This window comes from Peromyscus californicus, unplaced genomic scaffold, assembly GCF_007827085.1.
Source record: "Peromyscus californicus insignis strain IS unplaced genomic scaffold, ASM782708v3 Scaffold_2__1_contigs__length_46816999, whole genome shotgun sequence".
NCBI lineage: Eukaryota > Metazoa > Chordata > Mammalia > Rodentia > Cricetidae > Peromyscus > Peromyscus californicus.
In genome coordinates, this window is record NW_026294540.1 from 34537414 (window position 1) to 34680063 (window position 142650).

Below are 142650 nucleotides of genomic sequence, written 5' to 3' on the forward strand. Positions count from 1 at the left end.
CACAGAAAAGCACTGAAAACTGCTTCAAAATGTGAACACAAGGCAGCGCGCTGAAGCAGGTGAGTGCACCCGACTATTCAAGTTTTTCCTTTCACCTGTGAGGCAGGCTCCGGGGAAGCAGCAGTGCAGACAGGGCAGATGCCCCAGGCCTGGGGACATGGTGGCTGTTCCCAGTCTGCTAGGGCTCATGACAGCACAGGCAGAAAGCAACCAGGATGGTCCCTGTGGCCCTCCTATGATGCTCCCTTCCAGCTCCCCTCTCTGTAGAGTCTCACAGTGGGACCAGGCAGCCTCCCACCACCCGGGTCTCAAATTGAATGGAGAGGCTGCTTGGCACATGGCACAACCCAGCAGTGCATGTCCAGTGCCAGAGGAGAACTTGGGTCATACCAATTCTGTGTGCCTGTTTTACCTTCATGAGGGGCTGAGAAATGCAGAGTAGCCTAAGATGCAAGGCCCTGCGGACAGCAGCTTACCTGGATCACCACACGAGGTGACTGCGAGAAGTACCACAGTGGGATCCCAAACAGGCTCAGCAGTGCCGTCTTGGTCTCATAGGTCTCGGAGCACCGAGTGCTCAGGATGCTGCCACCTAGAACACAGGGACACTTGGGTTACACCTTATGGCAACATGCTGGGAAGTCAGAACTAGAGGCCAATAGCACTTTTTATTTTATTTTAAAAAAAGACTTATTTACTTTCATGTGCATGTATGTCTATGTGAGGGTGCAAGATCCCTTGGAACTGGAGTTACAGACAGTTGTGAGCTGCCATGTTGGTGCTAGGAATTGAACCTGGGACATCTGGAAGAGCAGCCAGTGCTCTTAACTGCCGAGCCATCTTTCCAGCCCCCAACAGTGCTTTTTATTTTAAAATTTATTTTATGTATATGGATGTTTTGCTTGCATGTATGTCTGTGTACCACATGCATGCCTGATGCCCACAGAGGCAAAAAAAAAAAAAGGGCTTTGGATCCTCTGGAATTGGAGTTGCAGATGGTTGTGAGCCACCATATGGGTGCTGGGAATCAAACCCAGGTCCTCTGGAAGAGCAGCCAATGCTTTTAACTACTGAGCCATCCTCCATCCCCCAACACTCCCCCACCAAAGTGCTTTTAACAGCATCTGCTTTACTTGCAAAAAGAACCTTGAACTCTAAGGTCAGCCCTATACTTTTGGTTAAAAACTGGATTCTTTTTTTTCTCTTTTCATCTGTGAGTGCAGGTATGGGTTAGAAGCCAAAGGTTGACAATGGCTGTCTTCGGTCATCCATCACCTTATTCATCAAGGCAGAATCTTTCAACTGAACCCAGAATTCACAGATTTTGGTTAGTCTCACTTGCTCTGGGCAACCTGTCTCTGCCTTCCAACCAATGAAATTATAGGGCTGCTATGCTTATCCAGAATTTATGTGGGTTTTCAGATCCAAATTCTAGTCCTGACTTTACCACTAAGCCATTTTCCCCAGTCCCTGCATTTATTTTTTAGCTGACACATAAAAACACAAAAATTAGTAGATGGCTCTGTGCTTTAGAACTTGCTGACTTGGGTACAGCACCTACATGGTGGCTCACAACTATCTGTAACTCCAGTTCCAGGGGACCCAACTGCTCTCTTCTGACCTCCGTGGACACTAGACACTATAGAAAGACATGTATGCAGGAAAAACTACTCATACCCATAAAATTCTAGAGTAACACACACACACACACTCACCATCATCATCATCATCATCATCATCATCATCATCATCTCTATGCCTCTGGGGCTAGCACATGTAGGATCAGGCTGAACATACATCAAGAACTCAGCACACGGGTGGCAGTGGCACATACCTTTAATCCCAGCACTCAGGAGGCAGAGCCAGGCAGATCTTTGTGAGTTCGAGGCCAGCCTAGTCTACAGAGTGAGATCCAGGACAGGCTCCAAAACTACACAGCGAAACCCTGTCTCCAAAAACCAAACCAAACCAAAACAAAACAGAAAAAAAAAAAAAAAAACAACTCAGCATAACCTCACAGCATAAACACCCAGCATCCTCTTTCCTTTTGTCTTAGCTCGGCAGCTAAGCCGAGCCATCCACTACACCGAGCATTCAACTTTTTATTCGGCAGGTTGTCTTTGACATCAGTTCATTTTATCCCTTCACAACAGTGTCTGAATGTGTGACTACTAGGGATGGTGGCTCTCAAAGCTTTGTTCATATTTTCCTAAGTAAGGGTCAAGAGTCCCACAGCACTGGTGTTAGGGGCAGGTGACTTCCAGAGGCTACCTAACTGGTCAACAGGAGGAAATGCTGTAACAAATGCCCACTAGCCGAAGAGCAGTGGGAGCAGGGGTGACTAGTTAGGAACGAACATTCTGCCCTTTCAGGGGAGCAGGCAGACGGGATGATAATGCTAACAAGAAATAGGAACTGAGAAGCCAGTGCTGGAGAAATGGCTCAGGAGTTAAAATATACTTGTTGCTCTTGTAGAGGACCCGGGTTCTGTTCCCAGCACCCACAAAGTGGCTCATAACCATTCGTAATTCCAGTTCCAGGAGACTGGATGCCCTCTTCTGCTCTCCAGTCACTCGGTAATGTGTTACACACATACATATATACAGGCAAAACACTCATAAAGTATATATAAGACATAAAAACGAGGGGGGAAAAAGAATTAAGTCTCACAGAGACACAGAGCAGGCCCCAGCCCTCAGAGCAGATGCAATCCATCTCTTACGGTCAAGCTTCAGTACCGTCTCTGACATGCACAGAGGGGGCAGGGGACACTCAAACAGGCAGACAGCAGGGCTTCTCTAACATGCACGGAGGAGGCGGGACACTCAACAGGCAGAGAACAGGGCTTCTCTGACATGCACGGAGGGGGCAGGGGACACTCAAACAGGCAGAGAGCAGGGCTTTGATGCTGCAGATAAAGACCTAAGCTCCTGGACACTGGCCAACTTCTTAAACATCCTCCTCTAGTCTAAGAACAGCTGTTGGGGCAACCTCTTGGGGCCTCAGGGGGTTTAAGCTGGTGACACAAATCCACAAGCTCCAACATGATCCCAGAACAAGTGGCAGCTGCCAACCCAAACAGCATGGCTAAAATGTCGTTCTATGCATCTGCTCTAAATATAATTTCTGATGTCACTTCAGTTCACAATATAAAACTAAAATCAGGTTTTTGTTTTTTGTTTTTTTGGAAGTCATTTAGACCAGGGGCTCCTTGAGAAACATGAGCAACCCTGCTAACTCCATCCAGCCTTAAGAAACTGGCTATTCCCACACTAAATAGTAGGCTCATGCCACACTGAGATTCAGATGATGTGATGGCCCAGCAGTGATGGCAGCCAGGCTCATGACCATCCATATCACAGGCTGCTCAAGTTGGGACATAATGTCTCCACTGGACAAAGGCCCACCACACTCCTCTGGGAGTTTAAAAACTGCTCATTCTTTAGAGATGTGTCAGTCTGCATGTCACCTGCAATTCCTAATTTCTACAAGTTCAGAAAGTCACTTCTGCATGGCTTGTGTAGCAGAAGCTCCTGAGCTGCCCCACACCTCCCAGTGGTGTCCACATTCTCACCTTTCCAGAAAGGGCTCACAGGCCTCATCCAGGTGTGCAATCTCAAACCCACTGCACATGTGAGGGCCCTGTGGTTATGACTTCCCTACCACGACAGAACATGCTTTGTGGAAGCAAGGCAGCTCCTGTCCTGCTATGCATTCAGCCTCAGCAATCAACCCTTAGTCCTAACACTTGGGGCTAGGCCTCGGCATGCTCCATAAACATGGAGCTTACACATACCCCAATGGGCAACTTCCCAGAAAGAATGAGCATTTGGGTCTCATCCAGAGTAATACTCTATTGTCATATTAAAATTGTGTCAAGGCTGGGCGGAGGTGGCCCACGCCTTTAATACCAGCACTCAGGAGGCAGAGTCAGGCGGATCTCTGTGAGTTCAAGGCCAGCCTGGTCTACAGAGCGAGATCCAGGACAGGCACCAAAACTACACGGAGAAACCCTGTGTCGAAAAATAAAAATAAACAAAACAAAAACAAAAAAGTATGTCAAGTAGCCTGTGGTGGTGGCGAGTTCCAGGACAGCCAGGGCTACACAGAGAAACTCTACCTTGGGAGGAAAAAAAAGTGTGACAATGTCCTGTAGGCCCACCCGAATTCCTGGCCTGGTCTTTCATGCTCATAGTAGACTCTTCTGTTGATTACTCACCTCCAGACTCCAGAGCAAAGTCCACCATCCCGGTCTTGTCTTGGGAGTACAGCTTCAGAGCATTGTTCACAATGATGTGCACTTGCTGGTAGTCCGGAAGAAATAAGAATGAGGGTTAATGATGCAAGCAAAGGCCAGGGACCTTATATGCCTATGTTTAGGGAACATAAGCATGCTACACTTCAGCCATGGACAGTAAATGGGGGGGATGGGGCCAGATCCTCATCACTAGGGTATGAGAGCTCATAGCAAGTATCAGAGGCAGGGTGTCCGGGGCACTGTCACCATCAGTGGGGGGGTGGGAATGGGAGGGAGGTTGGACTTCAGGGCTGGGGCGTGGCAACTAAGGGGAGCTGAGTACAGCTGGAAGCTGTGTAACCACAAACTGGCATATGGGAGCCCTTGAGACAAAAGGATTCAGTGAGTGCAAAGCTAAGGAGTGCTTCCAAGTGACAACATCAGCAGTGCATCATCTCAGAACACTGACACCCCGGTAACCACGTGTCTATGGTGGAGGCTGAACCTGTTTACTCACTGCTTCCGTGATTCCTGAAATCCCTGCCTCATTCATGGCAGACATGATGACCTCAGATGTCGGTGGCTGTCCTGTCACTGTGATGTGGTGTGTGATATTCTGCAGCACTTTCAGCTCAAGGTCCTGCAAAAGCACCTGCACCTCATCCTTGCTCACGAACCGAGAAGAAAGCTTCTGCAATAGCCACTCGAGGGAGCTGTCGTGCTGATCCTCAGAGAACATGAGTTTCACAGTCTCCTGGATGCGGGCATCGGCCTGGTGAGCAAAGAATGGGTAAGTGTGCAGCACTACAGCACACTGCTCCAACACAGCCTCCAGAAGTACATCTCTGCAAGACAGCAACAACTGTGGCACAACTGTCCCCTTCATACTAAATTTAAGGACTCTTCCCAAGCCACTGGAGTGGCCTAGAGTGCTGCATGAAGGCCATGTACACGGTGAACTACAGAAAGGGGATGTGGGTTTTCTGACCCCTGGGGAGTCTACTCCACACAGCTCCACAGCTGAGGCATGGGCCCCCGTGTCCTCACCGTTCCTTATAAACAGCCTGAGGTGTAGCCAGAGAGGAGGCTGACTGGGTCATACTATATACTGCTCTGGGAGTTTTTTATACTCAGATAATTTATCAGACATGTCACAAATCAATTTTCTAATCTATGGTCTGAACGTGGCTCATGAGGACTCGTGCCAACAAGATGTCTGCATTCTCAGAATACCCAAGGAGGTGGGCCATGCAACATCTGTGACATTTTATGACACAGATGGGCAAGTGGCCAAGCATAGTTGGGGCCTTCTATGGACACTGGGAGACAGACGTGTGCATGTGCATACACACACACATACGCACACCACTCTCAAATAATTCCCAACGTGTCAGTTGTACTGTGTGATCAGGAAGAGTCATGCATGGAGCTCGGGTGTGATTGTGCTATGCTGTTGGGATTGGGGCTGACTTGAAAATATTTACAACCTCCAAGTATGGATGGGGTGAAGTTTGATCAGAGCATTTGCACAGCCTGTGTTGGACTCTGGGTTCATGCCCAGCACCACAAAAATAGACAAACTCTTAAAATATAATGAGAGAGAGAGAGAGAGGGGGGGGGGGGGGAGAGAGAGAGAGAGAGAGAGAGAGAGAGATGGCTCAGTAGGTAAAGATGCCTGCCTCTAGACCTGACCTCCTGAATCTGATCCTGAGGACCTACATGGTAGAAGAAGAACCAACTTTTCCAAGTTGTCTTCTGATCTCCACATTTTTACATTCTTTTGCTTTTTTGTTTTCCCCCAAGACAGGGTTCCTGGAACTCAGAGATCCGCTTGCCTCTGCTTCCTGCGTGCTGGGATTAAAGGCATGTGCCACCATGGCCCAGCACATTCTTACATCCTTATGACATACATGTGCCTGCACAGTCACATGCACAATAAATGAAATATTTAAAATGCAATTCTTTTAAAGGTGGGGCTGGAGAGATAGCTCAGTGGTGAAGAGCTCTTCATGAGGACTGGAACACAGATCTCATCACGTGACAAGCCACATTCCCACAAATGCCTGCAACCTCAGCTCTGAGAGAAGCAGACAGAAGAGGACTTCTAGAGCTGGCTGGTTTCCAGTTATGCCAAGACACTAGATTCAGCCTCAAGAATTGAGACCCTGTCTCCGAGGGAATGGGCTTTAAATGATGGGAAAGTGACACCTGATGGCTTCTTCTGGTCTCTGTTCATGTCCCTGTATCTGTCTGTACATGCAGACACACACATAAAAAATGTAAAAAAAAAAAAAAAAGAAAAAGAAAAAGTTTTCAGGGCAGCCATAGACACAGAGAACCATCTTGACATAGTCAGGTGAGAGCTTCCTTCAGGTAGAAGTCTCTTAACACAGGCACTTACCTGCTCACAGCTGCTCCTCAGATGCTGCCAGTCCGACAGCTGTGACTTCAGCAGGTTCAGTTCCAGTTCTAGGTGCTGCACACGGTCTAGGAGGGGTTGCTCTTCAGCCCTGCTGGAAGCCATCAACCAGGGAGGGGACAGGGGTCAGGGCCCAGATGCACTCAGGGGAGGCCTCAACCCTAAATAAAGCAGCACGTCTATGTCCTCAAAATTACAAATAAGACCAGAAATGAAGCTGATGTCCATCCACAGCCCTGAGGCTGAATCTGCAGTTCCGTGCTCATGGGATAGACAGTGGAACTGAAGATAAGATCAGGGTATAATTAGTGACTGGCCTTGGGGAGTGGCTATGAGCTACCCATGACCACAGCTTTGCAAGGAATGCTAATAGGCCCAACTGAAGAGGGATCTCCAGATACATGTTCTGGATCTATACATTCACATGCCGAGTCAGTATTCACTGAAACCAGGCCTGGGAAGAGCAATGTGCACCACACTCCCTCCTACCCCACCCTGCTGTGGGATGTTCTATATGTCTGGGATGTTCTGTATGTCAAATGTGTTGCTCTGATTAGTTAATAAATAAAACACTGATTGGCCAGTAGCCAGGCAGCAAGTACAGGCGGGACAAGCAGAGAAGAGAATTCTGGGAAGTGGAGGGCTGAGGCAGAGAGACACTGCCAGCCGCCGCCATGACAAGGAAGAAGTAAGGTACCGATAAGCCACGAGTCACGTGGCAAAGTATAGATTAACAGAAATGGGTTAATTTAAGATATAAGAACAGTTAACAAGAAGCCTGAGCCATTAGGCCAAACAGTTTAAATAATATAAGCGTCTGTGTGTTTATTTTATAAGTGGGCTGTGGAACTGCCAGGGCTTGGCGGGACCCAGAGAGAAAACTCCAGCTACACCACCCCACATGCAGAGGGCCCATTAGCCGGCAAAAGCTGCTACCCAGCCACACCCAGCACAGGAACGAGACACACACACACACACACACACACACACACACACACACACACACACACAGGTTAGTACACACAAAGGCAGAGTGTGCAGATAAGATGCAGTGCTGGGGACGAGGGGAAAGCTAGTGGAAGTGGGAACAAGCACAACTGCTGAGGGACCAGAGCTTTGTAGTGGTACAAGGACCAGCAGCTTCGGGTGCAGAAAGCTTGGCAGCCACAAGGTGCACGGCTGCTGGGCATCAAAGAGGGAGTCCCCCAAGGACACCCATGGCCAAGCAGGGGCCGAGCTATACACTGCCTGAAGAAAGACAGTCCCAAGTTCCTCAGGGCCTCTGTCCCTTGCATTGTCCCGAGAGGATATCCAAAAACATACCCAAAAGCTGGTAATTTTAGGTAGCAAGTGACAATCTGAACCTTAGCAGCCAGTAAATAGTTGGTCACCATGTTCCATACACTAGCAAAGAACCATGGGAGAAAAACTCAGAGCTCCTGAGGTCACCTACCTGCCTGCTCTCAGCTTGCTTTCTTCCAGCTCCTTCTGGATAGCCTGGGAAGTAGGGGAGACTTTGTAAACAGTTACGCCTTGAGTTTATAAATCATATCTCAGTAACTTAAAACTTCACATATTGAAGGATGAGTCTCAGCTTCTGAATGCCTGGGCAAAGGCATCAAGGTGAGTATGGCTGGGCTTCCTCCTGACTCAGGTCAGGTGCATTCTGGGTCTCCTGACAGGTTGAGGCCCCTCTTCCTGCTCATTGAACTCTCCTGACACTAACAATCAGGAAGTAGGAGCTGGTCCCAAGAGCCCAAGGACTATTCTGCTTACCCCCCACTCAGTAAAATAATGCTTTAGTTCAGTTCAGTGAGCACACAAGTATCTGCCATGCTGTGCCCTAAGAATGCTAAGTCCTGTCCCCAAGAGTCACATGGTCTACACTGCAGACCCACATCAAGACCCAGTTTACCAGCACACAAGTGAGACTCTCCCACCCACAGTGATTTTATGCAAAGCATGCTCTGTGCACGCTTTTTGGTGGAGGCTGAGTTATACCAGGGGCTCACAGGGATTCATGAGCAGGATGTGACTGGATTTTGAAGCCAGCACACAGCCACTTCTGTTCTGTCAGGCTCATGAGTCAAGCAGTTAAGCAACAGAGCTGAAATGTCCAGAAAATAAAACCACAAGACACAGCTCTTCCAGTTGTATAGATCAAAAGCAATACCTTGAAACAACGTAGCCCCTGGCCACAGCTTTGGAGAATACTGACTGCCAGTTGACCTTTCTTAAAAACTGGTCTGGGGGACAGTGAAAGTGCTCAGTGGGAGAAGGCACTTGTGCCAAGTTTGATGATCTGAGTTCAATGCCAGGACACACAGAGTGAAAGGTGAGAAATGACTCCGATAAGCTGTCCTCTGACTTCCACATGTACTGTGGCATGCATTTGCTCTTGCCTAGCAAGTATAAGGCCCTGGGTTCCATCCCCACAGCCAGGGACAAGTGCACCATACCCACACACACCCCAAGGCATGCATACATGCACAGTTTGCTTTTTTGGGGGCTAGGCACTCCAATTATAAAGGCAAGAACAAACATCTTCGGGCTGGGGAGAGGGTTCAATGAGTAAAAGCATTTGCTGTGTAAGCATAAGGACCTGAATTCAAAACCCCAGCATTCATGTAAAAAGCTGAGTGTGGCTGTACACCATCAGTAACCCTAGTGCTGTGAGTGGTAGAGAAAGAAGGCTCAGTGAAAGACCTTGTCTCAAAGGACAAAGGCAGAGTAAGGGCAGCATCCCTAATGCCCTCCTTTATGTGGGTGCATGCACTCCCACATGTGTGCACCCAGCCAACAAACCAACCAACCACACAACCAAAGATTAAATACCTCAGATTTTTCTGTCAATTTTCTAAGAATATCTTCCAAGTTGGAGAGACGCACTTCATGGTCATGGTGGAAAGTCATGAAGTCAGTCTGAGAACGAAAGTGCAGAATGAACAGCTGAGAGAGTTCAGCAGCACATGCACGCCACTAGGGCAGCCAGTGATTCTTCCTGCAGGTACAGGGTAGGCGGCATCTTTAGAGCTGCCAGCCCCTAGCCACGCCCCTATCTAGCTCTGGCTGGAGGTCTCAAACCCAAGCGCAATCATACAGTTTGTTTTGTGACCTCTACATAAGAAGTAAACCTACTCAAATCTACTCACAGATTCACTGGGTACTGTGATCTTCACAGTTCTAAAATAAAACCCCTATGGATAAAGACCCAGGACACATTCATTCCCCTCTATCATTTCTTACCCACACAAGATACATGGTATGTCCATACTCACTGGCATCATCCAGAAGCACTATTCACAATAAAGTCTCATCATGTGACTAGGTTACTTATTCAGAAGGTGACCAGGGCCAGCATGGTGGTGCAGGGCTGTCACCCTAGCCTTCAGGAGGCTGAGGCAGGAAGATTTTGAGCTCTAGCCCAACCTTTCTGGGCTCAGTGAGGCCACATTCAACAAAAGCATCAAGTGAGATTTCTTTCCACGGGCTAAGTGTAAGCACTTGCCTAGCATGCACAAGGCCTAGAATTAATCCCATCCCCAGTACCACAACAAAAGTAAAAACAAAAAAACAAAACAAAATTTTATTTCTGTTATACTATAGATAAGATGTGTCACCTCAAAAGGCTTGTGTTGAAGGCTTGGTCCTCAGCCTGGTGGACCCAATCACTGAGATAACCTGATCACTGGATCAGGAGGGCTCCAACCTACCCATAGAGCAGGTCACAGACAGACATGTCACCTGCTGATGCCACTGGGCGGTGGTAGCAACAATGTCTGAAGGGCTTTGTCAGAGGTAGTATGACACCAGGGATGTGCCCAAAGGGCAGATCTTGTTCTGGTTCCTTCTTCTCTGCCTCATTTGTGCCATCAGGTGTTTTATCACAGTGGCCAGAAGTGCACCGGTAAGAGTCACCACATAGGCTGGGAACAATGTGCACACTGGCTACTGAAGGAGTTTCTGGGCTTTACCTTAGCACCAAGTGGTTCTGTGGTGCCCATCTCCTGCAGGTGCTGTCCAACCACATCCTTGACCCACAGGGACAGCCCTTCCCTGCCATCATCCACTTGGTCCACCCGCATCTGGAGCTTCTGAAGCAGGACCGTCAGCTCTGCAAGTTTCTCGTCGTGGTTGTGGCACTGCGCACTCAAAGAGGCTACCTTCTGTCCCATGTCACTCTCCTGAGGCCACTGGGAAGCCTCATAATCAACCTGAGATGAAACCAGGAGACCATAGTCAAAAAGTCCAAAGGGACATTCCAGCACTGGGCTGTATGTCTTTCTTTCCACTCTCATGTTGTGCAAAGAAATGCTATTCATTCATACTCATAACTGAGTAATGGAATACATAATTCTGCATTATTTGAACTAGTTTAGAACATCTGAAAAGCTATAAAACTTGTGGTGTTATTTTGTTTGCGTTTTTACAATTTTAGGACCATGCACGGTGCATGCCTTTAATCCCAATACTTGGGAGGTAGAGACAGGTAGATTTCTGTGAGTTCTAGGCCAGTCTAGTCTACAAAGTAAAAGCCTGTCTCAAAAATATTTTCCCCTCTAAGGCAGGGTCCAAGACTACCTGTTCACAAGTAGCATTAAAAGCTCTAAAGAGCACATGCTTATGGTACCACCAAGACCTTTCTTGCTGGTTACCTTCAGAGGTGGGCTTGGGGGAAGAGGGTCAGGTCTGCGCACACTCTCAGGCTCGCCCACCCTCTGTGCTGGCTGCATGGCCGTCCAGTTCAGCACTGGCAGGAGTGAGAGGAAGTTGCCCTGACCCCACAGGGAGAGACCAGCACCTGAAGAAAGAAGACAGCTGTGTGCACATGTACAGGTGCCCTAACATATTCAGATATTGTTTCCACACTGTCAGCGTGGGCATGTGCTGGTCTCTGAGGGTCACCATGCCACATCTTACCTAGTAAGAGTAGGAGTGGAAGGAGCAAGACAAAAACCTTGCAAATATTTCGAAGGCACCTAAGAATAGAAAGAAAACCGTTAACTTTGGAAAGACAGAGGTGGAGTGCCATTCTGCCCCTCCTTGTGTACACACTAAACACCCTGCTAAAGTTTTATCTACAAGGCTTGGCCACACCCACAGGAGGCCCTTCATACACAGCTTGCTAGCAATCTGAGAGGTGCTATCTGGTACCACAAGAAAGACCCAGAGGCCTGAGGCCCTGTTCTGGGGCTAGCACCCACTGTGGTGAGCTGGTGCCCATAGAACTGCACTAGGGCACAGGCACAGGACCCGACTGGGCCCTCCAGCTGGACACTTTACACACATCCAGTGTGCTCAACAATGGCAGCAGCCTTCTCCACCTCTGATCATTTGAAAAATGAAAATATGAAGGTCTGTTGTAAAACCTGTAAAAATGTATTGATGCAGACACTGCAGATGTAAGCTGGGCCTTTACAGAGCTGCCCACAACGGGTAAAGAACAGCTGTTCACCACCCCATGCAGACATGCTGACAAGGCATGCTGACCTTGACACAGGAACCCCAATAGTGACATGAGAGCTTCACACTGACAGTTTCTTACCTGGTAAGAAGAAACACATTCAGCCAAGAAATCAAAGTAACAAATTGGTACCATCCACTCCCTAGCCACCAGAAGATTCCAGAGGCTGCCTTCCCTATGAGAGAAGAGAGCAAGTGTTCTGAGGAAACATGCTTTCGAAGCTGCTCCTACATGGATGCTTCTGGGAAGACACAGGCATGTTTGCTGGAGGGACAAAGGCCCTGTAACACTCGTCAGCAGGGCAGGAGAACAGTGAGCAACACCAGCTACACACAGGGTGAAACGAAGGGAAGCCCCAGTCCATGCAGCTCAGTGGATCATGAGACCTAAGGCCCACACACCCAACACGTGATAAACAAGAAGCCATGCACCTAAAGCAGCGACAAGCATGTCACACTGGGAACCTAACACGAAGCTCCAACCTGGTACACTGCCTATGGCTGCCCCAAACTTTATGAGAGCACTAACACAGAGTCACATAACCACCTGGAGCAGTGACAGCCAGCCAGAGCATCGACCACATGGCCTCAGCCACAGACCACCCAGCAGCTCTGGTCCTGTGTAGTGCTCGAACCAAGAGGTCACCTGTGGCAGAGAAGACAGGGCAGAGGGCACTGTCAGACAGACTGCAGGGCCAGCACATACTGACAGTACAGAGAGCAAGGCTGTCAGGATACTCTGCCCAAACTCCCTCCTGTGTCCCAGGAGGATACTCAAGTTTTCTTGAGAAAACCTTGCTGTTCTCACTTAGACTCCCTTACATACATTCTTTGTTTTGAAATGAGGTCGCCTGTATCCCAGCCTGGCTTTGAACTCGCCATACAGGCAAAGATGACAAACTTCTAGCCTCCCAAGTGCATGAGCCATCATACCTGGCTAACCGTGGTGTGGTTTGGTTTGGTTTGGTTTTAGGGTGCTGGGGCTGGTGTTGAGATAGGGTCTCATTATGTAGTCCTGGCTGTCCTGGAACTCATTATGTAGACCAGGCTAGCCTCAAATTCACAAGGGATCTACTTGCTTCTACATCACAATTTCCCAAGTGCTGGGATTAAAGTGTGTGCCACCACACTCGGCTATCCGCAGATTCTTAACAGAGGCGGGTACCTCTTCACCACACCCTATCAGAGGGTCTAGAAGGTTCTCATAAATGTAGGTGGGTGGTGCCTGCAGAATTCACAGTGGGAAGGTAGTCTTTTAAGATGACTGAAGTTCTACAGCATCACTAGACAAGCACAAAACGAACGGGCACCCAACCTTTCCTTACATAGAGCAGAAAACCTCCCCCTCCCTCTTGCTGGCTCCCATTTTTTGAGACAAGGTCTTTTTATGTTGCGAGGCTGGCCTCAAGCGATCATCCTATCTCAGCCTCCTTAGCGTGTTACCAACCACACTTTTTTTTTTTTTTTTTTAATCAACTTTGCTTCATTTTTTCAAGTGTGATTGCTGGTTCTTACCCTTACATTAATACAATATCTACACATTAAACCCATAGCTATTAAGTTATTTCAACACAGCATATAACGAGAGTGTGGCTTAAGACAATTAAAAATAAATGTTTCTCTTATGAGTATAACAGTTTTGCCTACATGTTTGTCTATGCACATGTGTGCCTGGTGCCCGTGAAAACCACAATAGAGTGTTGGATCCCCTGAACTAGACAGTTGTGAGCCACAACCTAGATGCAGGAATCAGTCCTCTGAAAGAGCAGCAGCCAGGGTCTTAACTACGGAGCCATCTCTCTAGCCCAAAGATCTTTTTAAATGGCATACTGCTTTGTGTTTATTTTATCTATGAGACAATTGTTTGTGGGGAGGATCTTTTGAGATAGGATTTCACTATATCGCTCTGGCTAGCTTGGAACTCACTATGTATAGCAGGCTGACCACAAACTTGTGGTAGGATTCTCCTGCCTCTGTCTCTAGCTGAGACAACTATTTCTGAAGCTCAGCTTAAAAAACAAACAAAATCAAAAATCAGTTGACCTAGAGGTGTCCCTAAAAGGTACGTGGAAAGTTATAGGCATGGCCTGGAAAGCACACCCTCTACAGGTACTGCCTGGGCCTGGGCAGTGCTGCAAGAGCTCGTGCCAACACAAGTGTCAACACACCAATGCTAAATTCACAAACCATTCCAAGAGATTCTGTGTACATTTTTTCACCACTGCTACTGAGACAGGGTCTCTCCAAATGTCCTAGGCTGACCTTAAGTGCAGTCCTCGTGCCTCAGCTCCTAGAGTGCACCAACACACCCAGCTGGTTCTCTGTATTATAAACCACAGCTGTTCTTCTCCTGTCACTTTCTATAGTGCTTTGTGACACTGGCATCACAAATAAACCAAACAAACACAGCAGCACTTTCGACAAGAACAAACACACAGAACAAGGTACAAGGCATAACCTGTGTAGGTGCAGAGGCGCCCCATGGCCCCTGCCACCCTGTGTGGCTGGGGCAGTTGCAAGTGGGTGGCTGTGTGTGTCTCAAGGTACTTCTTCCCCTTACAGTCATCACCTGTGGTGTGGTGACAAGGAGTGGAGTGACAGGTTAATACGCAAACCTCAATTAGAATACTGCACAGAATGTTCAAGAACCTAGGAAACTATCACCCCAAATCACAGCAGGCATGGTCTGGAGAGGATTCCTTTCCAGTACTGAGGGTTGCTGGCAGGCAAACTAGCCATGCTGGCCAGTGAAGCAATAAGCTATGGTGGGCTGTTCATTCTGTATGGCTGAAGCCCCAGTATCACAATGGGGCTGGGGCCCTCCAAGACCAGCACCACCTTGAAAGAGGAAGCCGTACTCACACAGGGACTCCCCGTCCACTCTGGAAAGTTCTCCGGCAGTCATCCTCCCACAGTGACCGAGATGGGCTGCAACACATGTAGAAGGGGCTGAGAAAGTTCACAGCCAGCTTGAGTGCCAGATGCCCTATAAAGTCAGTGTGACCAGAGACCAGGCCCCAGAGTGTCAGAGATGCTGGTGGCTCCCACCACATAGGTTGCGTGGGCAACATGAAGATCGGAAAGCTTCGATTGTTAATGTGCATCAGCAATGACAGGTGAAGGCTGGCTTGCCTACAAGGTTTCGGAAGTGTGATTCTAAACAGCATGCAAATGAACTGGTTTGCTTACTAAACAAAAGTCAAAAGTTGAGTTCATTAACTTTTTATTTGAATTGATTTTTAACTACGTGTGGGGGGGGGGGGCGGGGGGGTAATACATACATTCGTGCAAGTACACCCAGAAACCAAAGAGGGTGTCAGATCCTCTGGTACTGGAGTTACAAGAGGGTAGAAGCCTCCAGTGTGGGTGCTGGGAACCCAACTCAGGTTCTCCACAGGAGTGACAAGCTCTCTTAACTGCTGAGACAGCCCTCCAGCCTCAACTGCTACTTTTTTTTTTTTTTTTTTTTGTTTTTTTGTTTTTCGAGACAGGGTTTCTCTGTGTAGCTTTGCGCCTTTCCTGGAACTCGCTTTGTAGACCAGGCTGGCCTCGAACTCACAGAGATCCGCCTGGCTCTGCCTCCCAAGTGCTGGGATTAAAGGCGTGCGCCACCACCGCCCGGCCCAACTGCTACTTTTTAAAAAACTGAACTTTTGACTTTGAAAATATTGAATTTGGGCCAGTGAGATGGCTCGGCAGGTAAAGCACTTGGCACTTGAGTCTGAAGGAGAAAAACAACTTCACAAAGTTGTCCTCTGATTTCCATGAGTACCTGTACACACAATAATAATAAACTTCTAAAACCAAAATCCTGACCAATTTTCAGGGCGCCAAACTGCACACATCAACACTTGACAAGCTCCCACAGGAAGAAGACCCCCAGAAAGCAGCCACGAGAGAGCAGCATGGAGACCGCAGGAGACACAGTGAAGAGCCTCAGAAGAAGCAGGGCTTCCTCCACCTTGAAAGCATGATTCGGTGGAGAAAGAAGAAAAAATATTTAAATACCTTCTGACCCATGGCTCTTTGTCTCATAGCTTTGTGATTCATAAGCTCTGGATTCATAGCCTTTCAATTTGTAAGTTTCTGATTCAAAACTGAGCTTCATTAAAACCACTTGAAAAAGTTGAACTAGGAATGATGCAAAGGATGAGGAGGTGTACTTGGCCAGCCACAGAGTCCTATCCAGGTAAAAGGATGCACCGCCTAAGTGGAAAACCATGAACACACGTCATTTCTTCCCACAGGATTGTTCACCCAATGAACCAGTTGGCCAAACTATTATTATTATTATTATTATTATTATTATTATTATTATTATTATTATTTAAAAGCCAACTTGCAAAGCATTTTTAAACTGGACACCTGGGAAGAGACCACCTGAGAAGAGCATCCACCAGTGAGCTGGTGAGAGCTGTAGAAGATGCAAGGTGGTGGCCTCTCCATAAGTGAGGTCTCAGGCTCTGGCACAGTGGGTGAGCACTGCAGGTCTCCCCCTGTGAGGATGCAGAGCCGTGGAGGCACACACTAAAAGCTCCCTGGCTCCCACCATGGCTGGGCTCCAGAAGAACTTTTCTGTGAGCCTACCATGTGGAGGGAAGAACTACAAGCCATGTCTTCATGTTCTTGGAAAAGTTTCTCATGGAGTATGGAGTAAAGTGGGTACATTGGTGCTGTCCATTCCATAGACATCTGTGGAGTGCTGGAGACCCATAGCCCACAAAGCACTTCTTCCATTTACTCCCAAGCCCAGAAATGCCTAGCATGTTCAGAGCTTGAGTAGAAGACCAGCATGAATCAGTGAAGTCTGGGTCGCAGGATTTGAAAGAAAATACTAAGGCTTTAACATTTTCAAAAGAGGGCTGGAGAGACAGGTTGGTGGGAGGAGCCCTTCTAGAGGATCCAGAACAGTTCCCAGCACCCATATGGCAGCTCATGGCCCGCCATCCTTAATTCCAATGTCAGGGGATTCAACCTCCTTTGACCTCTTCAGGGCACTGCACAACACACGGTGCACACACATATATGCAGGCAAAACATCCATACATATAATACACCCATACACACAAAATAATAATAAATCTTATTATTAATCTTAATTTTTTTTCCAAGAGGATAGTGAAGGGGCTATTTTCCAATGGAATGTTGTACTAAAAAAATCACAAACCTGAGCAGTCAGCCCCAAAGTCAAGCGGCTCCACAGCCACCTGTGCACATGCCCTTCACAGGCTAGAGGAACTGTAGAGGTTTAGCTAGAGGCATGCATGTCAGTTTCCTAGATAATCAAACACTCATCATGCTGGCAAGATGTGAGCAAAAGAAAAATGTTGAGTTGGCAAGAGTAGGAGGATTCCAAGGTTGGAGGCAGGTGGCAGAGCCATGTGTTTGGCATGTGTAAGGCCTTGGGCTCAATCCCCAGGACCAAAGAGGAAAAGAAGGGAAGGAACTCATATCTGTTGCAGGGGATAGCAAGGCAGGGCAGCCTTTATCAAAGGCAGCTGGAAGGATATGTTTACACTGAAACAACACACAGCACAGGCATCAAAATAACCTCAATTAGCATACAAACTCTTAAAGCTGCACAGTCTGGGCTATGGCTAAGCACAGACACCCAGGCACAGCTGCATGCCTTGTTGAACTGCTAGGCGGTACACTTCACCTGTAGACAGCTGGCAGTTGTCTTTCTGTTACAAGTGTTGGCTTGTTAAGCAGAAGCTACTGGAGGGCTGAGCTAAGAAGCCCACTTCAGCACCACCTGGTGCTGACTGGCACAATGCAGCAAAACTCCAGGGCAGTGTGGTAGTGGGGGGTACCTGTATGGCCCCAGCCCTGCCCTGCTAGCAGGTATCAGGAGCTCAGCTGTGCAAAGGAAGCTGGTGGTTGGGAGCATTGGGATGAGCCCTGGCTCAGGGAGCTTTGTAATGAAGGCGAGTGGGAGGCACCAAGCTCACTGTGGCCCTCACACTCACAGACATGAGGAGGAAAAGCAGTGACACTTGATCCAGCCACCTCTCCAGTCCCTTTCTATGATTCTTACTTTGTGACAGTCAGGTTAAAGTGCTGACAATACCACAGCAGACGAAGCCTTGGACACACGAAAAAGACTGTGCAAACAGAAGAAACTGGACATAAGCAATAAGAACTGAATTCTCAGTGCTGCTCTGGCCTTCCTGGCACTCACGGTGGGGAAGGCCCAGCATCATGCCAGAAGGGTCTGTGGTCACTCTCAATGTGGCCCAGGAGGAAGTTTGGGCAGTCCAAAACAGCCTGCCTGGTCAGCTACTTGTGATGACCTCTACAACAGGTAAGAAGGTCAGGATGCTGGCACCATCTATGTCATGTCCAATGATGCCAACCGCCAAGATGCCAGGCTCAAGTTACCCTCCCAGAGCCGCCTGTCTTACACCATCACACCAGAGACCCCACTCTCAGCAGCATCAACTGGTGCTACAGCCACCCAGGCATCTGGGCTGCACTGGAGTGACACAGAAAAGCACCCAAACTGGAAGCCACAGAAGTAGGAACTTTCTTTTGCTCATGTCAAGTCCAAATTTACCAAATCTGAACTACTTCCAGGTATAAAAATACTAACCACAGAACCACAGGCTGGGAAGGGACAAGTAGGACAGAGCTAATTCAGGTCTATTTAGCTCTGCAAGAATAACTCTGAGTTCATCTCTGTAAGGGAAACAGTGCAAGGCACCAGGGCCTGTGCTAGGGATGGAACCCAAGGTGCATGCTGGCCAACACTCTACCATGAGCCACGTCCCTGCCCCAGAGTCAGAGTTACAAGAAGAGAAAGAGCTGGGCAGACCCTTTTACCAACTACGGAGGCAGGAGACTTACGCTGTTTTAGAGTTCTGTCTCTGGAGTAAACCCTCGATGTGGTCCCATGGGTGGCAGACTGGGCCGTGAGTGCATCAGTGCGCGCTGAGAGCATCCTGCAGTCACGGCAGGTGTATCCATTGCTGGCTGTCACCTCAGCTGCCAGTTCACCGTTTCCCTGAGTGGCAGCTTTATTTCCACCTGAGGTTTTTCAAAAGGCAAATAAAAACTACTGATCACTATCTGCAGATTACCCAGCCATGGCTTCTGGTTTGAAAAATATACAAAGTACCAAAGTAATTACCTTTAAGGTCGCCATCATCGTCAAGACCTGAAACACATACACACAAATTACACTGTGAAATACAACCAATGCCACCACAACTATGCCAGGTGACAGGCCAGTGCTATGCTGTGGTATTGCTGGGGTCTGTTTCTAAGATTCCTCGAACCTCTTGTCACCCAAAGGTGGTGGCAATGGGAAGAGCCCTGCATTCCAGAACATTCTGGCCCACAAGGACAGACAAAAGGGAAGAACTTTTGTGGAACTTCTAGGCTTTTAACTTACAGCATCTATGGCCCTGGGCCTGAGATTGCTTCATGGCTGAGCAAAGCAGAGGCATCCCAAGCCAAGAGCTCAGGACTTCTAGAACTAAGCTGGCTCTTCTAACTCCTTCAGCAGAGCAGCCAGAACATACGCTGAACTCAGCAGGCAGCTCTGTGGCTCTTAACAGAGGAGCTGTGTCTGGGTGCTCAGCCTTGGTGACATGGCACAGGTCACCTTAAGGGTACAGATGGCCCTGTCTCTGAGTCGGGGCACAGTCTCTTGCCTTCTAGCACTGACTGCTTCACAGCAAGTCCTTTGTTTTAGAAGGGGTCTTTTATGGAGCTCGGGTTGGCCTTGAACTCCTTATGTAGCTTAGGATTGGCTTCAACTTCTGATTCTCCTGTCTCCACATTCTGGGTGTTTAGATTATAGGAATACACAGCCATGCCCAGCCTGTACCAAGCATTTTCTTTTTTTTTTTTTTTTTGGTTTTTCGAGACAGGGTTTCTCTGTGTAGCTTTGCGTCTTTCCTGGAACTCACTCTGTAGACCAGGCTGGCCTTGAACTCACAGAGATCCGCCTGGCTCTGCCTCCCGAGTGCTGGGATTAAAGGCATGCGCCACCACTGCCCGGCCCAACAAGCATTTTCTAATGACTCAAAAATATCTTTACTGTCTAGTTGCTTCTGAGTTTTCTAGAACATACCAGGAATTTTACACCACATTTAAGTGTCCCATATTGAAAGTGGCTGGGCCGGACGGTGGTGGCGCATGCTTTTAATCCCAGCACTTGGGAGGCAGAGGCAGGTGGATCTCTGTGAGTTCGAGGCCAGCCTGGTCTCCAAAGCGAGTTCCAGGAAAGGCGCAAAGCTACACAGAGAAACCCTGTCTTGAAAAAATAAAAAAATAAAATAAAAAAAAAAAAAGAAAGTGGCTAAAGGGTTGCTGCCTGTTCATTTAATCAGTCCTGTTGCAGTGAACAATTAATAATCACACCTCACCTAAGCCACTGAGGAAGCAGATGAAGGCAGCATCCACATGCCCCCAGGGGCCTGCAAAGAGCCTAACCTCACTGGTGGCAAATCATTTGCAGGCCAGCCTCTGCCCCCTCCCAGATCAGCTGCAGACACGGCCATGCCGGGGACGAGGATGTTGAGTCCGTGGTCACTAACCCCAGAAGTGGTCCACTTTGGTCTGCTCGCGAATCAGAGACTCATCTAGCACAGGATGCCGAAGCACCGTGGCATTCCGCAGGCTGCAAGAGCTGTCATGGCTGGCGCTGGAGGACACTCCCTTCCCTGACAGGTGGTTGATACTAAAAGCTGGCTTGCTTGCGCTTCTACGCTGTTTGACTGTCCTACAAAGAAGTAAGAAATGCGTTTTTAGACTTTCCTTAGAAAATATACAATCACTAGATTTTACTAACACAAGATTTGTGCCTGAGAGTACATACAGCATTTTAAAACAAGCCATTTTCTTATGCCTTGCCTGCTATAATCTAAACATCCATTAATCTAAAAAAAAAAAAAAAGGAATTTTTTTAGCTGGAGTCCAAGAACTTGTTCTAAAACTGTAAACACAAAAATAATTTCAGACTATTCTGGGCCCAACAATCCAATATTGGCTCAAACTTGAAATAACCTGAAAATAAAAATTACTTAAAAGCTATAATGAATGCTGCAGCTTATATATCTAACCATGCCACTCCCTTTTCTGAATAAGTAAGAGTGCCCACGCCAGCAGCCTTACTGCTTCTGCAGTTAGCACAGAGTTGCCAAGCACAGCAAGAGGCACCGGTTAATTTGAAGGAACTTCTGCCTGTACTCTCAGCACACAACACAAGGAGCCCAAAACCAAATGACAGCTGGATGTGGTGGCGCACGCCTTTAATCTCAGCAATCAGGAGACAGAGGCAGGCAGATCTCTGTGAGTTCCAGCCAGCCCTGGTTACAGTGAGACTTTGTCTCTAAACAAACACAACAAAAATCCAAATGTCCTGTAAGCATCTTGCATAAAGTGATGTGAGTGGGTACACGTAGGCAAAAGCACCAAACTACCACCTCTAGGAAGCTGGTGTGGTGAAAGGTACCAGTCTGTTCTCTTATCTGGGGGACTAAAGCTTCTGGGCACCTCAGCACCTTTGGGTGGCCCTACAGAAAACTGTGTTTGGGAGTCAGCTGCCACAACTGAATAGTCTGACATTTTGACATTTTATGCAACAGCCTGCAGGTCTCTGGGCAAGGTACAATACCATAGGGGCCCCATGGAGTATGAACAATGTGCCAGCAATCTCGTGCCTCCTTGAGGGTAATGCAATTTTTATATGAGCAAAATAAACTAAACAGTATCACTTCTGCCAGGCATGGTGGTACACACCTTTAATCCCAACACTCAAGGGGCAGGTGGATCTCTATGAGTTTGAGGCCATCCTGGTCTACAAAGAGTTCTGGGACAGCCAGGACTTTTAGGTATCACTTTCTCTATTCAGTCTTTATTCAGAAAGGCACAGACGGTGGGAACTTTGGCTGTTGGCTACAGTGAAGACAGAACATCGAAGGTAGAGAGACAAGACCCACTAGGCCTTCCGAGTGTATGCACCCAGGTACACAGCTCACACAAGTCCAGACAGGCTTGAGAGACAAGACCCACTAGGCCTTCCAAGTGTGTGTGCACAGGTACACAGCTCACACAAGTCCACACAGGCTTGAGAGACAACCCACTAGGCCTTCCGAGTGTATGCACACAGGTACACAGCACACACAAGTCCAGACAGGCTTGAGTCAGCCATGACTGATCAGCAGCACTGCAGCTGCCGACCCTCCACATTTGGTAGGCCACTGGAAGCTCAGCTCATCCCAGGATGAGAAAGCTTATGCCTGTGACCATGAGAAGTTCATCCACAGGCACGTTAGCATACCAGCTCCACTCTGTGGGTAGACAAGAGATACTTTGAGCACTCCAGAACAATTTCAGTCAGCTCACAGGGCAGATCTGAGTGTCAACATATTTGTGCACACACAATTCCAGGGAAAGAGATTGGTTTGACAGCTGTGAAGACAAGCCACATAGTGCTCACCTGGTTTCTTTCTCCTTGGAGGGGGTGGCCCTGCTGGTGCTGACGTGCAAGTCAACAGCCTGGCTGTCCCCACTGCTATACGCTGCTGTTGTGACCAGGCGCAAGCTGCGGCGGGACATCCTTGGAGAATCAAATACAGGTTCCAACCTGTGCTCAGTCTCAAAATCCAGAGCATCCGAAGAATAACTAGAACTGGAGAGAGACAAGGCTGGAGGAAGCAACGGTTGCCAGGCCAGGAGCCATAACACTCCTGTGTGATAACTTCATTGCACTGCAAGGACAGGCATCAGGCAATCAAGCAGCCGTGCATGGGCCTTCGCCAACCCCCTTCACCTGCAGACCCCAGGAGCGTAGGCCTGGAACTTGGTCCGAGAACAGTCGTTTAGGGCAGGCCAAGACTCCTAGAATCCTGATGGGGCCACTAAGACAGTGACACCACAGGGACTGGAAGTGAGATCAGCAATGTGCTCTTGAGAAGAAAGTGGAAAGCCCCAGAACACACATTTCATACACTGAAGCTAGATGAACAGAAAATCTTTCTGAGGAATGGCAAAGACTGTCACTTCCAATGCCTCTTTCACAACTGTCAATCAGTGCAATGGCTACTCTGTGTGGTACCCAGTTTGTTCAGGCCAGAAGCCAGCTGGTTCCCCTCTCAGGTACCCTGAGGATAAGGCTATGCTCACCCCATTAGCAGCACCCCTCTTCATCAAGACACAAGTAACCCAGTCACCCTAGAAAAGAAGCTGCACATGGTAAGGGTGACAACAGGGGAGCAGGAGGCACCCTGGGAGAAGAGGCAAAGAGTGATGCCAGCTGGTGAAAGGAGACACAAAGTAGACAGGGCAAATGACAGGGGCCTTGGGGAGAACTGCTCTGCAGGCAACCCCAGCGGCCAGGAGGAGCCAGTTAGTGGCTTTCCAGCTTCCTGCCCTGCTAATACAGGCTCTGTGGCCTCAAGGTACGGGTGAAGTAAGATCACACAGGTCGGACACCAAGCCAGCCTCGTAGTGGCACTAGTCAGACCACTCAGAAGGCAGTACAAGTGGCTTCAGCAGGCAAGGCCTTTAGGACATCAAAGATGCTTGCGACAGGGTGCACCAGCAAAAAGGCCAAGTCATGATGAGATAAGAGCTGACAGCAGGGTGCTCAATGAGAAAATTTGCCAGGCCAATTTCAGTGAACCCTAAAATTAGATAGCTTCCATCTGACAGGGTACTGCACACAATTATGGCTTTAGTTTGCAAAGATTACATTGCACATCAGAATTGATTTACAGATATGGCCCAGCACTGTGGTGGTTTGAATAAGAATGGGCTCCAAAGCAGGGCAGCCTTTAATCCCAGCACTCAGGAGGCAGAGGCAAGAGGATCTCTCTGAGTTTGAGGACAGCCAGGGCTACAGAGTGAAATCCTGTCTCAAAAAACAAGACAAAACAAAATAAAAAGAATGGTCTCTCTCGGGAGGCAGAGCCAGGTGGACCTCTGTGAGTTCGAGGCCAGTCTGGGCTACCAAGTGAGTTCCAGGAAAGGTACAAAGCTACACAGAGAAACCCTGTCTCGAAAGCCCCCCCCCCCCCGAAAAAAAAAGAATGGTCTCTATAGACTCATATATTGGAATGCTTAGTCAAATAGTGGAACTATTTGAGAAGGATTAGGAGGTGTAGCTTTGTTGGAGTAGATGTGGCCTTGTTGGAGGAAGTGTGTTACTGGGGATGGGCTTTGCAGTTTCAAAGCCCACACCAGACCTGGGGTGCCTCTGCCTACTGCCTTTAGATCAGGATGAAGAACTCTCAGCTACTTCTCCAGAGCCATGTCTGCATGTGTGCTGCCTTACTCCTGACATGATGATAATGGACTAAACCTCTGAAATTTTTTTGTTTTTGTTTTTTTGTTTTTTGTTTTTCGAGACAGGGTTTCTCTGTGTAGCTTTTTTTTTTTAAGAACTTTTTTTTTTTAATTTATTTATTTATTATGTATTCAGTGTTCCGGCATGTATGCCTACATGCCAAAAGAGGGCACCAGATCTCATCCTAGATAGTTGTGAGCCACCATGTGGTTGCTGGGAATTGAACTCAGGGCCTCTGGAACAGCAGCTAGTGCTCTTAACCTCTGAGCCATCTCTCCAGCCCCTCTGTGTAGCTTTGTGCCTTTCCTGGACCTCACTCTGTAGACCAGGCTGGCCTCGAACTCACAGAGATCCTCCTGCCTCTGCCTCCCGAGTGCTGGGATTAAAGGTGTGTGCCACCACTGCCAGGCAACCTCTGAAATTTTAAGAAGCCCCAATTAAATGCTTTTGTTTATAAGAGTTGCTTTGGTCATGGTATCTCTTCATAGCAACAGAACTAAGATACCATAGAACTACGTACCATCTCTGCTTCCCATCCTTCCACCCACAAACACCCTCAAGACTCTAGCTGCTGGGTAAGGGATCCTCACAGCTCAGGGTGCATCTGACCCTGTGGCTGTCTGCTGCCACTCTGTCTGCAAAGGGCCAAAACCACCTAGCCAGAAGTGAGGCCTACCCCTGCAGCCCAAAAGAAACAGAAACTGCCCCACTCACACTGCTTACTATGGTCTGGACACGAAATGACGCCTCAGGTTATGTGATGAACATTTCACGCACACATGGTTTGCACGTGCAGGTCAGAGGACAATTTATTCTTTCTTCCTACCATTTGGGTCCAGGGGTAGGAGTTAGTTCACTGGGCTTGGTGAGAACACATGAATTAACCAACTAAGCCATCTCCACAGACCCCAGAATCCACTTTGTAGCCCAGGCAAGTCTCTAACCCACTGCCTCTGGCCTCTGTTCTCTTGAATGGCAGTTGCGCGTGACACACACACACACACACACACACGCACACACACACACACACACACACACGGCTCCTCAAAGAAGGAAGCCTGACACACACCCTTCCTTCCTAGAGGATCCTGCAGCCATGTCCTCTGCCCTGTACTGAGTCCCTCCCAACCTCCAGGGACCTTTCCTTCTTAGTCACTTCTTCCACTCTCCACACCTTAGATTCTCTCTTAGGTCTGACCACAGCATCCAGACTCTCAGCAGGGCCCAAATGGAAAACAACAAGCACACTTGGCCCTATCATGCTGCACCCCACCAGACCAGCTACTCCCTGAGGGCCCTGGCTTTAAGCAGGTGACTCACGGACAATGTTCAGTCTCACCATGCTTGGCTTTCCACAACACTTGACCTGCTGCAGACTCCTGGCTCCCAGGCACACTGAGGCTGGCTCACTCCAGCCACCTCTTATCCTGTAGGCAGCCTCCCTCCCGCCAGAGGAGGAAAAGCAGTGACTGCCTGCAGAGCAAACAGCTCCAAGCCTCAGGACTTCTGGGAGAGGCTTCCTCTCTGAGGGAGGCAAAGGCCATCAACAGCTGCCATGACCCTTGTGAGCAGCTGACTGGGCTGACAACAGGTGGGTCAAGGGACAACACAAGCCATTTCAAATCTCCAAGAGGAGCCTCAAGTCTCTCTAGACTATGACACAAGACTTCATCACATCACTGGGCATGGAGCCATGCCAGTGAAGAAAGCCAGTATGGTGATGCATAACTGGACTTCAGTGCCAGGCTAGTGAGATGCTCTCTGAGAAAAAACAAAAACAGTAGCTCCAGAGAGAAACCAGCAAAGTGCTTGAAATACAAGTGAAAGGACTTGAGTTCAATCCCTAGAACCCCCCTCACACACACACAAACAAGTGTGGGTTGCCTGTGATGATAACCCCAGCACTGGGGAGACAACAGGCACATCCCTGCCAGCCTCGCTGAACCAGTGAGCCCCAGGTTCAGAGACACCTGAGGTTGATATCTGGCCTGAACATACACATACACATGCGGGCACACAAATACGGAAACCTGGACATGTGTTATATACAAACAGTAAGTGCTCAAACTTGTAGACCTAACACCACATCACAGGAAATATGGGTAGACTCAAGAAAGAAAGAAGCTATTGAAACACAGGGTGAGGATCCTGTTTGGGTTGACATGAAAGCTCACTATAAACAAAAGGAGACGGATGTGGGAAACTTTTTTTCTTTTTTTAATTCTCTATGTAGACCAGGCTGGACTCAAACAGAGGTCTATCTGTCTTGGGTGCTGAGGTTAAAGGCCTGTGTCACTACATCCCACCAAAACTAGGCATGAGGGAGCCAATGTCACTGCAGGATGGAGCTGGTGGCAGCACACTAACTTCTCCATTCCTTCCGAATTCTCAGAGTGCATGCATTTACTTAAAGCCATGAGTGTCTAGACAGTCAGTCACTGCGATAGCTAAGAGTTAGGACGTGAAAGCTGCTGAACCAGCACTGGAATGGGCTAGCAGGTGCTACTGGAGGACAGCAGGGTGCAGCTGCTCTGCCTCTTGCCACACTGAGCATCTGGCTGAGGACCATGACAAGTTTTCAGAGAAGCTGGGACCAGAACCCTGGAACTGTACCCACATGCTCCCTGTGCCATGGCTGTGCCTAGGTTGACTATCACCCACTGGGTCTTCCCTTCATCTCCATCAATCTAGCTCTGCAGTTCCAATCCTGCTCTGCTCTCCTATCTGTCTGGGCCATGCTGTCCATGGCCTATGGCAATCTCACTTACTTTTTCGGGCCCAGTTACTACCCATTGGTAACTGGCTCAGACCCAGTCACATGAGTCTCCTGACTTGTCAATCCTGTCTACCCCATGATCCGACTAAAGCTAGGAATACCACTAATGGTCTCACTGACCACTCACCCACCTCTGTATTCCAGGACAGGTCTGGCCTACTCAGCCCTATACACTTTAAGCACAGTTCTGTGGATTAAAATCCTGTTGGACCCCCGTCTACACACCTAACACGTCACCACCTTGCCACCATTCCTCCATACCACCTGTCCACAGGCCCCACAAGCCTAACTGAACAAAGGCTGCAAACTTCACCGCAGCCAAGCACAGGCTTCCCTGGACACATGGAGTAACACTGTACTTAAAATAGGTCATAAAGGCTAAAAATAAGTTACTAAGAATAACTGTTTCTATGTTCCCAGATAGGCTCAGGGAAGTCACCTGAGCTAGCCACTCATTTACTTCTGACATACTACAGACTCCAGGCTAAAACATCATAGTGAGTTTGAGGCTAGCATGGGCTACATGGGGACAACTGTCTCAAAACATAAACTGAGCCTAGCAAGTATCCCTTGCAAGTGCAACTGGACTGAGGATGGAAATGGAAAGCAGAGTCGTCACACGTCACAGCTGACCACTGCTGTCCAAAAGCATTTTCTTGAGGCCGGGGAGATGATATCGAAGAAAAGTGCTTGCCAAGGCAGCGTGAGAAAGGCATGGAAACCTGTCTATAATCCCAGTGCTCAGGAGGCAGAGATCCCAGGGACAAAGAGGCTACTAGACTAACCAAACTGGTGGACTGCCTGCATCAATGTAAAAGGTAAGAGCAAACAAGGAAGATACCCACGGTTTACCTCGAGCCTACACACACACACACACACACACACACACACACACACACACACACACCTGCACACAACTATGACAAGGAAAATACCCACTGTCTACCTCTGGCCTCCATATACACACCTGCACACAACTATGCCCACACATATACAAACATGTGTACACACACACACACACACACACACACACACACACACACACACGGTATTTTCTTTAGCTATTTCCTGATTTCCTTTAGGTTTTCTTGTGGAGTCACCCTTACAAGTGAAGCCACTGGACAATGACTCGGCACATACATACCATATGCCTCCTACATCTTGCCAGGTACCCAAGTTTTCCTACCTGCCAGTCATGCCCTAACCCAGTAGTACAACTGATTCTCCTCGGCACACACCACAGCTTAGAGTGAGGCCCTCTGCAATCAATCACCCTTTCCATTTGGAAAAATGGAAAGGAACAGAGCAGCAAGCAGTTACTGAGACTCAAAGGACCCAAAGAACAAGAACATGCTGTCTAGAGAATGCTTCTGGAATTTGGCCTTCCAAAGGCAGCCCCTAGACCAGGGTCTCTCAGGGGATGCCCAAACTATTGACAAACCACTAGTCACACTCACAGGCTTGCTCCCAATCATGGCCACAGGGTGGAGCCTGAAACAGTGAGTCACTCTAAGTGACTAACACCTGAGTCACTGCAAGAGGTGACTCAGAAGCCCACAGCTCTAGGAACCACTCACAGCCTCCATGCCCACTTGGTTGTGGAGGGCTCAACGCTGTGTGACTGTCACATCAACACACAGCTGTGTGCTCTGAGGCCTCGCGGTGCTGCACCCCGACAGGGCACTCACTCACTCACCTGAGTGCGTAGGTGTAGCCGGTGTTCTCCGGCACACACTGGGGTGGAGTGTATGTATGTAGCCGAGAAAAGTCCATGTTCACCACCTCAGACCATGCTGCAGAGGGAACAGAAGAGGACTAGGTATTAAAGGGTTAGCAGAAGTCCAGAGACAGGACTGGCAGCCCCACTTTGATTGTAACACATGACAGTTTTTCTCAGTCCCAAGTCAAAGCCTCTGTCACGTGTCAGCTCCAAATGGGCACATAAAAACAAAACTCCGGCCACACAAGCATACCCACCAGGGTTGGATTCCAGAACCCACATAACAGTCAGACACAGAAGTGCATCTGTAATCCCAGTGTTCTGATGGTGAGACAGGAGGGAAGACAGGAGAATTGCCACAAGGGTACGAGTCAGCCAGCCTGGCGGACACAACCACTGTCTCAAACAAGGTGGAAAACAAGGAACAACACTTGTGGCTATCCTCTGACCTCCACACTTCTACACCTGCACACACACACACACACACACACACACACACACACACACACACACACACACACACATGCACACACACAACCAAAACCAAAAGATAACAAGCGGGCGAGGCATGGTAATAATCCTAGCACTAGGGAGGCTGAAGCAGAAGAATTACCTTGAGTTTGAAGCCAGCATAGTCTACAAGTGAGAACGTCACTAGAAATAAAAACTAGCAAGAGAAATCTTGGGCCAGCTTATAATGACATTAACCAGGCACTTTCCTAGAAAACCTGACAGTGACTCCAGAGCCCTTTTTTGAAATGTTGAAATACGGCTGGACGGTTGTGACACATGCCTTTAATCCCAGCACTTGGGAGGCAGAGGCAGGTGGATCTCTGGGAGTAAAGGCCAGCCTGGGCTACAAAGCAAGTTCCAGGACAGCCAGGACTGTTACACACAGAAACCCTGTCTGGGGGGCGGGGGGGGGGGGGGGGGGGGGGGGGGGGCGGGGCGGGGGGGGGGCAGGGAAGAAAAGAAATGTTGAAATACGACTTTCCATTTCTTTCTTCTTTTGTTTTTTGTTTTGTTTGTTCATCGAGACAAGGTTTCTCTGTGTAACAGAGCCCTGGCTGTCTTGGAACTCACTTTGTAGACCAGGCTGGCCTTGAACTCACAAAGATCTGCTGTCTCTGCCTCCCAAGTGGATTAATGGTATAAGCCACCACATCTGGCTAAAACGTTTTTTTATTTTATTTTAATTTTTGAGGTCTCTCTATGTAGTTCTGGAACTCACTGTGTAGACCAGACTGCCCTCAGACTCACAAAGATACCCCTGCCTCTGCTTCCTGAGTGCTGGGGTTAAAGGTGTGGCCACCATGCAGGGGCCTGTGACTTTCCATTTCTTGAAGGTGTGGTATGCCCTCAGTCTTCTGGAGTACGGACTAGCATTGAGAAAAAGATGACTAAGTTTTGATCCCACAGTCAGAGAGCAGCACTGCCATCCTTTGCTGCAAAGCTGAGGTTTGCATGAGCATCTCAGAACCAAACCAGAGAGAAAGCCCAGCAGCGAAGAACAGGAGGGATAAGCAGAGGTTGGAGACTTTTATACCTTCCCTCCCTTAGGCAAACATAAAACTGTGGTGAGCTTATTGTTTCTCAGGTTCTCATCTTCGCTTCTTTACAATGACTCAAATCTTCCTCTGGCTAAAAGGTATATGTGTGCAAGCACATACACATTTAATGGAATGTACGCGAAGTCCTCATAAAGGTGGGAGGCAGATCAGTGGGACTGTGCTTGAGACTGCACACCGACCATTCGCAAGGTCCCAGGCTCCACCCAGAAAAATAAAACAAAATGAAACAACTCCTCATAGTAATGGGAATCATAACCCATTCATTATTAGGGAGGGGTTGAGGATTTAGCTCAACGGTATTTAGCTCAGTAGTAGAGCCTTGCCTAGCAAGTGCAAGGTCCTGGGTTCAGTCCTCAGCTCCAGGAAAAAAAAAAAAGAAAGAAAAGAAAAATCCAGGGAACCGCAGCAGTGGCTGATACCTACAACCCTGGCCCTCTGAGGCAGGAGGAGTGCTGTGAATTCCAGGCCAGCCTGATCTACAGGTAAAACCCTGTCTAGGCAGTGGTGGTGCACGCCTTTAATTCCAGCACTCAGGAGGCAGAGGCAGGCAGAACTCTGAGTTCAAAGCCAGCCTGGTCTACAGAGCAAGGTCCAGGACAGTCAGAGCTACACAGAGAAACCCTGTCTCGGAAAAACAAAACAAAACAAACATAAAGTGCTGTGGTTTTCTGTTTGTTTAGTTTGTTCTAAATTTTCCATTAGTGTTTTACCATGGGTGTTGTGTCCCCTGGAACTGGAGTTGTAGACAGTTGTGAGCTGCCATGTGGGTGCTGGGAATTGAACCCTAGTCCTCTGTAAGAGCAGCTAATGCTCTTAACCTCTAAGCCATCTTTCTAGCCTGTTTGTTTTTTTAAGAGGGACACAAAACCAAGCCAAACCAACCAACCAACCAACCAGAACTAAGAAAGCCAGGTATGGTGGTTCAAGTCTGTAACTCCAGAGCTCAGGAGGTGGAGACAAGAGGAACACTGCCATTTTGAAGCCTGCTGGGCTACAAAGCACAATTATGTCTCATAAAATAAAACCAAATAGTTAAAAGGGAAGAAAATAAAATGGAAAATAGTAATATTCCCGAACAAAAAAAAATTATATATGAATGGAAGTTATAAGCCAAGTTAAAGCACTTTCATCACATCATTTTCCTTCCTGTTTAAAGATTTACTTTTTTTATGAGTATGAGTGCTTTGCCTGCATATATGTATGCGTACCCTGTACCTTCTGGTCCTCACAGAAGCCAGAAGAGGGTATTGTATCCCCTGGAACTGTAGTCACAGATGGCTGTGGGTGCTGGTAAGTGAACCTGGGTCCTCTGCAAGAGCAGCAAGTGTTCTTACCCACTGAGCCATCTCTCCAGTCCTAACACTATTTTCCTTAAAATAGTCCTTTAAAAATAAGACACTCATAAGGGCTACCATATCTGTATGGTATCTCTATGGTGACACATGCCTATCACCCCAACATCTGGGAGACACAGGCAGGCGGATCAGGAGTTCTAGGCCAGCCTAGGATATGAGACTGTGTGCTACGACAACACTGATTCTCTCTCTCTCTCTCTCTCTCTCTCTCTCTCTCTCTCTCTCTCTCTCTCTCTCTCTCGCTCTCGCTCTCGCTCTCGCTCTCGCTCTCGCTCTCGCTCTCGCTCTCGCTCTCGCTCTCTCTCTCCCTCCTTCCTTCCCTCCCTCTCTCTAGAAAAGAAATCTCATGGTGTCTTCCAACTCACGGCTCAAGCAATCTTCCTGTCTCAGCTTCCTGAGCAGCTAGGACAGCAGGCACTTGCTACCACACGCAGCAGATCTAAGAACCTCACAGCACACCTAAGTGTGAGAAAACACTTCAGCCTGCCAGCCACACTCCGGGCAGGGGAGGGGACATACCCGTGGACAACCTTCTGCAGACAACACTAACTGCTGAACCCAATAATGCCTGATACCTGCTCAGCTGCTCCATCCCTCTCGTTGTAAGTTTAGAGCACTTGAACAGACCCAAAGGACAATGTCAAGGCACAGAACTTGACGACGCCTCACTGGCTCCAACCTCCTGGCTGGCTCCGGGGCCTCAGGCACACTGCCTCCCAGCCCCCCACCAACAACAGGGCCCCACCCTGGTAGAATGTAATAATGGATTCTGACCAGGTGACCGGAACATTCTGGGCCGAGTGACAGCATCAGTAACCACTCCTATCTCCATTCTTCAGGATAGGTGTTCAACTACTTCTTGTCATCCCGTTACTAACATCAAAATCAAACTTCCCACCTTCATTCTCGAAAGGGACTTTCCCCTGTCCAGTCCTCTGGCAAATGCATTATTTGGCAGGGTCAAGCCTGAGCCCAAAGCCACCAAGTTCTCTACAATGGCAGTCTGAACACCCTGGTGGATGGGGCATTTTTGGCCTGGCTCAACCCCCAGGACATGCAAAGCAATGTCAAAATCCAACGGCTAATGCTTACAAGTCCCAAAGAGGATAGAAGACAGGGATCACTGGGGGTAACAGTAGAGGGAGACTCACCCTGTCATTCCACTCACACCACTTATGTGGGACAACAAAGTCTCACACAGCCAAGACTTGGTTCCCAAAGCTGGGGAGCAGCAGGACATGTAAGGGACTACATATGCATTTCCATCTGGAGAAATACCTCAGCATGCTCTCACCCATGAAGCCAGATGAAAGCTCCAGGACGGAGGAGCCCACACATCCACTGCACACCCTGGCCACTGCATAGCTCATCTCAGTTCCCAGTCAGTGGAACATCCCATGCCACCATCTAAGGAGACCTAACTTGCTCTCAGCACAAATCTGCAAGAACAAAGACCACCAGGGGCCACATGGCAGCTTCCCATCCAAGGCTGGAAGGGTCCACAGAAGGGAGCAGGAGACCCGCAGCTGAGGCTGCTGGGCTCTGAAAAGGTGTGTGATGAACACAGAATGCCAGTGTGAACACAAGCTGAGTCCAGGCAGCCAAGTCTGGGGCAGGAGGAAGCAGCAACAGTAACATCAGGCTTGACAGACCCTGACACCTCCTCTCCCCCATTAAACCTGATGCTTGTTTTAAGAATTTTTTTTATTCATTTTACATACCAACCACAGATCCCAGATCCCCCTCTCATCCCTCCTCCTGCTCCCCCGCAAACCTGATGCCTCTTGAATCCAGAAAGCCCTGGGATCACATTCTCCAGAGAAAGCCTACCAAACAAAGCTGTGTGCAGATCATCATTCTCCCTGCTTACCAATACTGCTTAGTGAGGACACTGACCACCTGCCCTGGGCCCAAACTCACCAGTCCTGTCATCTACTGATGACCCAGGCAATCACCCCAGAAAACATGACTGCATAGCCAGGTTCACATACATAAGCATGCACACGCATATGTTCTCCAAAGAACAAGAGGCCAAATTCGTACAAGGCTCTGGAGGTGCTGCACAAAATTTGCAGACAGGAGGACAGCCCACTCCTTCTCAAGCTCACTGCAGATCTAATTTCAGGACAACAGTTACCATTAAATTTTATTTTACTTGGGGCTGGAGAGATGGCTCAGTGGTTAAGAGCATTGGTTGTTCTTTCTGAGGACCTGGGTTCAATTCCCAGTACCCACATGGCAGCTCACAACTGTCTGTAACTTCAGTTCTGGGGACCCAACACCCTCATACAGACATACACACAGGCAAAACACTAACACACAATAAATAAATAAATAAATAAATAAATAAATAAATAAATAAATAAATAAAATTTACTCTTTGGCACACACCTGCACTCAATGGAGTGCTGAGGCAGGATTGTGAATTCAAGGCCAGCCTGGGCTATGTAGATAGAGTAAGATGATGTCATAAAACCAAAACAGAGAGGACAGAATGGATTCTACACATAAGACAGAGCCTGACAGACACACTGCAATGTTAGCTGCAATTACTTTGTTGGAATATAAGCTGTGTTTAAGTTAAAAAAGAGAATGGTTCAAGCTCACAGCTTGTGAGTGAGACAGAGAGAGGAGAGAGAGAGAGAGAGACAGAGAGACAGAGAGAGAGAATAGGCTGGTAAGATGGCTCAGCAGGTCAAAGCACTTGGAGCCAAGCCTAATAAGCTGAGTTCAAATCCCTGGGCCCCACATGGTAGAAGGAAAGAACTGAGAAGTGACTCCACAAGTCATTCTCTGACCTCCACACATGCATACCACCAGATGAGGGTCTCCCTTCTGTGTCTGTCTCTCTCATACACACAGAAAGAAACAATAAATGAATGGGGAAGTTTAAAAATAAATTTTTAAAAAAGATTTGCTTCCTCCTAGGCCAGCAATCCCAGAGATGAAAGATTAACTCAACCCTGCCCTGAACAAAAGACAAAAGTCCACTGATCAGCATGGATGGCTCAGCCACACCTGGACCCTCACAAGCTCATGCCACCACCTACAGGCCAAATGTAATCTGCTACTCCTCCTTCTGGTGTCCAAGAACAGGCTTAGCATATCCACACTGTTCTATCACCAAGGCCCCCTCACTGCTGACCAGAGTCTGCCTCCTGGCTACACCCTGAAGAGTCTGCTCTGCGGGCCCTCAGTCTGTGGGACTGACTGATGGGACAAGATCTGCACCTATGGGCTGAAGGGCAGCAAAACCGTAAGTGAAGAAATGCAACTGTTTTCCACAGCAACAGAAAACCCTGAAAAGAGCCTGTTAGATACCAGAGGTCCTGTCACTCCTCCAGTCTTTCAGGCTAACTGAACCCGTGTCACCACTGACATGATACCACGCTCCTCACAAGTATCCTGGCCTCTAAAGGGATTTGCTGGAAGTCAACTTGGTGCTGAGTGCAAGCTCCAGGGCACTAGCCTAACACACTGGCCCACGGAGAACATACGGTGGAGAACCAGGCTCCAGACAAAGCTGACACAGGAGAATCTCTGCCTTCCAAGCCATCCAGACCAGGCCTGCCTTTGCCCTGTGCTTAAGCTGCCCAGGAGAACACAGGCCAGAGAAGGAAACGGTCCAATGCAAGCTCTGGTGCCAGTCTAAGGACGTGTTTACTGTTTGTGTTTCTTTTCTAATACCAAGGATAGAACCCAGAGCCTTCACATGCCAGGCAAAGGCTCTACCCCTGAGCCATGCCACCAGCCCTGGAAGGGGTTTCATAAGCAGGCATATCACTGCAGGATCCTTCAGCCACACTGATTCTCGCTCCATACCACTCTCCCCTTACGAGACCCACATACACCGAGATGAAAATACAAAATTCTTGTCTGAATGCTTTGGTCCAAAGCGAGTCTCAGTCCTTCCACCCCATCACCGAATCTTTGTCACCTAGAATGCCTGTACTTATTTCACAGCAAAACAGAAAACACAGCAGGACATTTTCAGGAATAAATTAAATGTAGCTTCATGCAAACAACACAAACCTAAAACACAGAACAGAACTGCAGTTCTCAAATAAAACAAGCACAATCTTTCCTCTGGTCCCTGCTGGGGGTCACAGCTGAGGACAGTTGCCTGGGTTGGGCCTGAGGCTACTGGCCACACAAGAGATTTGATCTGCACCCACAGTGATGAAACCCTACGGGAAAAATAACAGAGCACTTGGTCTCAAAAACTCTCTAATAGGCAAACTTAAAAACTGATGGCAGTGCTGGAGAGATGGCTCAGTGGTTAAGAGCACTGGCTGCTCTTACAGAGGACCCTGGTTCAATTCCCAGCACCCACATGGCAGCTCACAACTGTCTGCAACTCCAGTTCTGTAGGATCGCACAGACGTACATGCAGGCAAATGTACACTATTGTACATGAAATAAATAAAATTTTGCCAGGCAGTGGTGGTGCACACCTTTAATCCCAGCACTCGGGAGGCAGAGGCAGGCAGATCTCTGTGAGTTCGAGGCTAGCCTGGGCTACAGAGCAAGATTCAGGACAGGCAACAAAACTACACAGAGAAACCCTGTCTCGAAAAACCAAAAAAAAAAAAAAAAAACCAGAAAGAAAGAAAAACTGATGGCAGTACCTCTTTCCGTGTCTGGGACGGTGGAGGATGCTGTAGTTGAGGTTGGCACCTCCTGGCACTGTCAATAAAGTACACCCATACAAGCCACACTGCAGCTTTGGCCAAAAATCACAAGGACCACGGCATGTCTTAACATCACTTTCCACACCATCTCAGGTCAAACCCCAGAGACTCAGGTCTGAGAGTCCGGCCCACTACAATCCAAGGGGGTGGAGAGTACAGGATGCCAGGCCTTCCTCCGGCTTCCCAGGAAGCACCATCTGCCATAGGCCTTATCCCTCAGTGGTACTCTGAAACCCCATCACACCCTGACTAAGAGTGGGTGCTCCCCCACTCCTTCCTGAAGAACCAGGGAAGCACAACCACACAGACACAGCACATGCATCCTATACCCACATGTTCCACCTCCACCTCACTGATTCACCATCACCCAGAACTTGGCTCTACACAGCAGCCAGTTGTTACCCAGCAGGTTCAATGACTATGCCCACTGCCAAGAAAAATACTTGGAAAAATGTGTTTCTTTGGTTTCTTTTTTACAGTGCAAAAGATGAAACCCAGGGCATTTGATAGGCTAGGGAAGGGCTCTACAGCTGAGAATATCCCGGAGTAACTTCTGTAAAATCAAATTTCTGCTAAGCCTAACCTATAACTACAGAGGCTGATGCAGGAGGATTGTGAGTTCCAAGCCCACATGGCTACACAGCAAGATCCTTCTTGCCTCAAAAACAAATAATTCTGCCATACCTATTGAAAGAAAAATCAGTATTAATTAAACACACGCATGCATTTTAGACCAGATTTGGTAGGGCATACTTGTAACTAAGCATTGGGATGGCTGAGGTAGGAGCATAGGGAATTAGAGGCCTGCCTGGGCTACAAGGTCAGACTCTACTTTGAAAAAAAAAAAAAATGAAAGCCAGGCATGGTGGTGCACACCTGTAATCCCATCCCCCAGAAGGCAGGTGGATCTCTGAGTTCCAGGTCAGCTTGGTCTACACAGAAAGTACTAGCCCACCCAGGATTATAAAGGGAGACCCTGTCTCAAAAAAAAATAAACAAACAAATAAATAAATTAAAAAAACAACAGTACTATATAACAGTGTGTGGTGGGACGGGTCTGTGATCCCAGCTACGTGAAAGGCTGAGACAGGAAGATCTCAAGTTCAAAGCCTGCCTGAACTACATGATACTCAGCCAGCCTGAGCAACTTAGCAAGACCCCATCTCAAAATGTATTTTAAAAAAAAAATGACTACAACCAGGCATAGAGCTCAGTGACAGCACTAAACACGCATGTGTAAGGACCTGGGTTCAACACCCAATCCTGAAAACCAACAAAGCAGCAGAAAGCAGCAGCAGCAGCAGGGCGGGCAGGCAGAGGCACTCTGAAACCGCACGCGCCCTGAGGGAATCCTTTCCCCTGCTGGGGAACCACTGGTCCAGCAAGCCCTTTCTCACCACTTGTCTGTGACCTGCAGCTTAATTCTGCAGAGGTCAAAAGGCATCTGTCACAGAGATCTTGTCTCCAACCTATGACCCACACCTCCAAAAGAATGGGGAGCGCCTGCCTGACCAGCACAGATGGTGTTGCTTGATGAGCAGAGCCCATCAGAGCCCAGCACTACAGTGAGAGCTGCTCCTCTGTCACCCGTGAAGGGACTAGTTTCAGATGCAGAGCTAGCATTCTCAGATTCGCCATCGGAAATCTAGTGGAGTAGGCGGTCCAGAATGGCAGTGAGTTCCAAATTTGGGGAGTAGGGAGGAGAAAACAAGAGCATGTTTTCAATCAAGAAGGTGCATGGCAACCCTCCAGCCAGTGTACAGGACCAGTCCCTTGAGCATTCACCAGAGCAACAGGGCACTCCTTTCTCCAGGCACTTAGGAGCAGCAGCCTAAGGGATAAATGCCCTGGGAGGCATCCTGCCAGTCCCCGGGACTATCTTGCCTCACTTGAGACCTTTAAGGCAGGGCAAGAGGCCTGAGCCTGACTTCTAAAAATGCACCGTTGTTTACTGGGAGAAAATGCAGACTGGCCTGGTTTATGGGATGTGACCCCAAAAGGAGCAGAGTATCTAGGAGAGTACTACTAGAGACTCGCAAACCCAGAAGGGTGAAGCACACTCCATTAAATACCCAGGTTCTCTGAAAATAGGTCACTCAGTAAGCTCTAGCCAGCTTGTCCCTATGACAGATGAGCACAGGGCCAGCAAGATGGTTCAGTAGGCAAAGGCACTGGCCACAAATCCTACTGACCCGAGTTGGATCCCAGGAACCAGGTGCAAGGAAAGAACGGACTCAGGCAAGCTGTCCTCCACTCTCCAAATGGGTGCTGTGGCACTACACCTACACACAGAATAAATAAAGTGTTGAACACAGATGTCAGATTCCATGGAAAGGCAAGTATGCATGGAACAGAAAGGAAGAGCCAAACGGAAAGGAACTTTTGGAACCCAGATGAATGAGAGCCAACTTGAGCCAGAAAAGGCCCAGAGAGCTTTTGCAGTGAAGAATGACAGAAGGCACCCGGTTTTCATCAAGAACCCCAAAGACTCAAGAACAAGTGGTAACCATTTAACACCTGGAAGTAAAGGTGTCAGGGAAAGGAAGAGCCTGGAGGTAGAAGTCTGTTGGAGATGCCGTCAAGCAAAACCACATGACCATAGCAGTGGGTACAGGAAGTGCACTGGAGAATCCCCACACCCTTCATGCACTCAATAAGCTAGGTATGTTGGCTCACGTCTGTATTCCCAGTTCTTGGAAAGTAGAACTCCAAGTCTGAGCTACAAAGCAGACCTCACCTTGCAAAATTAAGAAAATAAAAATAGCAGGGTGGTGGTGGCATATGCCTTTAATCCCAGCACTGGGGAGACAGAACCAGGTGGATCCCTGTGAGTTCAAGGTCAGCCTAGTCTACAAAGCAAGTTCTAGGACAGCTAGGGCTGTTTGTTACACAGGGGAACCCTGTCTCAAAAAACAAAACAAAACAAAAGCAAGTAAATAAATTTAAAAGTGTGTGGGTGTGCCTCAGCTAGTACAATGCATACTTCTCATGCCCAGAGCCCTGGGTTCCATTCCCAGCATTGCATAAACAAGGTGAGATGGTGCAAATGTAATCCCATCACTCAGGAGGTACAGACAGAAGGAGCAGAAGTTAAGGGTTGTTCTCACTCACATAGCCAGGTCAGTCTGGACTAAAGGCTGTCCAAACAGTTTTTCAACAAACGAGGTCCTCAACACTCCAAATAGGCATCCATGAAAAGCCCACAGTCAACATCACACCCAAAGGTGAAAAGACAGAGTGCTCCCTAAGATCAAGAAAGAAGAGGACAGGCAGCAGTGTTATCTGACACTGTCCTGAAGTTCGAGCCAGAGCAATTACTCAAGGAAAGTGAGGGAAAGGTGTGCAGAATGGAAAGGCAGTAACAGTAAGGCAACCTCTACTCTCAGCTGACTAGACTTCATATGCAGAACATCCTAAAGCACAACCGGGAATGATGGCTGGTAAATTCAGCAAAGCTGCAGGGTACACAGGCACACAAGGCCAGCTGTACTTCCATACGCTAGCAATGAGCAAGGTCAAACGGAATTGAGAATTCCACAACAGCATCAGAGGCAAAAAGAAAAAAAAGCAAAGCCTTGGGTATCAATTTAACTACCCAAGGGCAGAACCTGGGTACTAAAAGCTACAAGGAAATGTAAAAAGGCCCACAAAGAACAGAAAGACTCACTATCCTGAAAAGCAATGCTGCACAAATGCACTGTGGCCCTTGTCAATACCCCAAAGGCCCTTTCTGCAAACCTGGAGAAAACACCCCTCATTTTTAAAAATAATTTATTTTTATTTTATGAGCAGTGATTAGTGTTTTGCCTGTATGTATGTCTGTGTAAGGGTATCAGATTCCCTAGAATTGGAGTTACAGACAGTTGTGAGCTGCCATGTGGGTGCTGGGAATTGAACCCTGGTCCTCTGGAAGAGCAGCCACTGCTTTCAAGCACTGAGCCATCTCTCCAGCCCCGCCATCCCTCATTTACACTGAACTGCAGAAGTTTCCAGAGAGCAAGTAAGTCTGGAAAAAGGAACAGAGCTCGGGAATCACGACTTCAAAATCCACTGCAAGCCAATGTGTTACTGGCGTATGGGCAGACGTACTCCAACAGAATGACATACAGGGTCAAAGGTAAACCTTACATCTGACGCCAACTGACAAGGGAAGCAATTCCCTTTAGCAAATGGTGCTAGAACAGTTGAACTTCCATGGGAAGAATGAAGTCAGACCCTCAAACATCATAACCCACAATGAACTCACAACAGATCAAAGACCTAAATACAACCACAAAACTATCAAAACTTTCAAAAGAACACATACAGACAAGTCTTTGTGACCTAAAGAAACATGCCCCCACCGGGCGATGGTGGTGCCTTTAATCCCAGCACTCGGGAGGCAGAGGCAGGTGGATCTCTGTGAGTCCGAGGCCAGACTGGTTTACAGAGCAAGATCCAGGAAAGGCACAAAACTACACAGAAAGAAACCCTGTCTTGAAACAAAACAAACAAACAAAAAAAGCCAGGTGGTGGTGGTGGTGGCGGCGGCGGCGCACGCCTTTAATCCTAGCACTCGGGAGGCAGAGCCAGGCGGATCTTTGTGAGTTCGAGGCCAGCCTAGTCTATAGAGTGAGATCTAGGACAGGCTCCAAAACTACACAGAGTAAACCCTGTCTTGAAAAACAAACAAACAAACAAACAAAACAAAACAAAAGAAAGAAACATGCCCCCCCTAAGAAAAAAGCAGATAAACTGGATTTTCACTTTGAGCATTAAAAATACTCAAGAGGCAGGGGCAGGTGGATCTCTTAAGTTTGAGGTAGCCCGGTCGATATATGAGTGAGTTCTAGGCCATCTAGTGAGACCCTATTTCCAAACAACAACGAAAACACTTTATCAAAAGGATGGCGATGGCCATGGCCAGTTGGTGGTGGCCCACACCTTTAATCACAGCACTCAGGAGGTATCTCTGTGAGTTTAAGGCCAGCCTGGTCTACAGAGCTAGTTCCAGAGCAGCCAATGCTACACAGAGAAACTCTGTTTGGGGGATGGGGGAGAAGATGGCCATGGCTGGCAAGAGGGTTCAGTGGCTAAAGCACTTATAGAATGAGCCTGAAGCCCAGAGTTCAATCCCCAAGACCCACCTAAGTTGGAAGAAGAGAACTCACTCCACAAAGTTCTCTGACTTCCACATACACATGCATGCTCATACATATCACACACAAACAAAATTGGGGGAGGGGGAAAAGATGAAGCAAATCATGGTAGCAAACATCAGCAAACCAGGAGGCTGAGGCAGGAGGACCATGAATTTGAAATCAGAATGAGATTTATAATCAGATCCTGTCTCCAAGAGAGACAGGGACAGAGGTGGGTGGTATTGCAAGTCATATACGTCCAGAATGAATAAACAACTTCTACAACTCAACAAGACAACCTAATTAAAAGACAGAGAAAGCCTAGGCATGGTGGACCAACATCTTTAATCCCAGCACTTGGGAAGCAGAGGCAGGTGGACGTGAATTCCAGGCCAACCTGGTCTACAGAGAAATAGACCTGAAGCAACAATCCACACACATCACTTGTGTCATCTGGGAAATGCAGACCAAAGCCAAAGATATACTTCACAGCCACTGAATGAGGGGTAAGTGGGTGGGCGGAGGGACGGAAGGAAAACAAGTATTAGCAAAGATGTGGAGAAAGTGGGCCTCTCCCACATTGTGGGTGGGAGTGTAAAACATGCAGCCGTTGCAGAAAAACAGTCTGGATGCTCCCCACAAAGTTAAACATAGAATTACCATGTGATCCAGCAATTCTACTCCGAGATCTATATTCTAAGAATTAAAAACAGGTGCTCAGGGGCTGGAGTCATGGCCCAGCCAGTAAAGAGTTGGAAACACAAGCATGAAGACCTGAGTCTGACCCCAGGACCCACAGAACAAAACTGGGCACAGCAGCCTGCAAGTGTAATCCTAGCATCAGGAAGGCAGAGACAGGAGGATCTCTGGAGCTTGTTGACCAGTCAGTCTATTCCAAATTGGTGAGCCTTGGGTCCCAGTGAGAGGCACTGTTTCAAAAAATAAGGTAGCTGGGCATGATGCTGCAATGCCTTTAATCCCAGAACTCGGGAGGCGGAAACGGGCAAATCTTTGTGTCTGAGGCCAGCCTCGTCTACAGAACCAGGACAGCCAGAGCTACATAGTTGAGACCCTATCTTGAAGAAAACAAACAAAAAACAAAGGTAGAATATGATTGAGATAGTCACCCAGCATCATCAACCTTGGGCCTACAGGAAAGCATACATGCACACATTTGGAAACATGTTCAAGTACAAACTTGTTCCCATGATCCCAGCAACACTGGATAAATAACCCAACAGGTGGAAACAATGTCCAATGTGGATAAACAAGATTTAACAGAGCCTTCGAGATGGCTCAGGGGGCAGACCTGTTTGCTACCAAACTTGACTCAAATTCAGTCCCTCAGGACTTACACAGGTGAAGAAGACAACTGATTCCAGCAAGTTTTCCTTTTGACCTCAGCAAACATACACAGGCAAATAAAGTATTCTTTAAAGACTTAATAGGTCCATACAGTGAGAAAACTAGTCAGCCGCAGAAAGTAATGGGATAGGGGCACATGCTACACAGCATGGACGAGCCTAAATAAGATATCCAGAACAGGCAAATCCACAGGCTGTAAGTAGAGCTGCGGCTAATGGGCAGGGAGGAGGAAAACGGGAGGGGCTGCTTGGTGGGTACTGGGTTTCCCTTAGGGTGATGAAAAGCTGGAACTAGAGGATAATGGTGATGGTTGCATAACACTGTATACAGTTTAAAATGGAAATTTTCACAACACACACACAGCACAAGGATCTGGATTTCAACTCTGGGTCTGCCTGAGCTACAAAAGACCTGGCCAAAACAAAAACAAACAAACAAACAAACAAAAAGACTAAAAGGTGACGCAGAAGAGTCCTCTCAGACCTTCACGTGATTGGAGCAAGGGTTCAAGCATGTCACCCACAGCCTGGGCAGAGCACCATAACCTGCACACTGTAAGAGTGACCCAACCAAGCAGTTGTGGCGCATGCCTGTAATCCCAGCATTGGGGAGGCAGAGGCAGGTGGATCTCTGTGAGGCCAGCCTGGTCTACAAAGCAAGTTCCAGGACAGCCAGAACTGTTACAAAGAGAAACCCTGTCTCGATAAAAAAAAAAAAAAAAAAAAAAAAAAAAGTGACCCCGGCGCCCCAAGGAAAACAGGAGGCATAGAAGAGCCAGAAGGTACTGTGACTATGCTCATGGAAGCCCTGGTTCCAGCCCCATCCCTAGCACCATTGACCAGTGCGGTTGTGCTCATCTAATCCTAGCACTAGGGAGGTGGGGGCAGGGGTAGGAGCTCAAGGTCATTTTCTGCTATATAGCAAGTTCTAGGTCAGCCTGGGCTACCTGAGGCCCGATCCATAAATAGATAAATGACTGATTGATTGATTGATAGATAGATGGATAGATAGATAGACAGATAGAAAGACGCACCCAGGAAGCAGACGGCAGGCGGATCTTTCATAGAACTACACAGTGAGAACCTGTCTCGTAAAAAAAAAAAAAAAAAAAAAAAAAAAAAAAAAAAAAAAAAAAAAAAAAAATCAAAAAAAGGAGGGAGGAGGGAGACGAAAAGAAAGAAAAAGAACATGAGGCTGGGCTCAGAAGGGAGAAGAGTTCTGGAGAGATCTAAAACGTGCAACAGTCAGTCAAGTTAAAATGTCACAGTTATCTAATTAGGAATCTGTCCCGGAGGCGCGAAGCGCACGTCGAAGGACTGCACTTCACACCACTGAGCGGGGAGCAGCGAAGTTCCCCTAGCTGATGCCCACGGGTCCCCGAAAGGCTGCATCCAACAAAGCTCCAGCGGGCCAGCCTGGTACTGTCCTGCGCGCCAGGCTGGGGGCAAAGGCAACTGGCTCCGGATAACCAGCAGGTGTAGGGTGCCCAGGCTAGGCACTCGCTACTCGGCCCGCGCCCCTCCCCGCACCTGCAGCACCTGCGCCCCGAGAGGGCGCGCCCCCGGGATGGCGATTGCGCCTGCGCGCCGCGACGGGTAGCAGAAGACCCCGGAACCCAACACGCCAGGGGTCCGGGGCAAGGTGGGACCAGAGTGCCAAGGCACACGGGACACCACACTCGGGGCGCCCGGGCGCGCGGCCTGGCAGCGCGCAAGGCGTCGCGCGCGTCGTGGCCGGTTGACGGTTCCCACTTCGATCCGTCCCTGCCACCTACATCCCGCCGGTCCTAAGACAGTCCCCCAGTGCCCGCAGCGTTACCGCGGTGGCCCCCCGCACCCCCGCCTACTCCCGCTCTTACCCAGCCCGCTCGCCGCAGCTCACCTGCCTCGCGCCGCCGCCTCAGGCCTCGTCCGCGCCGCCCAGGCCGGGTACCTAAGACTCTCCACAGCCACAGCCAATCGCGCGCCGCGCCGGGATCGGAGAAGAGAGTGACGCAAACGTCCGTCAATCCCAGGCGCGACTGCTGAAGTTCCAAACCAATCGGAAGGCGACTGGCCCGCAAGGGGCGGGGAAAGGGCGGGACGTATGGCGTCAGTGGGCGGGGCGGGCGCGCCGGGACAGGAGGGGCCGCGCCTAGAGAGAGGAGAAACCTCTTGAGTAGCGTTAGGATCAGGATTCTCCGCGGAGGCGTCCGCGCTGAGTTCCAGGCAGCGCTTCAGTGGACCCAGGAGACCCGACTCCTGATGAAGATGCGGTGGGCTCCCGGGCACCTCCTCTCCTCTGCTGCCTAGGTGCAGTGTTTGGAGGAAGCCCCCGACGCCCTGCCCTTGGGGAGTTCGCCTGCCGGGGGCCCTCTCTCACTTGCGCAGTTTTGCAGATATTGTTCATTGCATTTGTTTTGTTTATAGATAAGATTTCACTCTGTAACCTTGACTGGCCTGAAACTCGCTACGTAGATCAGCCTGCCTCTGCGTACGGCGGCGTGCTGGAATTAAAGGCGTGCACCACCACGCCCCACTTGCTTTTTCCTCTTTTAGACTGGGTCTCACTGTGGCCTGGAATTCACTGTGTAGCCCAGACTGACTTCCAATTCGCAGCAATCCTCCTGCCTTGTCCTACCAAGCACTGAGATTACTACTAAGTGCCAGCACAGCTGGCTTCAACTATTTTTTTTTAAATGTATGTGTGTGTGTGTGTGTGTGTGTGTGTGTGCGCGCGCGCGCGCGCGCGCGCCTGCAAAGGCCCCGGGTCCCCTGAAGCTGTAGGTTGCTAGGTGCCAGAAGTGGATGCTGGCAACCAAACCCCAATCCTCTGAATGATCAGCAAGTGCTCTTCCCGCCCCCGCCCCCTCCCCAGCTGCAAGTACTCTTAACGGCTTAGTCATCTTTCCAACCCTTGGCTTTTACACTTCTATTTATTATTTTTGTTTTTTGTTTGACAGGGTCTCTCCATGTAGTCCTGGTTGTCCTGGAACTTGCTATGCAGATCTGCCTGCCTCTGTTTGGGACTAAAGACTTGCACCACCATGCCTGGCTAGCTTTTACACTTTTTTTTTTTCAAGTTAACAGTCTTGAACTGGGGAGATGGATCAGTAAAGTGCTGGCAGTGAAAGCAGCCGGGGCCTGAGTTCAACCCCAGAACCCAAATTAAAAAAAAAAAAAGTCAGCCGTGCGGTGGTGGCGCACGCCTTTAATCCCAGCACTCGGGAGGCAGAGGCAGGCGGATCTCTGTGAGTTCGAGGCCAGCCTGGTCTACAGCGCGAGATCCAGGAAAGGTGCAAAGCTACACAGAGAAACCCTGTCTCGAAAAACCAAAAAAAAAAAAAAAAAAAAAAAAAAAAAAAAAAAAAAGTCTAAGCCGGGCGGTGGTGGCACAGGCCTTTAATCCCAGCACTCGGGGGGCAGAGGCAGGCCAATCTCAGTTGAGTTCAAAGCCATCCTGGTCTACAAAGTGAGTTCCAGGACAGCTAGGACTGTTACACAGAGAAACCCTGACTCAGAAAAACAAAAGTCTAGCACTGTGTGCTTGTAATCAGTCCTATGACTGGAGATAGAGACCGGGATCCCTGGGACTTGCTGCCCACCAATTTAACTTACTTGGTCAGCACCAACCCAGTGAGAGATTCTGTCTCAGAAAACAAGGCGGATGGTTCCTGAGGAATGGCACTAGTGCACACACATGTGTGCACACACACATCGACACATACACAGGGCCTCAGTCTGTTGCCCAGGCTGTCTTGGAATGTCTCATGTTCTGTCCCAGTGCTGGGATTACAGGCATGCACCGGCACATCCAGCCTGCGACTGGCTCTTGATAGTCATCCATGCTGCATACACTTGCCTCCTTATATGGCAAGTGTTTGACAACGTGTTGATGTGTTCCATTGGTAAGTTGAGGGACTTCTCTGTAAGTAATAGACATTGGAGGGTTTCAGGCCACAAGGATAGTTGTGGAAAGTCCACTACTAGTAAAGTGGGTGGGTTTGCAGGGCAGCTGGCTGGCTCCACAGGCCCGAGCTGAGCCCTAGGCCAGCCGCCGGACATCTGGGTTTTGTCAGTAGACGCTGTTATAAAAGAAACACTTGTGCATTCAGAGGCAGGAGTCTGTGTGGAAGATTTGGCTTAGGTTTGTCTTTTTTTTAATTTGGCTTGTTTTATTTTTACTCATATTTTATGTGTGTGTTTGTTTGCATTGTGTGTGTGCATTATGTGTGTGCCTGGTGCCCACGCAGGTCAGAAGAGGACATCAGATCCCCTAGAACTTGAGTTACATACGGCTGGGAGTCACCCTGTGGATGCTGGGAACTCACTGTGGGTCCTCTGCAAGAGCAGTAAATGCTATAAACTCTAGCCCAGGATTTTTGTTTTGTTTTTGTTTTTTTTTCTTTCTTTCTTTCTTTTTTTTTTTTTTTTTTTTTTGACAGGGTCTATGTAGCCCTAGCTGCCCTGGAAGTTGCTGTGTAGACTATGCTGACCTTCAATTTACAGAGATTCACCTGCCTCTGCCTTTTGGGTGTTGGGTTCAAAAGCATATACCACCACCACACCTGGCCTTTTTATTATTATTCTTATTATTATTAAATAGGGAATCAACACTGTAGCCCAGACTGGCTTCATGATCCTCCTCCTTCTGCCTCTACCTCCCAAGTCCTGAGATTACAAGTGTAAGTAAGCCACCACAACCGGCAATTTTTTTGTTCTTTTATTTTTTTTTAATTAGCTTATTTTTCTGTTTTTTTTGAGACAAGAGTCTTATATACCCCAGGCTGGCCTTAAATTTGATACGAACTCCTCATCCTAAAGCCTTAAGTGCTGAAACTAAAGGGATATTCTGCTACCCTAAATTTAAGCACTGCCGGTGATTAATCTCAGGGCATTGAGCCGGGCGTTGGTGGTGCATGCCTTTAATCCCAGCACTAGGGAGGCAGAGACAGGCAGATCTTTGTGAGTTCGAGGCCAGCCTGGTCTCTAAAGCTAGATCCATGAAAGGCGCAAAGCTACACAGAGAAACCCTGTCTCGAAAAACAAAACAAAACAAAAAAAATCTCAGGGCATTGGGCATGCTAGGCAGACACTCTGCTAGCTCTATATCACCAGCCAATTCTGGCTCTTTATTAGCAGCTGCATCTGGTGGCTGGGGCCTGTCATCCCAGCAATCTGGGAGGCTGAAGCAGGAGAATCCCAGATTCAAAGCCAGCCCGGGCAATTTAGTGAGACCTGGAGACGGGTGCTAACAGCAGTGCCGCGCTTGGTACAAACACCGATCTTCATTTGCAGGAGCGGTTTCCTGTGATTGGTGAAAATACCCTTCCTCTGGCCATGTAAGTATGCTGTAGACCCACGTGGCAGGCCCGCCTAGGACAAGGCCCTGTGCTGCCATGTCCCGTGATGCCGCCCGCAGTAGACCCAGTAAAAAGCTGTTCCGGCTGGTCCTTTCTTGTCTGCAGTGTATAGTACGGGGTGAGCTGAAGACGAGCGGTGGAAAGGGAGAAGCAGTGGAGTGGCATCGGCGGTGGCGACAAGAGAGCTTGGCAATGCACTGAGCCCCTGAGGCAGCAGAGTGGGCAGCATGGCTACAGAAACTGGCGGAAGCTGCTCCAAACTGGCTGCAACTATGACAGAAGCTGCAACAGTAAGAGGCACCTGAACCGCGGGGCAAGGTGCAGCCAGGGCAGGGAGGACAAGGACGGGTGGAGAGCAGAGGCGGAAAGACGGAAGCCTGCAGTGACCAAAGAAGGGAACCCACAGGCCACAGTAGCAGGAAATGTTCCAGAGAGTTGCCAAGCCGGTAGGGCCAAGGGTCCCTGACACCACAAGCTGGGAGCTATCATTCTGGCTGTGGAGGATTATGGAATCCCAGCTCCCAGACCCTCCTAAGAAACTACAACCCCAACTGCTTCCAGGGGGACAGAGGAATCCCAACTTCTTAGGTGTATATGAGAGCTATAATAGACTACACACTGGGAATCCCAGCCTTTGGGAGGTAGAAGCAAGAGGGTCAGGAGTTCAAGACCAGCCTCTGCTACACAAGCTCTCATTTCAGAAAGGCAAAATAACACCAGAAAGAGCTGTAATAATTATAGTCCCCAGGACCCTGCTATCCAGCATCGGTGTGACCTGCAATAGTGGATGTCCCCTGTTGCCACTTCCTGCTGCCATAACTGTAGCCATAGCCAAAAACAACTTTTTTTTTTTTTTTTTTGAGACAGGGTCTCATGTAGCACAGGCGAGCCTTGAACTTGCTATGAAGCTGAGGATAACTCTGAACTTCTGATCCTCCTAATTCCTCCACCCAAGTCCTGGGATTAGAGATGTGTGCACCATCACACCTGGTTTATGGAGTATTGAGAAGGGAACCCAGAACTTCTACCCTCCCTCTACCCAACGCTCAGGCCCACTTTTTTGTAATTTTTGTTTTGCTTTGAAGAGCAGCAGCCTGTGAGTAGCTTCTCCTAGCCCAACATTGCTGACTGGTGAGGGTAGTCCCTCTGAGCTCACACCTCGACGTTGGCACCAGATCAGTATTTCAGTTGTAAACAGAACCTGACTCCAATAGCAGGGAGGCTGAGAAACCCAAGCTGGAGGCTTGCAGCCTCAGGAGCCAGGGCTGCCAGGGGATCAGAAAGCTGGGCGGGCAGAGACGCTGAAAGGAAGGTCAGCTAGCCCAGGAAAGCCCTTTCTCTTACGGAAGCAATTGGACTTCCCTGCTGGCTGGCTGGGGCAGGAGGTACCGCAAAGGAAGTGGTTGGTTTGCTTTTTTTTTTTTTTGGATTTTTTTTTTCTTTCTCTCTTGCCCTTGGTGGTTCCCTGCAGAGGTCTAGGGCGTTTCCTAGTCCCAGTGTGGTTCTGGGTGTGGCAGGGAGGGGCACAGCAACAAGTCAGTTGAGAGGAGCCTAGCCTCGACAGTGGAACCCCACACAGACTGGTGGTTACGGAGGAACAGCAGGGTCCTGAGTTCCATCCTTCTTAGCATCCAGAGCAAAAGTCACACAAAACCCCACCTGCCAATAATCCTGACTGACAAGGGGCTCTCTTTGTTTGCTGTGCTAGGGATGGAACACAGGGTCTCCCATAAGCCCTTGATAGGTATAAGCCACACTCCCACCCTCTTTTTTTTTTTTTTTGCTGCTCTTCAAAGCAAAACAAAATTACAAAAAAGTGGACCTGAGCGTTGGGTAGAGGGAGGGTAGAAGTTCTGGGTTCCCTTCCCAATACTCCATAAACCAGGTGTGATGGTGCACATGTCTCTAATCCCAGGACTTGGGTGGAGGAATTAGGAGGATCAGCGGCGATTTTAGGCAAGTGCCCCGCTACAGAGACACATCCTATTCTCGTTTTTAAATTGTTTCTTTACCATTACCCTTGTTGGACTTGTTTCTCTCCTACCTTTACGAGAATTCCAGTTGAACTGATTCATCTGGGGCACAGTAGCACACTCCTAATCCTAGCAGTCGGAGGTAGAGGCAGGCAGAACTCTGATTCATCCGGGCATGGTAGCACACTCCTTTACTCCCAGCAGTCGAGGTAGAGGCAGGCAGAACTCTGAGTTCCATGCTAGCCTGTTCTGTGTAATGAGTTCCAGGATAGCCAGGACTTCAGACTGAGATCCAGTTTCAAAACAAAACAAAGCCACAAACAAAAAGGAGCTGATTGCTTCCTAGGCTTGTACACCCTCTACCTGCTAAGCTGTCTCACAGGCACCCAGGCTGGAGGATTCTAGGCTGGTCCCTTTGCCAGGGAGCTATAGCCACAGAACTCTCTCTTTTCACTTTTTATTTTGAGACAGGGTCTCTCTAGGTTACTCGGCTGGCCTGGAACTCACTCTGAATCCCAGGCAGGCCCTGAACGGGTGAGCCTCCTACCTTAACCTTCCAGTAGCTGGAACTACAGGTATGAACCCATCATGACACATTAGCAAACTGCAAACCGAAGTTTAAAGAAAAAAGTCACACTTGTGTTGATTCTACAAGGCTGACTAGAACTTCCATGATCAGAGAGTTGGGATGTTGCAGATCCATACCCAAATCATCCCGTGCTTTCTTTAGCCCCTTAATAGACATTTCTTACTCACCTCTGTGTTTGACCTAACATCCTACAGTTATTAGGTAAATCCTTTTGAAATGGACTAACAGACCCCTGGCTTCCACCCAATCCAAAGCTTAAGAATGTCACCAGATAACATTTGAGGCCTGTAATAGAGATGTCCCCACTTTGCCATAACCCTCTTATCTGTTTTCACCACTATATTATATTATATTATATTATATTATATTATATTATATTATATTATATTATATTATATTATATTATATTGTATTGTATTATTATATTATATTATATTATATTATATTATATTATATTATATTATATTATATTATATTATTATATTTATTATGTTTTGGGTTTTGAGACAAGGCCTTGCTATGTAGCCTTAGCTGGCCTGGGACTCACTATGTAGACCAGGCTGGCCTCAAACTCAGACTTGAACTCAGAGATCTGCCTGCCTCCTCGGCCACCTGAGTGCTGGGATTAAAGGCATGTACCACTCTACTCAGCTCCACCAATATATTGTAAAAGTGTTTTGATTTTGTGTTGATAAAACCCACAGAGGAACATGTGGGGGCCCCCGATTCTTTGTAGAACGATTGCACTTGAGCTGAGTGTCATGGTGCATGCCTGTATTGCTAGCACTGGAGAGGCAGAGGCAATAGAATTGTTGAAACTTGGAAGGTAGCCTAGTCTACACAGTGAATTCCAGGCTAGCCAGAAGGACAAAGTAAATATATATAGAGTGTAGAACTGGCTCACTGGTTTAAAAGCTCTTGCTCTTGCAGAGGACCTGAACTCAATTCCCAGCTCCCACATTGCTGCTCACAATCATCTGTTAAGTCCAGTCCTAGGGGATCTGGATACCTGCATCTCATCTCAGCAGGTACCAGGCACTCACATGGTGCACAAATGTACATGGAGGCAAAACACTCACAGACACAAAGTAATAAAATAAACTCATACACACACACACACACACACACACACATACACACACACACACACATATAAATTTCAAAACAACAAGCAAGGACTAGAAGGGTGGCTCAGAAGTTAAGAGCACTTGTGAAGAACCCAGTTTAATTTCCAGCACCCACATGGCAGATCCCAACCATCCGTAACTCCAGTTCCAGGGGACCTGACGCCCTCTTCTGACTTCTGCAGACAGCAAGCACATGGTGGTGCACAGATATACATGCAGGCCCAACACTCATACACTTGAAATAAAAGAAAATTCATGAGGCTACAACAACAACAAAAGGTTTGCTTCCTAGGAACAGAACAACCCCTGCTGACTTCCTTATTTCTCTGTTTGGCAAACCTCTGAAAGGGTACCTGGCCTCCCCCAGCCCTGGCCAGAGCTCTTGCTAACCAAGCTGCTGCTGCAGTAGGCTTCCAGAGGCCAAGGCCCTAGGACTTTCTGAAACCGGTATGCCTCAGTTCTCTGTGCTGTTAGCACCTGGGCAGCTGCTACATCACTGAGGGCAGCTCCCTGGCTCTCCACCGTCCCAGGCTCCTTCCTACCTTCCATACAGGCTCCTAGTCACTCTCTGATCTTCTTGGCATCCCCAACTTGACACCTCCAGGTTTGAACTCCTGGGCTCACCTTGCCCTCTCCTCTTGGGGTTTTCTTCACAGCACTCAGTTAAAACCAGTTTCTTCCACTCCTTGATCCGAAAGACCTTTGCCCCTCCCACAGGTCAAGCACTGGCGTCCCTTGTGCCAGATCCAGTGCTGGGCAGGGTGAGTGGTACAGGGCTATAATATAGCACTCAGGAGCTTGAGACAAGAGGATTGCTGTGACTACAAAGCCAGCCTTAGCTACATAGGGAACTCCTGTCTCAAAGAAAAAAAAAAGCTGGGTGGTAGTGGCGCACGCCTTTCATCCCAGCACTCGCGAGGCAGAGCCAGGTGGATCTCTGTGAGTTTGAGGCCAGCCTAGGCTACAGAGCGAGATCCAGGACAGACACCAAAACTACACAGAGAAACCCTGTGTCGAAGAAAAAAAAAAAAGCTCCGCCACTGGAAGTGCTTGTTTCCAAGTCTGACAGTCTGTGCCCATCCCTGAGACCCTGAGACACAGTGCAAAGGGGGAGCCAATTCCTGCAAGCTGTCCTCTGACCTCCACGCATGCACCATGGCGCAGGCACTCCCGGACGACATGCTTGGTGCCTTTGAAGGTCAGAAGCACGGAGATACGGATAGCTGTGAGCCACCATATGGGTGCTGGGGATTGAGCCTGGGTTCCGTGAAAGAGCAACAAGTGCTCTTTAATGTTGAGCCACCTCTCCAGCCCCTAAAATTCTTTTTTCAAGAAGAGAAAGAAAGAAGGGAAGGAGGGAAGGAAAGGAATAAATTAAGTCACTTTAAGCTCCCCACTCAGAAGGAACTCCTTTTGGGCACTTTTTGGTCTCCATTTTGCATGGGGTCTTATGTAGCCCAGGCTGTCCTCTTGCCCTAGTCTCCCCAGCATGAGGCTCACAGGCATTTGGCACCATGCCTGGCTCCTGTAATCATGTGAGGTCCATCCTTAGCACAGGTGGAGTCTGTGACTTCTGTCAGACTTCTGCTTTTCTGCCTAACAGCGTGTGCCCTGTCAGCACAGCAGAGAGGAAGAAGAAACGTCCTAGGTAAACATCCCGTTTCAAAAGCCTGTGCCCACGAAGCGGAGAAGACAGTGGATAATGTAGGTGGAGAGAGGAGGGGAGCACCCCACAGGGCTTAGGCAAATTTCGGAAGGCCGGAAGCTGTACAATGTCGAGTGGGCAGAGTGGTGGAAGAACATCCCAGAATAGGCATGGGACTGAGGAAGGGTGAGGCTAGGGGCATGCCTGGCGTCCCAGGGATTAAGCAGAGCTCTGGGCTGAAGCAACTGTGCCCTCTCACACTCGGGCAACTGGCAGGATGCACCGGCCCAAGAGCCAAGACCTGGGTCCTTCTCTGCAGAGGAATGGGCATCCTTCCCCATAGGCTCTCAGAGCAGGTACAGGCTTCCCAAGCAGCTGATTCCTAAGTGTGGCCCCTAGGGAGGTCCCAACATCTTGCAAGGATGATACCCAAGAGAGTCTGCTTGGATACTGAACTCTGGAGAAAGGCTTGGCAGGGAAACTGAGTCATCTGAAATAGAAACCAGGGCACCACTGGTTTCTAAATAGGGAACTCCATGGACCCTGCAGGAGAGTGAAGGGCCAGGGACTAAGATGGGGCATACCTCCTTCTAGGGAAGGGGGTGCAGAAAGGCTTTGGAGAATGTGCTGATCTGAATCCTGAGGAGAGTGGGGGGACTAGGCCATCTTAGGAAGAAGACAGCACAGAGATGGGCTGAAGAAACTGAACAGACATGCTACAAAATGTTTAAGAATAGCAACACACACAGAGGTGGCCAGGATCCACAGTCTTAAGGGAAATATAAATTAAAAGCCCATTAATAGCTGAGTGTGGTGGCACACTCTGTTAGTTCTAGCACTTGGAAGGCAGAGGCAGAGGGAGCTCTGTGAGTTCATAGACCAGGTTAGCCTTGTCTATGTAGTGAGTTCCAGGATAGCCAGAGCTAGAGTGACATAGTGAGACTGTTCCAAAACCAAGCAAGCAAGCAAACAAACAAACACCTACTATGTGCCTGGCCTGGGGATATGGCTCAGTTGGTAGAGCACTTGCCTAGCGTATAGAAAACCCTGAGTTCCATCCGAAGCCCCACAGAAACCAGGCAAGATGGCACATGCCTATTATTCTAGCATTTGGGAGCTGGAGGCGAGGGAGCCGAGCAGACGCCACCGTAACAGGCTGCTCAGTCTTCTGTCAGAGATCAGGCCTCAGTTTCAGTTTCTTGAGACTGAACAAGTCAATTCAGAAAGAACCACAAAAAAACAGACAATCAATCTTCAACGCCCCTGGCAGCAGGAGCAAGGGAGATAGCATGTATCAAGCTGGGCCATCCCCTACAGTAACTCAAGGCAATGACCAAGTAGGGACAAATCCTCTCCTCACCCGCCTCCCTTGGAACTTGAACAAACTTGCCCAAAGATGGTAAAACTGTGGCTAGCCAGCCCCTGATAGCCCTAGCCAATTAGAAATATACTAACATAGTTGCCACTTGCTTAAGCCAATCATAGGCAGAATGACCTTAGAATTTCTTTAGCCGTGTATAAAGGAGCCTGCAAGCTTCTCTCAGGGTTGCCATTTTGCCTTTGTGTCAGATGTGTGGCCCCAGCATGCTGGAACTCTTATTCTTGAGATAATAAATGCTCTTGTTGATTGCATACATGGATGGTGGTCTTTTGTGGAACAACTCTAGGACCCTAACAGAGGCAGTGGAATCAGGAGTCCAAGGTCAGCCTTAGCTACCTAGCAAGTGTGATACTAGCCTGGACTACATGAGACTGTCTCAAACAAAACAAAACAAATACAAATATGAATGAATGCAGCAAACCAAACTACATTATTTTGAGAACATCATAGAGAAAAAAAATATGTAAAATAATTAATTTTAGGACATTTCACTTCAGTGGAAGAGAAATGTTACTTTACTAGTTGTATAATAAATGAACCACAAGCAGAAAATGTTTCTGACAGAGGTATAGCCTATGTGAGTGGGTGTGTTTGTGCCACTGTGTGTACACGGAGGTCACAATTTTCAGGAGTCAGTTCCCTTGTTCCACCATGTGTATCCCAGGGATGTAAGGCAGGCCGTCAGGTTTGGTTGCAAGTGCCTTTGACCGTGAGGCCATCTCATCAGCTCCTCAGTATATTTCTTTTGTTTCTGGTTTGTCTTTGGGTATTGGTTGCTGCTGTACTAAGTACTCCAGGCCAGCTGGCCCGTGAGCTTGTAGAGGATTCTCCTGGATCTTCCTCTCATATTATCCTAGGAGTGCTGAGGTTACACAAGTGCCACAGAGTAGAGCTTCACTTTTGTGGATTCCTCCGATCAGAACTCAGGCCACCAACTTCTGTGGCAGGTGCTTTCCCTGCCGAGCCATCTTCTGGGTTCTTCTGAGACAAGGCCTAGGTAGCTTAAATTGACCTTGAACTCACTGCAATCTTCTTGTCTTGGGCTTCTGAGTCCTGGGATTATAGAGGAGGGTCTGAATGCCGGGTCAAGCTGTAGCCTTTGAAATTGATTTATACAGGGACCCTTGTATAACACGAAATCTAATAGGTCTTTTAATAAAAATCTCAGACCCAGATATTGGGGTACATGCTGAAAGATCAGAGAGACAAAGGAACAAGCAACTGTCATGTCTCACCTCGTCAACTCCATGAGTCCTCTCGCTGAAATCTTGAGTCCTCACTCGAAAGGCTCCAGCCTAAAAAGCTTCAGCTGAAAAGCTTCTAGTTCCTGTCTCCTCATGCCTTATATAGCTTTCTCTGCCCATCCATCACTTTCTTCTTAGTGCCAGGATTAAAGGTATGTGTGCTTCACAAGTATTGGGATTAAAGGTTTGCGCAACCACTGCCTGGCTCTGTTTCTCTCCTAGACCGGGTCAATCTCATTCCAGGGTGGCTTTGAACTCACAGAGATCAAGAGGGATCTCTGCCTCCCGAGTGCTAGGATTAAAGGTGTGTGCTACCACTGCCTGGCATCTATGTTTAACTAGTGGCTTGTTCTGTTCTCTGATCTTCAAGCAAATTTTATTAGGGCACACAATATATCACCACACCCTTGAAATGTAAATTTTCCACATATTCTAACTGTAAGAAGTGACCTTGATCATGGAAAGGAAAGGCTGTCTGTATGGAGTTGGGAGGTTGTGGGGAGGCAGAGGATGGGGGTAGGACCCAAATGTGTGTTACTCACTTTGACACAGGCCCTTGAGGAAGGTTAACAAATGGCTGGGTGGGGGTGATGCACATCTTTAATCCCAGCATGCTGGGGGCAGAGTCAGTATGAATTCAAGGCCAGTCTGGTCTAGGTAGTGTGTTTCAGGACAGCTGGGACTACACAGCGATCCTCTCAAGGAAAGAAAGAAAAGGAAGGAAGGAAGAAGGGAAAGAGATGTTAACAGAAGCAGGTGGGGGTGAGTGTCCCTCATCCGAAGCCCCGACACACCACTCTTGACACTTACCCAAGCTGGTCTCCCACTGGCTCCCTCTAAGCCACATGGAGGCACGCAGGGCAGCCTCCTTAGTGCTGACATGCCAAGCTTGCTCTTGCTCAGGGCATTTGTTCTAACTCAGCTGGTACCCACAGAACTGGCGGCTGGGATCCCACCAAAGGGATCCACTACTCTGAGCGCACATGGGTCTTCCCTCCCCGGAGACATGGGCCAGGTCAGGCCCCACTGCGCTCGCTGCTTGCTCACCCACTTAGGGGAGAGATGAGTGTTCTATTTGCTCTCGCCCATCTGTGTATGTATTTTAAACTCTACACTGAAATATTTTAGGATTTTTTTAAAACACAAAAATAGCAAAAATTGGTACAGAGCCTTCCCATCTATTCTGCTTGGCTTCTTGTAATATTAACATGTTACATAACCAAGGCATAAGAAGTGACAGACACCAGGAATATAATTTTGGCCACAGGACAATTGACAAAGCTACAGATGCAATTCAGAGCTGATGACTTCTTCCCCCGCCCCGTGTGTGTGTGTGTGTGTGTGTGTGTGTGTGTGTGTGTGTGTGTGCGCATACATGCGTACCCTAATGTGAATGTCTATAGAGGCCAGAGGTCGAAGTCAGATATCATTTTAATTGATATCCACTTTTTTTCCTTTTTTTTTTTTGTTTTTTTGAGACAAGGTCTTACTGTGTAGCCCTGGCTGTCCTGGAACTCTCTCTGTAGACCAGGCTGGCCTCGAACTCAGAGATCCACCTTCCTCTGTCTCCTGAGTCCTGGGATTAAAGGCGTGCGCCATCACCGCCCGGCAATATCCACGTTTTAAAAACAGATTTTTATTATTTAACATTCTAATTACGTATATGTCTGCATCTACACGTGGGTTTGTGCATGTGAGCGCAGGTGGCCTCAGAGCCCAGAAGAGTGTGTCAGATCTCCTAGACTGGAGTCACAGGAGGGTGTGAGATGCCCAGCATGGGTGCCGGGAACCAAACCAGATTCCTCTGGAAGAGCAGCCATCACTCTTAGCCATCTCTCTAACTCCTCTCCATCTTATTTTTGACACAGCCTGTCACTAAATCTTGAGCTCACAGATTTGCCTAGACTGGTTGGCCAGCAAGCTCAGAGATCCTCCTGTCTCTAACCCCGCCCCTCAGTGCTGGGGCTATCAGGGGAAGGACCAACTACTGCACTAGCTTTTATGTGGGTACCGGAGATCTGAACTCAGGTCCCCATGCTGTGCTCCAGGGACTTTCTGGACTGAGTCATCTCCCTGGCTGTTTTTCTTTTTCCCTTTTTCTTTTAGGGACTGAACCCAGGGCCTTGTAATGCTAGGCAAGTGCTCTGCCTCAGAGCTACACTCCAGTCCTCATTTTCACTTTTTTTTTCTTTTTCTTTCTTTCTTTTTTTTTTTTTTTTTTTGTTTTGTTTTTTGAGACAGGGTTTCTCTGTGCAGTTTTGGTGCCTGTCCTGGATCTTACTCTGTAGACCAGGCTGGCCTCGAACTCACAGAGATCCGCCTGGCTCTGCCTCCCCAGTGCTGGGATTAAAGGTGTGCGCCACCACCGCCCAGCACTTCTTTTTTTGAGGAAGGGTCTCACTACATTGCCCAAACTAGTAGTCTTGTACTCATATGTAGCCCAGGCTGGCCTTCATTTTGTGATCCTCCCGTTTCAGCCTCCTGAGAAACGGAGAGGACAAACCTGTACCACCATGCCCCGTGCACCAGTTTTTACATGTTTCCTTGGTGCAGCTATCTTAGTTAGGGTTTCTATTGCTGTGACGAAACATTGTGATCAAAAAGCAAGTCGAGGAGGAAAGGGTTTATCTGACTTACACTTCAGCATCGCTGTTCATCACTGAAGGAAGTCAGGACAGGAACTCAAACAGGGCAGGGTCCTGGAGGCAGGAGCTGATGCGAGGTCATGGAGGAGTGCTGCTTACTGGCTTGCTCCCCATGGCTTGCTCAGTTCACCTTCTTATATTACCCAGGACCACCAGCCCAGGAATGGCACCTCCCACCATGGGCTGGGCCCTCCCCCGTTGATCACTAATGGAGAAAAATGCCTTACAGCTGGATCTCATGGAGGCATTTCCTCAACTGAGGCTCCTTCCTGTCTGATGACTCTAGCTTGTGTCAAGTTGACACACAAAACCAGCCAGTAGAGCAGGCTGCTCCAGAATCCCATGCTGCCCTGAGTTCTCAAGTCTCCTTGAGTTCCCATCGTTCTTACAACAGTCTCTTGGCAACTAGAAAAGTCCAAAAGCCCTACTGTAAGAACGCCTGGTATTTGACTGGTTTGTTTGACGTTCCCCACAGTTAGACTGAGGTTATACATTTTGGGCAAAATACCATAGATGTGATGTGATGTCAGCAAGTGATATGTAAGGACATGAAGTCGGTATGTTTCACCAGGTGAACACATAGATGAAGTGTGCTGCCTAGAATCTCCACTCAGAAGTTACTATCTTTCCTTTTGTTGTTAACAAATGTCCTAAGGGAGATATTGAAACTATGTAAATAATCTCTTCTGCCCACATTTTAGTGATCTTAGAAGCTCTTCCTGTAATCACTACTGCGGTGACTGTTTCCCTGCTTACTTTTTTTAAATTTTGTTTTTTTTTTTCCAGAAGTTTTTTTTTTCTTTTTCTTTTTTTCTGTGTAGTCCTGACTGTCCTGGAACTCACTCTGTAGACCAGGCTGGCCTTGAAATCAGAGATCTACCTGCTTCTGTCTCCTGAGTGCTGGGATTAAAGGTGTGCACCACCACTGCCTGGCTAATGTTTACTTCTGGTGGAAGCAGAGATTGAACCAAAGTTTCACCAGTAGCATATGGTAGTCAAGGGCTCTACCACTGAGTCACACTCCAGCCCCTCACTGGGGGATTCTAGGCAGGTGCTCTACCACTGAGTCACACTCCAGCCCCTCACTGGGGGATTCTAGGCAGGTGCTCTACCACTGAGCCACACCCCAGCCCCTCACTGGGGGATTCTAGGCAGCTGCTCTACCACTGAGCCATACCCCAGCCCCTCACTGGGGGATTCTAGGAAGGTGCTCTACCACTGAGCAACACTCCAGCCCCTCACTGGGGGATTCTAGGCAGGTGCTCTCCCACTGAGCCACATCCCCAGCCCCTCACTGGGGGATTCTAGGCAGGTGCTCTACCACTGAGCCACACTCCAGCCCCTCACTGGGGGATTCTAAGCAGGTGCTCTACTATTGAACTACATGTGTATGAGTGTTTTGCCTGCATGTAGGTATGTGTACCATGTGTGTGACTGGTGCCTATGGAGGTTGGAAGAAGATACTCAACCCACTGGGACTGGAATTGTGAGTGGTTGTGAGCCTCTATGTGGGTACTGGCAACCAAAAGCAGGTCCTCTGCAAGAGCAGCAGATGCTCTCAACCACTGAGCCCTCTCTCCAGCCTCCCCCGCCCCATTTTTTACAATTTTAGATTGTGTGTGTCTGTGTGCAAGCAGGCAGATGGTAAGAGGACACCCTCCTTTTGTCATGGGCCCTGGGGACTGACTCAGGTCATCAGGTTTGAGTGGTTTTGCCAGTTGTCTCTTGGGCTCACCTAGCCCTTCTTACCCTGTCTCTTGGGCTCACCTAGCCCTTCTTACCCTTTATATTGAGGCAAAGTCTACCTTGTCTAGGTTGGTCTTGAACTCGCTCTGCATCCCAGGCTGGCCTCTAACTTTTAATCCACCTGCCTCCGCGTCCCCAGTGAGTCGAAGGCTTGCACTGCTAGGCCTGCCTTGTTTGCATCGCCATGAACTTGTGTGTTACTTTTCATTCTTCTGCAGTACTGGGGATGGAAACAAGGTTCTTGCTCAAGTTAAGCAAACATGACGAGGTTGCATCCCCAGCCTGAGTTATTTGTGCTCCAGTAATTTTTGTTGTTGTTGCTGTTCCAGCCTTGGCCACCAGGGGGAGCTAGGTTTCTCTCCCAATCCCAAACCTGGATTCTTTTTTTTTTTAAAGACAAGGTTCTACAAAGCTGGTCTTGAACTCCTGATCCTCCAGCCTCCATCTCCAAGTGCTAGGATTACAGGAATTTTACAATGCTACTAGTTCAAACATTTTTCCTTTTAAAAAACATTAAATTACATTTATGTGTTAGGGGAACATGCCCATGCCAGTGTGTGAGGGGGTAGGTCATAGGATAGCTTGGCGGAGTCAGTCAGTCTTTCCCTTCTATCACGTGTCCAGGGATTGAACTCAGGTTGTCAGTTTTGGTGACAGGTGCCTTTACTCCTGAGACATCTTGCCAGCCTTTTCCTTTTTATTCATTATTTCTGCATGTCATCGTGTGTGGGCACACGTTACTGCACATGTGGAGGTCAGCAGACTCCTCTATGGAGCTGGCCTCTCCTTTACCTTTACATGGGTTCTGGGGATTGAACTCTGGCCACTGGGCTTGCTTGACAAGTGCTTTTCCCCACTGAGCCATCTCACTGGCTCTGACATGCTAAGAAGCCCATTTGTGAGTGAAGGCCTTTAATCCCAGCACTTGGAGGCAGAGGCAGAGGCAACAGATCTCTGAGTTCAAGACCGGCCTGGTCTACAGAGAGAGAGAGTTCCAGGACAGTCAGTGCTACACAGAGAAACCCTGTCTCAAAAAACAAAAACCAAACAAAAAAGAAGCCCATTTGTTTACATGTGGTTGACTCAGGGCTTTTGATTTTCAGAAGTAAGTGGGGAGCATGACATGGAGAAGGAAGTGGGGGACATGACATGGAGAAGGAAGTGGGGGCATGGCATGGAGAAGGAAGTGGGGAGCATGGCATGGAGAAGGAAGTGGGGAGCATGGCATGGAGAAGGAAGTGGGGGGCATGGCAGGCATGGCATGGAGAAGGAAGTGGGGGAGCATGGCATGGAGAAGGAAGTGGGGGGCATGGCAGGCATGGAGAAGGAAGTGGGGGGCATGGCAGGCATGGAGAAGGAAGTGGGGGGCATGGCAGGCATGGAGAAGGAAGTGGGGGGCATGGCAGGCATGGAGAAGGAAGTGGGCTCCTGTCCTCATTTTCTCACCTCTACCCCAGGAGACATCTCTTCCAACTTAGCATTTTCCCTCCAAAAGGAAGCAGCTGGTGAGATGGCTCAGTGGAGAAAAGTGCTTGTGGATAAAGCTCCATGGTGCAGAGAACAGGCTCGTGAAAGTGCTCTGCCTTGACGGAGGTGGTTCCATGGGGTGTGCGCCTGCCTATACTCACCCAATTGCCCACCCTAACTTCAGATCAATAAAGCAGCTAAACATCACCACTGACCAACTAATCACTCTGGGACTCACCTCCCAGAATCCAAGTCCAGCCTTTCTGTTTGGAGCACTGGCAAACACGCCCACATCATGAGCAATTCGTCTACAATGGCCTCAGTGTGCAGCTGGAGCCCCAGAAACAGCTGAACAGGAAGGTCCACGAAGCCTAAAATACTTACTGTGGATGCTTCTGCAGAGATGCTGAGCTGCAGGGAGTGACTCAGCAAGTCACACCCCTGCCTTAAATAAGTGAGGGGCTGGGGCATGGCTCAGTGGTAGAGCACCTGCCTAGAATCCCCCAGTGAGGGGCTGGGGTGTGACTCAGTGGTAGAGCACCTGCCTAGAATCCCCCAGTGAGGGGCTGGGGCGTGGCTCAGTGGTACAGCACCTGCCTAGAGTCCCCCAGTGAGGGGCTGGGGTGTGGCTCAGTGGTAGAGCACCTGCCTAGAATCCCCCAGTGAGGGGCTGGGGTGTGACTCAGTGGTAGAGCACCTGCCTAGAATCCCCCAGTGAGGGGCTGGGGTGTGGCTCAGTGGTAGAGCACCAGCCTAGAATCCCCCAGTGAGGGGCTGGGGTGTGGTTCAGTGGTAGAGCACCAGCCTAGAATCTTACATGGAGGAGCTGGGAAGCATGGCTCTGGGGTAAAACACATTTGTAAAGTTTTGAGTTCTATATTCAGTAACACACAATAAATAGAGAAAATAAAATGCCTAGTGCTTGGGCCAACAAGATGGCTCAGCAGGTCGAGGTGCTTGCTGCCAACCCTGCCATCCTGAGTTCAATCCTCAGGATGCATACAGTGGAAAGAGAGAATTGACTCCTTCAGGCAAACTTCCACATGTACACTGTAGCCCATGCCCTCTCAGATAAAGGAATGTAGTAATTAAAATAAAAAAGTGAATAATCATTTAAAAAAATGCTTGGTGCTCATGACTTAGGTGGGTCTGACTGGGTCTCTCTCATGAAATGCTAACAAGTGTCCACGTGATGCTGATGCTGTTTCTGTTGTCATGGGAGAGATGGGTGGGTGAACTTTAAGACCCCTCAGGAACAGCAGAGAGCACTGGTCAGTTCCCGAGTAATGGAGCTCCAGGCGGCAAGGGCAGAGGGGATGACAGACATGCAGCTTCAGGCTGTAGTGACTGCGTCAGGCACTCTGAGGCCAACCTTTGCTGTGGGACGGTCCTTATACACACTGTGAATACGTGTTGCTCTCATTGGCTGATAATAAAGCTGTTTGGGCCTATGGGAAGGCAGGATAAGGTTATGCGGAGCAATCAAACTGAGGACTTGGAGGAAGAGGGGCGGAATTGGGAAGAGCTGTCAAAGGAACAAGATGCTAGAGGACCTGTAAGTCACGGACTACGTGGCAATAAACAGATTAATAGAAAAGGGTTCATTTAAATGTAAGAGCTAGTTAGTAATAAGCCTGAGTCATCAGCCAAGCTTTTATAATTAATATAAGCTTCTGTGTATTTATTTGGGACTGGGCGATCGAGACAAGAGAAATCTGCCTCTGTTTATAAACCTTCACTCACCCGGATGCCCAGCCCCACTCAGGGCCATGCTGGGATGCCCTGCTAATCCTTGTGATGACCCAGTCTTGTTGGGCACTCCAACCACCTTGTGTCAGAATGCACATCACATGCAGTGGTGACTACCAGAGGGGCCCATGGAGCCCATGCCAGTGTCCCTAAGGCTGATATATGGAGACAGAAGCTGTTTGTAACAATGTAATCAGTCAAATCACACAGATGGCCACACAAAATAACTATAATAAATAATTTAATTCCACAAACGGCAAAGCAGAAATGTTAAAAGTTTTTGGAAATGCCCCCACCCCCCCATTGTCTTAACAAAAATATTGTCTGTTGATAAACATCCACTTCAAAATATTTTAGGCACTTGGTGGAAAAGACATGGGGGAATGACTATGTTACTGACTGCTATAAGCGAGTGGTAAGGATGAGGTCTGGTTTCCTAGTCTATCCTTTATCCGTGGGCATCACTAATACTGAGAAACAGAAATGCCAGGACGGTGCACCCACACCGCAAGTTCCAGTGTTATTTGAAATTGGGAGAAGCAGGGTGGTAGTAGCCCACGCCTTTAATCCCAGCACTCAGGAGGCAGAGGCAGGCGGATCTCTGTGAGTTCAAGGCTAGCCTGGTCTACAGAGCGAGCTCCAGGACACCCAGGGTTACATAGAGAAACTGTTGAAAAACAAAACAAAAAATCATGAGAAACTTCATCGGTGAGTCAAGACTGGGCGTTCTCTTCAGCCTAGGATGAGGAGACAGAGCCCAAAGGAAGTGGATGGTTGTTTTTACAATCTCTTTGGCTTTCCTGCAACATGAAGAGCGTTCTTGGTGAGCAAAGAAGCAGGCCAGGACCCCTTGGGGCTTGGGAGGAAACCTTAAAAAACATTCCATTCAGGCAGCTAGTAGGAGCTGGTAAAGGCGGGGCATTTAATTTTAGCTTTTTGAGGTCTCTGTATAGTAGGCATGTCACAAAATCCCAGAACCTGCTTCAGAAAGACAGAGGCTGCTGCCCAATGCACCCTCTGGTGGTTGGTGGGGTCCCAAGGATGCCTGGACTGTGGACGCGGCTGCCTTAAATGCAAGGTCTCCAGGCCACCCGTGGTGCCCTTCAGAGAGCTGGGGCCCTTCCGTGGCTGCTGCACAGGTCATCGAGCAGCAGCCATGGCCTGCATGTGCTGCAGCAGCTGCTCACAGTAGGCAGATGAGCGGTGTTTGTGGACGACGGCTTCAGTCTCCCGAACCAGCACATCTGGGAACAGGACGCTGCCCTCCTTGAGGACTTCTATAAGAGAACACAGAACCCTGGATCCAGCAGCAGTGGGCTGGGACCTCACTCCACGCTGTACAGAGCTGGCAGCTTTCTTAGAGCTGCTGGGTAGATTCCCCGGGGCTGAAAACCACCCTCCTGAAGCCTTGGGCACAATGTTCAGAGGGTGAGGAGTGAGGTCTCATGCCCCAGGATGTAGCAGTGCAGGGGCTATTTGGAAGCATCACAGTCTACAGTGTCTGCTTTTTTCCCAAGTGTGTGTGTGTGTGTGTGTGTGTGTGTGTGTGTGTGTGTGTGTGTGTGTGTGTGTGTGTGTGTGTACATTCATGTGGAACTCTAGGGGTAAGTATTGTGACTCAGTTCTCTCCTTTTACCATGTGGGTCTGGGAATTGAACTCAGGTCCCCATGCTTGATAGCAAGTGCCTTTATCTGCCGAGCCCTCTCACTGGCCTTGCAGTGTGTTTTGATTATGTATTGGGAACAAATGGCACATCTCTTCCAGCAGGTACTTAAGCCAATGAAGCTAGGGGAGGCTGCAGTGAGGACAGTCTTCCCTCACCCCCTGCAATGACTAGTCCCATTCTCCTTCCTTCTAAAACAGCAGTGTCCACAAAGTGTCCGGTACCATACTAAGGCCTTTGCAAAAGTATTGTTCTTATTTTTTTTTAACTTTTTTTTGGTGGTTACAGAGAGATAGCTGTGGGTGCTGGGAACCGGACTCTTATATTTTTGGTTCTGAGCCTAGCCTTTAATGGCTGAGCCATCTCTCCAGCCCTATTATTTTTATTTTTTTTTTGTCTGTGTGCATATGTATGTAGCATATACATGTGTGTGCATGTGCATGTGCATGTGCATGGAGGCCAATGCTGGAGTTTCTTCCTCTACTATTCTCCACCTCATTTTATTTTATTTTTATTTTTGAGACTGTAAAGGTGCCTGCTGCCTAGTCTGACATCCTTAGTTCCACCCCTGGAACCCACATGCTGGAGGGAGAGAACAACCCGATACAAGTTGTCCTCTGATCTCCATGCACATGATGCTCTGGCACATGTGCCCTCCTCCCCACACACAATAAATACAAGTGCACTGGCTGCTCTTCCAGAGGACCTGGATTTGAGTCTCAGTATCTCATGGCAGCTCACAAGTACCTGTAACTCAGACTCAAGGGGATCCAATGCCCTCTTCTGGCCTCCATGGGTACTGCATGCATGTGACACACACACACACACACACACACACACAGGCAAACACTCATACACACACACCAGGTCTCAACTAATTTCTGCTTCAGTAACTTAGGGTACCAGAACCCACAGGCAGCTGTATCCCATGGGCCCTAGAGAGCTCACCTAGGACAGTGTCCTGGATGGCACTTTCAGGGTCATCCAGATGGACCAGCAACTCCCTGTACAAGAACTGAACGCTGCTCTGATAGGCAGATTTCCCGTCGGAGCTCTGCACACACTTCAGCCAGGTGAGCAAGGCAGAAGCAGCTGCCATCCTCACGTCGTTGGAGACATCATCTAGGCGCTTCAAGAGCTCTGTGGGAAGGGGAAAGGTGAGAGGCCAGGCATGCAGACTTATGGTAGGGCTTTTAACCTGCCAATGTGGATGGCCTTTGCTCTGGGGGCCTGAGAACCCACCCCTCAAAGGAAGACTCTCCAGCAGTGAGCATCTTCAATAGATGGCGCCTCACTTCCCTGAAGCTGTTCAGTTTCCACAGTCCTGAGACCACCAAGACGACCTAGATGCACACCAGACACTGGCAGCTGCCATGCAGCTGAGTCTTCCTCACAACTGCTGCAGGCTGAAGAGCCTGAGGCCAGTAGTAACATGGCAACTGTGCCAGCCTTGGTTTGCCTCTGTGGGAATTCCTTGACCAGGCTGTGTGCTGTCAAAAACAGATCTAGCCTTCCTGACAGGCAGAAACTTTTAAAGTAGTGAGTGGGTAACAGTTGCATTAAACATAGGCTTTCCCCATGACCTGGAAAATAACACAAAACAAACCTCTCTGGAGCCAGATGTGAGCACACAGCTGTAATACCAGCACTTGGTAAACTGAGGCAGGAGGACTGCTATAAGTCTGAGGTCCAGTTAGGCTAGACAGAGTTCTAAATCATTCTGGGCTAAACATATCTCAACCAAAGGAGGTGAAAAGCCATTTCTGGAACCTACTGCTACAGCACAGCATGAACCTTCTGGAGAATGGGCAAGTGGGATAGCAGCTGAGTGTTGGCCAGGGCAGGCATGAGCAGGCTAGCCCTGGCTCACTGAAGGCATGCAAAAATTTCTACACACTGAGTGCAAGGCTTCCTGCGAGGAACATTAGGACAGAGATCTGCTGGAATGACTTATGGGGGATACCCAGGACCTGCCAGTGTCCTACGCTCTGGCTACAAGACGCTTAGAAGCCCAGTGGGCTGGACCAGACCTTGCTATGTAGATCAGGCTGGCCTCGAACTCAGATCTGCTTGCTTCTGCCTCCTAAGTGCTGGAATTAAAGCTGTGCGCCACCATGCTTAGCCTAGGACTTTTGGTTTGCTTTTTTGAGATGGGGGCTCATGTAGCTAAGGTGGCCTTGAACTCTTGACCCTCTCGCCTTCACCTCCGAAGTGCTAGGATTACAGGTGTGTGCTACCACACCTGGCTTTCTTGTTTGTTTTGAGGCAGGGTGTCACTGTGTAGACCTTGGCTGGCTTGGAATTTTCTATGTAGTTCAGGCTGGCCTAAGATTTGCAACAATTCTCCCTGCCTTTGCCGCTCAAGTGCTGGGATTAGAGGAGTTGCAAGAATGGACAGGTCTTAACTTGCTTCTAAAGGATGTTATTATTTTAGCTCCTTGGCAATATTAAACCACTTTAAATACAAACCTCTCTAGTGTCACCTATCCTGAAGATCATCTATCATCATTACAATGTCCTCGTTTTTGGGGAGCTGTGTTATCAAGCTAACTCTGAGAATCAATCACCTCTGCACCGGTTTCCTCCATGTTCCCTCACACCTGCTGTTCTGCCTGGTGACTGCTCCCTCACTGTTCTTCTCGGGGTGTATCTGTCCCCGTGTGCCCAGTGCTCGGCTCAGCACTGTCCCTGGCCAGCTCCTAATGGATGCCCCAGACCTCTTCCCCCTTTCTACTGTCTGGGATCTTGTTGGCTCTGACATCCTCATTATCTCTGTCTATAATTTGCTTGCTGCTCAGGCTGGTTCTAGACAGGTGGTAGGGCTGTCCCAATCATGTCCCACCAGCCTGGTTCCATGCAGACTGCTTTCTCTAGCACATGACTGGGGACTTGGACAGAGCTCCTGCTCTGAGGAGGCTCTCCAACCTTATGGGCTACACCCCAGTGGCTCTGGAAACAGGATCTGGACCCATCTCCAATGATGCCTATAGCGGTTCTCCTTGCTTCTGGTGCTGGCTGCTCAGTCAGGGCTGGTTCACTTGTCACTACGGTATACGGACACCCAGCATCAACCCAATCAGGAGCCAAAGAAGTATTTTCTATGTCTGACTACAAAAGAAGTTACTGAGTAACTCTGTGTGCCCCCGTGCCCGAGTGTCTTACCAGGATAGACCCTGAGGAATTTCTCTGGCTCCATGGTATCTCCAGAGTTCTTGAGGAACACGCTAATGATGCGGCAGGAGACCAGGCGTGTGGTCTGGGAGTCATCCTCTAGAGTGGCCAGCACCTGTGGCATCAGGGTCTCCTGTGCCTCTTGCACCTGAAAGCCACCAATGGGTGAGAGGACTCTGGGGCTGCCCAAGCTGTAGAACTCATCAGTGCTCTTTACCAGGCACTCCTGGCTACAACACACTGCAACCAGCACTGCTCTGTCACACATTTTGCCCGGAAGTAGACACAAATCTCTCTCTCTCTCTCTCTCTCTCTCTCTCTCTCTCTCTCTCTCTCTCCTTTTTTTTTGGTTTTTTGAGACAGGGTTTTTTTTTTTTTCTGTGTAGCCATGGCTGTCCTGGAACTTACTCTGTAGACCAAGCTGGCCTTAACTCACAGAGATCTTCTTGCCTCTGCTTTCTAAGTGCTGGGATTAAAGGTGTGCATCATCTCTGCCAAGCTCTTACTTTTTTCAGTAAAAGTTTGCTTACTTTATGTGTGTACATATGGAGGCATACATGTTCTACAGTACACATATAGACGACATGTCAAGAGAACAACTTACAAGAGTCAGTTCTCTCCTTTCATAACATGGGTCCAGGGGATCAAACTCAGGCTATCAGGCTTGCTGGCAAATGCCTTTACCTGATGAGTCACCTTGCTGGCCGTTGAATTATTTATTATTGGCTGAGAGTCCTGGGGGATAGGCCAGGCCATGGAAGACAAGCAGACCACGTCAAGTACTGACAATTCAGCTCATCTGTAATCTCAGCACTTCAAGGGAAGGCTCAGCTACACAGGGAGTTCTAGGACAGCCTGGCCTACAGAAAACCATCTCTAGGGGAAAACCAACCATCCAACCAACCAACCGACCGACCGACCGATAACCCAAGAGGGGCTTAAGAGACGACTCAGACAGTAAAGTGCTTACAAGGATCTAAGTTCAACCCCAGAACACATGTAAAGAACACATGTAAACACACTGTATACCAATGTGGTGATACACATCTGTATTTCTAGTGCTACGGAAGTGAAAAACCAAGGTCCCTGTGGTCTGGTGGTTAGCCAGTCTTGCTGACCTGCTAGGCCAGTGCCAGGCCAGTAAGAGACCCTGCCTCAAAAAACAAAGTGGGTAGCATGTGAGGCTTGACTTCTGATGTTGTCTTAGTTAGGCTTACTATTGCTGTGATGAAACGTCATAACCATAACAACTTGGAAAGGAAAGGGTTTATTTGGCTTATCCTGAATCACCATCCATTGAGGGAAGCCGAGACAGAAGGGAACCTGGAGGCAGGAGCTAATCCATGGGGGCCGTGGAGGAGTACTGCTTCTTGCCTTGCTCAGTCTGCTTTCATCCTGGCAGAAGCCAGGACTAGCAGCTCGGGGTGTCCCCATCTGCAGTGGGCCGGCCTCCCACATCAATCACAGATTAAGAAAACGCTCTAGCGGCTTGCCTGCGTACAGCTGGATCTTATGAAAGTATTTTCTCAATTGTGGTTTCTTCTTCTTGAGAACCTTAGCTGTGTCAAGTTGACATAAAATTAGCCAGTGTAGATATTCAGAAGTTGACTTCTGGCATGAACACACAGACATACAGACACACAGTCAGAGACAGACAGACACACAGCTAAAACAAAAGAACCCTTTGCCCTACTAAAGTAAAATGTGAAGTGTGGAAGTTCTTGACGAGGAGGGGTGGAGAGAAGAGGCAGGAGATGATGGGAGCTGCAGATGTGACAGGGAATTGTGTTTTCAAAGTAGGAAAAGCTGGGCAAAGTGACAGCAGCCCTGTCACTGGAAGCTGAGGCAGAAGATTCACAGTTCAAAGTATGCCTGGGCAAAGAGGAAGTTCAAAACTAGCTGAGGAATCTTACTGAGACTGTGTCAAGTAAAAGCAGGGTCTGGAGCATAAATTAGCTACAGAGCACTTGATTAAAATCCCCCAGTGAGGTGCTGAGGTATGGCTCAGTGGTAGAACACCTGCCTAGGATCCCCCAGTGAGGGGCTGGGGTGTGTTTCAGTGGTAGAACACCTGCCTAGGATCCCCCAGTGAGGGGCTGGGGTGTGGCTCAGTGGTAGAGCACCTGTCTAGAATCCCCCAGTGAGGGGCTGGGGTGTGTTTCAGTGGTAGAGCACCTGCCTAGAATCCCCCAGTGAGGGGCTGGGGTGTGTTTCAGTGGTAGAGCACCTGCCTAGGATCCCCCAGTGAGGGGCTGGGGTGTGTTTCAGTGGTAGAACACCTGCCTAGAATCCCCCAGTGAGGGGCTGGGGTGTGTTTCAGTGGTAGAGCACCTGTCTAGCATGTAATGGGGGATAGGCCTGAGAGAAAAACACATTTAGATGCATAGAGAAGGTTTTATAGGATAAGAGAATGGGGGAGGCATGAGCCATTGAAAGGAGGCTGAAAGGGTCTGTAAGCAGCTTGAGTAGGGCTCCTGTGGGGGTCCACTGGGGAGGTCCGTGTCAGAAGGGACGGATCACAGTGAGGGTTCTGCCTGCAGTAATTGTTCCTTCGCTGACCTAGGATCAGAAATACTTCATTCTCTATGAACAAATGTTCCCTAGCCCAGATCTTGATTCTGAATCTCAGATCGTCTTAATCACTTCTGTTTTTATTTGATCAGCTGAATTCCTCAAACCCTGTCTACCCATACGGAGTGCGGCAGCACGTGAAAGTTAGGTAACAACCTCCTGTTGTCAGCAGGGGGCGCTTACACACCGTGAGTGGCTGGCAGAGAGGCCCGTCATAGTTTTGGGATTGCAAATGCACATTTCCTGGGCAGGAGAAAAAGCATCAGTTCTCTACAGTTTCACTAGCCATACTAACAGCAGTGCAGATCTGGCCTCCACCCCCAGCTAGTTTGTCCATGTGCTGCTAGAAACGGGCAGGGACACCCCCAATCCCAAGCTTGTAATTTTGTGAAGATCATCTGATAGAAACTGACTTAGGAGACCACTGAACCAATATTGGGTGGCGAACTTGCTCTGGTATCAATCTTTAATAATACATGCTACATAATGTGTCCAGTTGTAGCAGACATAATGCATATGTGTGTACATGTGCTTACAGAGGCCAGGAATCAACACCAGAATTTTCCATTATCATTCTCCAACACACACACACACACACACACACACACACACACACACACACACACACACACACACACACACACACTTCTGTCTCTGCCCTCCCAGTGCTAGGGTTACAGACCCATGTGACTATACCTGTTTTGTTTAAAAACACATGGATGCTGGAGAACCACACTCAGGTGCTCAGGATGGCACATCATCTCCTCAGCCCTGACACTACAGCTGCCTAGGTATTAACTATGTAAATTATGTAACAGTGCCTGGCACACGGGGCCCAGCTCCCACTGCATCAGACACTGTGCTGAGGCTTTACTTGGCAAGTCCATTTACTCTTCACCTTAGCCATAAGGGTCAAAGGAGCATTTAGACAGATAACCAGAGCATGGAGAAGTTAAGTGGTGGGTCAAGAATCAAACCCAAGTTGTGATTCTGAGATCTGTTGCTAACCACCCCATTAGCACTGTCCAATACAACAGCCACAAGCCATGTGCTAGGAGCCCTGGGCCGTGGCCAATCAGAATCACACCACAATTCACTGAAGCTGTAAAGTATATTGGATTTTGAAGACCCAGTAGAAAACAAGCAAGAGGAAATGTCTCAAGGTCTATAATGTTTCGGGTACTAATACATACATATTAGGAAAAAAATTTAAAGAATATTAGACATGGAAATACCCATCTTTATTGGGGACAGGACCAATCCCTGGTCTTGTGGTCCTGGCGATCTAAAATGGAGAAAGTGAGCTGGGCAGCAGTGTGCATTCATTCACTGCCTTCTGTTTTCTGTTTGTTTGAGACAGGGTCTCACTATATAACCCTGGCTGGCACACAGTCAGCCTACACAAAGAAGGAGCTGGCTACATAGCCTAGGCTGGCTTCCAACTCAGAGCTGCTTGCCTCTCTCTCCCGATTAAAGGCACTTGCCACATGCACTGTCTGCTTCTCGACTGGATGTGACGAGCTGCTTCATGCTCCTGTTGCCTTGGCTTCCCCACCATGACAGACTGGAACCTTACCTGTTAGCCAGAATAAAGCCCTTCTCCTTTGATTTGCCTTTGTCAGGGTGTTTTATCACAGCCACAGGACAAGAAACTAAGAGTTTGTAAACCTAAGGCAGGGACCAGATCCCAGATCCTTCAAAGAAGGAGATGGTGCCTGTGACAACCAGGACACCGAGACCTAGCTGCTCCGACCTGACCCCCCAGGTCTCAGCCCCTTAGCATTTCCCCTGCTGCTACTTGACACAGCTCTGCAAGGTCTTGTGGGACTTACATGGTTAGGCAACTAGGATGGTCACAGAAGTTCTTACCTGCTTGGCCAATAGGATGTCACTGCTGGTGAGTGCCCACAGACAGGATATGGCAGCCGTCCGGATGGCTGCAGCTGTCCTTCCTGCATGCCACTGCAGGTTGGGGGCTAGGATGTCATTCACTACCATCTCCAAGTAGCCATGGAACTGTCTGGAACAAGAGGGCAAGTGAGGAAGGACACAGAGACAACTCTGAAGGACACGTTGCAGTTTGGGAATGGAACTGATGTTTAGGGAGGCCAGGTTAGAGGCACATGAGGAGACCCAAGGCTAAAGAGCACCAATTCAGGGGGAAGTTCCCAGCAACAGTTGGGAGCCTCTTCTGGAGGCTTATCTGTGAGCCCAGCAAGGAAGGGGAGCAGGTGAACCAGGAAAGCTAACTAGGATGGCCTGGCTTGCACATATTCAAACAAGGTTGTCCTAGTTAGGGTTTCTATTGTTGTGAAGAGACACCACGACCACGGCAACTCTTACAAAGGAAACCATTTAACTGAGGTGTCAGCTTATAGTTACAGAGGTTAGTCCATTATCATCATGGCAGGGAACACGGTAGCGTGCAGGCAGACATGGTGCTGGCTACACTTTGATCAGAAGGCAACAGGAAGTAGACCGTGATACTGGGCAAAGCTTATGCAAAAGAGACCTCAAAGCCTGCCCCCCAGTGACACACTTCCTTCAACAAGGTCACACCTCCCAATAATGCCATCCCCTATGAGCTTATAGGGGCCAGTTATATTCAAAACAACCACAAAGGTTTGGTGCTATTTCAATTTCTTTTCTTTCTTTCTTTTTTTTTTTTTTTTTTTGGTTTTTCGAGACAGGGTTTCTCTGTGTAGCTTTGCGCCTGTCCTGGAACTCACTTGGTAGACCAGGCTGGCCTCGAACTCACAGAGATCTGCCTGCCTCTGCCTCCCAAGTGCTGGGATTAAAGGCATGTGTCACCACTGCCTGGCTCAATTTCTTTAGTTTATGACTAGGGATAGAATCCAAGAGCTTGGCATGCTAGGTGAGGATGACATCCCAGCTCTTCATGTGCTCCAGCGTTCAAGAAAAGAGCACCAGGGCCACAGGTATTGGCAAAGACTCCTTAGTGACCTGATCCTGTGCCCCTCCCAAAGATGATCTTTATCAAGTGGCCTGGTAAAGTGGTGGGCTTGGGGGGCTCTGTGCTCAAGTGCTGTATCACCATGATCAGCCATTTGGGTCACATGGTTGTCTCCTCACCAACCACTGAATCTTCCATCTACACCATTCAAACAAAGGAAGCAGGAAATGATGTGGGTTAGAGACATGGCTTATGTCCAACAACACTTGCTGCTCTTTCAGAAAACCCGAGTTCAGTTCCCAGCACCCACATCAGGTGCTCACAACCACCTGTATCTCCAGCTCCAGGAGATGCAATGTCCTCTAAGGAACTCTTCAGGTGCCTGCACACACGCGGCATTCACATTCACACCTCCACCCCCACCTTTATTTTATTATTATTAATTTTTTTTTTTCAAGACAGGGTTTCTTTGGGTAGCCTTAGCTGTCCTGGAACTTTCTCTGTAGACCAGGCAGGCCTTGAACTCACAGAGATCCATGTTGCCTCTGCCTCCTGAGTGCAGTGGTTAAAGGCATGTGTCATCACCACCTGGCTTACTTATTTTTTGAAGACAAATGCTTCTAAAACAAGAACTCTCATACAGAAGATGCCCACCAGGTCTTGCTAATGCGAGGCTCCATCGGGGAGACTGTCTGCCAGGCCCTCTCTGACAGACTGCTCAGGGCGGCTTCAGAGAGCAGACAGAGCCCGCCAACTCCTCAGGAGTTCTCTCCTCACCACTGCTTTCGAACCTACTTTCTTTTTTCATTTATAAAGACAGGATCTCATGTAGCCCAGGTTGGCCTCCAACTTCCTATGTAGCTGAAGATGCTCTTAAACGTCTTGTCCCCCTGCCTGGGTGGAGAGACTGCAGGCATATCCCACCACACTCAATGTGTAGAGTGCTGGGGATTGAACCCTATATGCTAGGCAAACACTCTACCAACTGAGCTACACCCCCAGCTCAATTTTTTGTTTTTTGAGACAAGATCTTGCTATATGATCTGGGCTAGCCTGAACCCTCATCCCTGTCTCCACTTCCTGAGTGCTGAGATGCCAGGCATGCCCCACCCCTCCTGGCTAATGCAGTGCTGGAGATGGACCAAGGCCTCCTGCATGCCAGAGAAGCACTGTACCCACAGAGCCACATTCCTCCGCCCTAATCTGTGATTTCAGTTTTAAATTTGACATTACACTTAACTTATTCATTGTATGTGAGGGTGGGGTGGGGTATGTGTGCCACAGTGCACATACGGAGGTCACATGACAATTTACAGGCGTTGGCTTCCTTCTTCCACCACGTGGGGCCTGGGGATTGAACTCAGGTGAGCAGGTCTGGAGGCAAATGCCTTTATTCACTGAATCATTCCAACTAGTCCCCTAGTCCAGAACTTTGACATGAAATTTTACTCCAAGGCTGCCAAAGCGGCTGAAGCAAAGGCCACTTGCCGAGGCGGTGGCTCGGGTAGAGCTTTCTGCAGCTCCCCCCTGCTCCCTCACGGGCTTCTCGACAGAAGCCCAGGCAAGAGTGAGAGGCCAAGGGGGCCAGGTGGGCTGCTGTGGGGCCACCACTACGGCCTGCTGAGCACTGCCTTCTCCAGGTAGGGAACCCTAACCCCTAGCAGGGGCTCACACTGCCAGACTAAGCCCCACCTAGATAACCTCTCACTGTATCATTTTGTAATCTACAAATCAAAACCAAACGATATTCATGCAGGCGAGTTCTGTGTCAACTTGACACAGCTAGAGTCAGCTGAGAGAAAGGGCCCACAACTGAAAAACTGCCTCCATAAGATCTGGCTGAGGCACACCTGTACAGCATTTTCTTAATTAGTGGTTGATGGCGGAGGGCCCAGCCTACTGTGGGTGGTGCCATCCCTGGGCTGGTGGTCCTGGGTGCTATATGAAAACAGGCAAGCAAGCCATGAGGAGCAAGCCAGTAAGCAGCACCCCTCCATGGTTTCTGCATCAGCTCCTGCCTCCAGGTTCCTGCCCTGCTTGAGTTCCTGCCCTGACTTCCCTCAATGATGGACTGTTACCTGGAAGTGTAAGCCAAATACATTCTCCCTCAAATTTCTTTTGGTCATGGCATTTCATCATGGCAATAGAAACCCTAAGACAACGCTATTTTCAAACCATCCCTACCCAAACAGTAGCAATTTTCTCAGTAACTCATCTGCATAATTAGATTCTCCAAACTGACTTCATCCCCTGAGAGGTCTGAAGTGTGTCTTTAGGAACCTGGCCCAAACCTGGCAGCTGTGTTTGTGGGTCAGGGGTGGCTGCTGTTCCTCAGCACACTGGGCTACATGTGGAGAGGGCCACAGCCCAGTAGCAGTTAGGGTGCCATGCACTCACTCCATTCCTGTGTATACGCCTGCTCAGTGGCCTGCTGCCAAGATGCTCATTAATACCTTTTTATGGTCCCTTTTCAACCCCGAGGCTTTTGCAGATAGCAGGAAATGGAATTCCCTGCAGTGTGAGAGGCTGGCAGCCGGCCCACACTAGGAGTGCATTTGCAGAGGAAAGGTTAGAATGACCAAGTCACAGGGGATTTTACATTTCCTGACCACACTTGGGGATGACAGATTTGTTTAGTGGAGATGGGAGAGGTGGGGGAGAGGGGTCCCCCTGCTCACATGGGGCCCAAGTGCTCAGGTCTCCATCTTCAAGACCCAGGGCTGCCATGGGTGGTAAGGCTTGGGAGGTCCCAGTATGGTTTTAATCATATTCTGCCCAATGAACCAAGGAAGGCAGTATTTTAAGACTCTGTGTGTGTGTGTGTGTGTGTGTGTGTGTGTGTGTGTGTGTGTGTGTGTGTGGTCTTCTTCCAGGGCAGCTCTGACTTTCTACATCCTCTGCCACACTCACAGGTCCTCTCCACGATGAACTCCTGGGTCTTGGGTTGCTACCCACCCACCCAGAGCCTGTTCTTTTCCTAAGCTCTTTGTTCGACTTTTCCTTTACTTCAAAGCCATAAAATTGGAGGCTCTTAGGCTACAATGCTGCCTCTGAGCTCTTCTGAGATAACAGAAAGCTACCCCTAAACCTTCACCATCAATGCTAATTCAGTCAGGTCTGTTAGGTCTGAAAAGTACCAAAAGGCTTTTAAAACAGAACAGCTGATACAGAAGCCATTAATAGTTAATGTGCCCTAAAACTTTCTCACTCAATGGAATTTTAATGACTCCCCTAGAGTGACTTTGATTTACTGTCTGTGTCTCTGTGGTGCACTCACCAAGCCCACTGTTTACCTAGCAGGGCGGATGCTAGGGATACAGACCACCAAGAAGCCTGCACCTTAGCCCTCGGGGGCCCTGCCCAGGGTAGCATGGGAAGATGGGGACCCATCCAACACTCATGTAGGCTCTACATAGACTTGAGGACCGACCTACCCCTGAGAGTCAACAGTGTCCGTAGGCCTCAGCAGCATCGTGGACAGGATGGAGAAGAGCTTCAGGCGCATGTGTGGGTCCGTGGTGGGCTGGAGACAGGTCCTGAGGGTGGGAATCACATGCTGCAGCGCTTCTCCCACAGCTGGGCCTGGAAAAAAAGAGGAGGGGCTGTGGCAAGCTGCTGGCTTGCCAGGCTTCTCTGAGGGGGCAGGAGACAGGAGCAGGCGTGCTGGGAGAGCTGCCCTGCAAGCCACAGTGCTGGGGCTCTCCTTCCTTCCACACTGCTCTCCCAACTGCCGAGGACAATAACAGAAGATTAACCCCAGAATGCTCTTATCATGTGACCAAGACACAAATCTGGCTTCTCTTTACAATCTCCAAATTCTTTCTTTAAAAAATTTTTCTCCATTATTTTTAATAACATGCATGTGTGCCTGAAGATACGTGCGTTATCTGGAGGCCAGAAGCCATGACCTCCCTGGAGCCGGGGTCACAGGCAGTTCAGAGCCACATGACATGGGTGCTAGGAGCCAACCTCAGACCTCTGCAAGAGTGGTAAGAGGCCTTTTTTCTTCTTTTGGTTTTTTTTTTTTTTTTTTTTTGGTTTTTTGAGACAGGGTTTTTCTGTGTAGCTTTGCGCCTTTCCTGGAACTTGCTTTGGAGACCAGGCTGGCCTCGAACTCACGGAGATCCACCTGGCTCTGCCTCCCGAGTGCTGGGATTAAAGGCGTGTGCCACCACCGCCTGGCTTGTTTTTTTTTTTTAAAGTTTTTTTGAGACAAGATTTCTCTGTGTAACAGCTCTAGCTGTCCTATAACTCACTTTGTAGACCAGGCTGGTCTCGTACTCAGAGATCTGCTTGCCTCTGCCTTCTGAGTGCTGGGATTAAAGGTGTGTGCCATCATGCCCCACAATATTTATGCTTCATAGAGAAGGTTTTTGTTGTTTTTTTTTTTTTAATTTATTTATGTATTTTTTTTAGTGCTCTGTCTGCATGTATATCTGAATGCCAGAAGAGGGCATTAGATCACATTATAGAGGTTGTGAGACACCATGTGGTTGCTGGGAATTGAACTCAGGACCCTTGGAACTATAGCCAGTGCTCTTAACCACTGAGCTATCTCTCCAGCCCTAGTTTCTGTTTTTTTTGTTTGTTATTGTTATTTTCAAGACAGGGTCTTACTATGTAGCCCTGGCTGTCCTGGAACTCACTACATAGACCAGGCTAGCCTCGAATTCAAGAAATCAACCTGCCTTTGCCTCCTGAGTGCTGGGAGAGGTCTTAACGGCCAAGCCACTTCTCTAGCCCTTTTTTTCTTTTGACACAAGATTTTACTCTACAGCCCAGACTGGCTCTGAACTCAAGACAATACCTTGGCCTCCAATTGCTCCTTCATGGCCATACACCTTCTTGTAGACGCAGGGTCCCTCACAGACCTAAGATTTGAGGATTAGGCTAGCCTGGCTGGCCACTGAACCTTAGGGACTGACTGGCCTGTTAATGTATCTCCATGGGCTGGGGTTACCTGGTGTAGTGGCTTTTAATCCCACCACTCAGGAGACAGAAGCAGGTGGATCCGAGTTTGAGGCCACCCTGGTCTACACATCAAGTTCTAGTACAGCCCGAGCTACACAGAAAAACCCTTTCTCAAATAAACAAGAAAATGCCTGGCATTTTTTACAAGAGCCTGGCGACGGCCCTCAGGCTTGCAAGGCAAGCACTTCACAGGCCTCCTTACCAAACGCTTACATCTATCTCAAGTCAGGAAATATCTGAACAACGCACCACAATCAGTCAAAGCATGCCCACCATCTGCTCAAGCCTTACGGTATGGAAGAGAAGAGAGGGGACCCTGCTCCCTTCACCCCACAGCCCCCAGGTCACAACCTCTTACTTGAGCATTCATTGCCTGTGACTGGAACAGCACAGCCTCTGGAGTGGGTCACATACAGTTGACATGCCGGAACATATCCCCCAACATTTCCCAGCTGTGCCCTGTGCCCCAAGTGGAACTTTGTATTTTAGCATAAACCCAGGCATAGTTTGCTAATTCTACAACTGGACAACAAGCCAAGTCACCTAAATCTCCTGCCTCAAGATGCGGTTTCACAATCCCCTGTGTGTCCAGGGTCTGTGCAGTGGAAATGGGGCTAAGGAGGCAACAGGTCTGGCCACCTGAGGCTGTGTGGGCCTGAGGAAGAGAAGGAAAACAGCACAATGGGGAAAGCAGCTGCTGGCCTGACGAGACAAGCAGGATCCCTCCCTCACTGGGCAGTGCCAGAGGGTTGCTCCAAGCAGCACAGGCAAGTGCCAGGGGTTTGCTCAAACTCTGTCAACATCAAAGGAGAGATGTCTGGAACCCTGCAGCTGATGAGCCAGGCCTCAGAATAAAAACTCAGCATCATTTCATTCACAAAGAAAGGGGTTGCAGAGGAGAGGGAAGCTGCCACTCCCACCTGAATTTCAGTGAGAAGCAAACTGCCTTCCAAGATAAAAATCTACCTAGTGAGGGGTTGGGGCTATACCTCCACGGTTAGAGTGGTTGCCTAGCACACTTGGAGTCCTGGGTTCCAGTCCAGCACTGTGTAACGTGGGCATGATGGTGAAAACCTGCAATCCCAGCACTTAGGAGATGACTTCAAGGCTCATCCTGTTACACAGCCAGTTTGAGGCCAGCCCTGGCTGCATCAGACCCTGTCTTCTAAACAAAACAAATCCATCCCGAGAAATGTGCTCCATAGTAGTGCAGGTCCAACTTTCCTGGGGGATGGGGACTGGAAGCAGGGCACAGAGCTGCACCCTCAGCTCCTGCTTCTGCCTCTGGTCCTGGCTTGGGTTTACCCTGCAACTGGTCAATGCCAACAAGCGAGCCAGCCCATCACAGTGCTGTTATCACCAGTGTTGAAAGGGATGGAAGAAACTATTGTCCTAAGTGAGTCCTTGTACTTCTGTCTTTACATCTCAGTAAGTCAAAGCAGAAAGACTCCAAAGGCTCCCAACGTGTAAGTTTTCATGCCTATACCCCATCTCTCTGGCACCAAACAGGCCCAGAAGCTTAGGGCCTGGGGGGTGGTGGGACATGGCCCCCAGAGGGATCTGGGGCAACCTGGAAGGAGAGCACATACCATATTGATTGTGGCAGAGCTGGAGGCCACACTAGAACTACAATAATGCCACTGTTCACAGCCAAACTGAGTACAAAGGGCCTCACTGCAGCCCACCCAGGCCAATGGTGGGAGGGTTCTGGGTCTTGAGGGATGTGGTAGAACCTTCCCATAATGTGGACGCACAGGCCGAGGCAACTTCATTCAGCACAGCAGGACCTCTCAGGGGTGTGGGATGGCTTGCTATATGAGCCCATCATTTCTTTCTTTCTTTTCTTTTCTTTTTTTTGCGAGACAGGGTTTCTCTCTGTAGTTCTGGTGCCTGTCCTGGATCTCGCTCTGTAGACCAGGCTGGCCTCAAACTCACAGAGATCTGCCTGGCTCTGCCTCCCAAGTGCTGGGGTTAAAGGTGTGCGCTACCACCACCTGGCTTGAGTCCACCATTTCTGCTGTCATTTCTTTGTGTGGGTGTGCACATGTGGAAATCAGATTTCAACATCAGGCATCTTCTTCAAGGGCTCTTCACTTCATTTTTCAAGACAGCCTGTCTTATGGCACCTAGGGCCCCTGAGTCACCTAGCCGGGCCAGCCAGCAAGCCCCACAGATCCTCCTGTCTCTGCCTCCCCAGTGCCAGGATTACAGGAACATGACGCCTCACCTAGCCTTTAAAAAAAGATTTATTTTATTGTGCCTCGAAGGTCTGTATGTGCACTATGTGTGTGTCTTGTGCCTGCAGAGGCCAGAAGAGGGCACTGGATCACCTGGAACTGGAGTTACAGGCAGTTGTGAGCCACCATGTGGATGTTAAAAACCAAATTTATGTCCTCTGCAAGAGCAGCAGGTGCTCTTAACTGCTGAGCCATGTCTCCGTGTCACACCTGGCTTTTTGTGACTGGCTCTGGGGACTAAACTCAGGTCCTCGTGTTTGTGCAACAAGCACTTGACTGAGCTGTCTTCAGTCCCACGGGGGTCATCTGTCTTCTGAACTGTTCACGTTCTAAACAGCCGCGGCAAACTACTCCTTCTGCATAAACACAGAGACACCGTGTCACCTGCCATGCTGGGCTGCTGGAGCATGCTGGGCTGCTGGAGCACGGGAAGGGCTTTGCTGATGTATTTACAGCCTCTCCTCCCCAGAGCTGGGGCCTCAAGTGGGATTTGTGAAGGGAGCTGGACCACTTGGCATTAAGAATGTTAAAAAATGCTGGGCGGTGGTGGCGCACGCCTTTAATCCCAGCACTCGGGAGGCAGAGCCAGGCGGATCTCTGTGAGTTTGAGACCAGCCTGGTCTACAGAGTGAGTTCCAGGAAAGGCGCAAAACTACACAGAGAAACCCTGTCTCGGGGAAAAAAAAAAAAAAGTTAAAAAACAAAGTAAAGCTGGGCTGCGGTGGCGCACGCCTTTTAATCCCAGCACCTGGGAGGCAGAGCCAGGTGGGTCTCTGTGAGTTCCAGGACAGGCACCAAAACTACATAGAGAAACCCTGTCTTGAAAACAAAAAACAAACAAACAAAACAAAGTAAAAATAAAACCCTAGTAAGGATTATAAAGCAATGCTTTTCACTTCCACAGAGCCTCCAGGGGGAACTCAGGGCCACATGCCAATGAGGCTGGAGATGCTTCATTTTACTGTAAAACAGAAGTATCTGAAGAATACAAGCTGTGAAGGAAGCCATGTGATCCCAGCACAACTAGTTTGAGACCATTCTGAGCTATGTAGCAAGACCCTGTCACACCAACAAAAACCATGCCTGGGTCAAGGCCGGGTCCTGGGGCTCAGGATGGTGAGGACAGTGCAGCTGAGGCTCACCTGCCTGGGTGAGGACCACAGTGAACTTCAGCAACTGCACAGAGTGCACTGTCCACTCGCCATGCGAGGCCGTCAGCTGTTCCAGGAGCGCACCCACATGCTTGCGGTAGAGGTCCGAACTGCTGGGGATGTCCTCCACCTCGGCTAGTGTGTCCATGGTCTTCTGGGCCTAAAAAAGGTAAACGCAGGTTGAGACTAGTCTAATTTTTAAATTAAAAATACTTTTTTTGAGGAGGGTTTTTGAGAAAGGATCTTATGTAGTCCAGGCTGGTCTCAAACTTAGAATATAGCCAAAGATGTCCTCAAATTCTTAATATTCCCGTCTCTACTTTCTGGGTGTAGGAATTGTAGATATGTGCCACCACACTCAGTTTATGCTGTATCATACTAGGTAAATACTCTACCAACTGAGATCTAGCACCAGCTCTAGAGGCCAATTTCTCTTTTCATTTCCATTTACTGGTTTATTTTGTGGGGGGGGGGGGCAGGGCATGCATGCCACGGTGCACGTTTGACAGTCAGAAGTGATTTGAAGGAGTCAGTTCTCTTGTTCTACCATTTGGATTCCAGGGATCACACTCAGGTCGTCAGGCTTGGTGTAACTTCACTTGCTGAGTCCCCTCACTGGCCCCCTAGAGTCCTCTTTTTATTTATTAATTTATTCTTTGGTTTTTCGAGATATGGTTTCTCTGTGTAGCCCTGGCTATCCTGGAACTTGCTCTGTAGACCAGGCTGGCCTCAAACTCACAGATCTGTCTGCCTCTGCCTCCAGAGTGCTGGGATTAAAGGAATGTACCACCGCCTAGCTAAAGTTTGCTTTTTTGTTTGTTTGTTTTTTTGAGACAGGGTTTCTCTGTGTAGTTTTGGTGCCTTTCTTGGAACTTGCTCTGTAGACCAGGCTGGTCTCAAACTCACAGAGATCTGTCTGCCTCTGCCTCCCGAGTGCTGGGATTAAAGGCGTGTGCCACCACCGCCCGGCTAAAGTTTACTTTTTTTTTTTTTTTTTTTGTTTTTCGAGACAGGGTTTCTCTGTGTAGCTTTGCGCCTTTCCTGGAACTCACTTGGTAGTCCAGGTTGGCCTCGAACTCACAGAGATCCACCTGGCTCTGCCTCCCGAGTGCTGGGATTAAAGGCGTGCGCCACCACCGCCTGGCTAAAGTTTACTTTTTGAAGGTTAACATTCTATAGATTTTCTTGTCATTTGAGGTCTATGACCTAAAGGAACCATCAGCTAAACAGAAAACACTTGATCAGGAGGCAAGTGCTATAAAACAGAAGCCCCCCAAAGAGCAGGCGGCAGGGCTGCAGCAGGTCTACATCAGGGCTGATGCCCTTCTACAACACTCTCATACACAGATTTGCCTTCGTCTGTGCTGTTTGTACAGCAGGTAGTAACAGACACAAACCTATCCCCTCAGGAGGTCGGGGTCCAGGTGTGTGTGCATGGGTGCGTACATGTGTACATGTGTCTATGAGTGTTTTGTTGGGTCCTGAGAGCCGCAGGAGCTTGACCACACACGGACAAAGGGAAAGTAGTTTTAAAGACATTGGGTTGGGGGCGGGGGAGGGGGCAGGTGGCTCAGTCTTTTGCAAGCATGAAGACCTGAATTTGATCTCAAGAACCCACATAAGAAGTCAGGCGTGGGGGTGTATGCCTATAATCTCAGCAATGCAGAGGCAGAGATGGGTGGGATGGGAGTACTGACCTTAGGACTTGCTGGCCTGGCCTATTTAGTAAGCCAGTAAGACTGTCAAATACACAAACAAAAACAAAAAACAAGTTGGGGCTGGAGAGATGGCTCAGCAGTTAAAAGCACATACTACTCTGGTGGAGGACTCGAACTTAGTTCTCAGCATTTATGATGAGTGGGACATATCCACCCATAACTCTAGCTCCAGGGAATCTGAAGCTCTTTCTGTCCTCTGCAGGTACTGCACTCATGTACACATACACAAATTAAAAAACCTTTTAAAAAAAGTAAAATAGCTGGGCGGTGCTGGCACATGCCTTTAATCCCAGCACTTGGGAGGCAGAGCCAGGTGGATCTGTGTGAGTTCGAGGCCAGCCTGGAATACAGAGCGAGATCCAGGACAGCCACCAAAGCCACACAGTCTATAAAAACAAACAAAACAAAACAAAACAAAAAAGGAGTAAAATAAAAGCCCAAGGAAGGAAGAAAAGACTCATCAAGTGGATGGTGCCAGAGGAATAGCACTGACCTCCATGCATATGTGTTGACCTGCACACTTGTATGCACATACTCTCAAAATAAGAGAAAAAGAAATGGCTACAATTTACAGTCCTATCAGTGACTCAGCACACAGACGGCGGAGGCAGGAGAATCAAGAGTTCAAAGTCAGCCTGGGCTATATAGCAAGACCTTGCTTAAAGAACAAAAACCCATGGCTAGAGAGATGGCTCAACAGCTAAGAGCATGTACAGCTCTTACAGAGGTCCTGAGCTCAGTTCCCAGCACCCATGTCAGGCAGCTCACAACATGTGTTACTATAGTTCTAGGGGAGTCAATGTCTCTGGCCTTTGAGGGCACTTGTGCTCATACACACATGCAAACACACATACATACACAACTAGAATAATACAACCCCCCACCCCCCAAAAAAAACCAGATAGAAACACCAAAAAACAACCTAAAGGGAACCGGGGCTGAGAATGCATGTCAGTGCACAGTGCATACTTAATACAGCAAGGCCCTGCGCCCATCCCAGAACTACGCTTCCATCCTATACACACACAACAAAACTACCCAAATCTCTAAAACCATAAAACCAGGGCTGCCCTCCCCCTCCATCATTTAGCTCTCCCACTGAGACCAGATCTCAAGGTAAAAACACCCCGCTGGTGGCTCTGCCCACAGAGGGTGATGGCAGCTAAGGAGAGAGCTGCAGCCACCTCCTAGGATTTAATACATTAGGCAGTTCCTGACATTCCTTGGCATCAGGGGCCTAGGCAGTCGGCCGTATCTCTCTGTTCCTGACCTGATGGGTTTTGCTTCCTTCCTGTGGCCTGCAGGCACAGCCTTGCTAGAATTTATAGCTCTATCAGTGACAAGCTGTCTTGATGACATATGACACATACCTTCTGCAAAGGTTGTCTTCAAAGAGAAGAATCTGAACTGAGAAAGTCCCTAACAAAAGAGGGGGAAAGGCTCCTTCTGACGGGCTCCACAGGACACCGAAGCATCCTGCAGGCCCATGAAGGTGGTGAAGAGCCCTGCTCTGGCTCACCCTGAAGCAGCAGCATCTGGTCCCATGAGCTTGAGGCCCACAGGGATGTTAAGGGATGTGTGAGTGTGTGTTTGGTGTCTGTGGTGTGTGTGTGTGTGTGTGTGGGGGGGGGGGGGTTGTATGCACAGGGATGTGGAGACCAGGCTGACATTGTCTACTTCAGTCGTTCTCCACCTTATTTTCTGATAGGAAGTTTGCCTTCACAAGTTCAAGGCTGGCCTGAGCTACGTAGTAAGTCTGTCTCAAAAACAAAACAAAAAAAACCCAAATAAAATTAAAAAAGAAAAATTTAAAGCTTAAATGCATGTCAAGGGGACAGAAAAAAACCTCCAAATGCTGGGCTGCCATTAACACAGGGCGGCCACCAGCGTTTGGCTGCACAGGAATGCTCTGAAGCCTCAAGAGAATTTTTTTGGGGGGGGAGGAGGGAGGGGTTCAGGAACAGCCTTCACTCCTAGATAAAAGACAGGCCAGCAGGCTGAGGGGACACTCCCTGAGTCACTTTGGGAGTGACTCCTGAATGCTTGAATTCCTCCACCTTTGCCAGTCAATCCTGCCCCGGCCTGGGATTCAACCGAGCTGGAGACTGACAGAGACAGCTCCATCTCCTGCGGAAAGAGACTGCAGCTGCAGGGGCTGCTGGCTTTACCTTCTTCCAAAGGCCTGCAGCACCTGAGACTGCCATTATCGTCACCAGCACCTCCATGAGCTGCAGGCTGACGGCACGACAGTCTTCCCGACACACAGACAGCAGAGCCTGCACACACAGCAGCAGATGCTCCAGGTAGAGATTCTGCAACAAGAGACCAGTGGGAGTCAGTATCCCTCCCTCCGCAGCCCACTGCCAGTGTGGGACATGTACTGAGAGCCAAAAGAGCCGCTGCGCCCACTTCAGGACTACCAGGCCCCGACCAGAGCGCATCCACGGAGAAGGGCACAGTTGGGCCAGAAGGGAAGCGACAGAGGGATTAAGAACATATTCTCGGGGCTGGGGATTTAGCTCAGTGGTAGAGTGCTTGCCTAGCAAGCGCAAGGCCCTGGGTTTGGTCCTCAGCTCCCGGGGGGGGGGGGGGGGGGGATATTCTCTGAGAGCCAGAGCCAGGCAGTGGTGGTGCACACTTTTAATCCCAGCACTTGGGAGGAGGCGGTAGGCAGATCTCTTTGAGTTTGAGGCCAGCCTGGTCTACAGAGCAAATTCCAGGACAGTCAGGGCTACATAAAAGAATCCGGTCTCGAACTCCCCCTCCCTGCCCCCGCCCTAGCAAGAATATATTTTGTGAAATGTTCACTAGCATCTTAAAACTTAAAAATGCTGTTCCTATTTGTTCTGTGCTCTTTGGAACCTGTGGATAGACGTGGTAGAGGAATGATAAAGGACATGAACGCACAAAGAAGCCTGTGGAACTTTAGCCTTCCTAGGTGAGAGTGCCAGAGGTGAGGGAGCAAAATGTCTCTCAGCATTCTGAGACATTTTGGCTGGCATACCCTGCCCCTACCCTAAACTCTCCAGTCCAGAGACTGGCTGGGCTACCCTTCCCCCAGCTTCTCTGATTCTTAGGTAACCCGGCCATTTTGACTACGTTGGCCTCTCGGCCTCCTGGCTCCCGGATCCCAGATCCACATCACCTGGTTCAGTCTGCAGTCATGTTCATTCTGGATGCTCTCAGATGTCTCTGCCTGTGCCTGTGCTCTCCCTTACATCTATAATAAAAGCCTCAACCTCTTAGGAGCAGTCATGTTCTCCTTTATTTCTTTTTTCATTCACAGGCCTGTTATCCCAGGATCAAAGAGGTGGAGGCAGGGGGAATCAGAAATTCAAGGCCAAACTCAGCTACATAGCAGTTATTTCAACCTGTACTATATAAGATTTTTGTCTTCAAAAAAAACCCAAAACCAAACAACAACAAACAACAACCCCCTAAAGCTCGCATTAACAACTTTGTGCCAGGAACATAAATTGTGATACTCCCATGCTGAAATGACTGCATGTCTTGGATCCACTTTAAAATACCTAGAGTGGAGCTGAGGCTAGGGCTTAGCTGGTAGTGTTCATCCAGCTTGCACCACAAGCTTTCTGACTGATGTAGGTGCCGAAGGCTAACCTGCCCATACTTGCTCCTCTGGCTTCAGGTGCATTTGCTACAGAACCATGGCTGGGTGACCAGTGGGACCCTGTGAAGAACTTGCCATGGGCTGTAGTAAGGCAAAAATTCATATTCTTTATTATTCCTCTACCATGCCTATTCCACAGGTTCCACAGAACACAGAATAAGCATGGCAGTGTTTCTTCTAAATTGAGTTCTGGGAAACGTGGACTCGTCCATAAGCATGGCCTGTCCTCACTCCTTCCCAAGACTCCAGTCCTATTCCCATGGGTTTTCCTTATTATTTTTGTTATCTAAAAATAAAATGTCTTACAGTATCCTCCCACCCCCCACCCCCAGGCTGTTCTTGAACCTGTGGCCAGTGAGCAGAACCTAGTATCCCAACAATACTTGGTCCCCAGTTGGTGGGCCTATTTGAGAAGGATTAGGAGGTGTGGCTTTGTTGGAGGAAGTGTGTCATTGGGGGTGAGCTTTGAAACTTCAAAAGCTAACACCACTCCCAGTTAGCTCTCTATGACTTGTGGTTTTGTCTCAAGATATAAGCTCTCAGTCACTGCTCCGGCGCCACGCCTTTCTGGTGCTGTGCTCCCTGTCATGACGTCTAACCCTCTGAAACTATAATCCTCCAAATATAATAGTATAAACAGCTTTGGTCATGGTACTGTATCACAGCATTAGAAAAGTAACTAAGACGACAGGTGTATGGCACTATACCCATGGGTCTCTCACTCCGACGACAGAAATGGCTGGACAGAAGACCAGTGCCGACTTCTGTCAGCCAGTGTCCCTCCCTCAAGCCCAGCTTTGCCAGAGCTGAACCATCTCTAGGTGCACCAAGGCCCAAACAGGTTGGCTGGTCAGTGAACAGAACCAAGTCTCCCAACAAGAGGATCCGGGTGCTTGATAAGGGGGTATGCCTAACTCAGTTCAATACAGCAACCTTCATTCTGCCCTCAGCAGAAGCAACCAGAACATATCCCAGTGGTAAAGCTGAGGGCTGGACTGCTCTGGCTCAGTTTAAAGCGAACCTGTCTGTCAGGTCACAAATGGTTTACTTCAAACATAGGATTCACGTGCTGATGTGTCACTGACAGAATGAGCTCTTGGTCACCCCCGAGGATGTGCTGCTCATACCAACCTTGATGTTGTGTGTAGTCTCTGTCTCCAGAGCAGGACCCAAGACTCCCTCAGACTCATGCCATTGACCTATGACCACCCACAGGAGCAAGGCCAACTGGAGTCTCCTGGGAGACGGATGTGCCCCGAACTGTCCAAGCCACTGGCACCCAGGTGTGCTGCTGCCCTTGGGTTGGCCACCATCAGCAGCTACACTGACAGAGCGGCCAGCAGGGCTACCTCCCTTCTCCAGCACCAGGATGCTCTGGTGCCCACCTTTCCAGGCACAGACTTACATTCTCAGACCCCTGGCAGATGTGCTCCTGGGCCAGCTCTGTGGCTATGACCTTGAGGTGCGGCTGGAGGGTGTTCTGGGGGCAGCCCTGGATGACAGATGTGAGGATCAAGAGGCCAGAGGCGGAGGGCGCCTTCTTCAGCATTGCTAAGATTAGTTTCAGAAACACTTCTGGGTTGACGAATGTGCCAATGAGCTCCGCGGCTCTTACACACTGTGAGGAAGACAGGGAGAAGCAGAGTTTTGGAGACAAGGCTACAGCCAGGGCTCCCAGTGGTGCCTGGGCTTGGCCCACAGGGCTTCCCACCTGCCAGAGGGTACGGTGTACAGGACCTGTGGGGAAGCACACCCCCCCTTTCTCTCCTGGGGGAGACCAAAGACTCTGAAGTTGTGTGTCTGGCTCTCCTGCCTCCTGTGACACCAGCAGCCTAAGCTTCTCATTCACACACTCAGTGCCTCCACACCCTGGGTAAGTCAACAAGGCCAAGGCCGAGATGCCAAACCATGAACTGATGTGGGGCATCGCCGCATCAGCCCATGGCCCCTCACTGTTGTTTCCATGAACTTCCCTCCCAGACGACAGCACAGAGCTGGGCAGCAGTGAGGGCTGCCCAGGAAGGGGGCGGGTGCAGCTGGAGAGGGAGGTGTGATGCTCATGGTCCTGGCCAGCTCTGCATCTGCATCATGGAGCAGACAGGGGCAGTACACAGGGAAGACACAGGACACACGGACACAGCCACCTTCACATGGTGCTTCTCACCATTCCCTCCCTCTCCTTCCTAAATCCACATGGAGAGATACAGCAATTCAAAGTTTTATGATAAGGCCTGGGGAGGTGGCTCAGTGAATACGGAATGAGCCTGATGCACAAGCCTGAGGACCAGAGTTCGGATCCCCAGCACCCATGTAAAAGGAGGGAAGGGGTGGCGGCCTCCTGCCATGCCAGTACCTAGGAGACAGGCCAAGGGGATCCCTGGGGAGAGCTGGCGAGGTAAGACTAGATGAATTTGTGAACTTCAGGTTTAGTGAGAGGCCCTGTAATCAATTGGACAGCAGTTGATACCCAATGTCAAATCTGGGCTTCTATAAGCATGCATACACTTGCACATGCACTCACACACACATGTGCACACACCACATGGTCATACATATGTAAACATACATGAATACACTGCAATGCCTCCTGCCCCGAGTTTTGTGTGGAAATGACACAAGTAAGTGTGCCTGGGTTGAGGAAACTGATCTCTTAGGCAAACTGACTGCTGACTGCCTGATCACTGGAAGCAGAGTACTGCAGGGTCTGGACAAAAGTACACATGCTGCACATGTCCTGTGTACTCAAGTGAAACAGTTTGCTTTATGGCCCCACCAGGGCCAGGCTAGTGGTTGAATATGGAGGGGGCGGAAGGGCAGGCGGCAGCTGATGAGCACAGAACTGATGTGTACAGGGCTGAGCTTTGCCACTTGCAAGATAAGATGATGGGGCACTCACACTGCTGACCACAGCCTTCTCCTCGTCGGCACACGCCAGCTGCAGGGTTCTGAGGATGATCTCCAGGTGCTGTGTGATGTGGTCCTCTGCGTGCAGCAGCAGCACCGGCAATAGCTGTGCGGCCTTTACTCGTGTCCCTACCACCCAGTCGGTGATGTCACGACAAACGGCAGGAAGCACCTTGGAGAGGTTCCTGAAGACCAGTTCTCGGCAGCCCAGGCCAGGACGGCTCTCTAGAGGGAGAAGATGGGAACCCACAGAGATAGCTTCAGTCTGACAGATTGAAAGTTCTCAAGACAGGAAAGAGGGCTGAGACAGTAGGATTGCTTCAAGTTTTAGACCAGCCTGGGTTATATAGTTCCGGGTTATCTTGGGCTGCAGAATGAGACTCTATCTCAAAAAGAGAAAAAAAAAAAACCAAAACCAACCAAACAAAAAACCCCACCCCCCACAAAAAGGGGGGAAAAGTGAGGGTCATAAAGTATTCCTCATGGCTATGCTGAGGTAGAACACACAAGAAATCACACTGGAACACACCTGCAAACCATCATCATAAACCCTGAAGTAAACTTAGCTCCTGGGCTCCCCGCCCCTCCACCCAATGGACCTGGTTATAGACTAGTGTACTCTCTAACATCTTTGCTCGGTGGACTTGAATAACACCAACTCTGCTGGAGTAGTCTAGGCAGTGAACACAGCAGTTTCCCCATTCACATCCCATGGATGTGGATGCTTCTACTGTATGGAGCATTCCATTGGTCTGCACTGCCCCAGGATATTGGAACCCAACCCACAGAATGATTTCAGCACCATGTGGATCCAGTATTGGGAATCACTGGCCCAGTTGTTTCCATTTACCTTTATTGGGGAGATGGGGGGTGTTTTTTGAGACAAGGTTTAGCCCTGGCTAGCCTCAAACTCACAGCAATCCTCCTGTCTGAGCTTTTTGAATACTGGAATAACAAACTCCACCATGCACAGCAACTTTAATTTTCTTACAATCACTATAACAAATTATCTGTAAATATAAATATCACAAATCTGACTGATGAATTTAGATAATGCTAAGAAATGGAAACACTGAGTCAAAAGGCACGTATGTGTGTTAATGGCCTCAAACACAAGCTGAGCCACCACATGCAGCCAGGACTAACCAACCTACTCTCCCACAAGTGGGGTACACATTCCTTAAAAATGCCTGATTTTTTTCCCCCAGGCCTGTCGTGCAGCTGCTTCAGAGGCTGAAGCAGAAGGACCACCAACAAGGTCAAGGTAGCCCGGGCAACTCAGGCCCTGTCTAAACATGGCTGGTGGTAGTGTGCTTGCCTAGCATGCCTGATGCCCAGGTTTGTTCACTTGCAAAAGTCTGATGGTCTGACTTCCATCCCCATAACCCATGTTTAAAAACAAAGAAGGCCATATGTGGCAGCATGCTTCTGTAATCTAAGCACTCCTATGGAGAGATGAAGGGCAGGGAGAGGAGTCGCCTTCAGAAGCCCCTGGGCCAACTGACTGGAGTAACTAACTCGGCGGCAGACACCGCAGACCCTGCTTCAGAAGTGGAAGGCTGGAACCACCCCCACAAAGTTGTCCTTTGACCCTCACGTGTGCCACGCCTTCTGTGTGCCTGTACTTTCACACACACAGTATGTGAAATACAAAATAAATTCTTCCAAACTCTTTATTTTTCGAGTGCATGCCATAAATGCGTGGAGAGCAGAGAACAACTTGTGGGAGTCGCTTCTCCCCACCACGTGGGCCCAGGAATGAGACTCAGTTTGCCAGGCTTGGCAGTAGGCGCCTTTACCTACCGAGCCATCTCGACAGCCCAAATAAATAAAACGTAAAAAATTCAAGCAGTGAGAAAAAAACAAAGCTAATTCTCATGCCGTACCTCCAAGTAACTTAACACTTTCTACACATGCAGAAGCTCCCCCTCACTTCCCAACACCCCAAATGGCAGGACTAACTCTGCTGGACTGAGAGTATTATTTAGGACACTGGTGCCTGTGTGTCCCCAGGTTGTTTTTTTTTTTTTTTGTGTGTGTGTGTGTGTGTGTGTGTGTGTGTGTGTGTGTGTGTGTGTACACTGCTCTGTAAACAGGCTTTTTTCACTTAACAGGATCCATTCATGCTGTGGCACATGTCTGTGTCCTTCCCCTTTTTGGCTGAGGGATGGCCTACCTTGCCACTTCACCTGGTATACCTTGTTTCCCCCGGCGGGCACACGTGGGTTGCTTCCCTCTGGAGCTCTCAATGTTGCTAGGATAATCTCCAGCTTTGCTGGGGAGGCACAGCTGCATTCTTGTCTAGTGTCTACCTTGGACAGGTGGTAAGCACCATGGCTGACATCCTGAGAAACAGCAACTACTTTACAAGTGTCCTGGCACTGGCTGTCTACCGGCCATATTTGTTTCTCAGCATCTAAATTCTTTCCTAGATTTGATTATCCGCCACTTGATTTATGGGCAGGCTAGAGGTCAGTGGTCCTGTATGTCTGTCTAGAAGCATGTTAGCACAGGTAAGCAGGGAGGAAGGCCCTGGGGTTTGAGCAATCATTTACTCAAATCCGGAGTCCAAAAGTGTGGGCCTGGAGGCCCAGAGAGCTCAGCACTGTCTACAAATCTTCTCTGAGGAAATAACTGCAACATGACAGTGACAAAAGGCAGAAAAAGAAGCTTAACTGGGCCAGGCTTGCTCTGGTGCTGGTGACAAGCGCCCTGAGACTTTAAGAGACAATGGACTCTTCAGCAGGAGAGCCATGAACATCTGCAAAGACAGACACCCTGGCAACAAGCAGCCATCCATCTAGCTGCCAAAAACCAATGGAAAAGGTAAGGTCATGTCAGGTCCAGTGAAGCAAAGAACATTCCACCTGGAGGGATTGGGGAGAGAGACAGGGTGGAAGGTTGAAGCTGGTGCTGAGGTCAAAGTTCAGTTTTTGGAGGGGTCAGAGATGCTGGGGTTCTGGGATCAGGGAAACCTGGCTTCTGTGAAAGTGATTTCCCTCTTCTCCTGACACCTTACTCTTGTCTACAAGGCCTGTCTGTGTGCTGCTAAGGCAGAATGACCTGCCCTTGAGGAGAGGAAAAAGCTCCCACGGTGCTAGCCAGTTTGCCAGCCAGCTTCTCCTCATCCGCTCCCATTCAAGTTTCTATTCCAAACACCCTGATGGAATGCAGGCAGGGAAGAAACAGACGGACGGGCACAGTGATACATATTCAAAGGGAACTCTACTCATTTCCAGACCAGCTTTTTTTTTTTTTTTGTAAAGAAAAAGAAAAGAAAGAAAACTACTCTGTGTCCTCCTGGCATCGGGCCACCGTTCTGAAGACATGCTGCCCTCAGCACTTGGGCACGACAGGCAAACAATTCCAGCAGAAAGCTGTTTCAAAGGAAAACCACCAGCAGCACCACCCAAACCTGGAACCTGTTGTCACCAGGGCCCTGCCACTGGCGATGTGCGGGACTGTGAGGATACTTTGTTCAGTAAAAACTGATTTGAAGACAAGGCAACCACAATCTTCCTGGCTGCCCACATAGCACTCCATTTTAAAACTGGTGATTTGAGGCCAACAAGGCGGCTTGGTGGTAAAGGTCTTTGCCATGCACGCTGGAAGACCTGAGTTCAATCCCCGGAACCCTTGTGAAGATGGAAGGAGAGAACTAACTCCAGAAAGTTGGTTTTTGAAGTCCACCTGTGCTACAATGCTGTACATACAGCACTGTACACTGTACATACCCACAGAAACTAATAAAGCTAAAAGAATGAAGTCAAAGTGAAGGTGCCAAAGAGACGGTCAGTGGTTAAGAGTGCTTGCTGCTCTTGCAGAGGACCTGAGTTTGTTGGAGAGTTCACAACTAGATGTAACTCCAGCTCCAGGTGATATGACACCTTCTTCTGGACTTCAAGGGCAGTGTACTTATGTTCAGAAATCCACGCTCCCAACACAAATACCAAGTTAAAAATAAAAACAAGAGGCTGGAGAGAGAGCTCAGCAGGTAAGAGCACTCACTGCTCTTGCAGAGGATCGACTTTGGTTCTTAGCACCCATGTTAGGTGGCTCACAACTGTGGCCTCCACAGGTGTGAAGTATGCACACGGTGCAGATACATACATGCAGGCAAAGCACTCATACACGTAAAATAAAAATAAATCTTAAAACACTTTAAAAATCAGAAACTAAAAGTGGAGACTACTTCTGGGTTGTGAAAGGAAACTAAGATTTGTCTGTAAGTTGAACGTAAACCCTGTGGTACTACTACCTTTCTATCCTAGGCAAGGGATGCCTGCACTTGATTAAATTTGATCCGGGTGCTGACACTGGTGTGTGTGGCAACTGTCACCTGTAGGGCTGTGTGGGTCAGCTGCGGTCAGGCAGTGTATCCTGGCAGACTGGAGTCCCCTGCACTGGCAGGAAGAAAGGACCTGATGTGTCTTAGCTACTCATCTGAGCTGCTCTTTCTCTGAACACTGTCTCAGCTGCCTCCTAGGGGGGAGGCAACTCAAGCACATGTCCACCTGACAAGCATGGAGGAGGGCGGGTTGGAGCTACATGGCCCCTTGGACAAGGACAACACAGGTCCCAGGATGGCAGGCAGAGGCCAGGCCCAGGGCTGGGAGGGGCAACAATCGAGGAGAACCAGGGTGAGGGTCTGAGTACTAGTGGCAAGACCTGATGGCTGAAATGCAGCAAAATTCTAAAATTTTAAATTTTAATTAAGGTTTAAAATTCTAATCCTACACTGAAACAAAAAAACTCATGAAACCTAGTGCCATGTTGCTGACTACTATGACTCAATTCTAAATCTACTCTGCTTCAGATTTCAGATGAAAAATGAGCTCTGAGTAGGAGCTGCTCTCACAGCTCAGAACCAGAACCACTGAGATGCCTATAACTACTGTCAGAAACAAGCCCTGTTAGATCTAAGCCAACTTAGATCCAAAACATACCCAGAGACCAGATCTCCTTCCAGACCTTGAGCACAGGTCAGTGCAGACAGAGTGTATGCAAGCATGCCTCCAAGTCCCTCCATACAAGCCCCCACTTAGTCATGTGTGGTAGCTTCCTGAGACAGAACTGCCTCCCACACTTTCCTTGCTCCTGGCAGAAAGATCTGTTGCAGTCAAGGCCAGTCTGTGTCCTGCTGATACTGCTAGACCACCAGTGAACTGTGTGGGATGAGCCTTGAGGGCAAGGGCAGAGCTGCTCGGCTGCTGCAGAGCTAATCAGGGGGACACACTATCCCTCACACCACACAGAACATCACCAGTGCATGTTCAGAACCTGGCTGCGACTCCAGCGCTGGAGGGAGCTTCCTGCTCAGCTCTGCAAAAGGACACAGGTAACTTGAGGCAGAAAGAACAAGAGGGAAAAAAAAGCTTCAGCCCTTCAGAATCCTGCTGCACCTCTGCCACAAAGGAACAGTTAGCATAAATGCATGCTGGGTACAGGGATGCACACCAGCATTCAAGAGGCTGAGGTAGGAGGACTGCATAAATTCAAGGCCAGCCTGGGCTACACAATGAGACACTGCCACAAAGAAACCAAGGGTTGGGGGTATAACTCAGTGATAGAACACTTGGTGTCACACATGTGAGGTCCTAAGTTTGAAACTGAGTCACACACACACACATACATACGTGCGTGTGCAATAAAGAATCAATTGCCCGGCGGTGGGCGCGCCTTTAATCCCAGCGCAAGGGAGGTAGAGGCAGGTGGATCTCTGTGAGTTCAAGGTCAGCCTGGGCTACAGAGGGAGATCTAGGAAAGGTGCCAAAGCTACACAGAGAAACCCTCTCTCAAAAAAACTAAACCAAACCAAACCAAAACCAAAACAAACAAAAACCCCAATCAATCAAACAAATAAACAAACACACAAACAGCCTTCACATCTCAGTTCCACATCTGGAAAACTGCGCTCTCAACCTGACTTACCAAATCGTAACAAACCCAGCTTATTCTACTGTTTGTACCTTTCCCAGAACTGGAGAACTTTTCTCTGCCAGCTTCTGAGGACAAGGCAGAACCTTGGGGGCAGAGAAGTTGACTGGGGGGGCGGGGGGGGGGGGGGAGCGGCTAACAAGAGGCCTGGATTCAGCATCTCAGCAGAACAGAATTCAGAAGTGGCCTCAGCGTCACTACCGTGTCCACAGCCCACCAGATCCCTCCACTGGGGCTAGGAAGGAAGCCACCTGGGTGCTGGGGGGCAGTGCCTCCCACTGGGCACATCTCTGTCCTTTTTAGGGTGCACTACTGCTTGGTTTTAAGAGATACGCTTTCCTGAGAAGACAGGAGGTCTTAAAGTCCATGAGGCCAGGGACTGGGCTGTGGGCAAAGACCTTCTTTACAGCTGAACTTGCTAGGCAGACACAAACACGGCCTTGGGTCATGACTATGTGAGGACAAGCAGGTGCCAACAGAAGACCCTACCCGAGTGCAGAAAGTACATAGAAAGAGAAATGCCACTTATCCCTGACCTGAAGGCTCAGCTGCTTCTAGGTCCAAGGATGAAGGCCCCCATGGTGCCACTCTTGAAACTCTCAGAAGTGCTGCAGAGGCCTGGCCCAGTTACCTGTCCCTGCACATGCTCAGAAGAGATATCTGGAGGCTTCTGGGAAGTCCTCCCCTTCCTTAAGATGGAGCTGGGCCAGAGCTGGGGAAAGATTGGCTTCTGAGAGACAGAACAGAGGCTCACAGCACGGGCCCGCACTGCCACCAGGGAAGGAGGGACCCGTCTGTGAGCTCCAAACAGGGACTCAGCAACTACTCAGCTCAGCAGCACCTCAGATACCAGTGCCTTCTTCGGGGCCAAGAACAGATGCCCCCGTGGACCTTCCTGCTGCCTTGTCTCCCTAGCAGGGACACTCACCATGTTCAGGGTAATGGGGAGGAGGAGGCGGAGCAAAATCCAACTTGTCCTTTAGATCTGCCTCATTCTCCTCCTGCCACTTCTGCCCGACCTTCTCCCAGAGGCTGGTCGCTGTCTGCCTGCAACACAGCAAGACAGGAGTGGCGGTCAGGCCTGGGTGCCAGGAGACCCCCTTCCACGAAGATCCTGACCACAGAAACCTCAGGGAATCCTTGCTGGGCTGGGGAACAGGGTTAGGCAATGGGCATCACTTGGCAGGAATAGCCTTCTAACAATACCAGCAAGGGTCCACCCACAGACCCAATTTAAGTAAGAGCTCTTAGTGATCAGAGATAGTTCATATGGCACAGGACCACATAACACAGAACAAGGAGATGGGGCAGTTTCTTGTGGCAATTCTAGAGCAGAGAAACCACCACTGTGGTAACTGGAGAAAAGCTCTTGTTCCAAATCAGAGGGGTAGGGGAACACCACTAGGCCCACACTGCCCAGCTGTCTGGCGAGACACTTACCGGACCTCAGGCATCTCATCACTGAAGCTGCTGAGCAGCAGTGGGGTGAGTTTGTGGAAGAAGGAGTATCGGTCACGAAGATTCAGCAGCCAGCCCCCCACTACTGAGGTCACTGCCTGCCGGACCTGCCATAAGAGAACAGAGAAGCTTAAGAGTCTAGGAAGGGTGGCTCGGAGTCCTGCTGTGGAGGGTGTTAGTCCTGAACCAGGTGTAAGGCAATTAGGCCCAGGGCTGGGCCCCACCCCTCTGACAAGTCAGAAGACTGCTGATCCAGAACCTGTGACACCCACTAGCTCTGTCCTGTGGATTCAATGTGTTCTCCTCCCCCAAGTAATACATCATGTCTGCAGTCTTCTGTGTCACCATGGTACCAGGGTGTTTCATGGGCTGTAGTGATGATAGTTTGGCATGTGACATGACTCCACGAGAAATCTACAGCAAGCAATCTTGGAACAGAAAGATTAGACCTCCCCAGGGTTTGGGGAGATGTAAATGGGGAACTACTGCTTGCTGCTCAGGGTTTCTGTTTGGGATGATGAGACCTGGGGTAGTGGCGACAATTGTGACAACACTGTGTGTGTGTGTGTGGGGGGAAGGAATGTAGCACCTTGCACATGCTGAGCAAGTGCTCTATACCTGAGCCACAATCCCAACCCTGAAACAATAAACTTAACATTATATGCTTGCCGGGCGGTGGTGGTGCACACCTTTAATCCCAGCACTCGGGAGGCAGAACCAGGCGGATCTCTATGAGTTCGAGGCCAGCCTGGTCTACAGAGCGAGATCCAGGACAGGCATCAAAACTACACAGAGAAACCCTGTCTCGGAAAAAAACAAACAAACAAAAAACCTCCCAAAAAAACAAAACAAAACATTATACACTTTACAAAATTTTTAAAAAGTATATATTAAAAAAACCAGCCGGGCGGTGGTGGCGCACGCCTTTAATCCCAGCACTCGGGAGGTAGAGCCAGGCGGATCTCTGTGAGTTCGAGGCCAGCCTGGGCTACCAAGTGAGTTCCAGGAGAGGCGCAAAGCTACACAGAGAAACCCTGTCTCGAAAAACCAAAAAAAAAAAAAAAAAACCTACTAAGCATCGTGAATGGGTGAATCGTACGCATGTGAATTATAATGCCATAGAGGGGTATACAAATAAAACAAGTCATGAAGCTGAGCTGGGACCTTGAGGCAGGACTTGGATAGGATGGATCCACTGTAGGCTGGGCACCTGCACAAGGGATACAACCTATAGCAGGGGAGAGAGGATGCCTGATTCACAGGAGCGGGGACACTGCCACCTGATACAACCTGCCACTCTGTTGGCTGACTGATATGGTTGATATGATGGCCAAGATGGGGGGGCGCAGCTTTCAGTTTCTCTGAGGGGGTGCTGGCCACTGTCTCTCCTCCTCACAGAATCATGTGCTCCCCCTTTACCCAGTCCTCTCTTTATGGGATACTACCGTAAGACACAACAGCCTTAGATCTGAGACACGCTTGTGAGCTGGACTTTGCCTTCTTAAAGCCAGCACACCACTACATCTGTAGGGCTCCTGTCTGCCAGCATCCTCCGTGGCTTCCAAACCCACCAGCACAGATTACCCCATCACTCAACCTCCACCTTGGCTCTGCACTGACATCCTTCCAGTGGGTGAGCATGCGAAGACACTTCCACTAACAAAAGCACATGGTTGCAAGACTGTCAGGCAGAGAAATCCCATTACCTGAGGGACATCATCGAAGAGTCTTTGAGCAAAGTGGGAAAGAACATCATCCACGGAACTCCCATTGCCAAACTGGATCACAGTGCCTGTGGCTTCGATGACGGCCACTCGGACCTTCCAGTGCTGGTGGGAGATGGTCTGCATCAGGGGGCTTATCAGGGACTCGGACTGCATGTGGAAGTGCTCTGTGGGACAGGGAGGCTGCTGGTTATCAGATACAGTTCTGTGGTCACCACCACACCTGCCATCTTCCTCTGAACTCTCGTAAACCAGCCTCTGCTAGCCTCAACTCCCACATTCCCTCTCTAGTGGTCCCGGCGCTGCCTATGCTCCAGGCATGGAGGTGGACATGTATATATATTTCATAAGGTTGGCTCCCTCCCGTCCAGACTTTCAGTTTAACTATCAGCACTAGGCAGGGCTTATTATTATTATTAATATTATTATTATTATTATTATTATTATTTTCCAAATCCTAGCTTAGAAAGAAAAAGCGGAAGGATCTCATGAGGCAGAGCTGTTTTAGAATGGTGGGAATAAACTAAAAGGAAGTGGAGAGAAGCAGCCTCCTTCCATCTGGGAAGCTAGTGATCCAAGTCAGAGACACAGGAGACATTGGAGTAAAGAAATACAAGTGCATAAACTTGAGTGGTCCTTCTCCACGTGGGTCCTATGACTTCTGCATAAAAATGAGCATGAAATGGGTGCGTGGCACACGTCTGAGATTCTAGCACTCAGAAGGCTGAATGAAGCAGAGTAAGTTTGATGCCAGCCCAGGCTACATTGTGAGACCTTGTCCCGTGCCCCTTCCCATACGAAATCATCATCATACGAGCTCACTTTAAGTAAGTTGCCGGAAACCTGGGTGCCCACGGAAGGGGATCCGGCGCTTACCGGGAGTGGCTCGCGCCAGAGCGGCTGCGCACTCGCAACTTTCGCGGCGCACCGCGGCGAAGGGGTCGAGCAGCGTGCCCCGCAGCGCGCGCACCGCGTCGTCCAGGTGGGGCGCGAGGGCGGCCCCGCCCAGGTCCACGGCCAGGCGGAGCAGCTGCACGAGGGCAAGGCGCAGCTCTTCGCAGGGCTCCGGCGGCGGCCGCGCGGGCTCAGGTCGGGCCAGGCGCGCGGTGAGCGCAGGCAACAGGCGCGGCAGAGCGTCCCGGGGCCGCGCGGCGCGGCGCAGGCCTAAGTCCAGCAGGTGAGCAGCCCGCGCGCGACAGCCCTCGGCCGGGTCGGTCAGAAGTCGCAACAGGCGCGGCAGCAGCAGGCGAGCCCAGGGGCCCTGGAAGGCAGCAGAATCCACGCCGGGCCGTACCGTCTCTTCCAGTGCGTGCTCCAGAGCCTCCAGCGCACGCCGCCGCCCCAGCTTACTGTCGGCCTCCAGCCCTGGCAGCAGGCGACCTAGCGCGCGGCTCAGTTCCGCAGCCTCCGCCGCCTCAGCGAAGTCCGCGGCCGCCTCCGCCTCCGCCGGCATCGCCATCTTGCGCGCGTTGCCTGTCTCCAAGGGAACCGGCGCTAGTACGATTGTGGCGGCACGCTTTACGGCAGGACTTCCGGCTGACTTGGACGCTCGCGGCGGAGTGCGCGCCTCCGAGGAGTGATGAGGGGGGAGGGGCAGGGAGTAAGGGGCAGGGGGCGGGACCAGGGGAAGTGGGCGGAAAAGGGGTTTAGGGGGCGGAGTAAGGAGCAGGAGGGAGGAGGCGAAGAGAAAGTGTAATTGGCTGGGTGCAGGGGTCGAGGGTGGGGCATGAGCCTCGGGGGCGGGGCAAGGGGCAGCAGGCTAGGCGAGGGCCTCGGGAGGAGGGGCGAAGGGTGAGGCGTTGGGGGTAAGGGGTAGTGGGCGGGAGGAGGGGGTGGTAGGCGGGGCGCGGGCCTCTTGGGAAACGGGGTGGTGTAAAGAGAAGGGAGTAAGGGGTAATGGGAAGAGTAAGAGCCAAGTAGGCGGGGCGTGGGCTTTGGGGGCGTTGCAGGGGATGGCAGGCGGAGCGCGGGCCTCTGTGGGAGGGGCGAAGGGTAAGAGGGGCCTAAGGGAAGGGGGCGGGGCAGGGGGTAGTGGGTTGGGTAAGGGGGAGGTGGGAGAGGCATGGACCACGGGGGCCGCGGACAAGGGTCAGTAGGCGGGATGCAGGCTTGGGGAAGGGGCATAAACCTCGAGGGTGGAGTGGAGGTCTGAGTAGGGTGAAGGATGAGGAATGAGGGGCCTGAGACAAGGGCCGATAGGTGGGGCGCAGGCTTTGGGGCGTGGCAAATGGCGGAGGGCGGGGCGGAGGGTGGGGCTGGCCTTTCCTCTTGAGTCTGGAACTCAGCCAGAAGTGACTAAGCTTCGTCTGGCCTGAACCTTCACATTCCTCTTTCCCCTTGGCCCCTGGGTAACACAGGTGAGAGCACATCTGTTCTAGGGCGGCGGCAGCTCAAGCTAAGCTTATTTTAAGTGGTGTAGATGTGGATGATCCTTACTGGGTTACTCGGGGGTCCTTGAGAAGGCAGGTGGGGGTCTGCTGCTTGAATCCTACCCTTAGTTTAGACTTGTAACCTCGCTGGCTGGAGGGTTTTAGGTTTTAGGACAGGCATGATATTGCCAGTGGGCCCCTGCTGGGCACTTCCAAGTGCTGGTGTTGAGCCCGACTCAGTGCTGCATAGCTTTCCCAGTAAGCAGAATGGGGGGTGGGTGCTTCCAGATCTGGGCAGCCAGGCACTTCACATCTGAGAACAGGCCTGTGATGTAGGACTTTATAACAAACTTTGCCCTTCTGTGTGGTTGTTGACATAAGTTTTGTAGAAAATTGGTGTGAACAGGTGACCCTTGGGTGTTTTGAATATGGTGAGGGACCACATAAAAGAGTTGTAAAGAGAGGGGATTGACTGAGCAAAGGCCCTGTGTTAGGTGTTATGTACTGAATTGTGTCCCTCCAAATTCAGATGTCAAAGTCTTAAGCCTAATACATCAGAATGTGACTGTTTGGAGACAGGATTTTTGCAGATGTCAAGACTGAGGCATTGGAGTTAGCTGCCATCCTCGTAAGAAGGGGAGTTAGGGTAAGTGTGCAAGCTGTGACAAGGCTTTGTGAATGTGAGTTGGGCAGCCATCAAGTCTGGGGGAAGCAGTCCTCCAGCCTCATCACATACTGTAGCATCCAGGTCTGTGAGGGTCTGCCCTGGAAGCTAAAGCTCATGATGCTGGTCTGTGGCCAGAGGAGTTTTGAGGGGGAGGAGAAAAATGGAAGTGTCCTGTAAGGAGCAAGGGGGTATGCAGGGCAGCCAGGAGGGTCTTTGTCTCTCTTCAGGGGTCAAGGAAGATGCTTTAAGTGGAGCACGGGCAGTCAGATCTACACTTTTGAGGATGACTGTGGCTGCTGTGAAGGTTGGGATGGGCCAGCAGGCATGGCATGTGGAGTCCTATGAGCAGTAATGACTTCACCTAAATACAACCTAAATACCCCATAAGTAACAGCCAATGAGGAAAGGACTTGAGAGTTGGAAATAAGATATCCTGACCCAGGACTCAGAACTAGACCTGTGTCTGGGTTTCCTTTTTCTCTGGTATAGATTTCTAGAGCAGGGCCCCAGAGAGGTCTCACACACACAGTGGCCAACAGATACAGGAAAGTCTTCTGGAAAACCCCTTCTCTCTGGCCAGTTGCAGGAGAGACGTAGAACAATGCTCCAGTACCAGTTCACAGTCTGTCCCCAGTGACAGTGGCAGTCTGACCCTGCTTGCAGAAGGGTTGCCAGTGGGGACTGCGTAGGCTGCGTAGGCAGTGTTGTGGAGCTGCCCATCAGCACAGAAACCCACAGAAACATATTACACTTATCCTCAGGATGGCGGACCCCAGAGATGTACCTTTAACCCCGCAGATGGCACCAGCAGAAACTGAGTGCCCCCACCAGCACCAGAGCACCAAGCAGACCAGGAGAGCAAGGAAAGGACTCTGGGGACACAGCCAGCATTGGAACAAGAGGCCACAGAGTCAAGCCAGACTGTACATGTGACATACATCCCCACACTGGCATTAGCAGCTGCCTGCTAACGTAGAAGATTTAAATAGAACCAGGAGTCTCCAAACAGAATAACCTAAATGTCCGGCATACATTTGAAAAAGACCGCTTATCATTCCAAGAACATTCACACCGTGAATGTAAAAAGACTGCTCACCGAAATGGATGCCAAAATGAGCCATCTGCCGAGGACTTGTCGACAGCCATGAAAATCGCTTATAGGAGTAATTACAAGAAGAAGTGATTACAAACTCGTTTAAAATTGAAAAAAAAAAGATTAAGTTAGCAACAAAAAAGAAATTGTAAAGCGCCAAATGGAAATTATAGAATTTGAGAAAACAACCAGAATAACACTGTCCATCATTAGAAGGACATAGTGGTAGACTGGAGATGGAGTGCTAGGACTTGCTTGGATCTGAAACACAAAGAAAATAGTACAAAGTGTGAACCTAAGCCAAGTTTGGTGGTGCATGCCTGAAATTGTAGCACTGAGGAGGCTGATGTAGAAGGAAGGTTCTGGGCTGCATGGTATGATCCTGTCTCAAAAAATAAAATTAAAACTCCCTGAGTCTCAGAGGTTTGTGGGATAATTCATATTTCATCAGCATCCCAGAACAATAAGAGTTGTGGGGCTAAAACATTCTAAGAAGTACTGGCTGAAGATGCCCCTCAAATCAATGAAAGACATAAAATACACAAATTCAAGAGGCTGAGTAAGCCCTCAGATGATAAATCCCCCCAAAATCCATACCGAGGTACATCATAAACTTTTTCTTTATTATCTGTACTAATGTATGTATGACAGGGTTTCATTCTGTAGGCCAGGCTAACCTGGAACTTGAGCTGTAGATCAGGCTGACCTTGAACTCAGACACCTGCCTGCCTCTTCCTCCTGAGTGCTGGGGTTTAAGGCATGCACCAGTACACTTGACCTTATCTGTACTTTTGAAACAGGGTCTCACACTGGACTGTCCTGGAGTTTCAGCCAATCCCACTCCAATTCCCAAGTGCTAGGATTACGGACATGAACCATCACACCTAGCTTTAATTAGCCATTTGGCAATGAAAAAAAAAGGAAAAACCTTGCCTGTCAAAGAGAAATGGCGTGTTGCAGGTAGAGAAGAGGCAGTCTCAGAGGCAGTCTCAACCATATCTGGCTGCTTCTCTGGGGCTACAGGAGCCAGAAGGAAGGGCATAGAATTCTTCAAGCTTGTAAAGAAAACTTAACTATGAACTCTGTCAAGCAAAATATTGTTCAGGAATGACAGAGGAATCAGACATTCCCAGGAAAAAAGACAAACCAATAGAACATGTTGCTACCAGAAGTTGTCTAGGCACAGTGGAAGCAATCAGGAGAGAACTGATTTCCAGACAGTTGGGGAGCACAGTAGAATGGCTAAAGAGTAGCAGCTGACCACCTGTGGCAGATAGAATTTGACTTGAATGTCCCCCCAGTTTCGTATGTTGAAGTTTAATTCCCATTGTAGGGTACAGAGAAGTGGAGATGTTAATCCAACTGTGGTGGATAGAGGTAAAGCCTGGGAAAGTGATGGGGCTTAGATAAGGTCACCAGGAAAGAGTCCCCAAACTTGGACCTTGATGGCTTTCTAAGAAGAGGTTTATTAGTTACTTTCCTATTGCTGTGATAAAACACCGTGACCAAGGCAACTTATTGAAGGAAGAGTTTATTTGAGCTTAGGGTTCCAGAGGGTTGATTCCATCATGGTGGGGAGGCATAGCAACAAGTAGCTGGCATGATGGCAGGAGCAGGAAGCTGAGAACTCATCTTCGCAATCACAAGGCAGAGAGCAGACTGTGAGTAGGGCAAGGTGTTTAGCTCTCAGATCCAGCCCTGGTAACAGACTCTTCCAGCAAGGCCACCTTTCTAAACTTCCCCAAACACCGCCAACAACCAGGAACCAGATAGTCAAATACCAGAACATATAGGGGACGTCTTTCACTTATACCACCACATTTCACTTTCTGGTCCACAGGCCTCATGACCACACAGTGCAAAAATGTATTTAGTTCAACCTCAAAAGTCCCCATAGTTTTTCACAGTTTCATCACTTTTTTTTTAAGTCCAAAGCCTCTTCTGAGACCCATGACAATCATAAATAAAAAGGCAAATTATATACATCCAACATATAATGGCACAGGATATACATTACCATTCTAAAGAGGAGGGTTTGGGGCAATGTGAGGAAACACTGGACCAAAGCAAGACCGGAACTCGGTAGGGCAAACACAAATCCTGTAGCTCCATGTCTGGTGTCAAGGGCTTAGATGACCCTGCCCTTCCAGCTTTGCTGCCTGTAGCATACCTCTCCCCTCGACTGGTTCCATTCTCTTTCTGCATCTCTCTTTGTCAGGTAGCCCTTGGCTCTGACAGCCCCAACATCTTAGGGTCCTCAACATAGGTTTCACGTTTGCAGCTTCACCAGGCAGTGGACCTTGGCCTTCCCACCAAGACTTCCCTGCTACATACTGCCTGGTGTGAATGGCTGAAACTACAGAGGAAGAATCCATGACCTTTCAGTCTTACATCCTTCAAAAGTCAGCACCTCCTGGAGGACACTGCCAAGTTCAATGACCAGCTTGGGACGAACCCTGGCCCCTTTGAATTATATTTGCAGTGGCTTAAAAAAAATGTGTGCATGGGTGTTTTGTCTGCATGCACATTTGTGCACCACAGGTATGCCTGGTGCCCTGGGAGGCCAGAGGCAGACATTGGATCCTCTGAAACTGGATCACACCACAGATTCAATGTTGTGCTGTCTTGAAATGTCCTCTGTCAAAGAAATTGTTCTTTACTTTTAAAGTTACCCTTAAGCTGGGCCTTTGCAGTCTATTTTACTCGCAGCACTACTACCTGGAAAGATTCCTACTATGCCTGCCCAAATGGTCCCACCAACTGGGGACCAAGTATTCAAATATCAGAGCCCCCGGGGGACATCCCCTCCCCCTCCCCCCCCCCCCCCCCCCCCCCGCTACCACCCCCCACTTAAATCACAAGAGGCCAACATATGTGTTTGCACATGACTGTGTTCTCATTGCTATGGCCAAAAACTTGACAGGAACAGGAAAAGGCTCTGTTTTGGTCCCTGGTTTTAGGGGTTTGGGTGTATATGTGCTTGATCCATGGATTCAGAAAGACCATTGTGGCAGCAAAGATATGTGGTAGAGGAAATTGCTCACCTTTTGTTGACCAGAAAATAGAGGCAGGAGAAGGAAGGGTCCAAGGACCTGTGCCCCTAGTGATCTTCCACCTTATTCCTACATCCTAGTTTGCAGAACCTCCCCAAATAGTACCCCCACCTGGGGACCAAATATTCAAACAGGAGGGGGTGGGGAGCATTGCATGTCCAAACCATAACAGAAGCGCTTGTTGCCTATTGCCAAGTGATGTCAATGCTACTTCAGGATTCTGCTGGCCAGAAAACCATTTGATGCAATGTCTTGCCCTTCAGCCTCCAGGTTCATAAGCCAAACTGGTTCAGACCACTCAAATGAGTTTCTGTCATTGGCAACAGAATTACACCCCATCTTCATGTGATTGCTTAATTATTTGATAATTGAAGCAAAAATGTGGACCCTGGGGGTGATGAAGGGGATGAGTGGGAGGGGTATAAGACTAATGGAGTTCGGTGAATTTGATTGGAATACACCATGTACATGTAAGAAATTAATGAAACATATAATAGATGCTAATAAAAAGTTTAAATTTGTGTGTGTGTGTACATGCAAGCATGTGAGGCGGTCAGAGGGCATCTTTCAGGACTAAGTTCTCTCACTGTGGTCATGGGGAATGAACTTGGGCCATCTAGCTTGGTGTTTGGTGCCTTTACCTGCTGAACCACCTCACTGACCCAAAAATGTTAAAAAAAAAATTAACACCGAGTAGTTGTTGCTATGGAAAATAGTTATAGTTACAGGGCAGTTAAATCGAGCTTTTTGTCCTGCACATGGGCAAACGCTAACATTGGTAGGCAGCTCCATCACTCGTGAACACGGTGATATGTAGAGTGGCCCCTAACAGTGGTGATCGGCCCAAAGACATTACAAAGTAGAACTCTAGAAAGTGCTGGCTGTGTGATGTTCTGCTCCGAGCTGAAACTTGAAATGTAAGAACGTAGTGGACAGCAGGTAAGGATGGGAAAGGTGCGTCATGGAAGCATGAAAGTAACCAGGAGGGGGCTGGTGAGATGGTGCAGTGGGCAGAAGTACTTGTCACACAAAACTGATGGCTTGAGTTTGATCCCTGAAACTAACACAGAAGGCTGCATGTGGTACCATGCATCTGTAACCATAGGGATAAAATGGGAGGTGGAGACAGGAGAGTCAGCTGGAAACTCCTGGACCAGCTACGGTGGAGTGCACAACATAGAAACAGACCAGAGAGGTGCTGCCTTCACAAGATTGAAAGCAAGAACTGACTCTTGAAAGTTGTTCTCTGGCTTTCATAGGTGTGGATACACACACACAAACCAGGAGTGACTGGTTGTACCAGCAACAACCAGAAATGTTTTTGTCCATGTCCCCATGATGCCATCTTAAGGGCAGCTCTTCATGCCGCTCTGTATGAATTAGCCTACTGGTGTCAGTGATTAAAATGCATGGGTCGTCAAAGGTGGCTCAGCAGGTAAGCGTGCTTGCTGCCAACCCTGACGACCTGAACTCCACAAGAAACACAAGAAACCAGGTGTGTTGCTGCTCAACTGTGATCCCGCTGCTCAGAGGCTGAGGCAGGTGGATGGACTGCTGCTGGCCTTACTGTGTCCTGAGCTGCATTGTGAGACTGTCTAAAGAAAAAAAAGACTAGAAACACAAATGGAATTTATAATTTAAAAGATGCTCAGAGTGCAGATCATACCCCAGATTTTTTTTTTTTTGAGTTGAGGACCGAACCCAGGGCCTTGCGCTTGCTAAGCAAGCACTCTACCACTGAGCTGAATCCCCAACCATACCCCAGATTTTTAATAAAAGGTTTATTTTGTATGTTTTGTCTGTATATGCGTACGTGCCCCGTGTGTGCAATACCCTTGAAAGTTAGAAGAGGGTACCTGATGCCCTGGAACTGGAGTTACAAGTGGTTGTGGGGCTGTCATGTTGGTGCTGAGAACTGAACCCAGGTCCTTTGCAAGAGCAGCCAGTGAGCTTAACCACTGAGCCATCTCTCCAGGCCTGTCCCAGATGGTTTCGCTGACAGGAAGTTCAAACACGGGGGCTGGAGAGATGGCTCAGAGGTTAAGAGCACTGGCTTCTCTTCCAGAGGTCCTGAGTTCAATTCCCAGAAACCACATGATGGCTCACAACCATCTATAATGAGATCTGGTGCCCTCTTTTGGACAGAACATTGTATACATAATAAATACATCTCTCTCTCTCTCTCTCTCTCTCTCTCTCTCTCTCTCTCTCTCTCTCTCTCTCTCTCTCTCTCTCTGGTTTTGTTTTGGTTTTTTGAGACAGGGTTTCTCTGGGTTGGTTTGGTGCCTATCCTGGATCTCGCTCTGTAGACCAGGCTGGCCTCGAACTCACAGAGTTCCGCTTGCCTCTGTCTCTTGAGTGCTGAGATCAAAGGCATGCGCCACTGCCGCCTGGCAACAAATACATCTTTAAAAAAAGTGGTGCATAGAAATATGTGCAAGCAAAAAAGCACCCATATAAACACACACACACACACACACACACACACACACACGCAAAGTTCAAACATTTAATGAACAATTTCAGTCTGTCAAGAAACCTGGAAGGGGACACTTTGAATTCGTTTCATAAGGACAGCATCACACTTGTGATCTCAAAGGGTAACAAGATGTGAGAGGTGAAGTACTGATGACCTCTTGAAGTGAGCACAGATGACAAAATCCTAAAGAAAATACTAACAAATTAAACTGAGAGATAATGAAGTTTTAAAAAGTTTTAAGAAGGGACATGCGGGCGGTGGTGGTGCACTCCTTTAATCCCAGCACTCAGGAGGCAGAGGTAGGTGGATCTCTGTGAGTTCGAGGCCAGCCTGGTCTACGCATTGAGTTCCAGGACAGCCAGGACTGTTATACAAAGAAACCCTGTCTTGAAAAAGAAAAAAAAAAAGTAGGGGGTGGGGTAAGACATAATCAAATTGAATTGATCTCGAGAATGCAAATAATAAAAATAATTCAGGACTGGGAATGTGGCTCAGATGGTAGAGTATGCATGGAATCATGGGTTTCATCTCCAGCACTACTTAAGCTAGGAATCTGGTGTATGCCTGTAATCCCAGCACCTAGGAGATGGAGGCAGGAGGGTCAGGAGTTCAAGGTCATCTTCAGCTACATATTAGGTTTGAGGCTAGTTTGTAATCCATGAAACCCTGACTGGAAAAAGAACTTTTTTTAAATTTAAAAGTTAGCCGGGTGGTGGTGGCGCACGCCTTTAATCCCAGCACTCAGGATGCAGAGCCAGGCGGATCTCTGTGAGTTCAAGGCCAGCCTGGGCTACAGAGTGAGTTCCAGGAAAGGCGCAAAGCTATACAGAGAAACCCTGTCTCAAACAAAAACAAAAACAAAAACAAAACAAAAAAATTAAATTTAAAAGTTGGAGAAAAAAACATGATTCCATAGATGCTGGCAGCATTTGGTGAAATTGACATGAATAAATTTCCAGGTAATTAGAAATAGAAGGAAACTGAGATAAGTTAGATCTACATAACTTTCTCAGAAGTGTATTTGCTAAAGTAGCGAGCAACAGTCCTCTCTGCATGCAGACCTGTGGAATGCAGTGGAAAGAGTGTGCCCAGCTGCTTGCAGCCCTTGAGTTGAAGAGACCTGGCAGCCCCTTCACATCCATCAGAACAGGTGCATCGAAACCCCAAAGAATGGAGTTGCAAGAAGACATCTTCTGACTGGAACTCTCCAGTACTGCTGCAGCCTGCTGGATCTGCCCTTAGCCTCCTACTCTGCAGTCCAAATCAGCATCTTTGGAGGCGGGAGCTGGGGAGCTGAGGAGGGGTCTGTCTGCCCTGGTTCTCCTCTGGGGCTGCATTGATCACAGTCCTCTGTAGGAATGGAACATACTATGTGGGTTTGCTCACCTGTTGGGATATAGGTTGCTTTTGTTTTTTGCTTGCTGTGAAGAAGTCCTCTCCAGAGTAGGAAACGTAGGCACCAGGGTTGTGACCATTGTTAGGGCTCTTGTCTAGCAGCCCTGTACCACTGGAATCAGTTCACAGCTACAGGAAACCAAAAACCACAGGATCACCTTGACCTCTAGCAACTCACTTCTGAATAACTGAAGTGAAACCTGGGAATTGAACAGATACCTGCACAGCCATCTTTTGGTTTGATTTGGTCTTGGGAGATGGAACCCAGGGCTTCAGAAACTACTTTAGTGCTCTGTCACAGAGGCATGCCCACCCCTGTGCCTATTTTCTCAGTAGCCCAAAGATGAAAACAACTCAGATGTCAGACACAATGTGACCTGACACACAGAAGAATATGAGTCAACCTTCGGAACCGATGGCTCACCGTCTCATAGGTGAGCCATGCACTGAAGAGTAAGGAGTGAGTTTACTTACAGGAGGCAGGCAGCATGACAGACTTGGTACTGGGCACCTGAGTTGCCATGTGTGTTCCGTTGTGGGACAGATCAGCCATCTGAGGAGGGAATGGCAGAAGGAGAAGGAGAAGGAGAGACAGATTGTTCTGTCCCTCGGCTGCTGTAGTACAGCCTTGTTGAGGAGGGCAAATGTTTTCCTCCTAAGTCTGATGAGGTCTTAATGACCTCCTAGCCTCTAACACTTAGGAGTCGGCACTGGATTTACACCTTTCTTTTCTTTTTCTTTCTTTCTTTCTTTCTTTCTTTCTTTCTTTCTTTCTTTCTTTCTTTCTTTCTTTCTTTCTTTTTCTTTCTTCCTTCCTTCCTTCCTTCCTTCCTTCCTTCCTTCCTTCCTTCTTTCCTTCCTTCCTTCCTTTCTCCTCCTCCTCCTCCTCCTCCTTTTTTTAAGTGTGTGTGTGTGTGTGTGTGTGTGTGTGTGTGTGTGTGTGTGTGTGGTATAGCATGCTTCTGATGTTCAGAGGACACCTTCTGGGAGTCAGTTCAAATTGAAGCCATCAGGCTTGGAAGCAAGCACTTTAGCCACTGACCATCTCACCAGCCCTACACTGAGTTTATATCTTAACATAAATATGGAACTTTTAAGTTATGTTTGAGCCAAAATATAGTAAGACCATCTAAATTTATTCTGTTTAACTCCCTGAATTGCATATATTTTAAAGACCCTCAAAAATCAGGAAAGAGGGTTTTCAAGTGTCTTCCAAGAAGTATGTCATCTCAACCAGTAAACGGATTTTGGCAAAATTAACTCAGATTCATTCATTTATTGTTTCATATTTTTGCGACATATATTTATGTGGGTTGTGGGAGACACTTCCAGATGTTCAGCTAAGACTGAGTGAAAGATGAGTGTCTTAGTTAGGGTTTCTATTTAACGGGGACTATTGGGGTCCATCCACCGACAGTCTTCCCCAGGGTCTGGGAAGAATCTACAACCAGCTGATAATCTAATCTTAGATGATAAGAAAAGAATCTTACATACACGAAACTCTTTAGTCCATACACTTTATTCTTCTGAGTCAGTTCTCTCTCTGCACAGCTTCTATTCTGCTCTCATGTCTAGCTCCTTTCTTGCCTGACTTCTCTCTACATTTATCTGCTGTCCCTTCTAAGTTCTATCTTAATTCTCTCATCTTAGTTCCGCCCCATCTAGGTTCTCATCCATCCAGTTCCTTCCCATCTTAGCTCCTCTCCCATCTCCTTCTTTCCCATCTTGTTCTTCCCTATCTGGCTCTTCCTCATCTTCCATCTTGTTCCTCTAGTACTCTCTTCTAGCCCTTCAATCTAGTTCTTCCCAATCTAGTTCTTCCATTCTCTTTTCTCTTCTCTGTCTCGTCCTTCCAAGTCTCTGAGGTTTACAGTTATATACCCATGCAATAGTAATGCTCTGGCTAAGGCAAGGTCACCAGGCTTGAATTCCCTCACGGTCAAAAGGAGGGGCAATAAAATCCACACAAAGGAGCAGTAATTGCCAACCATCATCTGCAACCCAAAAGGGAAGTGACTAATGAGGAATAGAATCAACAGAGGGCTAAATTTGGTTAATATCTAAGCAAAGGGGATTTTATGTACTCAACTATATTCTTAGAAGTGTTGTTAAAGTCTTAGGAGTCTATCAGTGATGAGTGAAAATAAAACTGCCTTATTTTCCTTTGGCCCCTTATCTGTCCAAGCTATCAGGACTACTGCTTTCTGGCAGGGCCGGGGAGTGTACTCGGTGACTGGGCAGCCTGAGTCAGCTTGATGTACCTCTAAGTAAAGACCCTTTAGTTCTGAGTTAATAGTTAAAGGTAGATCTAAAACTAGAGATAAGACTTTGGGAAGGGAGAAAGTTAAGCTTAATTAGCACATCCGCCAGGCCTTCTCAAAGTCTGGATGCTTAAGCCTGTTTTTAGAGAGTACAGAGGTATCTTTGATAAGATACTTTCGTCTGTCCCAAGATGGTCCTGGCCGGATGCTGTTAATGATGATAATGACAGAAAGGCCTAAAATTAGGGATCCTGGCTGTGTTACTGCACAGAAGGTTATCTAAATATTCCTTTAGTAGAGGGGAAATGGTGCCCAATGAATGATGGAAAAGCTACAACAGTACATGAGAAATGCATAGCAGGAAACAGTCAATAATCAAAAGCCAAATATTACCAAGACTCCTTCAGCCTTGGCTTGACCTCTGGAAGGCCCTTGGCTTCTTCCAGGTATAACTTTGTCATAGTCAGCTGAAATCCCACTGCATATTATTGCGACTTGCAGCATCTATCGCTGTGAAGAGACACCATGACCATGGCAACTCTTTTTTTTTTTTTTTTTTTTTTTGGTTTTACGAGAAAGGTTTTCTCTGTGTAGCTTTGCGCCTCTGGAACTCACTCTGTAGACCAGGCTGACCTTGAACTCACAGAGATCTGCCCAAGTGCTGGGATTAAAGGCATGCACCACCACTGCCCAGCGACCATGGCAACTGTTACAAAGGAAAGCATTTAACTGGGGCTGGCTTACAGGTTCAGAGGTTTAGTCCGTTCATCATGGCAGGAAGCATGGCAGTGTGCAGGCGGACATGCTGTTGGAGAGGTAGCTGAGAGTGCTCCATCTGGATTGGCAGGAAGCAGGAAGAGAGTGACACTGGGCTTGGCTTGAACATTTGAAACCTCAAAGCCCACCCCCAGTGATTCCTTCTCCAACAAGGCCACACCTACCCCAACAAGGCCACACCTCCTAATAGTGCCACTCTCTACGAGTCTATGAGGGCCATTTTCGTTGAAACCACCACAGTGAGCCAAAGCAAGTACTGCTGCTCCTTGCGTTGGAGAGTTGTCTGTCCAGGGCCCAGTGGTGGGGCAATACAGACCACTGTCCTCTGGCTTTGACAAAGCCCTTGCGTTCTTCAGCTGTCAGCATTGTGATTACCAGGAGACCTGAAGAAGACTAGATCCTCAACTTTCAGTCCTGAGGCAGGGAGGGAGGGGCTCAGGAGGCCCCGCCCCTGTGAGGATTTATAAGCTGTCAATTATTGCTAAGGGGAGTGTCTCGTGTAGCCCCGCCCCTTCTGAGGATTTATAGGCTGTTACAGATTGCTGAAGGCGGTTTTGGATTATCCTCTTAAGACATAATAGTGATAGTGTCACAGCTTCTAAGTCGCCCGCGCTCATGTAATCCCAGTTTAAACCACCAAGTCACTGAAGTGGACTTGGATGAAATAGTTTGGCCTATCTGTCATTGGCTTCCTCTCTGGAATGAATCGACAGACATATGTTCATCTCCCTGGGAAAAGCCGCACAACAGATGACAGTGGACAGAGAGGCAGGATCATTGGGGACAGGACAGGCTCTGTAGAGTGGGGAGAGCAAGGTCTGTGGCTCCTGCAGAGCCTTGTGGAGGGAGGATGGAGATCCGGAAAAGTTGGGTAGTATGAAGGCTGCTGCCACTCACCCAGGAGTGGGGATGCTTGGTATATCTGAGTTATTTTGTGGGTAACTGGACTGAAGGGGAAGGAAGCTGCCACAGAGCTGGCGGGCTCTAGTGCCAGTCCCAAACAGATGGAGGAATCCATCACAGAGACAGAAACACTGGCAGATGACCAGGGCTGCAGGGGGAAGCACATGCTTGGTTGGGGGCAAAATGATCCTGAAGTAGGTGGTGGCGATTATGTAACGCTACCGTTTAATGAATCACCCATCCCAAAATGTTGAAGCTCACAAAAAAGAAAAAGGAAAAAAAAATACACTTTGGAGATGACTTCATTTTAATTCATGCAGAACTGTTGCATCTTTTTAACAGCAGCATAATAATGTACAATAACCTCATGAGCTTTGTCATGGTTATTTAGCACCCACCCAGTATTTCTTGATTTATGCATTTTTGCCAAGAAAGCAATGTAAACACATAAATGACTGTGTTGGCTTATGGGCAAAAAGATGCAGGGCTGCAATAGCCATTGCAGTCCTCATGATGGCCGATCAATGAGGATCACCAGAAAAGGCAAGCTTTGCATTCAGACTTTAAAGAAGGTTTTTATAAATTGATTTCCATAGAGATGTCTGGTATGAAGCCCTGCCTCCCACACCCTTGCCAAACCATATCATCAGGTTCTTGGATGTGTGTACACCCATGCCATGGTGTGTCTGTGTGGGTCAGAGGGCAGTTTACGGGGGTCGGTTCTCTCCTTGGATGCCAAGGATCAAACTCAAATGGCCAGGCTTGGAGGCAGGTGCCTTGATGTACTGAGACATCTTCTCACCAGGTCGCCATGTCTGTGGGTTTCTTTATTTTTCTTAAGTAAACTCAGATCCTTATGCTTGCAAGGCAAACACTGTACTGACTGATCCATCGTCCCAGCCTGTTTTTAAATGATTATTTTTTCCTCATTTAATAGGTGAAAATGAAGTCTCTGCACATACTGCTGTCACAGAGGGCTTGAGCTCCCCAGTCCCCACATCAGGAAGCTCACAACTGCCTGTTAACTCTAGATCCAGGGCATATGGCTTCTGTGGGCACTGCACACGTGTGTGCTTGCACATGCATACACAAATACACACACAGTTTAGAAAATACAAATAACTAATACAAATACGAAAAATACATTTAAGACAAGGTTTCTCTGTGTAGCTCTGGCTGTCCTGGAACTCACTCTGTAGACCAGGCTGGCCTCGAACTCAGAGATCTTCCTGCCTCTGTCTCATGAGTGCTGGGACTAAAGGCATGTACTACCACAGCCTGGCAAATAAAATATTTTTTAAAAATGGCGTCTTTGCAGATTTCATCAGTGTTTTTCTCATGTTCAGGAAGTCTGAAGATCTTTCTATGGAAATAACCCCTCTGAATGATGTATATTTTACATGTAGGTATATAAAAGCATTTTTTTTTGAGAGAGAATATCTTATATAACCCAGGCTGGCCTTGCATGCACACTCCTTCTGTTTCTATTTCTGTTATAGGCATGAGCCATCATGCCTAGCAACATAGTTTTGTTTGCTTTATCTTTTGAATGTTTGGAGGTTTTGTTTGTTTTAACTCATGATCTCACTCTAGCTCACATTGGTCTCAAACTTGTGATTCTTTTCTCCACCCTCGGAGTGCTGAGATTACAGACATGTGCCACCATACTCTGATTGGATGTGATTTCCTTCCTTCCTTCCTTCCTTCCTTCCTTCCTTCCTTCCCTCCTTCCTCCTTTCTTCCTTCCTTCTTCCCTCCCTCCCTCCCTCCCTCTCTCCCTCCCCCCTCTCTCTGGGGGAGGTCAGAGTTTCTTTGTGTAACAGGTGCCCTAGAACTTGCTCTGTAGACCAGGCTGGCCTTAAACTCACAGAGATCTGCCTGCCTCTGCCTCCCAAGTTCTGGGACTAAGGGCATGTGACATCACTGCCTGGTGGATGTAATTCCTTTTTAATGCATAAGACGTTTTACTTTAATATACAAGATTACCAAGTGTTACACTTGGAACTTCTGTAGTATGTTTAGACATTCTTAGTGCAATATTATGAATTTTCTTTATCTTGTGACTCTTATAATTTAAAGATTATTTAAATTTTTGATTCACCTGAATTCTATCTGGGGAAGGAGGGCATTGGAATCCCATTTAATGTTAATAGCTTTTTAGTTGCTTTCAAACTACATGTTGAATTTCTATTATTTTTTTTTATTAGTCTTTTTTCAGTGCAGGAGATGGAACCCAGGACCTTGCACATGCTAGGTCATTGTTCTACCACTGAGTCACACCCCAGCCCCTCACTGGGGGATTCTAGGCAGTGCTCTACCACTGAGTCACACCCCAGCCCCTCACTGGGGGATTCTGGGCAGGTGCTCTACCACTGAGCCACACCCCAGCCCCTCACTGGGGGATTCTAGGTAGACTCCATTCCTAGCAGCTTTTCTTCTTGATTCCTCCTTTAAATTGGTTCTCTACAGCTGTGTAACATATGACTACCAATTAGAGGTGTGAAGCAGTACCTACGCCATGGTGTTGGAAGGCTGAAGTCCAGGCATAGCTTGGCAGGGTCTTTCGAAGGCCTTGTCACTGCCAGGTCAGGGTGCTCTCCTAGGTTGGACCAGAAAAGGTGGGTTTGCATACATTGTTGTATCACTTCCTGGTAGTTAGATCTGCCCTTTGTCCTAGGTTGGACCAGAAAAGGTGGGTTTGCATACATTGTTGTATCATTTCCTGGTAGTTAGATCTGCCCTTTGTCTTTTGGTTGTCACTGGAGACTGCCCCAGTCCCTTGCCATACGTATACCAGCTCACAGCAGGGCTCCTGGCATCTTTAAAACCATCCAGGGAGAGAGACCAGCCAGACCAACATCAGGACCCATGTAAGCTACCCATCCACACAGGGTGGATGTCTTCCCACTTTGGTAGAATAAAACCAAGTCCTGTCCACACCGAGAGGAAAGAACCCCAAGGCATGAACCCTTGGTGAGGGGGCTAGGATTGAGGCTGGGGGCTGGGACCAATGGGGACTCAGGCGGCTGGGTTTTTGTTTGTTTTTTCGTTTTTGGTTTTTTGAAACAGGGTTTTGTAGACCAGCCTAGCCTCAAACTCAGAGATCCGCCTGCCTCTGTCTCGGGAGTGCTGGGATTAAAGGCTCATGAGTATCTTGAAGCCTGCCCCTGTACACTAGGATTGACGTCTAGAAGTCTTCAGCGGACTCCACTTCTCAGATGAATGCAATAGGCAATGTAAAACATTCAAATACTACAGAGTGCTTCTCCAGCAGAGCCTTGTCTGCTCTCCTGCAGGAGTGTTTCTCACTAGTTCACATTTCTACAGAAAGTCTGCACCCAGCTAGGCCTGGGATGAGGCCATGGTTCAACAGTAGAGCCCCTGCCTAGAATCCCCCAGTGAGGAGCTGGGGTGTGGCTCAGTGGTAGAGCCCCTGCCTAGAATCCCCCAGTGAGGGGCTGGGGTGTGGCTCAGTGGTAGAGCTCCTGCCTAGAATCCCCCAGTGAGGGGCTGGGGTGTGGCTCTGATAGGAAACATGACCTGCCTGGCGTGTCAAGGTATCCTTCCCCCTCCCCCCATGTGCTTATTCTCCTGCCTCAGTGTGGGCTTCTTTCCAGTGGCCTCATTTGCATACCCACCATCCTGTGTAAGTGTCTGGAGAAGAATCAGGTGACTCCCAAGGAGTGGCTTGAGTTGTTAGTAGAACAGAAGCCACTTGACTGCCTTGGACTCAGGTTCTGAGAAACCTGTGGTTTACTAACAGAATGCACATAACACCTATTCCCTGGCCACCACCACTGCTCTGAGCAAGAAGCCGATTGCTAGTTATCAGTGGCTTTCCATCTCACTCACTGAGCCAGCTGATCCGGAGCTGAGGACGCTGCTGCTGTCTCCCATGGAGAAAGAGCTCCAGGAGCCAGGCATGGTGATGCGATCCCGCCGCCCCGGAGACTGAGCACAGGAGGATCTTGAGTTTATGGTTAGACTGGGCTGCACAGCGAAACCCTGTCTCCGAATATCCAAAATGGGTCTGGGGAGATAGCTCGGTGGGTAAGCCAGTTTGCTGTATGAGCCTGGGTTCGATCCCTAGGACCCTGGAAGGAGACAGCCAAATTCTGAAAATTGATCTCTCTGACCTCCACATGCCCTCTTGCCACATGTATGCTTGCGTGCGCGCGCACGCACACACACACACACACACACACACACACACACACACACACACACACGTTAAAAAAAAGTAGAAAGTGATAAAGACACACAGGGTCCAACTCTGGCCTCCTCATGCATGTACCCATATACGTTCAGGAACATATACTTAAAATATCAAAATAGCCGGGCGGTGGTGGCACACGCCTTTAATCCCAGCACTCGGGAGGCAGAGCAGGCGGATCTCTGTGAGTTCGAGGCCAGCCTGGGCTACCAAGTGAGTTCCAGGAAAGGCGCAAAGCTACACAGAGAAACCCTGTCTCGAAAAACCAAAAAAAAAAAAAAAAAAAAATCAAAATAACCAAAATGATATTGCATCCCATTTTATTAGCCCAGAAGAGGTTAATATTTTTTTAAGTATCATTTAATGGGGTTCACATTTCTTTCCCGCTATCACAATGCCAAAAATATGAAGTTTAGACTTTATATGTGGGGGTGGCTGGTTATTCTCTTTCAGTCTCTGGGTTTTGGGGTGTTTTCTGCACCTCCCCTCAGTTCATGTCCCCTCCACTCACACCCTCTGACTTGGCATGAGCATTTCACAGCACCCTCCAGGTAAGGGCTCAACCCAGTGAGTGTCAATCATCTCTTCCTGCTCCTTTGGGAGAGGCTCTGTTCACGGCAGCTCAGGGCAGAGATGGGGTCCACATGCACATTGTCATCTGCAGGACCCCTTGTCACAGAGCTGTGTTCCATAGTCTCTGCAGACCATGGTTTAATGAGTCATCTTTCTTTCTGAACTCTACAAAACTATACAGAGTGAAGAAATGAGATCAGCTCTGTTATCTCAGTGACTTTTTTCTTTTGCATTCCTATGGACTGTGGTGATATATTGTGTACCCTAATAAAGCTTGCCTTGAGGATCAGAGGACAGAGCCAGCCACTAGATTAGACATAGAGGACAGGCAGCAAACACCCTTAATCCCAGTACCTGGAAGCACACATGCCTTTAATCCCAGGAAGTGACAGCAAGGTGGAGAAAGGTATATAAGGTGTGAGGAAACGGGAACTAAAGCAGTTCAGCTGAGATCCTTTTCAGTGAGGACACAGAAGCTTTCAGTCTGAGAAAACAGGATCAGTTGAGGAGTTTGTGAGGTGAGGTTGGTTGTGGTTTGCTCTGCTTCTCTGATCTTTCAGCTTTCACCCCAATATCTGGATCTGTGTTTTTTTTTTTTTTTTTAATTGTAAGACCTTTTAAGACTCGCGTTATAGCGGACCTTCCTCTGTAACCCAGGCTCGAGTTTCTTGTTTTACCACATGAACTTTTTTTGGGGTGGTGGTGCTAGTGGAGGTTTGGGGTGTGTGTGTCTCACTGTGTAGCCCTGACTGGCCTAGAATTCACCATGTAGACCAGGCCTCCAACTCACAGAGATCCACCTGCCTCTACATTATCAGTGCTTGGACTAAAGGCATATCCAATTACCTTATTATTTGAGATTGGGCCTTGGCAGAATTCCCCAAGTAGGCTAGCATGACTGGCCAGGGAACTGCAGGCACCCACCTAGGTTCTTCTTCCAGCGCCACAGCCAGGGGACCAGAGGCAGCCTTGGGAGGAAAGCCTCAAAAAGTTGAGGTCCCTGAAATAGGTTACTAGAGTATTCCAGAAATATCTGAGGATGGCAGGAGCTGCCTTCACAGTGGGGCTCAGCAGAAGACATTGCTGTAAGCTCCAGGGACCAAGTTTCTGGTTGATTTCATAAATCTTGATGGCCAGCCCCTGACCTAGAAGGTTCTTGCCGTATGTGACGGGACATTCACAGTCCAAGGGGACTTACATCTGAGGTGGCACACCCCAGTAGAAGTCTGTTGGTGTGGGTGCCTTGTGATTTGAGGACTGTTCTTGAGGTTTACTGCAGAGGGTCACCTCTCCTCTCCCAAGGAACACCACAAAGGGTAGTCTCTACAAGGAACCCCAGAAAACTCGGGGGGGGGGTGGTCTCCAGTAGAGAAAACCCAGTCCTTATTTGAGCATGTGATGCATGTCTATAAACTTAGCACCTAAGAGGTAGAGGGAAAAATCAGGAGTTCAAGGCCATCCTTACTGCTTTCGAGGCCAGCCTGGGTTAGAATTTTTAAGAGAGAGAGAGAGAGAGAGAGAGAGAGAGAGAGAGAGAGAGAGAGAGAGAGAGAGAGAGAAGAGGAGAAGAGAAGAGAAGAGAAGAGAAGAGAAGAGAAGAGAAGAGAAGAGAAGAGAAGGAGGAGGAGGAGGAGGAGGAGGAGGAGAAGGAGAAGAAGAAGAAGAAGAAGAAGAAGAAGAAGAAGAAGAAGAAGAAGAAAAAGAAAAGAAGAAGAAGAAAAGAAGAAGAAGAAGAAGAAGAAGAAGAAGAAGAAGAAGAAGAAGAAGAAGAAGAAAAGAAGAAGAAGAAGGAAGGGAGGGAGCAGCCCTGGGGCATTCAACTCTACAACCTGAGTACCAGAGTAAAAATGCCTCTTTTTTGCTGACTTTGCTCGATGCTCCTTGTAGGAGCCCGGAGGAGCTGGGGCAGGAGAGAGAAATGAACAGTGATGTAGAAGGCAAGCAGGCTATCCCCACCCATTGCTGGTCTCTAGCAATTCTAGGCAGTTTGAAGCACATGAGTTACTTATGGGACTTAAATTCTTGAAAAAAGACCCCTTCCTAATAGGTGTGCTCACGATAAGTGTGTGACTGTCATGTGGACAGAGCTGGGAGGCAAGCTGGAGGGAAAGACTGGGGAAGTGGGAGCTGTGTCTTCTTTTTATTTTATTACTTTTTTGTTCATTTTATTATATCTTCTTGCTTTATTTCATTACTAGTTTAATTTTAGATTTCATTTTATTTAAGACAGAATCTCGTGTAGCCCCAGGCTGGCCTCGAACTTGCTATTGTAGACAAAGATGGCCTTGAGCGGATCAATCCCCCTGTCTCAACATCCCAAGTGCTGGGATGGCAGGTGTGTGCCCCCATGCCCTGTTTGTGCAGAGCTGGTGATGGGAACCTGAGCTTCGTGCATGCTAGGCAAGCACACTACCAACTTTTAGAGCCCTATTTCAGGCCAGCAAGTCCTTATTGCACCAGTTTGCTTTCACGTTTGAAGGAAGAGCTGTGACCACAGCCAGCCCTGCCTCCTGAGAGCACAAGCCAAGGTGGAGGGCATGTGTGTCAGGAGAGGGTGGCCTGGTGAATGTGGCCAGAGGTAGCAGGCAGCTGAAGGATCGGAAATGTGGACAGGTGAGTCGGGGAACAAATGTGGGGAGCAGGTGCGTGTAGAGAGGGGGCAGGTGAATGGAAGAATAGATGTGGAAAATAGGCATGTGTAGACAGGTGGGGAGGGGACAGGTGAATGGAAGAATAGATGTGGGGAGCAGGTGAGTGTAGACAAGTGAGTCGGGATGGATGGTGGACAGGGGAGTATAGGCAGGCCAGTGAAGACTGGAGATGTCTTCTTCAACCTGTGAGCCACATCCTTCCTCCTGTGCTTAGATCGCTTAGAAGATGGACTCTCTGTCGCCGCAGGAGCAGATGGCGCAGGACAGGATGTGTGGAGGCTAATTTTTGCTACAGGCCTCGGCTTTAGAGTGGGCAGGCACTGAATGCGACTTCCCCCTCTCCAGGGTGACAGTTCAGACAGAGCAGGGTGGTGTGCCCTGAACAGAGCATCTGGGCCCCAGAGGAGCTGCGCCAGCCAGGTTGGGCGAGTTTAGGAGGAGAGGGTTGGGGTGGCAGAAGGTCTTGGTGGCAGCGCGGGGCCTGCGCAACGGGCCTCCGGTGTGTCGTCCCCATTCAGAGATAGCAGTGGGGCGGGCCCTGGGCAGGGCAGCGGTCGGTGGGCGACCCCGCGCGGGCGCCGTGCGCGGGGCCTGGCGGCCGGCGGCGCGCAGCGGGGGCGGGCGGAGGGCGGGGCCGCTGCAGTGCGGAGACCCGCTCGCCGTCCCCGCGTCCCCGCGTCCCCGCGCAGCTGCCTCTGGCCTCAGGCACCGCGCATCTACAGGTACGCGGGCTGGGGTGGGGTCTGCCCGGGGACCTGGCCCTACCCGGAGCTGGGTCTCGTCGGGAACTGGGGGACTCACTGGGACATGAGGGATTTGGGGAGCGGCAGGATGGGCCGCAGGGCCACCCGGGTGGGGGTGGGGGGCTGCTGGTGTCCGAGGTGGAGCCAGGCCCTTGCGCAAGCGCCCAGGATAGGGTCGGGCGGGTGCTTGCACCACCAGGGTCTGGGGGCATCCTGCACCCACCACGATCTGGGGCTCCCTGCACCCATCACGAACTGGGGGTGTCTCCAATTGCTCATCCGGTGGGCCCAGGGCCCGGGGGCCGGGTCACGGGGTTGGGGGCGGGGAGAATTCCCATCCTGCAGAAGCCAGGTGTACCTCATTGGCATGGGGTCCTTTCAAACCCTGAGGCCTTTACGCTGGGTGACTCCAATCCGTGCGGGGTAGGGCGGTGACCTGGACATTGTGACTCAACTCTCTGCGCAGGGCACACACTGACGCGTTCTAGAGCCTTCGAGCCTCTGTCACTGTCTTCCAAGCCCCCCAGCTCTGTTCCATTGTTTTCCTTGCCCCCTGTCCTTTCCTCATGAAACTAGCCACTCCAATCCTTTGACAGCACCTCCCCCCCCTCCCGCCCCACCTACCTCCGCTGAGGCCTTAGATCGTGACAACATCTATCTATCTATATTGGTGCCCTTAAAAAGGGGGAGGGGGTGGATGAAAATGAAGCCATCCGTCAGCATGGTTCCCATGGTGGGGGCGACAAACTACCGACGACGTATTCCTCCTCAAATGTCTCAGAAATGGAGAGCGGACCGTATACAAATTGTACTTGATCTTTTTCCATCCCTGCAAGAATTTGTCAACAGGTAAGGAAGGGATGAACCCACTCATCAGAGAAAGACCTTTGACACACACAACTTCTGGTGTTATATACCCTTCACTGGGGTTAATCATTAGCAATACACTTTACATGCTAGGCAGGCCCTCTACCACTGATGTGCAACCCTCTGGGTTTTTTTAAAAATTAAATTGTGTGTGTATATGTGTGCGTGCATGCGTATGCATATTCACATGCATGCGCAGATGCATATTATGCATGTGTGTGTATAGAAGGCCTGTGGTTGGTGTTGGGTGCCTTCATTGACCCCTCTCCACCTTATGTATTGAGGCAGGGTTCCTCCTTGAACTCAGAGCTCACTAATTCAGCCAGACTAGGTAGTCAGCTTGCTCCTGGGATCTCTTGTGCTCACCTCCCACATGCTGGGATTGTAGGCCACCAAGCCCACCTGGCATTTATGTGGGTGCTGGAGGTCTGACCTCTTGCCCTCATGCATGGGCCACAAGTGTTTTATTCAATGAGCCACCCTCTCAGTGCCCCCCCTCCCCACTTAAAGTTCTATGTAGACCAGGCTGGCCTCCAACTTGCTATGTAGCCAAGGCTAGCTTTAAACTTCTTATCTTCATGCCTCTACATCCTGAGTCCTGCCTGTTGGGGTTACAGGCAGACATCACCACAGAGGGTTTATTTGCTGCTGGGGATGAAACCTGCATGCTAGGCAAATACCCACCAACTAAACCACATTCCCCTGCCTGTTTCCTTTGAGATAGGTTCTCACTACGTTGTATAGGCTGGTCCTGGTCAGGCAAGCCTTGAACTCACGATCCTCCCACTCTAGTTTTCTGAGTAGTTGGGGTGATAGGCCTGCACCACCAGGCCCAACCCACGTGTACTTTATAAAGTACAACAGCAGAACAGTCTGGCTTCCCCAGAACCTCCTAAAGCTGATTTTACTTTTTCCTTGACAGGACTGTAAAAGAAATTCTGACCATGGCCTCCCCATCATACTTCCATTCGGAGGACGAGGACTCCCTGAAAGGATGTGAGATGTACGTGCAGAAGCATGGCATCCAGCAGGTGCTCAAAGAATGCATCGTGCACCTCTGTGTTGCCAAGCCGGACCGGCCACTGCGGTTCCTTCGGGAGTACTTCGAGAAGATGGAGAAGGTCAGTGTCTTCAGCACCCTTGATAGGTTCCCTGGGCAAAGCTGCTTCAAGTTCTCCCTTGGAATTCCAAGAAAGCAATGTCCCCATGTCTCAGGATTTGTCAAGACCATGGGAAGCAGCAGGGCTGGGGATGAGGCTCCATGGTAGAAAGCTTGCCTAGAATCACCCAGTTAGGGGATAGGGGCATGAGTCAGTGGTAGAGCTCTTACCTGTATACCTCCAGTGAGGAGTTAGGGGCATAGCTCAGCAGTGGAGCACCTGCCTAGAATCCCCCAGTGAAGGGCTGGGGTGTGGCTCAGTGGTAGAGCACCTTCCTAGAATCCCCCAGTGAGGGGCTGGGGTGTGGCTCAGTGGTGGAGCACCTGCCTAGAATCCCCCAGTGAGGGGCTGGGGTGTGGCTCAGTGGTAGAGCACTTGCCCCCCATTCATGAGGCCCTGGGCTCCATCCCCAGTGATACAGTTGACCTGAGACTGGCCTTTCTTTGTTAGGCCTTGGGTTCATCTTTGAGCCCCAGAATCCCTCCTCCTATTACTTTGAGGTTCACAATCTCAAGAACTCTCATGGATGGCGGTTCAGGAGTTATGAATCTGAGTCTAGTTAGTGGCTGTGGGGTTCACTGGCAGTTTTCAGGCTAGGCAGATGGGATGAGGTCTGGTTATGTGTGTATGCCTTGAGAAGCTCTCACATTGTAGTCCAAATTGGCCTTATATATGCAGCAATTCTCCTGCCTCATTTTCTTCTGTGCTGGGATTACAGGCCTGTACCACTTTGCCTGGCTGAGGTATAACCATTTTGAGGACTGGTGATCAACCAACCACCTAGCCCAATCTTCAAGCCCCTAGATCCCAGCGATGGAATGAAGAGTTGGCTCAACAGTTAAGAGCACCAGTTGCTCTTCCATAAGACCCGGGTTCAATTCCCAGCACCCACATGATGGTTTATAACCATCTGTAACTCCACTTCCCTGATATCCAGTGCCCTTTTGGCCTCACAGGCACCAGGCACACACATTTCACCTGTATGCATACATGAACACACACAGGCATACACATAGCCACACACTATATAAAAATAAATTAAAGACAAGTAGCTTTGATCATGCAGGTGATGTGGGTGTGTGTAATCCAGGTCCATGTTGATCTGCATGCCTGATTGGCAGTATGGATGGAGGAATATACCTCCAGACATGCTTAATGGGAGAAGCATATTTCCCTCCTTTCTTCCCCCTCCCTCCCTCCCTCCTCCCTCCCTCCCTCCCTCCCTCCCTCCCTCTCTCCCTCTCTCTTTCTCTGTGGTAGGTAATACTATGTATCTCAGGCTGGCCTCAAACTTACAACCCTGCCTCAGTAGAGTGCAAGGGTTATAAGCACACGTTACCTCACCTCTCTAGCCCTACTGTTCTGAGGACAGAGGCCCTCATGACTGGCTCCTCTGTGAATGGTACCCCTCAATGTTCCCCAGCTCCTCTTCTGGGTTCTTCCTCAGGCTGGGTTGGCTGGCCAGCAGGAGTCTTGGCATGAGTCCATTGCTGTATCCTGTTTCCCTCCCAGGCAGTGGCTCCATCTTTCCTTACTGTATCTCTCCACCCAGAGTATTGCTGAGGTCATTTAACTATCCCTTGTCCCTGTGTCTTGGAGACCAGATGAGAATGTGAGGAGCCTCGTACAGGCTGAGGCTTGCTTTTGAGCGCTTGTGAGCTATGTGATGTTAAACACTTCTTATGGGCGCCTCCTGTAATCACCTAGCTCTGACCCAAAGCAACTCCTACTACTATTGATTATTATATGTTTTTAATTTTTTAGGTTTATTCATTTTATGTGTATGAGTATTTTGCTTGTGTGCATGTCTGTGTACCATGTACATACATGGTGCCCATGGAGGTTAGGAGAGGGTATCAGTTATGAACAGTTGTAAGTCGCTAGATGTGGGTGCTGGGAATGAAACTCAGGTCCTGTGCAAGAATAAGCACTCTCAACTGCTGAACTATCTCAAGTCCATGTTGTGCATTTCTTGGAAACAGGGTCTTTCTGTGTAGCAGAGGTTGGTCTCAAGTTTATGATCCTCCTGCTGTAGGTCTTGAGTGCTGGGACTACAGACATGCACTACCGTGCCTGGCTCAAAAGAATGAACCTTGTTCTTCTATTTAAGACAGTTCATCCATCATGAATGGAGGGGGACTCAGGGGCAGAGTCCAGTGGTTCCCTGGTCTATAGCTGTGAAAAGCCTCGGCTCTGCTCCCATTTCTGAAAACAAACTAGTCAATAGCACTTAGTAAATGAACATAACCTACCAAAAATGTTTTTTTTTTAAAGATTTATTTCTGTTGCTATTGTTAACTATGTATGTGTCTGCATGTGTATGCCACATAAGTGAAGGTGGCCTTGGAGGCCAGAAGAGGGCGCTGAATCCTCCAGAATTGGAGTTTCAGTTGTTGTGAGCCACCCAACCTGGGAGCTGGGAACAGAACTGTGGTCCTCTGTAAGAGCAGTAAGTGCTCTTAACCACCGAGCCAACTCCCCAAACACTTTAAAATATATTTTAAATTATTTAATTAATTTGTATTTGTGTGTGTGTGTGGAATATGTGTGTGTGTGGAATATGTGTGTGTGTATGTGTGTGTGATGTGTTCATGTGTACCTATGCACACAGGTACCTATGATGTGTGCACCTGTGTGTGGAGGTCAGAGGTCCATGTTGGGTGTCTTTCGTAGTGTTTCTCTGATTTATTGCTTTGTGACAGGATTTCTCACTTGATCCGGAGTTTACCCATTCAACTAGGCTCTTTGGCTCTTGAGCTCCAGAGATTTGCCTGTCTCTGCCTCCTTAGTGCCGGGGTTACAGATGTGCTGAGGATCTCAGGTTCTTATGCTTAAGCCATAAGCGTTTACTGACTGAGCCATCTTCCCAGCACCCCCAAAAACATTTAAAAATAATTCATGAACGTGGCTTGGCACATGCCTGTCATCCTGGCACTTGGGAGGCTGAGGTAGGACAACCAGAAAACTCAAGGTCAGCCTGGGCTACAAAGGGAGACTCTGTTATGAAAATATCATAAATTCAAACCAAAACAGAAAAACAAATGAAATCAGCCATGCCTATAAAAGAAAAGAAAATTAAGTTCAGAACTAGAGAGAAGATACAAAACCCTCTAAAGTCTCCCACCTCCACCCCAGGTGTTATTTAATCTTATTGTTCATGTGTGTGTTTGTTATGGTGTATATACACATGTGCTCTCCAATAGATGTAGGGTGTCCTTCTCCATCACTGTCTACTGTAGAGCCATGAATTCCACTCTCCCTGGAGCTAGCAAGCCCCAGAACTGGGGTTACATGTGTGTCCATAGTCACACCCAGCTTGTTTGTTTTTTTGTTTTTGTTTTTGTTTTTGTTTTTGAAGATCTGGTTTCCCTGTGTAGCCTTGGCTGTCCTGGCACTTGATTTGTAGACCAGGTTGGTCTTGAACTCAGAGATCCACCTGCCTCTGCCTTCTGAGTTATGGGTTTAAAGTTGTGAACCTCCATATCCAGCAACACCCAGCTTTTTACTGGGTGGTAGGGATTCATAATTAGAATCCAGTGCTTTCGAAGCTAACGTCTTACCAACGGAGCCACGCCCATGCCCTCCCCATGCCCCATTCCCTCTTGTGCTATTTAAAAACAGTCTTTAGATGTGTGTGGCCATGTGGCAGTGGCAGTTTTATACTTTGTGTGTTTTTCTACTTGTCATCTGTTCTGTGGGGACATCCCTTCCAATGATTGCTCAGTATGTGATTGCTCAGTATTCTGTGTGTGTGAGTGTGAGTGTGTGTGTGCGTGTGTGCCTATGCAGGTGTGGAGGGGCAGCTAATCATATCACATCCAAGAGCAGAGAGAAAGTGAATGCATGCATGTTTAATGCTCAACTAGCTTTCTTTACTCTTTTTGGGTTTTTATGGGGCTACAGGTTCTCACTATATAGTCCTGGCTGGCCTGGAACTCCACTGTAGACCAGACTGAACTTGCAGACATCTCTTTCCTCTGCCTGCTTAGTACTAGGATGCAAGGCTTGTGCCATCAGGCCACCTGGCTTCTCTATTGATCTAAACCAGCAGTTCCCAACCCATGACCAGCAGTCTCCACCCGTTTGGGAAGAGTTGAATGACTCTTTCACAGGGGTCACCTAAGACAATGGGAAAACAGATATTTACATTACTATTCATAACAGTAGCAAAATTACAGTTATGAAGAAGCAATGAAAATAATTCTATGATTGGGGGTCACCACAACATAAGGAGCTGTATTAAAGGGTCACAGCATTAGGAAGGTTGAGAACCACTGACCTAAACCCAGAGACTGGTACCACCCACAGTGGGTGTGTCTTTCCCTGCCTAAATTGGGGAAATCAAGGCAGTTCTTCACCGACACACCCACAGGCCCCCCTCGTTGAGACTTTTCCCCAGGTGATTCTAAGCTATGTCAAGTCAGAAGTTAAAACCAAGCAGCTGTGTAGGTTATGGGCTAGCACTTGGTTTACCAGGCACCAAGTGCCTTTACCCAGTGAGCCATCTTGCTGGCCTCAAATTTCATTCACTGTAAAAAATAAAATAATTTTCACTTATTTATTTATTTATTTATTTTGGTTTTTCGAGACAGGGTTTCTCTGTGTAGTTTTGCGCCATTCCTGGAACTCGCTTTGGAGACCGGGCTGGCCTCGAACTCACAGAGATCCGCCTGGCTCTGCCTCCCGAGTGCTGGGATTAAAGGCGTGAGCCACCACCGCCGCCCGGCCACTTATTTATTTTTATTTATGTGTACTGTGTGTGTTTGTGGGTGTGTATGCATATGGGTGTCGGTGTCTGTGGAGGCCAGAGGAGGGTGTCAAATGCCCTGGTGCTATAAAGTTAAAGGCAGTTGTGAGCCACCTGATGTGGGTGTTGGGAACTAAATTCCAGTCCTCCTGAAGAGCAGCGAGGGAGGCCATCTGAGCATCTCTCCACACGCCTCCTCATATTTAATTCTTGATATGGATAATTAGTGCCTTTTTGTTGTTATTAATCAGCTTGTCTGGAAGATTATCAGTTCTAATAAGTTTTTTCCTTTTAAAGTTTATTTTATGTGTACAAGTGTTTTGCCTGCCTATATGTCTGTGCACCACATACGTGCCAAGTGCTCTTGGAGGCCAAAAGAGGGCATTGGATCCCCTGGAACTGGAGTTACAGATGGTTGTGAGCTGCCACGTGGCTGCTGGGAACTGGATGGATGCAAGGGCAGCCAGTCACTGCTCTAGCTCCTTGAGTGGTCTTTTCAAGGAGGTGCATGCTAGTTTTATCCCATCTCCATATCCTTTTTTTTTTCTATTTAATGTTGTTGCTCTTATTATTTTTTTTTTCTTCGAGACAGGGTTTCTCTGGGTAGCTTTGCGCCTTTCCTGGAACTCACTCTGTAGACCAGGCTGGGCTCGAACTCACAGAGATCCGCCTGGCTCTGCCGGGCAAATAATTATTCACCATGACAAGTCTTTTTTTTTTTTTTTTTTTTTTTTTCTTTTTTCCGGAGCTGAGGACCAAACCCAGGGCCTTGTGCTTGCTAGGCAAGCACTCTACCACTGAGCTAAATCCCCAACCCCCGTTGCTCTTGTTTTTATGATTTCCTTCTTTCTGCTGTATTGGGCTGTATCCTTTTCAAGGCTTCTTAAGGTGAAATGTCAAAATAGCACTTTAGTTCTTTTTGGAAGGAAACATTGAAGTCCACACATTTCCTATTTTGGAAATATTCTACACATTTTGGTGCTGGGGGTTTCTTCTGCCTTGTTTTACTCAGCTCAAGATGTTTTTCCATCTCTCTGGAGACTTAATCTTTGTTTCATCCATTAGGCATTTTTCTTTGTTCAATTTTTGCAATATCTGGCAATTTTCCAGAAATCTTTGTTATTCAGGCCTGGCTTCATTGTGGTCCAAAAGCATTGAATGATTCCACACCTTTTCAATTCAATTCATAATGATTTCTGGCTGGTCATAGTGTTGCTTTGGCGACTCCTCCCCATCACTCCTCCCCACGCACTTGGGTGGAGCACTCTGCAGCTCTGAGAGCTCAGGGTTATTGCGTTTTGTGTTCTTTTCTTTTTCTATTTTTATTTTATCTGCATTGGTATTTTGCCTGCTTGTATATCTGCATGAGGATCTCAGGTCCCCTGGAACTGGAGTTACACATAGTTGTGAACTGCCACGTGGGTGCTGGGAATTGAACCCAGATCCTCTGGAAGAGCAGTCAGTACTCTTAACCACTGGGCCATCTCTCCAGCCCTGTTGTTTTCTTTTTTAATTAATTTTTTGAGACTGTGTCTCACTATGCAGTCCTGGCTGTCCTGGGAAGCATTACGTAGCCCAGACTCGTCTTGAATTCGCAGAGATCCACTTGCTTCTTTGCCTTGCCAATGCTGGGATTAAAGGTGTGCAACAACCACACCTGGATTTACAATTTTATTATATTTTAAAATTTATTTTGTGTGTGTGGGCTTGAGTGCCATGCATGATGTATTTGTGGAAGTCAGTGGACAGTTTGCAGGATTTGGTTCTCTGCTTAAACTGTGTGGTTGCAGGGATTGAACCTGGGTCATTAGGCTTGGCAGCGAGTGCCTTTCCTGGCCAAGCCATCTTCCTAGCTCCATTTTGCATTCTTGCTAGTTTTCGGATCCTCTGTCCACAACATGGACCATTGAGACCTCCAACATCAGTTGTGTGTTTCTTTCTCCCCTTTCTTTAAGTTTCTTTATTTATCGAGACAGTGTCTCTTGTAGCCATTGCTGTTCTCAAATTTACAATGTGGCTGGGGATAGATAACCTTGAACTCCTGATCCTCCTGCCTCTACCTCCTGAGTGCTGAGATGGTGGCCTCCACCATCACCTGTGTTATGTGGTGCTGGAGACCAAACCCAGGACTCAATGTATGCTCAACTTCTACCAACTGAGTTACAACATCATTTCTAGTGTTTACTAGAACACATGATCCTCCTGCCTCAGCCTCTCAGGTGCTAGGATTACAGGTGTGGAACTACTGCCCCTGGCTTGACTTTAGGTTTTTAAGTCTAATACAATAAATTCTACTATAGAGCTGATGTGTTGATACTATCTACAATTTAAATATTAATCCTGTTCATTACTGTATAGGCATACATGTACACATATATGTGCATTACCTCATTTCTAGACCATAAGCATCTAATATAATTGATACGATTGGTTTAAGCCTCCCATTATTTTTCTTTGTCATCTCTGGTTTTGTGACTTTGTTCCCGTTTTTCTTGTCCTCTTCCATCTTTACATGGGTTCAAGGATCACACTCAGGTTTCCAGGCTTTTGCACTAAACACTTGCCTGGCTGAGCCCTTATTAGCCCCTATTTTATTTTCTTTTAATTTGTGTGTGTGTGTGTGTGCACATGCATGTGGCAGTCAGAGGTCTGCCTCAGGTATCCTTCCTCACATTATTTTTTGAGACAGAGTCTCTTCACTGAGACCTAGAGTTCCAGATTTGGCTCAGGTGGCTGGCCAGTGAGCCCTGGGCTCCTCCTGTCCTCCACTTCCTAGCACTGGGATTACAAGCATGTGCCTTCACATCTGGCTTGTTCTGTGTGTACTGGGGACAGAACTCAGTCATGCCCCCCCTGCCCCTCACTGGGGGATTCTAGGCAGGAGCTCTACCACTGAGCCACACCCCAGCCCCTCACTGGGGGATTCTAGGCAGGTGCTCCACAGTGTAGTTACATCCTCAGTCAGACCTAATTTTTACTATTAGCAGTCTTACATATTTTGCACAAGCTAGTTCATGTGCCCAGGTGTTACCACTTCAAAGATTCATTCCTTAGCACAGAAACTCCACATCAACACCCTGTTTCTAACTTAAATCCCATGTGGAAGGGAGACACTGATGAGCTCCTAAGTCTGAGTGAGAAGTCAGGATAGATGAGCAGAACAGCAAAGCAGAGTACAGACATGCCAGACCATTGTGGTACGGGTATGTAATCCTTGTGTCTGAGAAGCTGAGGCAGGAAAATTGTTTCAAGTTTGAGGCTAGCCTGGGTTACATAGAAAGATCCTACTTCCCCCAAAGCAGAATAAACAGACGAGAAACATTGAAAGCATAAGCTGAGGGCCCTGGGTTCCATCCCCAACACACACACACACACACACACACACACACACACACACACACACACACACACACGTGTGCACGCACTACAAATGGAAGGAATGGTGGCACTCTGAACAATCAAACCCAAGTCTCTCAGGAGTATCAAGTGACAATCGTCTGGCAGGAGTGGCCAGGCAGGTGAGGCATAAGAACCACAAACTTTCCATGTGTCCCAGATGGGGAAGGGAGGTGGCCCTGTGTGACTCAGAACTGCTCAGCTGGGCATTTTCTGCTCCTGACACTTCTTTTCAAGGGTGAGAGTTGAACTCTGGGGTCAGTTTGGAAATCTCCTCCTCCCAGAAGTCCTCCTTGACTCCTTCTGAAGATGGGGGTAGGATCCTCTCCCCTTCCTGCATCTCTGTCGTATTTTCTATGTGAGGATTGGTATACAGTAGGTGCTTCATAAATACTAGAAGGATTGTGTTTCTTTTCTATTCTTAGTACTGAATGGTTAGGCATCCCCCCCCCCCCCGTGCTTTTCCCTCTGGTGTCCTCAGTTTCCCCACCTGGGCTGATTCCCTTGCAGCTTCCTGTGCTGTATCCCAGAGACTCTTGGGATCCTTCCAGGATCGGTGACTAACGCACCCTGGTAGGATTTGAGGAGACCAAGGTCTTCAAATACTCAGTCCCTCCTTTAAACCTGGAGCTTCAGAGTGCGGAGGGATAGCCTTGAGCTTATATGGCGAACTCCTCTGGGATATTGCCCACGAGGGGCTCCCCATGCTCTCCCTGCCCCAGGTGGATGCCCTGTGAAGTCGGGATGCCTCCCCTCAGGAATGGCCTCTCCCTGACCCTCCTGAATCTTGTCCTCCAAGCCAGGGGAAGTGGACAGCTGGAGTTGATGGGACTGAGGGATTCTGAATGTCCCCCAAGGGCGTGCTGGCTTCTTTCAGGAGGGTAAAACCTCTGTGAGTCCAGTCCCACCAATATGTTTGCTTTGTCTGTGGTCTTGTCCCGGGTATGGAGGAAAACTGTGGTCAGTTGTGTCCAAGAACACAATTCGGAGCCCAGGAAGTTGACTGGTCCCTGGGGGGCAGGATGGGGACAGTTCCCCCCCTTCACTACATTCTTGGGTACATTCTGAAGGAACTTTCTGGAAACTCGTTCCCACACTTGTTAGGAAAATTCCTTTGGCTGGGAAAGCCTGCCCTAACCCTTGACCTTGACTGTCCTGCTCTAGTGTAAAAACAGGAGACAGGAAGGGGGGATCTGAAAAGCCAGAGGCGATCCTGAATCCCTAAGTGGGGGTGGGGGACTTCGGGGGAGTAGGCTGGCACTGGCCGGAGATAAAGCAGGCGGCAAGGCTGGGAGAGATTGCCTGGCACTCGGCCTCTCCCTGCTTCCTCCTGATGACTCCAGAAACCCATGGCTTTGATGTTTTGGAACACCCGTATCCTGCTCAGCTTGGCCCCTGTCTGTTGGGATAGAAAAACCTTCTTTGCCAGGACCGGTGGTGTCACCTAGAGAGTGAGGTCCCGGTAATATAAGAGAAGTGGCCTGTCTTGGTGATGGGGTGTGTGCTTGTATCTAGGGCCCCCAATGGGGGACCTAGGGGAGCAGAGCCACGCTCTGTCCTGTATCAGGACACTGATCTGTGAATATCTACAGGTTTCCATTTGCCATGGGTCTGGCAACAGTGACTTGTCTCATTACAATCCCACCATCTAAGGACTCAGGAACCCAGAATTTGTCTCTGCCTCCATCACATAACCATTATGACTCAGCCATCGCTGCCCATGTCTTGATTTGGGGTGACACTCTTTAAAAATTCTCACCGATCTTGGAAGGGCTTTCAGGAGCCCCTCATGGGGTGGGGGGAGAGGGGGGCACTGTGACCCCTGCGTCTTCATTCCTGTTCCCCCTCATTACAGGGTAGCTGGGTGGCTGAGTGGTAGGTTGTGTTGTGAAGGCTTATGTGATGCAGGATGTTGCCTTTCCATCCATCCATTCATTCATTCACTCACTCATTCACTGTCTGACCCTGTATTTCTGAGACAGAGTGGGGCTTATCCTCAATAAGGTAAAGCACATGGGCTGGTATAAATGAGTTGGCTGGGGTTCTGTTCTACCTAGAAGATAGGAATTGTGGGTAGGTGACTAGCCATCCTGGGCCCTTGAGTACCTAAAGCCTGGAGGCCCGATGGGCAGAGGCAGAGGCAGAGGCAGAGGCTCAGAGCCCTACACTGAGAGCAGGGGTGGTTCTAGGTGTTCATGCTTGGTGGTTCTCTGCTCTGGGCTTTAACCTCTCCATGTAGCAATTGCATCCCTGAACTCCCACCGGTCGCTGCCACAGGGGGGCAGTAGCACCGGAGGGCAGTAGCACCGGAGGGCAGTATCCACTGGTATCTCTGCTTCTGGACTGGCCTTGGATGTGAGTGTCAGAGTTCTTGGGTCCTGGACGTCAGAACCCTCGGCCTTTGAGTCTCAGCAATTCCTTGGAGCTCTTCCTGTGACCGGAGCCTGTGGTTTCTGATTCCCGCCCAGCCTCTGAGCTTTTCAGACATCCCTTCCTGCCCTTGCCCCTAGAACGACTTGGATCATCCTTCCCACTCTGGAGCTGCTCTTGTCTCTTTTGTGCTACCAGCAGCTCAGCCTGTTCTACCAATGACCAGGGTAGAAAGCGTGCACAAGGCCAGGGAGGTAACTCCATGGCAGAGCACATACCTAGCAAGCCTGAGGCCCTGGGTTTAGTCTCCACTACAGTCAACACCAAAATCAAAACAGCTAAGACAGGACTCCAGTGGGGGAGCCTGGTTGAGTCCAATGAAGGGTTTCACACAGCCTGCTTATGTAGTCAGACGGACGGAAGTCAGAGGACAACTTGCAGGAATTGGTTCTCTCCTTCCAAGGTGTAGGTTCCAGGGACTGAACTCAGGTTGTCAGGCTTGGTGGCAAGCACCTTTATGCACTAAGCCACCTTGCTGACCCATGAGAACTGTTTTTTAACACCGTTTAATAGTACCCTACTCCTAACCAAAATCCCATAGAGACTCAGGTCATTTTGTCTGTCTCAAAGCTGTGAATCATTTGAATAAGAATGCTTATGAAATGGGTAGAGGAATGAGGGGAACCATTTAAAGTCTTCTTGCTGGAGGTGTCTGGGAGTTGGGCCTTTAGACATTTATAGGAATTACCGACCACACGGCTTGGAACCCCACCTAAGGGGAAGATTCATGTCCCTCTTTACATCTTCCCTTGCTCAGAGTCATTGGCTCCAGGTGGCAGGTTTGTCCCTTTAGGGACAATTCTGTAGGATCCTTGGGGTCTTGACCAGACAGGACCTTCTTTTGTCTCTGCCCCAGGTCATTCCAACATCTGGGTCTCACTGTTCTCACAAAGTCGAGGTGTCCAAAGGCCAAATAAAATAACATGTTGGTGTCAGTGTGGAGGAATTGTGGCTTCACAGTGTTACTGACATAAAACAGTGTAGTTACCATGGAGAAGAGTCCAGCAGTTTCTCAAAAAGTGGAACATTGATTGGGGCTGGCGAGATTATTCAGAGGGTAAAAGTGATTGCAGCCAAGCCTAATGACCTGAGCTCAGTCCCCAGGATGGAAGGAGAGAACCAACTCCCACAAGTTGACTTCTGACCTCCACATACATATACTGCAGCATGCACACTCACCTCCCCACAATAAATGTAATTTAAAAAATAAATGTAATTAAAAATTAATAAGTTAATTTAAAAAAGGAACCTTCCTTATTGCATGCGTGACTCAGCAACTCTGCATCTGAGTGAACACCCTAAGCTCTGAAGACAGGCAGGTATCCAGGCACATCTATGCGTGAATGCCCACAGGAGCCTTACTCACAGGAGCAGGAGACAGAGGACTAGACAAACTGGTGTACTCACACAGTGGAATACTTGTCAGCTACGAAAGAAAGCACTGATAATGAAATGTGACTCAGGCACGAAAAGGAACAAGATGGATGGACTCTGGAAACAGGAAGCTTAGTGAAAGAAGCCAGATACATTTCTGGAAAACGGAAATCTGCCATTGAAGGCAGGGACAGAGGCACAGCTCCACACTCTGGTCCATAGCAGCTGGAGGATTTCTTCTTATCTTTTAGAGACCTTGATTCTGATAAAAATCAGATCTGTAGCCTCACAGCAGAAAAGAATTTCAAGATGGGCCAGTATGAAGCAGAGTTGAGGTTTAATAACAAACATTTACATTTATTGGGGCTGGAGAGTTACTCAGTGGGTAAGAGCCCAACTGTTCTTCCAGAGGACTCTGGTTCCATTCCTAGCACCCACATAGCAGCTCACAAATGATCTGTAATTCTAGTTCCAAGGGGTCTGATGCCCTCTTCTGACCTCTTCAAGCACTAGGCATACATGGTGCACAGACGTGCTGGCAAAACACCCATACACATAAAATAACTATAAAATTTTTTGGGGTTGGGGATTTAGCTCACTGGTAGAGCACTTGCCTAGCTTCGGTCCTCAGCTCCAGAGAGAAAAAACAGTTTTTAATTACATTTATTTTATTGGGCAGTGTGTTCACTTACAAGAGGACAACTTGGAGTTGCTTCTTTCCTTCCATCTTGTGTGTCCTGGGGATCACACTCTGGTTACTGGGTAGCTGATTCTAAGAGACTTTTTAAACACAGCTTTTAAGTGCAGGAGTTAAGAGAGACATATGGAGGGGGCAAAATTACGACACACCCAGAGAGTGAGTGTAGGCTTCTCAAACAAGGATCACCCTCCTTTGTGTTTATGGTAAATACATTATCTTGGTGGGGTTTGATGCTGTCACCCTCAAGGGTTGCTGAGGAACCTAAATGAGGTCACAGGGTAAGTCCCTGGGGACCTGACAGGAGAAGCTCATGGGATCCTGGAGGGCGGAGCATCTGCACCATAAAGGAAGTGATCAGCCCTGTGTATGAGATTCCCCACTACATCTGGGAGGGCAGCAAAACAACCATAAAACCAAAACAACAACAAAAAACCAGTAATAGGGCTGGAGAGATAGCTCAGCTGATAGAAGTGCTTGTAAATGTAAGGACCTGGGTTCAGTGGGCCCTTCAACCCAGCACTGCGGAGGCTGGGACAGCGGGGTTTGCTGGGCAGCCTGCCTAGCCTGATGAATTCCTGGCTAGGGAGAGACACTGTCTCAAACAAAACAGAAAAACGGTGAACAGCACCAGAGAGCAACAGCTCAGGTTGTCTTCTGACCTACCTACACACACACACACACACACACACACACACACACACGCACACACGCTCCCCTTAGCAACGACCTCTCTGAGCGTACAAGATATTTCCAGGATTAATTGTTTTGATCTGTTCTGGTGGGGGAGAGATGTAACAGAATGGCAGTCAGCTCAGAGATGCTGAGGTTGGTTGTCAAGGCAACAGGACAGTGTGATGTTGTTTGGCCTGAGGTTCTAGAGCACCAGGCTCTGTGTGAGATGAGGTAGCCAGTGCCGGTGGAGCACACACTGCACCCCCTTGCAGCTCAACCCCAAGATTTGAGCCGGACACAGGCTCGCCAAGCTTGGTGAGTGATAGGTCCACAGAGAATGAGCATAGACTATGTGTGTTTCACTGTGTGGGGAAGGCACAGGATGAGACCTTGTAGAAATGAGTCAGCCACTAATGCTGGGGGCTGCACTCATACTACAGGGCTCATGAGTCAGCCTCCCATCAGTGTTCTGGGAGGTCCGGCCTTCATCCTGTGGGCATGGGTGGAAGCTTCCCTCACGGCTGCTCTCAGGTACCCCTCTGTCAGAGTGGGGTGGAGGTAGGAGGGTTGGAATGTCCTGTAATCTAGATGTTCCCTACAAGAATATAACTTGTTCTTGGAGACCCTGTCCGTATCTGTATATATTTTCGTTTGTTTGCTTTTCATTTTTGATTTTGAGACAGTATCTCATTACATAGCCCCGGCTGTTCTGGAACTCATTATGTAGAACAGGCTCTCCGGAGGGCCAGGATTATAGGTGTGTGCCACCATTCTCTGTTTATGAGGTGCTAGGGATCAAACCCAGGGCCTCATGCACGCTAAGCAAACTCTCTACCAACAGAGGTACATTGCTCACCCTGTCTTTGGTTTCTTGAGAGAGGGTCTTGCTGTGTAGCTCAGGTTGGCTTCAAACTCATGGTCTTTCTGCCTCAGCCTCCCCAGTGCTGGGATGACAGGCAGGCATGTTCTACCAGGCCTGACTCTAGCCGGGGTTCCTCCATATCTTCACCTTCCACACACGCTTGTGTTTGTGTGTGTGTGTGTGTGTGTGTGTGTGTGTGTGTGTGTGTGTGTGTGTAGAGGAAGATCCAGGGGCCGTCCAGAACTGGGCTCTCAGGAGCATGGAAAAGGCTGACCATTAGATGTTGTGTTGCTGGATAGCCTTGGACATAAACCTCTACCACACTGGGTAAACCATCCTTCCTCACGAAGGCTGGCTTTGTTGTGTGTAGTGGTGGAGGCATCATTTCTGGGATACATTATTTATTTCGATGTTGTTTATGTCAATAAACCGGCAAGCAGAATTCCGTTTTGTTCCTTCAAATTACACGGTGGCATCTTGGGTACTCTCCTGGTATGCGTGACTAAGGGGGTGGGGCGGGTGGAGGAGTGGGTCTCCTTTGATTCTGGGTAGATCTGGGCTCTGGGTGTTCGATGAGTCATACTTTTGTATTATCTTGAACATTTCCATAATGAAAACTAAACCAGGGGAAGCAATGAGAGCCTGTGGAGCTGGCCCGCTGCAGGGCCAGCCTAGCGTCTGGTTTTTGGTCCTACGGTCCTCATCTGGAGTCTGCTCTGGGCTTCGCTGTTCCAGGGGGTTCTGCAGGGCACACCACTTCTTTCCTGAAGCTAGGGAAGCCCATGCCTGTCCTGGATCCCACTCCCTCCGGCTGCCTGTCCTTTTTCCAGGAATCTTCTGACACTTCTTGATGGCGGGCGTCTCTCCCATTCTCCTTGGTGGTGTCGATTTATATATGCACATATTTAATGTACTATCGTTAGCGTGGAGTGTCTGGAGGGAGGGGTGGTGCCTCACCCACCTGCTGTCTTCTTGCGGGAAATTCTGTAAAAGATATTTTTAAACCTCTTTGTAGAACTGCATTCAGAGTTCTTTGTGGTTTCCTGGCTGGGTGTTCAGGATCCGCTGATTTGAGGCATTGAGTGAGATTCAGCCAGTCACTGTGATGAAGTGCCGTGGTGGGGGATGGGCCCCTTCTCCTGGCCAGGCTGCTAGGTGGAGATGTGGACCCTTCGGTTAGAGCAGCAGGTAGGTAGCCTGTTGCACCCACCTCTGTGAGGAGTGGGCCCCAGCTGGCACACGTCAGAAAGATGAGGTTGGGAGTTGTAGCCAGTGTTGGCAGGGCTTTGCCAACACCTGGCATCCCTCGTGCAGCCATGCCTGCTCAGGTCTGTTTGAGAAGGTCTCCTGTGCTCTGATTCCCACAGATGTCGGCTGCAATTTTCCACGCGAGGGCCCCATTTTTGCTTTTGTTTTAGACAGGATCACATGTGTCTCGCAAGCTGGCTCTGAATTTGCTGTGTAACCGAGGCTGTCCTTGAACTCCCAATCCTCCTTCCGCTACCTTCTCCGTACTGGGATTGTAGGAGCACTGCTTTATGTGGTGCTGGGGATAGCACCCAGGGCCTTCTGAAGGCAAGCGTCCTGTCGGACCCACACACCTAGCCCTGCCCTCCTTTCTCTCACAGGCCTGCGGGACAGCCTAGGTTGCTACAAACCTCATAGCCAGCAGGAAGCTAAGGTACCTTGAGTTCTCATACCAGCCTCTTTCCTTCTGTCTGCATGATGTTTGAGAAGATTTTTTTTTTTTTTAAAGTCATGGCAAGAGATTCAGGATCACAGGAAGGGACCCAGCCTTGACTTTGCCTGACTCTGCAGTCATCTTCCAGGATCCTACATACTGTGTGTCTAAAGCTGGGCATCTTGGAACTGTGGTCTCAGCCTTGGACTGGATGGGTTCTGTCTGGGTCTATTAGAAGGCACTGGTGAGGAGGCAGCCAGTTCATCTAAGTTCCACACCCACCAATGATGCCCTGGGGGGAATCCGTGAGTCTCCAACCTGGTAGAAGGCTCCATCATATTGATGGTACAGGAAGGGATCTGGGTTGGGGATGTCCCAAGAGCTGAGAGAAGTCATGGGGGTTGTGGGGAAGAGGATGAGAAGGAACTCCAGCTATTCCTGAGGCCGAGGCTGGAGGATTATGGGTTCAAGACCAACATGGGTAACTTAGTGAGACCCTGTTTCAAAATAAAAGCAAGCACAGGGCTAGAGACACGGCTCAGTGGTTGATCACCTCTAGAATCCCCCAGTGAAAGGCTGGAGCATGGCTCAGTGGGAGAGAGCTTACTTAGCATGTGTCAAATCCTGGGTTCCATGGCTAGCATTGCAAAAATGATCAAACAAAACAACAGCAATGACAAAAGACAACTTGGGAACTCTTCATTTCTAGAAATTTCCATTTAATACTTCCAGACTGCAGTTGATAGAGGATGGGAGGTGACACCATGGGTTGTGGGATGACCACAGCCCTCTCTATGAAGATTGAAAGACATCCTGCCATCTTGTTCTACCAGGAAGACTCCTGACTGAGCTGGAGGTGAATGATGGGGGCGGGGGGCATTCAAGGTGCTAGGAATGCTCTGGGTACAGAGAGAGCGGTGAGGAGTCAGGGTAGAAGTGGGTAGAATGGGTGGCCAGCCTCCTCTGGCCTCTACTTCTCCCTGAAGAATTGGGGCTCAATTGAGCATCTCCCACAACTGGGACCCCTCTCTGGAGGTTCAGGGGAGGTGACCACTATTGAGATTAGTGTGAAGTTGGCATACACGAAGGACAGACTACAGCCCGAGCAGGAACTGGCCTTCTGGACATCATGAGCTACCTGGGGGTAGGAGAGAGGATGCAGCTCTCTTAACACCTGCTCTGTGCTTTTCTTAAGCAAGTGCTGTGTTTCAAAGACAGCCTTAGGGCTGCGGAGGCCAGGACTCTTGAGGATAGGCATCACAGGGTTGTGCTCCCCACAGAGGTCCGGGGAGGGTCCTTCTTGCCACTCGTGGCTCTGATGGTCCACAGTACCGTTGGTAGGTGTGTTACTCTATGGTCCACAGTACCATTGGTAGGTGTGTTACTCTAGTCTCTCCTTCCATATTCTTGTGGCCTCTCCCTGTGTCTTGATATCTTCTTACTTGGGTTTTACAAACACATTCTCATCAGATTTGGGGATCTGTTCAGATCATCTATGATCTTGTTTTATCCCATCCTTAGATACATTTTTGTGGAGAAATGTATTTCCTGGTGAGGTCTGAGGTGGACATGAATTTGGAGAGGGAACACTATTTGTCTTGTGATAGTAGGTCA

The 142650-nt window shown here is 48.9% G+C and overlaps 3 protein-coding genes and 1 long non-coding RNA gene across 18 annotated transcripts in view; 2 read left to right on the forward strand and 2 right to left on the reverse strand.

Annotated features, from left to right (window-relative positions):
• The window catches only part of Sun1 (Sad1 and UNC84 domain containing 1), a 48734-nt gene extending 3722 nt beyond the window's left edge, over positions 1–45012 (reverse strand). Inside the window, exons 1-20 of one of the 14 annotated variants that reach the window (XM_052754277.1) lie at positions 44894–45012; positions 28887–28983; positions 22567–22758; positions 20663–20847; positions 19249–19275; positions 18966–19145; positions 16128–16325; positions 14982–15047; positions 14578–14688; positions 12649–12765; positions 12202–12295; positions 11577–11635; positions 11312–11457; positions 10631–10870; positions 9492–9578; positions 8110–8153; positions 6639–6750; positions 4755–5009; positions 4220–4304; positions 477–592 (exon numbers count right to left, since the gene is read on the reverse strand). In XM_052754277.1, the coding sequence (XP_052610237.1) occupies positions 477–592; positions 4220–4304; positions 4755–5009; positions 6639–6750; positions 8110–8153; positions 9492–9578; positions 10631–10870; positions 11312–11457; positions 11577–11635; positions 12202–12295; positions 12649–12765; positions 14578–14688; positions 14982–15047; positions 16128–16325; positions 18966–19145; positions 19249–19275; positions 20663–20847; positions 22567–22758; positions 28887–28963 (2391 nt within the window). In that variant the 5' untranslated portion in view covers positions 28964–28983; positions 44894–45012. The remainder of the gene's footprint in view (positions 1–476; positions 593–4219; positions 4305–4754; positions 5010–6638; positions 6751–8109; positions 8154–9491; positions 9579–10630; positions 10871–11311; positions 11458–11576; positions 11636–12201; positions 12296–12648; positions 12766–14577; positions 14689–14981; positions 15048–16127; positions 16326–18965; positions 19146–19248; positions 19276–20662; positions 20848–22566; positions 22759–28886; positions 28984–44893) is intronic. The other 13 variants (XM_052754270.1, XM_052754269.1, XM_052754276.1 and 10 more) reach the window with 13 other exon arrangements.
• Positions 45013–64143: 19131 nt separating this feature from the next.
• On the reverse strand, positions 64144–101570 carry Dnaaf5 (dynein axonemal assembly factor 5). Its single transcript, XM_052754290.1, has 13 exons — positions 100847–101570; positions 99953–100137; positions 98229–98353; positions 97717–97835; positions 90844–91076; positions 89353–89565; positions 86485–86628; positions 82590–82758; positions 77674–77821; positions 73195–73345; positions 68746–68902; positions 66532–66723; positions 64144–65196 (listed from the first exon to the last, which is right to left on the reverse strand). The coding sequence occupies exons 1-13, from the start codon at positions 101427–101429 to the stop codon at positions 65060–65062; spliced, it is 2556 nt and encodes an 851-aa protein (XP_052610250.1). The 5' UTR covers positions 101430–101570; the 3' UTR covers positions 64144–65059.
• Positions 101571–101841: 271 nt separating this feature from the next.
• Positions 101842–104519, forward strand: LOC128120379 (uncharacterized). 2 transcript variants are annotated; one of them, XR_008221853.1, is made up of 2 exons: positions 101842–101962; positions 102869–104519. It is a non-coding gene; the product is annotated as an uncharacterized LOC128120379 (long non-coding RNA). The 2 variants fall into 2 exon arrangements; XR_008221852.1 differs by lacking the exon at positions 101842–101962 and adding an exon at positions 102034–102327.
• An 18475-nt stretch (positions 104520–122994) lies between these two features.
• Prkar1b (protein kinase cAMP-dependent type I regulatory subunit beta) overlaps positions 122995–142650 on the forward strand; it is a 116617-nt gene continuing 96961 nt past the window's right edge. The window contains exons 1-2 of the mRNA XM_052754292.1: positions 122995–123126; positions 124937–125135. Of these exons, the coding sequence (XP_052610252.1) occupies positions 124959–125135 (177 nt within the window). The 5' untranslated portion in view covers positions 122995–123126; positions 124937–124958. The remainder of the gene's footprint in view (positions 123127–124936; positions 125136–142650) is intronic.

Bases quoted from the DNA above. Each gene is read 5' to 3' on its own strand.
- Dnaaf5 (XM_052754290.1), bottom strand. From the start codon at position 101,429: ATGGCGATGCCGGCGGAGGCGGAGGCGGCCGCGGACTTCGCTGAGGCG. The intron at 91,077-97,716 runs GTGAGTGTCCCT...TTCTCCCTCTAG, and splicing joins TCCCCATTACCCTGAACATG to AGAGCCGTCCTGGCCTGGGC. The intron at 68,903-73,194 runs GTAAGAACTTCT...GGTGGCTTTCAG, and splicing joins ACATCCTATTGGCCAAGCAG to GTGCAAGAGGCACAGGAGAC.